The sequence below is a fragment of the Engystomops pustulosus genome, chromosome 9 (genome assembly GCF_040894005.1).
Source record: "Engystomops pustulosus chromosome 9, aEngPut4.maternal, whole genome shotgun sequence".
Taxonomy (NCBI): Eukaryota; Metazoa; Chordata; class Amphibia; order Anura; family Leptodactylidae; genus Engystomops; species Engystomops pustulosus.
In genome coordinates, this window is record NC_092419.1 from 76,575,278 (window position 1) to 76,719,456 (window position 144,179).

Consider the following 144,179-nt stretch of genomic DNA (forward strand, 5'->3'; position numbering starts at 1 on the left):
TGATCAGGGTGACACAATCTCAGGTTATTTAGCCTCTTAACCATAGAAAACTCTACCTCACGCATGTATCTGACCACATGAAGTCACAGCAGCCTCCATGGACTTCTACTCCTCATCCTCCATGGAGGCTGCTATGATTTCACGTAATCACATACATGGTATACAATTTGCTATTGTTCAAAGGCTAAATGACCTGCAATTATGTCACACTGGTCACATGACATCAATGTAACAAGGCACCATGTAAAAAAATTGACACAATGGGGGTCATTTACTAAGGGCCTGATTTGCGTTTTCCCGACGTGTTGCCCTGGGTTTTTGGCGCACGCGATGAGATTGTGGCGCATCGGCGCTGGCATGCACGCAGCGGAAATCGGGGGGCGTGGCCAAACAATAACCCGACGGATTCGGAAAAATTTGCCGCATTTAAAAAAAAAAAAGTGTCGCGGGACACGCGCTTACCTTCACCAGGTATAGGATGGTGCATTCTGGCGGACCTCGGGGAACTTCAGCGCAGCAGCGACATCGGAGGAACTGCCTTAGTGAATCGCCGGAAGACCCGAATCCACCGCACAGAACGCGCCGCTGGATCGGGAATGGGCCGGGTAAGTAAATCTGCCCCAATATTTTCCATATGCACATAGAGCTTTAAATGGCTGTAGTCGACTATTAGCAGACAGTCCCTAAGTACAAGGAGGCAGGGCAGTGATTTGAAGAGAGAGGAGTCATACCAATAGACATACATCAGAAAAACTAATTTGCATATCAGAAAAATGGCTGTAATTAAAGTACAGTGCCTCACTGGCAGCTAATTTTAGGTGATATGGAGAGGACTTGTAAACCTTTATCAGCAGGCATTGTTAGTCAGGGCGGTAAAATTCTGGCGACAGGTCTTCTTTAAAAGCCATACCTCCTTTTTCATAGAAAACCATAAAACTGGCAAGCTGAGCAGTGATTTAACCCTTTTGGTACAATTGCATCATAAATATGTGTAAAATATAATAAATTAAAGCACTTCTGACCACAGACACATAATTTGATAGAAGTTCCTCCAGCTAAAAGAAGATAAGGCGTTCTGTAACAGATTACATGGACACCACATCATGAACATCAGCAGCTGGAATACATGTGAATAGATCCACCGATTTGTATCGATAATTAGGATAATAAAAATTATAATGTGTGATAAGTTTTTTGACCCTCTCCATAAGAAATGGAGAGATTACGTTTTAATTTTGGAAAAAGAGAAGTTTTAATATATTATTATGTATTATGTTACAGCCTTAAAAAGCTATTCTGCAGCAGAACAACAATCTCAAACATTCAGCCAAAGTCATTAAAGGGGTTTTCCCACCATTCACAGGATAGGGCCTAACTTGCTAATTGGTGGGGTCTCAGATCACAAGAACAGGGGTCTGATGTACCTCCTCATCACTGAGACCCGCACCGATCAGCAAGGATAGGACCTAACTTGTTTGGTGGGAAAACCCCTATAAGAGCTATCTTGAGTGTAAAGCAGAAGTCCAGAGAGTGATGATAAGACCTCCATAACCTCAACATCATTTGCTCTGTGTGGGAATAAATGAAGAGGAAGTAGGATTTCAGCAAACATACATTCACATCAGATACTGTGGGGCAGATTTATCAAGCAGTCTGAAAGTCAGAATATTTCCAGTTGCCCATGGCAACCAATCACAGCTCAGCTTTCATTTCACCAGTGTTCATGAATATTTTAAAGGGAAGCTGTTATTGGTTGCCATGGGCAACTGGAAATATTCTGACTTTCAGACTGCTTGATAAATCTGCCCCTATATGTGGCTAGTTCTCAAAGATGATTAGAACAAGTCCCATTGGGAGGTCCTTCAAAAACTGTGCAGCTCACATTCTTTGTGACAGCTGTAGAGCTCCGAGGCAGTATGTGCATCAAATCTTAAAGGAAACCTACCATTTCATGTCATGCATTATGAAGCAAACATACCTTGAGAATTCTGAAGCTACACTGATGCAGGATCATATCTTGGTTAATCCCTGAGCTGAGTGGTTGATATAACATCATTGTGCATACAGTTGTATAAGACAGTGAATAGAATAGGTACCATTATACTTTGCATTATCTATTTCTTATTTTGGGTTAAAACTTTATTGAAATACATTTTTACAAACACAAGTGTAATACCAAAACTAAACCAATATATTCCCCTTTATAAATAAATCCTCAAAAAAAGCAGCAGAATGCAGCAAAAATAGTATTCCACAGTATTATGTACAGCAAGGCAATCCTTTGTGACAACATGAGTATTAAAATGTCTAAATTCTTTTGGAATGTCCATTGCTAGGAATAAGGAGTGCATAGTAAACATAGTCACTGCATTGGTGAAAGGTAAACATTGGTGCCACACTACTATGAATAGCATTAAGGCCTGATAGTATATAAATACCAGGGGCGGACTGGGAATTTAAAATGGCCCTGGAAAAAACTATAAAAGTGGCCCCATTTTATGGGCGGAGTCAAAACAAGTGGGTGTGGTCAGATAATGTGGATGGGGTTATAACAGACAAATTGTTGGTACATGGCATTACTGGAAAAGATGTTCTTGTTTTGCATTAAGTGAATTTAATGTGCAAAGAATGTGACCTGTCGTTCAGTAAATGATGCAAACACACGACCCGATAAGCCTTAAATACCTTTCCCCTGTGCCATACATGTACAATTCAGAGAAAGAATATATTGATACTGCCTCCTATGTACAGGAATAATGCTACAATAACACATTCAATCCTGCCTTCTATATACAAAATAAAACTACTACCATACCTTCTCCCATATACAAGCCAACTACTATAATACTGCCCCCTATGTACAAGAATATAACTACTATAATACTGCCCTCTATGTATAAGGATATAACTACTATAATACTGCCCCCTATGTACAGGAATATAACTACTATAATACTGCCCCCTATGTACAGGAATATAACTACTATAATACTGCCCCCTATGTACAAGAATATAACTACTATAATACTGCCCCCTATGTACAAGAATATAACTACTATAATACTGCCCACTATGTACAAGAATATAACTACTATAATACTGCCTCCTATGTACAAGAATATAACTACTATAATACTGCCCCCTATGTACAAGAATATAACTACTTTAATACTGCCCCCTATGTACAGGAATATAACTACTATAATACTGCCCCCTATGTACAAGAATATAACTACTATAATACTGCCCCCTATGTACAAGAATATAACTACTATAATACTGCCCCGTATGTACAAGAATATAACTACTATAATACTTCCCCTATGTACAGGAATATAACTACTATAATACTGCCCCCTAAGTACAAGAGTATAACTACTGTAATACTGCCCCCTATGTACAAGAATATAACTACTGTAATACTGTCCCCTATGTACAAGAATATAACTACTATAATACTGCCCCTATGTACAAGAATATAACTACTATAATACTGCCCCCTATGTACAAGAATATAACTACTATAATACTGCCCCCTATGTACAAGAATATAACTACTATAATACTGTCCCCTAAGTACAAGAGTATAACTACTGTAATACTGCCCCCTATGTACAAGAATATAACTACTGTAATACTGTCCCCTATGTACAAGAATATAACTACTATAATACTGCCCCTATGTACAAGAATATAACTACTATAATACTGCCCCTATGTACAGGAATATAACTACTATAATACTGCCCCCTATGTACAAGAATATAACTACTATAATACTGCCCCCTATGTACAAGAATATAACTACTATAATACTACCCCCTATGTACAAGAATATAACTACTATAATACTGCCCCTATGTACAGGAATATAACTACTATAATACTGCCCCTATGTACAGGAATATAACTACTATAATACTGCCCCCTATGTACAAGACTATAACTACTATAATACTGCCCCCTATGTACAAGAATATAACTACTATAATACTGCCCCCTACGTACAAGAATATAACTACTATAATACTGCACCCTATGTACAAGAATATAACTACTATAATACTGCCCCCTATGTACAGGAATATAACGACTATAATACTGCCCCCTATGTACAGGAATATAACTACTATAATACTGCTCCATATGTACAGGAATATAACTACTATAATACTACATATATAAACAGAAGCGAACATGAAAAAAATCAGTATTTATCATATACAGCTACAAAAAACACATGAGATCCTCACCTTTTGCATCCAGTGACATCAGGTGACGTCTCCCCGGATTGTTCTCGTTCCTCATCTTCTCCTTTAGTTCCACCATCACCTTGTCTCTTCCTCCAGGTACACAGCTTTCCTGCAGAGTTTACCACACAGACGTCTTATGTTCTGCACTTTCCCATTGTCCCTTCTTCTGCTGCCACCAATACTGTGCCCCAAATACTGTAATAGAGCCCCCTACAATATTAGTACCACACAAATAGTGCCCCATAATGTAACATACTGTAATAGTATAGGATATTTTATTTCTTCTTTCTATCCTTTAACCCCCTTAAGTCCCCCAACCCCCCACCCCAGTATTGATAGAGCTCCGACTATGACCCAGGCGTAATAATAATGGCCCCAGTCTGCCCCAGACATAGAATTAATGGCCCCAGCCTACCCCAGACATAGAATTAATGGCCCCAGCCTACCCCAGACATAGAATTAATGGCCCCAGCCTACCCCAGACATAGAATTAATGGCCCCAGCCTGCCCCAGACATAGAATTAATGTCCCCAGCCTGCCCCAGACATAGAATTAATGGCCCCAGCCTACCCCAGACATAGAATTAATGGCCCCAGCCTGCCCCAGACATAGAATTAATGGCCCCAGCCTACCCCAGACATAGAATTAATGGCCCCAGCCTACCCCAGACATAGAATTAATGGCCTCAGCCTACCCCAAACATAGAATTAATGGCCCAAGCCTACCCCAAACATAGAATTAATGGCCCCAGCCTACCCCAGACATAGAATTAATGGCCCCAGCCTACCCCAGACATAGAATTAATGGCCCCAGCCTACCCCAGACATAGAATTAATGGCCCCAGCCTACCCCAGACATAGAATTAATGTCCCCAGCCTGCCCCAGACATAGAATTAATGGCCCCAGCCTACCCCAGACATAGAATTAATGGCCCCAGCCTGCCCCAGACATAGAATTAATGGCCCCAGCCTACCCCAGACATAGAATTAATGGCCTCAGCCTACCCCAGACATAGAATTAATGGCCCCAGCCTACCCCAGACATAGAATTAATGGCCCCAGCCTGCCCCAGACATAGAATTAATGGCCCCAGCCTACCCCAGACATAGAATTAATGGCCTCAGCCTACCCCAGACATAGAATTAATGGCCCAAGCCTACCCCAATCATAGAATTAATGGCCCCAGCCTACCCCAGACATAGAATTAATGGCCCCAGCCTACCCCAGACATAGAATTAATGGCCCCAGCCTACCCCAGACATAGAATTAATGGCCCCAGCCTACCCCAGACATAGAATTAATGTCCCCAGCCTGCCCCAGACATAGAATTAATGGCCCCAGCCTACCCCAGACATAGAATTAATGGCCCCAGCCTACCCCAGACATAGAATTAATGGCCCCAGCCTACCCCAGACATAGAATTAATGGCCCCAGCCTGCCCCAGAAAAAGAATTAATGGACCCAGCCTGCCCCAGACATAGAATTAATGCCTCCTGACAGCCCCAGATATTGAATAATGCCCCCCCCCGCACGCCCCAGACATATAATTAATGCCCCCTGCCCGCCCCAAATATAGAATAATGCCCCCCCCCGCCAGACAAATAATCAATGCCCCTTGCTAGCCCCAGATATAGAATAATGCCCCCCCCCTCAGACATATAATCAATGCCCCCTGCCAGCCCCAGAAATAGAATAAGGCCCCTCCTCGCACGCCCCAGACATATAATCAATGCCCCAGATATAGAATAACGCCCCCCCCCGCCCCAGACATATAATTTATGCCTCCTGCCAGCCCCAGATAAAGAATAATGCCCCCCCCCGCCCCAGATAAATAATAATGTCCCCCCCCGCCCCAGATAAATAATAATGTCCCCCCCCCCCGCCCCAGATAAATAATAATGTCCCCCCCCCGCCCCAGATAAATAATAATGTCCCCGCCCCAGACATATAATTTATGCCCCCTGCCAGCCCCAGATAAAGAATAATGCCCCCCCCCCGCCCCAGATAAATAATAATCCCCCCCCCCAGATAAATAATAATGTCCCCCCCCACCCCAGATAAATAATAATGTCCCCCCCCCGCCCCAGACATATAATTTATGCCCCCTGCCAGCCCCAGATAAAGAATAATGCCCCCCCCCCGCCCCAGATAAATAATAATGTCCCCCCCCGCCCCAGATAATAATAATGTCCCCCCCCCCCCGCCCCAGACATATAATTTATGCCCCCTGCCAGCCCCAGATAAAGAATAATGTCCCCCCCCCGCCCCAGACATATAATGTATGCCCCCTGCCAGCCCCACATAAAGAATAATGTCACACACCCCCCCCCCCCCGCCCCAGATAAAGATTTAATGTCCCAATTCTATAATTTAACAAAAAAAAACCCATAATACTCACCTCTATGGCGCAGGTTCGTCTCGTCCCCGGTCTTCAGCAGCTTGGTGTAGAGGCGCGGGATAGTGACGTCACTGCTCCGCGCCTCTCACATCAAGCCGCGGAGCTACATGGAGGCAGGCTGACATCTGGTAGGTGTCAGCGCTCCTCCACTGAGTGTATACACAGACGCAGAAGCAGCAGCGCTGCGCTGCGTCTGTGTACTAATCTATAGTACCTGCATCTTATGATGCAGGTACTATAGATTAGATGAAAAGTTGAAGGGAGGGAGGGAGTGCGGACCGGCCCCGGACGAGCTCCGCACCGGCCCCACACCGGCCCAGGACCGACCGGCCCACCGGGAAAATTCCCGGTGGGTACTATGGCCAGTCCGCCCCTGATAAATACTGTACCACTCCTCACCCCAGGGTGTAAGAGAACAAACCCTAATAACCAGATATGGAATGAACAGTCATTTCTGTATTCACAAATGTATAAAAATAAATATCTTTCATGTGGAAACGTCATTGTGAATAAACAATATTCCAAGGCAATTGTCATACATTAAATAATCACACATTCAGTTTAGAGAGTACCTTCTACCAGAGTCTTCATACAAGATCGTGTGTTGTGTTATGTTACTTAAGCGCAGTATCTCTTCCTCTAGGTTAGTTCCTCATTGTGCAGCTGTAGTATAAAGCACACTGCTAGTGTAAAGACGTCATTTACTGGGTGTCTGCTTCCCTTAGCTTAAACAATTCCCTTTCTATGGCTTTGTGCTTTCATATCTGCCACTACTGATATCTCTTTTTTGTTATTAATGGGCCCATTTTTTTCACCTCCATATCGGGTGGCTATCCGTATATGTGTTTCTTGTCCCCCGTGTGAGGGTTGTATTGACCTCATAGTGTTTAATAACATGAACAGCTACACGAGGCACAGAATTAGATTTCTTAGGTGAAACTTGTGATGACCAGACTTCCACTTTGAGTGTGGAAGGAACAGTGGTCCTAGAATTTGTAGAGGGGCTTCTGTTGCTCTCAGATTTCCCATAGTCATTATTATTTACATTTGAAGCCTCCTTCTCCCTGAAGGTGCCCGTAGTTTTGCCTTGGGTTGATTTACCTGCTCCAGCAGTTGACAGACTTATTTTTTGTGGTATCTTGCTATCTTTGCTGTCTTTTTGCCTAAAAGAGACATTAGGTTGTTTAATGACAGATGGACCCACTGATCCCATGGCCAAGTCTTTGGTTAAAGGAACTCTTCTAATCCCCAAGTCATTTGTTTTGGATTTCTTTGGGATGCTTCTTCCATTTCTCCCTAATAAAGAGTTTTTGATGGTATCACCGCTCTTGAGCTCCAAAGTATTCTTGTTACTTCCTGTATTGTTCTCCAGGATCGGTTCTGGTCTAACACTATTTGCTTTTTCGGAGGTATTTCTTAATTCCCTTTTCCATTTAGAGCAAGGATTGTGTGTTTCTTTCTGGACCACAGGATGCACATCTTTAACACTCTTTGAAATAGAATTAGATTCCATATACTGCAGCCCTCTTGAGGATTCGTTTTGAAGATCCTCATTCTTTTCTTTTGTTGGCAAAATGTGGTCGTTCATTTCTCTAGGTATAGGAGATTGTCTAACAGGCAATGGCTCCATCTGTTTTATCTTGGACATAAAACATCCTGGCTGTGATCTTCGAAGTTTAGGAGTCTCAGATTTATTAGCTATGTGATTTTGATTGAGTGTTTCAAATCTTGGAATTGTTGATGGACTGGATGACTGGGAGACAGGAAGAGCTACTGAGTGTCTAGTGTCCCGCACTGAAGATTTTACTGATGTTTGTTTAATTGCTTTAGCAGTCACTTGGGTTATTGTTTTGGTAGTCTTAGGTGTATTTGTTGATTCTGACACAAGTCTATTTGTCTGTTTGGAAGATGTTGTTGCATGCAGGTCAGACAATTGCTCAAGGTTCTCTGATTCAATATGGTCCAAAACCTGTAAGGAGGTCTCATTTCTGGGTTTGTTTCCTGAACTTTCGTTAGATTTGCTTGGTGTGTGTGACTTCCCTTGAGCAACTGCCTGCATGGAGGGTTCAGATGTATATTGCATAACTGATTTTTTATTGACCTCATGAATTTCATGACCAACAAGACGTTCTGAAAATGTCAAAGTCTTAGGATCAGTGAGACAGAGCTGTCTTTGTAAATATGACTGATCTAGTGCTTGGAAGTCACTTTTATGCCTCTCATTTTCTATAATTTGCTTGGAAACCTGAACTTTCAAAGTATCTGAATGTACTGGCATTGGCTTAATTAGTAATTGGGCGGTACATTTAGGTTCTGTAAGTAATGTTGATTCTTGGGGAGATGTAGTTGTACAGTACTGTGATGACATTTGGATATTTTCTCCATCTGAGGACTGTTTTGATACCTCAGGTACCACCGAATTCTTGTCAGACGGGTGTATTCTACTATTTCTTAGGGTGTCTGATGATTTATCAGATTTTAGATCAGATGGTTGTAAGGAATTCTCAAGTAACTCTGATATATCCTGGAGTTGGGTCCTATCACATAGTACGTGCTGCTGAACTGCTAAATGTGCAGACATATTTTTATCAAGTTGCTGCCCAGAAGATTCATATGTTTCAGGAGAAAGCTGAAAGATTTCAGTCTTCTCCTTTGCTACCAACAAACTGACTTTCTGAGTGTCAACTTTGGCTTCTGATCGGCAAGAAATACAATTTTTTGCAACAAGTAATTGATCATTTCTATTGTTGCTTTCAGTTTTCACATTCTTATGACCTTTAAACTCCATCTGTTGCATCAGAACACGCTCAGACACCTTCCTCATCTGGTCGGCAGTCTTCTGGTCACAGTGTTCCTCACTCCAGTCATTATAGGATATAGACGGCTTTGCACTGTTCCATCCCAAAGAACGCATCCTACACACACGTCTTCCTAAAGGTCTACGTGAGTTACGTAGGTTCCTCTCCAGCGTAAGTTCAAGTTCATCTTTTGACTGACTGGCTTCCAGTGCACTACAAGTAGCCATTGAGTGTCTTTTCTGTAAGCGCGTTTTCTCCCATTCTTTTCGTCGTTCTTCTTCTTGTTCCCGTTGTTTATTTTCCTACATGAAAATCATTAAAATTAGGACTACAATTATGAAGGTTATCTTTTATTTTTACTAATGAATCTCTGTATTTACCATGCAAAGCTAAATTACACATTGTAATGGCAACAAAACTCACTCTTCGATTGTCCGTTAGCCTCCAATCCAACCAATGTGCCTCCTAAAAAATAATTCATCTTTTTCCTAACATATTTTTTGTTACAGTACTTACATTCCCTGACAAAAACTGTTCTTGGGATCCTTTGCTATTAACTTCTTAAAGGACATCTACCATCAGATTATTACTTACCTCACCATCACCTTCCAGTGTGTGTACCAATCATCTTTTTTATAACTTCGAATGGCAGAATTTCACTGAAATATAAACTTATAACATATGAAAATTAGCATGAAGTGCTCTACAGAGCAACACCAGGCTCTGCCGTGATATAATTTATTCACGCCCCGGGACGGCTGACTCTGCCACAAGAGGGCTCTCTCTGCAAATCTTGCCCAAGCACGATAATAACATTCCCTGAGAGAGGACATGAATAAATTATGCTACGGCATAGCCTAGAAGTGCACCTCAGGCTAATTTGCATATGTTATAAACTTATGTTAAATTGAAATGTGGCCATTGAAAGCTACAAGAAAAGAAGATTGAGACACATGGGAAGGGGAGGTAAGAATAATCATCTACCATCAGGTAATCAGATAGCAGATTCGTTAACTTATTCATTCCCTACCTTAAAAAATCTATAACTTTTTAATTTTTCAGTGTAAAGAGCTGTGTGTATTTTCTGAGTAACAAGTTGTACTTCTTAGTGACGGTATTTATTATTTCATGCCGTGTACTGGGAAGTGGGAAATATGGTGATATTGTTGAAAAAACACATTTGCGACATTTTCTTGTGGGCTCCTTTTTTACGGCATTCACTGTGTGCTCCAAATTATACATCTTCTTTATTCTTTGGCTTGGCACGATCAATGGGATAACACATTTATACCCAATTATTTTCCATTTTTTATATTTTGATAGATTGGACATTTTGGGCGCAGCAATTCCTAACATGTTCATAATTTTATTTGGGTTTTTTTTATATCAGTTCAGGGGAAAAGGGGGTAATTTGAACTTTTAGGGGTTTTTTTCTATTTTTTTACTATTTTTTTAGATTCCCTAGGGTACTTTATCCCTAGATTCTGATTGCGTCTACCATCCACTCCAATGCTACTGTATTGCAGTATACTTAGAATTTTCTATAGATATGTAAAGGTCTACCACTTGCACATTGTTATATATCTTCAGCAATGACAGATCTTGGATCCTGAGCACACAGATTGTGATGAGAAAGTGTGCACTACGCAGACCGATTCCCCTGCAAGTCCTGCAGCCTCGGGAGAATATTGCAAGACCTGTGATGATGTCATGTGTTACAAGACTTGCAGGGGAAGTCCGTGCACAGAGCTGCATCTGAGAGGCGAGGTGGAAACATGATAAGGCCTAAGGCAGTGGTGGCGAACCTATGGCACAGGTGCCAGAGGTGGCACTCTGAGCCCTTTCTGTGGGCACCCAGGCCTCCAAGTATCTTCCTGCAGTCCCAGATACCCCATGACTTGCTGTGCACAGAGCTATATTAAAGCGACAGCGCTACCTGGGACTACTGGAGGAGTGGGAAGGTGTGGACAGATCTGGATTATCATTGTAGCTCCTGCTCCGGCCCTGACAATTCTTCCTGTTTATGGGACCCTAAAGGGAAGCTACAATGATTATCCAAATTTCTTCTATTCTCTGCTTTATTGGTGTCCTCAGGGTGCTGGTATGAATGAAAGCTGTGACAGAACAGGGAATATGAATCATGAATTCAATTTCTGTGTTGGCACTTTACGAAAAATAAGTGGGTCTTGGTTTTAGTTTGGGCACTCGGTCTCTAAAAGGTTCACCATCGCTGGCCTAAGGGAAGGGGGAGCAACTGTGTGGGCACATTACTGGGGGGGATATGTAGGCACATTACTGGGGGGATGTGTGTGGGAACATTACTGGGGGGATTTGTGGGGGACACTACTGGGGGGCTGTTTGGCACATTACTGGGGGGCTGTGTGGGCACATTACTGAGAACATGTGTGGGGGCCATTACTGGGGGGCTGTATCAGGACATTACTGGTGGGCTGTGTGGGCACATTACTGGAGGGCTGTGTGGGGGATATTAATGGGGAGCTGTTTGGGGGACATTACTGGGGGGAGGTGTGGGCAAATTACTGGGGGCTATGTGGGCACATTACTGGGGGGCTGTGTGGGGGACATTACTGCGGGCTGTGTGTGAACATTAGTAGGGGGAATGTGTGTGGACAAAACTCTGTAATGACCTTCTGTGATCCAGAAAACCCATAGCTTTCTCTCCTCCTTTCGCCAAGTAAAGCCGCGATTGCAGAGATGGGTCTGTGCGATCTGCCTGTGAACACTATCTGCTGCTAAGGTGGTGGCACGTGATGACATCATAGAGTGTGTGCAGAGCGTGTCTTTGCCTGTGCCACTCTCATAATCAATTTATGCATGTTTTACACAGATACAATTGATTATCTTCTCATGTCATGGACCTGTAGTTTGCTGTCTGGCGGATGCAAGTCCTCTCCAGATCCAGTTGCGGTCGCATCCCATGCAACCCTGATCATTACGCCCCTCCCTCCATAATAGTAATTCCTTTATTTATGTATAGCGCACACAGATTAGGCAGTGCTACACGGAGCTTGCCAAATTAATCCCTGTACCCATGGGGCACACAATCTAATCAACCTACCAGTATGTTTTGGAGTGTGGGGGTAACTGGAGGACCTGGAGGAAACCCACCCAAACACATAGAAAACATACAAACTCTTTGCAGATGTTGATCTAGATGGGACTTGAACCCAGGCCCCAGCGATGCAAAGCTGTAGTGCTAACCACTGAGCCACCATGCTGCCCATATACATGCATGCTCAGTTCGTCTGAGCAAGAATGTATTCTTACTGAGTAGTGTGAATAAATTGCAGCTGATCTCCCTTAAAAACAAAGCATCAGGGTAACTCATCATAACCATTTACATATAACCATTTAAGATAAATGGCTGGCCCCATGGGTTCATGGGATACATTACTTAGGATCCGTTTGGGTACATTACTGGGGGTCTGTGTGGGCACATTACTGGGGGTCTGTGTGGGCACATTACCTGGGGTCTGTGTGGGCACACTACTGGGGGTCTGTGTGGACACACTACTGGGGGTCTGTGTGGGCACACTACTGGGGGTCTGTGTGGGCACACTACTGGGGGTCTGTGTGGGCACACTACTGGGGGTCTGTGTGGGCACATTACTGGGGGTCTGTGTGGGCACATTACTGGTGGTCTGTGTGGGCACACTACTGCTGGTCTGTGTGGGAACACTACTGGGGGTCTGTGTGGGTACATTACTGGGGGTCTGTGTGGATACATTACTGGGGGGTCTGTGTGGGCACATTACTCAGACCAGGCTTGAGAAAGCGCCTTTCCGTGGAGTGCACCCCCGTTGTCCTGGATTCTTTCCTGCTTCCTACCCTGGTGAGTGCCGTTTTCATCTCTTTATTTGGGTTAGTATTTACATTACAGTTTATTGCATTTATACACTAATAACATGTATTTCATGTATGTCACTTTTTTCTGTTTGACAACCCCTGCTATAAGCCATCCTAAGCAGTAATAAATAATCATCAATAATATTGATAATATATAACTAAAGATTTACAAAGCCTTGTCCGCCAGTTTTCTTTACTGTCTGTCTTTCAGACAGTCTTTATCACTGTTCTCATCGTGTGAGTAGCTTTCACATGCTTATGTCACACATAATTGTAACGGGAGACAGATTAGTGCTTCCTCCGCTTTTAGAAAAACACCTAGATCAATATTATTATAAATAAACTGCTCATTGCTTAAACCCTCATCTGTATCGAACAGGACAGATTTTTTTTGTATGTATTTTATAATTGTAGCTCCAGATAAAAAAAAAAAAATTTGCCCCAGTAACCAAAGTTTTTTGCTGTAATGGGAACAAGGATTATCAATTAAGTTTCATTACAGACACTTTACAGCTTATCATTGCAACCTGGGACAATACTAAAGTATCCAGAGAGCTTCACCAAAGGTCGCATAGGTCCTTCTGTAACTAGGGGTCATCTGTAAGTCAGGTGTTCTGAATGGACATCAATCACCAGATCAAGGATTGTAAACCAAGCACACCGACATACTGGTGTGTGCCCCTTCTGGCAGGATCTGCTCTTCTTTTAGCTTCTTATGCCCTGTTTTTTAAGGCTTTTAAAATTATGCAAATGAGCCTGAGGGGCTCCAGACTCCATAGGAGTTAATGGAGCCTGGAGCCCTGCAGGCTCATTTGCATAATTGTTAGTTTGATTTACAATCTTTGATGTGTCCTTTAAGTAGAGGAGCGCCTGTAAATGTATTATTTCAGTTAGTGCTGGTGCTTTCCTGGGCTCAGGGATTACAATAGTACAAAGAAAAGATTTCCAGAATGGAGCTAGAGGATAAATAGTTGTGATGTAGATGTAGAGTGTAATTCAGAATGTGATATAACACTTCTTTGGCTCTTGTACAGCAGTTCTATTAATGTCATGCATGATATTTCCCATCTCTACCTGTCACATAGTGGAGCATAAGCAGCTGTGCTTTTCCGTTGACTCACCTTGATGGCTAGCTGAAATTTTTGACAAAAGCAACTGAATACTTTGCAGCACTCCTCCAAGTGGAACATGTCTTCATCCTCACAAAGAAATTCACATAGATTATGTCTAGAGACTTGCAAAGCATCTAATTCTTTCTGTACCTCTTGCAACTGGTGATCAGCATACTGAGGAAGAATATATTATTGTTACAACTATATATAATCATAAACTTTATACTTAAAAAATATTTCACAGGTAATGGAAAAATGAATATCCATCAACTTTGACACTAAAACGTAATGCACCGGATTGTATTACACCTATATATACTCTATATATTTAGATTGTAGCTTCTCTAAGTGCACTGGCGGTATCTTTACAATGCTACAGTGTTCAAAGCTTCAAAGCCTCTCACCTCTGAGTAAAAGCTGTTGCAGATTTTCAGTTGAATATTACAGCAGTTTTTCAGAGCAGAGGGGCACAGCATTGTAAGGACACTCTCTCAGTCAAGCTACAATCTACAAGGACAATTCCATTTTCTCAGTCCTGCAGCTGCTAACAACAATAGGGGCCCTTTTTACCCTTTTACCCTTTAAAGGAAATCTACCATCAAAATCAAGCATGATAATCCAGGGTCACTTAATCATAGACCCAGGCACTGTGACTGCGGTAATCCTATTATATTTGCTATCCTTCTTCTCCTTTCTTCTAAAAACAACTTTAAAAATTATTGCTGATGAGCCTAAAGGGCTTTCTTAGCTCCTCCGTGATCTGGCTTTAGAAACTGTTGCACTTTCTCCCCTCCCCCCCCCCCCCACCTCAGCACTTGCAAAATGAGCGGGAAGTGCTCATAAGAATCATTAAGAACCAACGATACAGGCAATTAAAGACATAGGACCAAATTTATCACGGCTTGTACGTCTGAAAACAGGTGTACAAGCCATAATTTACTTGCCCAATTTGCAGGTTGGGCGGAGAGGGGGTTGGTGCTGCGGTGTGCAGAGAGCCGGCACGGTGTATTCCCGTGCACTGCGCACTGTCTACAGCCTACACCAAAAATCTATCCAATGATACCAAACTTGGCCCCCATCAACTTTAAAATTTTAAATCAAATTACATTTCAATGTACTATTCAAGTCATTTTCATTCAAAAAATGATGCTGTAGTCCCTGAAAATCCAAATTGGTAAAAAGATGTTCAAAAATGAGGATATTCAGAGAAATACACATCAGATTGAAAAACAATAACATGTGACAAATATTTCTTAACCCCTTAGCGCTCAGCGCCATACTAGTACGGGGTGCACTACTACGGAGCCGAGCAGGCATCGGGAGTTGTGGGATGTCAGCGGTAACCGCTTGACCGCAGCATTCAACTTGCCTGCCAGGGGTCTCTGCCCCACGATCGTCCCCACACACATCATCTTCAGGGGGCGCCGATCGTTTCTATGCCAGCCCTGAGGTTTGACCCCAGGGCTGTCTGCAGGCAGTGCCTGTAAGATGCACGTGCTTAGGCTGACAATGCTAATACACTGCAATACATCAGTATTGCAGAGTATTATTATGAACAAGCAATCAGATGATTGCTTGTTCATGTCCCATGGTGGAACTAATAAAAATGTAAAAACAATGTTATTAAATGAAAAATAAATTAATAAATTAATAAAAATGCCCATAAGCCCCAAAACATATAAAGAGACATACGATATAGACTTTTTTGTGCATTATAACATAAACCCCACATATATAGTATCACCACGTCTGTAACAACCTGTAGAATAAAAGTAAATCATTACTGAACCCGTACAATGAACGACCGTAAAAAAAAAAGAAAAACAGTTACAAACCCACCAAAAATTATGATTTTTACCTATTTAATCCCACAAAATATGCAATAAAAAATGATAAAAAACATATGTACTCCAGAATGATACTGTTGCAAAGTACAACATGTCCCGCAAAAAACAAGCCATCAACCAGCTCCATAGCCAAAAACCTAAAAATGTTATGCCAAGACATTAATCATTTTTTCTTTTTTTTTTTGTAAATAAATGCAAAACTTATCATCCAAAATTTACCACTAAAATGAAGTAGAACACGTGAGGCAAAAACTCATAATCGCTTTCATAAGTAACAGTGTTCAAAAGTTATAACCATATAAAGCGACGCAAGTCAGAATACAAAAAATGGGGCTGAGCCTTAAGCTACAAAATGGCTGCGTCCTTAATGATACTAAAATTGACTCTGTGTTTTCACCCCAGGGAGATACATTTTTTATATAAAAACTACATTCAGCATAACCCAGGAACAATGACGTGGACATAGTAGTTTTCTGCTCTCTTCAGGGTTCTAGTTTAATGTGAGTCCCTGGTTTCTCATACATCGGAGAGATTGATTAACTTAAGTCTCCTCCGCTGGAGATGGGGTTTATTCTTGTTGCCTACAAAGTTTTTAAATATCAAATCCTCTACATTAAGTGCTTGAATTTGGTAAGGTCAGAAAAAATATTGCAGATGTCTATTTTTAGATTTTGGATCTGATGTGTATTTTTCGAAATATCTCCCTTTTCAATGTTTTTGCACACATTTCGATTTTGGGCGATTACCGCGCCATCTGTCAGCAAAATTAAAAAAAGAGGTCAAATTAATGTAAATTTTCCTGGGGAATCTGAATCTGCAACAAATGGTCTTTCCATTTAAGATTTATCACACATATAGTATATATATATATAGATCATATTATTGCACATACAGTGTATACACATCATATATATACACATGTCTATCATTTTAATACACTATATACAGTATATATATATATATATATATATATATATATATATTTATATATATTTCCTGGTTGTCCTCAGGCAGCACTGAATGGGTTAAGTCTATGATCTCCTATTGGACAGAAGATAACAATTAATTAGCAATAGTGATTGGCAGGCTGACTCCCTATAAGAAAACCCCAACAGTGTAGCCTGTTGTATTATCTATACACATAAAAAATATTAATACTGTATTTTTCGGACTATAAGGCGCACCGGATTATAAGGCGCACCATCAATAAATGCCTGCTAAATCGTGTAGGTTCATCTATAAGGCGCACCGGATTATAAGGCGCACCTGAATTTAAGGATGAATGACCAGCAGGTGGCAGACCTGTGCACAGTTCAAGGAGAGCAGAGCCGAAGCCAGTCTACAAGAACTCCCATATGAACCCTCACACACCTACATTTCAGTTTCCCACATAAATCACAAGGCTCATTCTTAGTTCACCTCTAGAAATTCCTCCATTTGTATTCTTAGCTCTTGTAGCTCTGGCGCAGTCAGTGTCTGATGAATTGAAGTTATCCGAGACTGTAGCCTGTCAAACTCCTCCAGCAAGCCATCTTCAGACAACCTGGAAGGAAGAAACCGAACTGGTCAGACACATAAATAAACCACTGTGTATGTGTAACTACCAGCCTATAATAGAACATAAAGGAATCTGAAAACCACATCCAAAAGGAATGTTACTGCTTGGGTCATTAGGTTCTTTTAGGAAATATTATTCTTGCAGTCCAGCAAAGATGAAAGACGTAAAAGCTGCTGAGAATTCATCATACATTATCATTAGAATGACTGGGGAATGTCTGCTGCTCTTGGATATCTTGTAATGATGAGTTCATAGAAAATGGAGAGTATATTAAATCAATAGGCGGTGCAGAGTGTGCCAAGGGCTGTTTCACAGCGCCAAATTCACAGTTTGAAACTTGCATCTATCGAACTGAATCTCATCTCTTGGTTTTCTTCCTATCTCTTTGAACACACTTTCAGTGTCTCCTTTTCAGGATCTCAGGGCTCAGTCCTAGGTCCTCTCCTCTTCTCCCTCTATACTGCCCCCATTGGACAAACCATCAGCAGATATGGTTTCCAGTATCATCTCTATGCTGATGATACCCAGCTGTTTACTTCTGCACGTAACATCACCCCTGCCTTACTACAGAACACTAGAGAATGTCTATACCATCATGTCCACTCTCTTCTTGAAACTTAATCTTTCTAAGACTGAACCTCTTATCTTTCCACCATCTACTAACCGACCCAACCCTGACCTCTCCATCTCGGTCTGTGGGATCACTATAGCATCGAGGCAGCAGGCCCGCTGTCCTTTACACCATATATTCAATCTCTCGCTCGCTCTTGCCGCATGCATCTCAGAAACATCTCCAGAATCCGACCATTTCTGACAATTGACTTCTAAAATGTTAATTGTTGCGCTTATTCACTCTCCACTAGACTACTGTAACTCCCTACTAATCGCTCTTCCACTCGCTAAACTCTCTCCTCTACAATCTATTCTTAAAGCAGCATCCAGGCTCTTCTTTCAGACCAAATGCTGCACGGATGCCTCTAGTCTGTGCCAATCAATGCACCCAACCTCCAAAGTTTCAAAAGTGCTCTTACGGCAGGCCTATCACACTTGCTAACTGCATGAAATGTCAACTCTCCCTTTACTAATCCATCCTATGTCCTATCTCCCATTTGTTATCCGGCAAATATAATATATACCAAAAATATATACCAAGCTCCAGGCTTCTCTGCAGTCATTCTCACCTTGGACCCTGTATATAAGATGGCAGCTAATGGGTGGTTCTAGCAGCAGAATTTTAATTTATTAAATTATTTATTAAATTATTTTATATTGTTCCCTTATAAAGAATGACTGGACCATAACACAGTCTCTTTCACCTCTCGTGTCACCCCCTTCACTCCTATGACTGGACTCTGTAATTTAGTATTATATTTGTATATGTCCCCTATGATTTGTAAAGTGCTTTGGAATATGATGGCGCTATAAAAATAAAGATTATTATTATCCTTAGCTTGGTTCAGCTCCCTGGGGTTTAGGCAGGTAAATGTGGCTGCAATATGGTTACTATGTTAAACAACCCTGAGGATGCAGTCACACGTGGCGCTTGCTTGAATTGTGTTTAGAAAAACGTATGACGGTGAGGATTTGCCTGATCACGTATGCGTTTCTAATGAAATACATGAAATCAGTATTGAGCGCCCAATGTTTTGCATGTAAACAAGTAGAAAACCCTGGGTGCTCTTTACCCACATATCATGCACCCTGAGGTGCCCATACTAGATATTGAAAAACAATGGGCCCCATTTATCAGTGTCTTAGAGCAAAACTGTTCTAGGTAATCATGGCATCCAATCAGAGCTCAGCTTTTATTTTATTAACTGCCAATTTGCCATGAGTAACTAGAACAGTTTTGCTCTCGGACACTTTTGATGAACCTCCCACATTGTGGTCCTTTATCAGGGCCGGCGCTATGGGTAGGCAAAGGGGGCAATTGCCAAGGGCCCCTGAAAGAGGAGAATGTCTTCTTTTAAATGAATCTTGAATTGTGTTTCTAGGTGCCATGGATCCAAAGATATTCAGGTTTAAAGTAAGAATATCAGGTGCCATTTATATATATAAATCACTTCCAATGGCAGTTTAACAGTTATTATCTCCATTTTCCTGATACTTAAAAACACACATATAGATTCATATAAAAGAGGAGACTCTCTTCTTTCATAGGAAACAAGAAGTGAGGTTCTATGTGTCACAGAGCCAGAGATACAGCCCCCTGAAGTGTAGCCCCCTCCAGATTCTTAGCCATCAGGCTACAGGGAGAATTTGCTGCACACAGGAGCTGCTGCACCTCACAGATAATGGAAATATTCACTTTATATGTTACTTCATTTTGAGAAGGGATAATATCACCTAATATTCATGTTTTTAACCATTCTCTATGCAGAACTATCCAGGGCCAGATTATAGGCGGGGCTCCCGGGGCTAGAGCCCCGGGGCCCCCACCATCTTGCCCCCCCAGGGGGCCCCCACCAGATCACCCCCCCTGGGCCATGGCTCCTCTGCCGCCACCTCCCAGAGCTGTCCGCCCGACCATGGCACAGGTGACCGCCTCCCCGCATGGCCGAGGCGTCTGCCCCCCGCACAGGTTCCCACCTCCCTGCCCGCCCAACTCGCTGCATGGTTAGGCCTCCCCGCCCGCTCGTAACCCCGCTCGCGCTCGTTCTCCCCAGCCCGAACAAGCGGCCGCCCTCCGCAACCCCCCCTCCCCCGCCTGAACAAGCGGTCGCCCTCCGCTCCCCAACCCCCCCAGAAATGTGGCCGTCCTCCGCTCCCCGACCCCCCCAGAAATGCGGCTGTCCTCCGCTCCCCCCCCCCACCAGCGGAACAAGCGCCCTTCCTCCACTCCAAACCCCCCACCCGCGCCCGAACAAGCGCCCGTCCTCCGCTCCTCGCACCCCCCCCCCCTCCAGCGGCGGATCAAGCGGCCTTCCTCCGCTCGCATCCACCACATCCCCCCCCCCAGCTGTAAGAAGCGTTCATCCTCCGCTCCTCCTCCCCCCCGGCGGAACAAGAAGCAGCGGTCGCCCTCCGCTCTCCCTACAACCACCCCCCCCCCCCCCCGGCAGAACAAGCAGCTGCCGTCCATCCTCCCCCCGGCGGAACAAGCAGCAGCGACCGTCCTCCGCTCTTCCCCCCCTTCCCCCGGCAGAACAAGCAGCTGCCGTCCTCCGCTCCCCCCCCCCCCCCCCCGCGGAACAAGCGGCTGACCTCCGCTCCTACTACCCGGCCGAACATGCGACCCCCCCCCTCTCCCGTCCAAACCAGCAACCGACCGACCCCCCCACGCCGAAGACCCGCCTGACCCGACAGCCAGTCATCCTAAAAGGGTAAGTATACACTACATATGTATTTATCTGTATTTATATATGATGTATATACTGTGTATATGTGTATAAATGCATCTACTGTGTGTATATATGCATCTACTGTCTATATATTTATATACTGTGTTTATATGCATCTACTGTCTATATATGTATATACTGTGTATATGTGTATATATGCATCTACTGTGTATATGTGTATATACTGTGTATATGTGTATATATGTATATACTGTGTATATGTGTATACAGGCAGTCCCCGGGTTACATACAAGATAGGTTCTGTAGGTTTGTTCTTAAGTTGAGTTTGTATGTAAGTCGGACCCGTATACTTTATTATTGTAATCCCAGTCCAAATTTTTTTGGTCTCTGTGACAATTGGATTTTAAAAATGTTGGATTGTCATAAGAACCGGAATAAACAATAAATCTTAATTACAGGCTCCATTGATAACTGTTAAAGCCGTTTATTGTAGCCTAGGGCTAAAGTACAGTAAATTACCAAAATCCAGAGGTCCGTTTGTAACTAGGGGTCGTATGTAAGTCAGGTGTTCTTAAGTAGGGGACCGCCTGTATATGCATCTACTGTCTATATTTGTATATACTGTGTATATGTGTATATATGCATCTACTGTGTATATGTGTATATACTGTGTATATGTGTATACATGCATCTACTGTCTATATATGTATATACTGGGGGTCATTTATTAAGGGCCCGATTCGCGTTTTCCCGACGTGTTACCCGAATATTTCCGTTTTGCGCCGCTTGTACTTAAATTGCCCCGGGATTTTGGCGCACGCGATCGGATTGTGGCGCATCGGCGCTGGCATGCGCGCGACGGAAATCGGGGGGCGTGGCCGAACGAAAACCCGACGTATTCGGAAAAACCGCCGCATTTAAAAACCGAAAATGTGTCGCATAAGGACCGCTTACCTTCACCTGGTCCAGCTCGGTGCATTCCGGCGCGATGAGTTTACTTTCAGCGCAGCAGCGCCACCTGGTGGACGGCGGAAGAACTACCTTATTAAATCCCGGCCGGACCCGAATCCAGAGCGGAGAAGCCGCCGCTGGAACGCGAATGGACCGGGTAAGTAAATTTGCCCCACTGTGTATATGTGTATATATGCATCTACTGTCTATATATGTATATACTGTGTATATGTGTATATATGCATCTACTGTCTATATATGTATATACTGTATATATATGCATTTACTGTTTTTATACACGCATATATTTGTATAAGCATATATATGTGCACATTTAAAAATATATATATATATATATATATATATATATATGATGTATGTTTATGTTTATATGCTGTGTATATGGTATGTATGTATATGCTCCGTATACTGAATGTGTGTGTATTTCCCGTATGTCTGTGAAAATGCTGTATATACTGAATGTGTGTGTATTTGCTGTATGTGTGTATATTGGGGGAGAGGCAGCTGTATGTAGGTGTGTTACTGGAGAGGCATGTGTATGTAGCTGTGTTACTGGGGATGAGGCGGCTGTATGTAGGTGTGTTACTGGAGAGGCATGTGTATGTAGCTGTGTTACTGGGGATGAGACGGCTGTATGTAGCTGTGTTACTGGGGATGAGGCGGCTGTATGTAGCTGTGTTACTGGGGATGAGGCGGCTGTATGTAGCTGTGCTACTGGGGATGAGGCGGCTGTATGTAGCTGTGTTACTGGGGATGAGGCGGCTGTATGTAGCTGTGTTACTGGGGGTGAGGCGGCTGTATGTAGCTGTGTTACTGGGGATGAGGCGGCTGTATGTAGCTGTGTTACTGGAGAGGCATGTGTATGTAGCTGTGTTACTGGGGGGTGAGGCGGCTGTATGTAGCTGTGTTACTGGAGAGGCATGTGTATGTAGCGGTGTTACTGGGGATGAGGTGGCTGTATGTAGCTGTGTTACTGGGGATGAGGCGGCTGTATGTAGCTGTGTTACTGGGGATGAGGCGGCTGTATGTAGCTGTGTTACTGGGGGTGAGGCGGCTGTATGTAGCTGTGTTACTGGGGATGAGGCGGCTGTATGTAGCTGTGTTACTGGAGAGGCATGTGTATGTAGCTGTGTTACTGGGGGGTGAGGCGGCTGTATGTAGCTGTGTTACTGGAGAGGCATGTGTATGTAGCTGTGTTACTGGGGGGTGAGGCGGCTGTATGTAGCTGTGTTACTGGAGAGGCATGTGTATGTAGCGGTGTTACTGGGGATGAGGTGGCTGTATGTAGCTGTGTTACTGGGGATGAGGCGGCTGTATGTAGCTGTGTTACTGGGGATGAGGCGGCTGTATGTAGCTGTGTTACTGGGGGTGAGGCGGCTGTATGTAGCTGTGTTACTGGGGATGAGGCGGCTGTATGTAGCTGTGTTACTGGAGAGGCATGTGTATGTAGCTGTGTTACTGGGGGGTGAGGCGGCTGTATGTAGCTGTGTTACTGGAGAGGCATGTGTATGTAGCGGTGTTACTGGGGATGAGGTGGCTGTATGTAGCTGTGTTACTGGGGATGAGGCGGCTGTATGTAGCTGTGTTACTGGGGGTGAGGTGGCTGTATGTAGCTGTGTTACTGGGGATGAGGCGGCTGTATGTAGCTGTAATACTGGGGGTGAGGCGGCTGTATGTAGCTGTGTTACTGGGGGTGAGGGGGCAGTATGTAGCTGTGTTACTGGGGGGCGAGGCGGCTGTATGTAGCTGTGTTACTGTGAGCGAGGCGGCTGTATGTAGCTGTGTTACTGGTGAGGCGGCTGTAATGTAGCTGTGTTACTGGGGGCGAGGCGGCTGTATGTAGCTGTGTTACTAGGGGTGATGCGGCTGTATGTAGCTGTGTTACTGGGGGTGATGCGGCTGTATGTAGCTGTGTTACTGGGGATGAGGCGGCTGTATATAGCTGTGTTACTGGGGGTGATGCGGCTGTATGTAGCTGTGTTACTGGGGGTGATGCGGCTGTATGTAGCTGTGTTACTGGGGGTGATGCGGCTGTATGTAGTTGTGTTACTGGGGGTGATGCCGCTGTATGTAGCTGTGTTACTGGGGGTGATGCCGCTGTATGTAGCTGTGTTACTGGGGGCGAGGTGGCTGTATGTAGCTGTGTTACTGGGGGCGAGGCGGCTGTATGTAGCTGTGTTACTGGGGGTGATGCGGCTGTATGTAGCTGTGTTACTGGGGGTGATGCGGCTGTATGTAGCTGTGTTACTGGGGGTGATGCGGCTGTATGTAGCTGTGTTACTGGGGGTGATGCGGCTGTATGTAGCTGTGTTACTCGGGGTGAGGCGGCTGTATGTAGCTGTGTTACTGGGAGCGAGGCGGCTGTATGTAGCTGTGTTACTGGGGATGAGGCGGCTGTATGTAGCTGTGTTACTGGGGGCGTTGCGTCTGTATTTAGCTGTGTTACTGGGGGTGAGGCGGCTGTATGTAGCTGTGTTACTGGGGGTGAGGCGGCTGTATGTAGATGTGTTACTACGGATGAAGCGGCTGTATGTAGCTGTGTTACTACGGATGAGGCGGCTGTATGTAGCTGTGTTACTGGGGGCCAGGCGGCTGTATGTAGCTGTGTTACTGGGGGTGAGGCGGCTGTATGTAGCTGTGTTACTACGGATGAGGCGGCTGTATGTAGCTGTGTTACTACGGATGAGGCGGCTGTATGTAGCTGTGTTAATATGGATGAGACGGCTGTATGTAGCTGTGTTACTGGGGGTGAGGCAGCTGTATGTAGCTGTGTTACTGGCGAGGCGGCTGTATGTAGCTGTGTTACTGGGGGTGAGGCGGCTGTATGTAGCTGAGTGACTGGGGGTGAGGCGGCTGTATGTAGCTGTGTTACTGGGGGCGAGGCGGCTGTATGTAGCTGTGTTACTGGGGGTGAGGCGGCTGTATGTAGCTGAGTGACTGGGGGTGAGGCGGCTGTATGTAGCTGTGTTACTGGGGGCGAGGCGGCTGTATATAGATGCATTACTGGGGATCAGGCGGCTGTATGTAGCGGTGTTACTGTGTGGATTGTGTGCAGGAAGACGTGTATGCACGCTGCACACAGTGGGGGCCTCCACCAGATTTTGCGCCCAGGGGCCCCCACCAACCTTAATCTGGCCCTGGAACTATCTAAGAACACACTTTCTCTCTTGTTGCCTTTTATTTTGTGATAGTTTTTTTTGTTGGGAAAATTGACTGATATGATGAACATTCAATCCTCTTCACCTAATGTGACTACACCGCGACCAGAACATGCCCATAAAGTTATATGTAACACCAAAAACACACACATGTCCTGGAATAAAGTTTTTATTTCCCACCATCCTCCATTATTTACACCTATGTTTCCACTCAGATTCTTATGAAGGGTTCTGGTATTGTGCGGATAATACAATGGCGCACATCTAAAAGTGACATTTGTTATCTCATTAGCTTGGTTTATATATAGTTATTTATTTGGGTGACCATTGTGTAAGGGAACATACAATGATAGATCTCTGTGACGCTCAGTGCAATTTTCTGCAGTTCCCTTTGCTGCATATTTTGGTGAATATACACTTGGGGGGTCTGTATGATCTCCTCACATCTTACTGTTTTAGGAAAGTATATTTTCTTTATATAAGTATTCTGGATTTGTACATATTTTAGAGGAAATTTTGAATGTTAATTGCCAAATGCATCGTCTGCTTTCAAAATTATATAGGTTATATAGGCGCCTTTACTTTTTATTCTGTTTTATTGCTATATTTTGCAGGTTGTGACTGTCTTAAAATTTCTATCTGAAAAGCAGATATCTAGTTATTACAGTTTTAGTCATATTATGCGGATTTATTTATGTGAACATATCAATAGGGCAACATTTGTGAACTCTGTACATGTCCATCTATTACATTTAGGAAATGTGAAGGTAAATATTTTCTGTTTGGAACAAATTTTTTGCCATCAAAGTCAAATTTTAAGTATTTTTTATAAAATGTCATCAAATGTCAATCAAAATTGCATGAAGGCGCCTATGTTTATAAACTGTATGATGCAATTTTGAAAATGGGGCAAGTGCCTGGTTTCAGAAAATATCGGTCCCTGTCCCCAATAGGCCTCACAGTCTAATCAACCTACCAGTAATTTTTTGGAGTGTAGGAGGGAACCGGAGGACCAGGAGGAAACCCACGCAGACACAGAGAGAACATACAAACTCTTTGCAGATGTTGACCAGCGCTGCAAGGCGGTAGTGCTAACCACTGAGCCACCATGCTGCCCATCAATCTCCCTATGATCTATCTCGTATAAAATTCTCCAAAATTACAGTTTGTTTTACCATACTAAAGGGAGCCTCTTGCTGACTGTGACTGGCTTTATTTTGGGGCCCCACTTTTAGTTTTGCCCAGGGCCCCACTTTGTCTAGAACCGGCCATGTCCTTTATCCCTTCTTGGGGATTGTGCTATCCACATAGCAGATAGCACATACCAGATAGTATGTCAATCAGTGAACAGGACAACCCACTGGACTCCTAGGTCAGGATTTAAAGGAATGCAAGAAGTTATTGATTTTGTTTCTCACAAAACTGCAACGTCTTCTAGAACATGCTACCTGCAGATTATATTGCATTTTTCAAGTGACAGGTCACCTGTAAGCGATAAGGAAGCCTAAGGACACCCAGAAAAGATGCATACTGCGCAAAGCTTTATGCTTCTGGGAAAAATTTTACAGTGAAAAATCTGCATCGGAAATGGATTACTGCGGCAGATTTAGAATCTATAACATGTCGATTTATTGCTGTGCATTCAGGATTTGAAATATAACCTTGCTGGATCTGGAATTAAAGGAAATCTACCACATGGATTCAGTATTTTACACCATGCACACTTACAAGCTGGTTTGTGTCCCCGTGAAATAGGAACCATTCTTCCTATCAGCTTAAAAATTATTTAAATAAGCCTCTATGACACTGAAGCACCTTCTGCCTCCTTTGTATGCAGGGCCAGGTTTAGATAAAGTGGAGGCCTGGGCAAAACTAAAAGTGGGACCCCAAAATAAAGCTATTTCATAAACAGTAAAATTGCTGACTTTAGTCCTGCAATATAATAACACTTTGTTGTAGAAGTATGGTAAGGCAATCTGTAATATAAAACTGTATGAGAATTTAATAGGAAATAGATAGATGGGGGGGGGGGGTAGATTGATTATATAAGATAAATATGAAATATAATAGATTCATAGACAGATGATAGATAGATTTATTGATGCAGAAATATAAACTAGATGATAGAAGATAGATATCAGAGATAGATACAGTAAAAGAGAAATAGAAGATTGCTTGATAGTTGGATAGATAGCTAGATAGAAGATAGATATGATAGATAATAAATAGGAGATAGGTAGATATAAGATATATAGATAAATAGACAAAAAGTTAGATAAAGATATATGGCTAGATAGACATACTGTATACATATATATATATGCATTTAACCAAGGGATATTAAAGGAGCTGTACACCCGGCCCTGCTTGTATGCCAATTATGCACGTCTCTATTCGGCGATACTGCCTGCCTCCTCCCTTCCCAGTAACATCATTATGAGCAGACAACAGAGCCAGACAGGGCTTCTGTGATGTAAACGCAGGGGGAAATTTATCATACGACAGCCAATGTCCCAACGGATACATTAAGAGGCTTAAGCCTCTTACAGTGTTCGGTGGGTGGCATTGCCACTGGCAAAACTATGCCAGGTCCGGTAGTTTTGCACAAAAACCTGCAAACAAATGTACTTTAAAAAAAAAAAAAAAAAAAGGAAACAGGCACATTTTCAAAAACCCAACTACCAGAAAATCTGGGAGATCTCGATTGCATCCACATTTGTTCATCCAGATTTACTGAAAGGAGATATATCTGGAGAGAAATTCTAACAATTTGACTGCAGATGCCTTGACTTGCAGGTGATTCTCCATCTTTACTGCACATGTATACTACTCGATACTCACTACAAAGTAAAATTTCAAGCCAAATAATGAGGAGGGGAAAGTGATCTCAAAAAAGCAAACCATTTTCTTGCATTCAGCTCCATACATAGACATATATATCTTTATGGGTGACTTCAAACAACTGTAAATGATTGCTCCCTTTAAATAACAATAAAGCTTATAGCTAAGGCTTAAAGATAAATGATTCAATGATTTCTCCAACCTTTGCAGGCACATCTGGTAGATGTAAAAGCGATATAAAATGTGAACCATGGAAACATAGCAACATATGCGGAAAGAAAGTATGGCTGCCTGATCCAAAGCAGATTAAGTTTATACATATGAATGTACAAGCATATCCTTAAAGAGGACCTGTTACCCTAAACTGCTAGCTTTATCGGAACCTTCCGATAAAGCTAGCAAACACTGCACTGCTATTCCCCTTAGAACGCCGGACTAGCTTGCAGTGGTCCTGCTTATTCATTAGGGTTGACGACATGTTTATTGATCATTCACCAGTAAACATAAGTTAATTCATACATAAAAAACAAGTCTTACAGTTAGTTACTACGTATTACATAGATTAATTCATACAAGGCAATCTTACAGTTAGTTACTACTTATTACTATATAGAGATGAAATCGACATTATTTCCTAAACATGAATTGTCAACAGATATATTAATGGAGGAAAAATCCTCCCATCATCGTACTTCCCCTAATACTTAAATATGGCACATGTTTAACCAAGAAAAGAAGAGAGAAAGAAAAAAAAAAAAAAAAAGAGAAAAAGAAAGAATAGATCTAGTATACTAGCAGGAGTCGGGTTACTACAACCGGACCAGAGGAGGTATCTCAACTCATCTGCTGCACTACCCAGGTTGAGGTTAAAATTGAAAGAGCATATTTGGGTTCATATGTTCAAAATTAGCCACAGACGCCAATTATGTTTAAAATGTTTACTTCTTATTATGCCTTGTTCCCACATATACATTTCGTAGCGATGGCATTCATTCATATTCTCTATTATTGAGTCTCTATTAAACTGGCTAGCAGATTTCCATTGCTTTGCAATAATCATTCTCACCACCGCACATAGTCTACTTATTAGCCATTTCTCGTTCTCAGAAAACCCCCTTGAATATATATCTAGTAGAGCAATGGCAGGGCAAGGTGGGGTATAGGTATTTCTTATTATTGAGATAAGATCGAAGGCATAGTTCCATATATGCACCACTCGATCACAAGTCCACCACATATGTAGAGTTGATGCTATAGCCGTACATCCTCTCCAGCAATGCTCGCTGGCATCTTGATTAACCTTTGCAAGTTTTTGGGGGCTTATATACCACCTACTCCTAATTTTAAACAAATTATCCATATGATTTGTACATCGCATGTTCCTATTTGAATCCTCTATTGCCTTCCTCCACTGTTCTTCTGAGAAGGACAGTCCAAGTTCTTTTTCCCACCTTACCATGTACGGTAGTTTACCCCTACTATCCCGATGAATAAGATCTCTATATGCTGCAGAGGTGCCTCCCTTTGATCTAAGTGACTTAATATATGTTATAAATCTCAGACTAATGTCGACCGATTCCTCCAAAAAATCTTTTACTGAGTGGAGTAGGGATTTAAGCCTAAGGTATTTGAACCAGTCCGATGGGGGTATATTAAATTCCTGTCTTAATTCTCTAAATGATATCCAATTTCCATTTCTCTTCAGGGCACTCAAATTTTTAATTCCTGCTTTTATCCATACAGTCAGATCAAGGTCCTCGACTAAACATTCCACGGATATTAGATCTATTTCATCTGGGGAAAGTTTTATTTTATCTTTAAAAAGATAGCAGTACTTACTCCATGCATGCAACGTCTCATCTGTCGTTACTAATATGTCCCTCCCTAAAGTACCTAATCTTTTTTTCCCCTTTAATTCTATCAGTTTATCCAATAACAGAGCTTTTAATGATCGTACATTTGCTACCTCTAATTCTATTCTTTCCCACCTATCCTGTGTTCTCTCTGTAGACCACCATTTCTTAATAGGTTCTAATAAAGCTGCTTCTTGATAGAGCGCTATGCTAGGAAGTCCTGCTCCTCCCAAACTCTTTGGACAGTTGAGGACCCTCCTCGCTATTCTTGGTTTTTTGTATGCCCAGACCCATATAACTAAGTATCTCTCTATTTCCTTAATGACATGCTTAGTTAGTGGAACCGGAACACATCTAAAATTATACAGAATTATCGGCAAGATATTTTGCTTGACATAAAAGACTCTATCTAGTAAAGCTGTCCCTAAAGATGAGCCCTTTTTACATATCTCTTTAACCTTATCGAGAACAACTGACTATTAACTCTTCTTGTGTAATCTATTGTTCGTCCTATTCTTATCCCAAGATAGACAAAACTTTCTTTTGCGATTACATATTTAAACCTATTTGCAATTTCTTGCTCCAACATAGGATTCCCGTTGAGAACCAAAATATGGCTTTTACTCGCATTTACTTTGTAATAAGACAATATTGAAAATTCCTCAAGCGTATTCCCTAAGGCCTCCAACGAAACCAGCGGGTCGGAGCATGAGATCACAATATCGTCGGCATACAAACTGATTTTATACTCCGATATGTTCGTTTTAATTCCCTCTATCTCACTATTACGCCTTATCGAGCACGCCAGGGGCTCGATAAACAAATTAAAGAGCAGGGGGGACAGCGGGCACCCCTGTCGGGTGCCATTACTTAGTTCAAATTTCTCGCTGGAGAGTCCCATGTTAGATACAAAGGCTGAGGGCCTGTTATAGAGGTTCATAACTAAGGAGATAAAAGTTTCTGGTAGGCCCATATTTACCAAAACAGCCTTCAAGAAGTCCCAGTGTACTCTGTCAAATGCTTTTTCTGCATCAATTGACAGAAGTACACTGGGGGCTCTCATTTTATTTGCAATCTCTATTAGGTTTATAGTACGTCTAGTCGAATCTCTTGTTTGTTTACCTGGCATAAAGCCCACCTGATCAAGATGAATTATTGATTCAATGACCACTCTTAACCTTGCCGCTAAGACTGCCGAAAATATTTTAATATCCGAGTTAAGAAGTGATATCGGTCGATAATTTTCGCAAAGTGTTTTGTCCTTTCCTGCTTTAGGGATTGTAACTATTGTTGCTTCCAACATCTCTTTCAAACATTTTCCTCCTTCCCTAAAGTTATTAAATAAATCAGTCAACGGTTGGGAAAGGATGTTAGCAAATTCTATATAGAATTCATTAATAATGCCATCGGGGCCCGGGCTTTTGCTTTTTTTTAGATTCTCCATAGTTCTAAGTACTTCTTCAGCACTGAACCTGGCACCTAAGGCCTCAGCTTTTTCCTTATTAAGTTTGGGAATATGTAATGTCTCGAGAAATTTGTTGATTCGGCCCAGGTCTGGCTTCTGAAAACCTTCTACTTTTTCCAAATTATAGAGACCTGAATAAAAATCCGCAAATACCCCCAAAATTTTTTGAGGGTCACTAATTGTCTCTCCCGCTTTATTTTTGATGGCTTCGATCCTGTTGTCACACAGCTTCCTTACTCGGCTTTTCGTTAACACCTTTGCTTTGTGTCCCAGTGAGTATTTTTTTGCATTAAGTTTATACAAATCCTCCGTATATTCTCTCAAAAATGTATTCTGCAGCTTATTGCGAGCTTTATTTAGTTTGTCCCAACTATTAGCATCTCTAGTCTCCTTATGAATTTTTTCTAATGCCTCAATCTCTTTAATTATTTTTATACGTTCGTTGTTATCACTTTTCCACTGTCTACTGTTTAGTTCTTGGAAAGTCCCTCTGATGCTAGCTTTATGCGTACACCACTGGAGCGAGTTTAGCTTAACATTCCCTGTACTATCTAATAAGTTTTTTACCTTTATGCCTATTTCCTTGTGGTGCAGTTTAAGTAATCTTGTTTTCATTCTCCATCTCGGTCTGGTTTTCCGAATCTGATTTATATGCAATGAAAGTTTAATAGGAGCATGGTCAGACCAAACCATTGGCATTATTGCCACTTCTTTTATAGCAGGTAATAAATTCATATCAACTAGGAAATAATCCAAGCGAGAGTAGCTATTATGGGGCTTTGAAAAAAAGGTAAAATCCTTTTCATTCCCATGGAGATATCTCCATACATCATGATAATTCTGTTGATATATAATGTCTTTAATCGATATTCTCTTTGCATTACCGGTAGTGTCTAAGTCCAAGTCTATTATAGAATTAAAGTCTCCCCCAATAATAGCTCCCCCATGTTGGCCTTCCCTAATTTTTTTAAATACTTCTTTTATGAATTTTTTCTGATTGCTGTTAGGGGCATAGATGTTGGCGAGCATAAAAGCCGTATTGTTTAAATTACAGTTCATTATGATATATCTGCCCTCATCATCACTATTTATTTTATTTACTATAAGGTTCAGACTATTATGGATTGCTATTAGGACACCACTCTTCTTCTTTTTATTGCATGCATAATAGATAGCACTAAATTGGCTATTCTTAAATCGGTGTATATCCTTTTGCAACAAGGATTGTTGTTAATAATTTCTTTCCACACCAAAAACCTTTTTCGTGCCGAATTTAACCCTCTCACATTAATACTAAGGAAATTGATACTCATTTCCCAAGGATATGTTTTGACTGTCCCTCATCATATCGAGCCCCCCACTTCCTCAAGACCTCTCCCACTTTCTCCCTATCCTTACCCTTATACCTTAGAAAAAGACGAGAAAAGAGAAAAAAGAAAAAGAAGAAAAAAAAAAAGAAAAAACTAAGATTAGTAAAACATGTAAGTGCCATATGTACTAATAATTGTTCCCTCATAAACCAAAACAATTGATAAGGGAAGTACAATCCTGGAATTTCCTTTTCCAGATTGTGACGTGACAGTAACAGATATAATCGATGATCCATCTGTTAATGTGGCAGACATTCCGTTTTTGCGGTTATTTGTGTGCTCGATGCCATCCAGGATCCAATTTTTGCGGGATTTGGACGCACGAGGGTATCGCAGATTCTTCTATTGGCCATCCCCATGATTTCAGTAGTTCCTCTGCTTGGGTCGCGGAGGTACATATATGACCTGTGCCTTCAACTTCAAATATTAGCTTCACTGGAAAGCCCCATCTATAACGTATGTTCCTGGCTTGCAGGCTCATAGTCACATTCTTAAATGCTCGTCTCTTATTTACAGTCCCAGGAGACACATCTTGCAACACCTTTATATCCTTGTATTTTTCAGGTGCCGTTTTCTTTGCCCTGACTGCCTGGACAAATTCTTTCTTAACATGATAATAATGGATTCTCGCAATAATGTCCCGTGGAGCCTGAGCGGGTGCCGTATCCGGTTTTTTTAATCTGTGTGCCCTGTCGATCATCAGATCTGAATCTGTTGCTTCGGGGAGGTACGCTTGCATTAAGTCCCATATAAAGACCAAGATCTCTTGGTCTTTAATATTCTCCGGAACACCTCTGAGGCGGATGTTGTTGCGCCTAGACCGATCTTCTAGTTCTAGAATCTTTAATTCTTGTCGCTCTATTTTTTCCTGCTGAGTTCGGACCACCTCTATCAATGAATTACATGTGCGTGCTACATTACTTATTTCTTCCTCCGTCTTTGCTGTTCTTTCACCCAACTGTGCTACCTCCTGTCTGATCTCATTTGACAGGGTTTTCATGTCAATATGTATTTTATCGTAAAATTTGTCCATTATACGTTCCATTGCACTTTCTATGTTACTATTGAAGGCTGCAGCCGGTGAGACTTGGCTAGAAGGGGTTGTCGGTTCTTGATTCCCTGTAGCACACTCCTTATTCTCTATATCTCCATCTTTTGGGGGTGTGGTATTCATATTTGTCTGGCCTTTGTTCTTGTTTTTCCTCAGACTCGGTGTATAATATGATGTCATTTTTTCCGCCTTTTTGGGGCTTTTTTTTGGTCTGCCCATAGATCAGAACTACAATATTTATTTATTTAACATGTGATTACAGGTAGGCATTTGGACCGGAGTGGTAGAGTATACGAGGAACAGAGAGGCAGAGCAGACGCTTCTAATTGCAGTGTATATTTCCTTTGACTGTATTAGGCTTTATTAGCAATTCCCGTACTATACAGTAGGAAGAAGGGGCTTTGTTACTTTATATTAGAACAGCAACAGTTGACCTATGTGGCCCGTCAGACAATATTGCACTTGTCACGGAGGTAGTGGATAAATAGTTTCACACAATTAAGAAATAGCAGTTAGTTATCACTTCACATGTCCACTGTGTGTTACCACTTGTTTACAATTACAAGATAGCAGTTAGTTATCACTTCACCTTTCCACTGTGTGTTAACACTTGTTTACAATTCTGCTATTGTTTTAGTAAATTAATAGATAGTTATCTCTTCACACAGTTAGGAAATAGCACTTAGTTAGCGCTTCACGTGTCCACTGTGTGTTAACACTTGTTTACACTTCTGCTATTAGTTTAGAAAATTAGTGGATAGTTAATTCTTCACACAATTAGGAAATAGCAGTTAGTTATCTCTTCACATGTCCACTATGTGTTAACACATGTTTACAATTAGAAGATAGCAGTTAATTATCCCTTCACATTTCCACTATGTGTTAACACTTTGTTTACACTTCTGCTATTGTTTAGTAAATTAGTAGATAATTATCTCTTCACACAATTAGGAATAGCAGTCAGTTATCACGTCACATGTCCACTGTGTGTTAACACTTGTTTACACGTCTGCTTTTATTTTAGTAAATTTTAGATAATTAACTCTTCACACAATTCGGAAATAGCAGTTAGTTATCACTTCACATGTCCACTGTGTGTTAACACTCGTTTACAATTAGTAGATAACACTTCTGTTATTGTTTTAGTAATTTAGTAGATAGTTATCTCTTCACACAGTTAGAGAATAGCAACTAGTTATCACTTCACACGTCCACTGTGTGTTAACACTTTGTTTACACTTCCGCTATTGCTTGGGTAAATTAGTAGGTAATTATCTATTCACACAGTTAGGAAGTAGCGGTTAGTTATCACTTCACATGTCCACTATGTGTTAACACTTATTTACACTTCTGCTATTACTTATTAAATTAGTAGATAGTTAAATCTTCCCCCAATTACGAAATAGCAGTTAGTTAGCACTTCACATGTCCACTGTGTGTTAACACTTGTTTACAATTAGATGATAGCAGTTAGTTATCACTTCACATTTCCATTGTGTGCTAACACTATGTTTACACTTCTGCTGTTGTTTGGTAAATTAGTAGATAGTTATCTCTTCACACAGTTAGAAATAGCAGTTAGTTATCAATTCACATATCCACTGTGTGTTAACACTTATTGCACTTCTAATATTATTTTATTAAATTAGTAGATAATTAGCTCTTCACACAATAAGGAAATAGCGTTTAATTAATACTTCCCATTCCGCTGTGCGTGTAGCCTTTTTAAGACTTCTGCTATTTTTCAATAGTTAGTAATTGATTAATTATCCGTTCCTTTTTGCTTCTTCGTATTTTAGGAATTTATAGTGACAGGCACTTACTTTACGATTTTACCAGCAGTTGGCCAGCACAGTTCAACATCCAAGCTTACTCCCCTCTTAGATCCTTAGCTCAGTCCAGGGGATCAACTATATTTTCTCTCCCCACCTGTTCCTGTCCGGTCCGGGACTCAGGCCTCTGGATCCGTTCTTTTAGATCTTTTCTCTCGTAGTCACCGCTACCCCGAAGCCGCAGCTCTCTCCTCAGGCGGCCGTTACCGGTCGTTCCAGGGACCACCAAACAGTCCCGGGATATGTCTTTACGGGCATTATCTTCGCGAGCCCCACCGGGTCTCTCTCGCGCCACTTTCCTCCGCGCCACTCCACTCGCACACCAGCCGCTACTTCCGGGACGCGCGCGCCTCCGCACGTCAGCACGTCATCACGTCATAATCCGGCTTATTCATGAGGGAGTGGTACGAGGAGGCGGTGACTGCCGCACAAAGCCTGGCAATCACTTAAGGCGTGGGAGGGGCGGTAAGCTTTGTCTGGCGTTCTGAGGGTATGGCAGTGCAGTGTGCTCTAGCCTTATAGGAAGGTTCCTATAAAGCTAGCAGTTTAACACTGATAATAATGGGGCAGTGCTAGGGGCTGCTTACTTTAGTAAGCAGCTCCTAGAGCGTTTTATTACTGTGACAGGTCCTCTTTGAGGTCATCTCTAAGAGAATCTCTTAAAACATGAAACATAACATAAAAACTGACCCCTCTGGTACCTAAAATAATTTTTACCATAAGTTCTACATTATAAAAGCACCTGGTCTACCATATTTTTCGGACTATAAGGCTCACCATCAATAAATGCCTGCTAAAATGTCTAGGTTCATATATAAGGCGCACCCGATTATAAGGCGCACCTGATTATAAGGGTGAACGACCAGCAGGTGGCAGACCTGTGCACAGTGCTGTCTAAATATTAGACAGGTTATTAAAACTGTATTTCATAATGAAAGAAATAAACTCAGTGCAGGGGTTTATAAGACAGCCAAGATCTGGTTATTTTCCTTGTAAGTATGGACCATTGTACGCAGGGCCGGCTACAGGTTTCAGTAGACCCCTGGGCGAAAGAGATTTAGTGGGCCCCTTTGCAGTGAACTCGGGTGGTAGTATTCAAAATTCAGAAACTAAAAGAGTCTCCTGTCCTAAAATATTCCCTAGCTTATCATACCTCATGTTTTTTTATATAAGTCCCCCTCACAGCCTATGGATTCATTATATACAGCCTTCTCACCCCCATGGATTCCTTATGTACAGCCTTATGTAGGCCCCCCAGCATCTCTAGACCCCGGAACTTGTCCAAGTATGCCAAGTGCTTGTGCCGACCCTGATTTTATGTTATAGGGGTTGATCCGTGAAACTTCTGATCTATATATATAGACTGGCATCAGGTCATAACTTTATAATTTCTTAGTTATCTTCTCTTTTCTGGGAAGGCTGTAAACAACTAGAAATTGATTATTTTGGAAATTTATGGGCATAATTTTCGCCACCAAATGAATCACGTTAAAGATTAAGGAGTTTTACAAAATGCTCATCTCATTATCATTATTATTTAGGGCACATTCACATGTACGTCCCCATATATGGCAATAGCGGCACGGCGGGGATACGGTGCCACACATGTATGGCACCGATCCGGGCCGCACACCGCAAAAAGATAGAGCATGCTCTATCTTTCGGCGTGTGTGCCGCCGTGCGCCGCTATTCTCTATGGAGGGAGGAGGGGTCACCTCCTCCTCCTCTCTAGCACACGGCGGGATGTCCGCACGGCGGGCATACCGCTGTGTGAATGTACCCTTATACTGTATAGCACCAGCATACTTTGCAGTGCTTTATAGATCAGTGGATACATGTACAATAACATGTGCAGAAGAAACTATGATTCACAAACGTTACCTAAAATGGTATTTCATGGCCATTTTTGAAATAGGTCAACATTGGAGTTTTAACATAGAGGAAAGGACATTTCATACCCTATCTGAAGGGACTAGTAGTTTAATGGGGTAGAATCTGGTCACAGGGTTACTTTATTATTACAGAATATCTGCAAGGAGAGGTTCATGGCTTCTGACTTACTTGCTGGCACTGTGAACATGCTGTAGTCTGTCTGCAAATGAAAGATATCTTGGATCCTTTTTTTGGACTTCCTTTAAAAACAAAAAAAGAATTTATAAAGAAAATACAATCTGAAGCAAAACCACAACATAAACAATACTAGAGGTCTGTAATGCCATACTATTGGCTTATGATAAAAACATTCACTACAGAAGCCACAGAGGATGTTGTCCTGGCTCTCCTGACAACACTTTCCTAATTCTCTAGTGATATTTAGTCAACATTATTACAGGGCAAGGAAGTAGTTTGCAGATTAGACACAACTTCTTGTGATGGCGGGAATCCTGATGGTTGTCACCCAGGTTTTCATAAAAAGATGACTTGAAAGGTATCAGATAACATTAAGAACTACATTCTCTTTTCCTTGGGACAATGCTCCTCCACCACATGGATAAATATATGTGGACCTCCACTGTAATTAGTTGGTTTGCCTATTTTAGTCCATACCAATTGTTGACAGTTGTATAAACACAGCCATGAAATCTACATTGTAAGAACTCATGCACATCACTGAATTACAGCTGTTTTGTTGGCAGTCATTTTAGGGCATCCTAGAAGAACGTGAAGCCTTCACCATCCCTTTATTTGTCTCCTTGTTTATAGAAATGTGTATAAGCAGCAACAGCTGAGAGATAAAACATCATACCACACACACCCATCACAGAAGAGGACACATGAGATATGCATTTCATAAAATTCAACTTATTAATTCACTATTAAAGGGGTAATCCAATCTGGGCATTTACATTTAATTTAATTCATATGCCATATGTAAACATTTTTTTAAAGTAAAACCTATTAAAAAAAGGTTCCTGTGTGAAGATAATTTCTCATAGCGAGATTATGAAACGAAACACGATAGCTTCCTTGGATACGACCATCTCACATTTTGGCAGCGGTGGCCAGACATGCACTATTGAGCTCTGTATGACCACCTGGATACAGCAATCATTACTACAGGACAGCTGTAGGATATGCAGTAACTCTCAGACATTTCATATACAAAAACATCCAGCAGAAGTGGTCGTATCCAAGGACATAGTCTTGTTCTTAAGGGACCATATGACTAGATTTATGAGAAATTATCTTCATACAGGCAAAAATTTTTTTAATAACATCTAATTGAAGAAATGTTTATCTAAGGCAGATTAATGAAACTGAATGTGAATGCCCAGACGAGATTACCCCTTTAAGGTTCCACAATCCACTGAGATGTTTCAGAAATGATATCCTATGACACTACAGGGGCAAACAAGTTCATCATGAAGCATCAGACAATGTGATAAATCTGGTAGCAGTACAGTCATACTTCCATACAGCAATAACTTCTAGTAACCTATCTTTGGGAAAGGTCATTAATGGGCTACCAGTGTGGGTATCCACGTCAAACATCTTCATGATACTATGCTTGATACTAGTCAGAAGCAGACATCTCTGTGTAGTAGGGGCCAGGCTCACTCCTGACGCAGCTCCTATTCATTATCACAATAAGACAAAATACTGATCCGTTTCCTGCTCTTACTGTAATGTCAAACAGCTGATCTCCTATTATTGACCTAACCTAAGGATGGGTCATAATTAGACAAAAACCTGAATAAACACCCCTTTAAGACACCTAATCTAAATTTCTACTGTTTCATCACCAGGCAATGTTTCCTACCCAACTGTGAAGATCAACTTAATAATTATGACTCAGGACAGATCGAGTGCTGGCTAAGGATGTCATTCAGCAGTACAGGCTTTAACCTACAATGGTGTTTTAGTGAGAATAGTTATGTCCGAGAGTTTGCTTATTGAGCTTGCTACAATGCCTGCAAACATTTGATAATTTTAAGACATTCAAATCTGTGAGCTATGATGAACCCAGAACTTTGTTACTATGCATGTGACATAATACTTGAACCTCCATTCCCAGGACATGTAAACCTATGTTGGTATATACAGTATTGACTTGGCATATATATTATATATACTGGAGGCAGGTAATAATAATCATACTACTTGATTTAATGGGTGTTTCTACTCTTTAATTATGCAAAGTGTATCCAGCATTACTCATTGTTATATGTCCTATATTATTGTGTATTTTATGACTCATTTTACTGTAGTGATGTTAGGAAGGATTCTTTGATAAAACACAATTATTTAGCAAATATATTCCCTTGGTATCCCAGACATAAAATTTAGAACTTCAATATGAACCAATAAGGTGGTAGACACATAAGCCCGGGGCAGGCCCTACAGTACCGACATCGCCTGCGCCCCAGCCCTGAATAGCAATTAGCGTTACATGCAACTTTAAGACTCACATACTGCTGGTTACTGGACGCTGGCAGTGATGGTACCACTGCATGAGCCCTCTTTTTGGGTAATTTGGGTCATAGAGAGGATGCTGGCAGCAATATCATCATACTAGGGACATGTTCTGGGTTACTTATACACTGGAGATATGTGCATGGCTATCTATATGCTGAGGGCATGTGGTGGCCAGGGCTACCTATACACTGGAGCATGTGTTGGCCTGGAATATAATGAGGGCATGTGCTGGCTTTCTTATATACTGGAGGCGTGTTCTAGCTTACATATATATTGAGGGCATCTGCTGCACTACCAAAAAACTGATGGCATGTGCTGGCATGGGCTACCTAGCTACTTGTATATACTGGGGGCATGTGCTGGACTGGACTATATAGTGGGGAAATGGTCTGGGTTACACATAGCTGTGCTATCTAAAGGAATGAGGGGCAGGTGTTAAATATGAATTAATGAGGCAGAAACTATATGGTAGAATATATCATAATATATTGAGGGATCACAATGTATTATCTGAATATGCAGGGGAATACCTTGTCCCCGCCCTGCACGCTCTAGATCTGCTGAAGCCTTTACAATTCCTAAAGCTGGAATTATTAGGGACAAGCCAGATTTTACCCCATTAAACTACTTGCTCCCTCAGGTAGTGTATGAAATGTCCTTTCTAGAAGTCCATTTTTTTCTGTCAAATCTCACCTGTTTACCTATAAAAAAGGTTTTGCTTGAGGAGCGCGACTTCAGATGTAGTAGCTTAAAAACATGCTTTTTATGTCATATTAAAGAGAAGAATAGGATCTGAAAGATGAGATTCTTATCTTTAATATGACACAAAAAGCAGGTTTTATCTAAACTTGACTCATCTAGGAAAAATATGTCTCTACTATAAGAGAAGGAACTTTTCATACTTTACTTCAGGGGGCAGTTTACTCGGGTAAAATCTAGCAACTCCTGTTAAAGTGATGCTACCCCCTTACAACTACAGTAACATCATGGATTAATGCACCGGCAGAAACCGGGTAGTCATATAATTTTAAGAGAAATACCACTGGAATAGTGAATGGAGATATGAAAAAAAAAAGTTGAAATTTCTAATTTTTTGGAAAATGTAAGTATTTACTGGACAAGTAAGGAGTTGTGACAGGTGCTCGGTAAGGGTGCACAGAAGACGCACAGCAATGTCTTTTATGGTAGCCTTTATTTTCTCCAGCACAATGTATTCACATACCATCACTACAAAATGCAGCAGATTCATCCCAGGTTTGTTGGCCTTAGTGTCAGCAAGTTTGAGCAAAGATGACACACGAAAACCAGCTGCATTCCCAGCATATCCACCCTGCAAAAACACAAGAAACACAAAGTGCAATGGACTGTGAGAAAGCACCTTACAAGTGTCCATATGTAAATACAAAGACAATATGGCCCCGAAATGCAAACGTCTTACTCAGGGGTGTCCCATTATAACCATTAGGTCCAGTATGTTAAAGCGGCAACACAAAAGAGACAAAAATAGTTGTGTTTCTGTAATAAGAAAGACAAATGTTTCATTTTTCTAGTCTTGGACCATATTGACTTATTATTTCAGTCCATCATCTTTTGCAACAGGGAAAAAAATAAAACAAAAACTGTGGCCCATAATTTCAAGTGTTAATCTGGAAAACATTCTAAGACATACAGAAGAGTTTAATAAAAAAGGATTGTTCCTGCCTGAAGCACTTTTAGAACAAAAATACAATGCATGAAAGACATGAAAAATTGTTGTTGTAACTAATGAGAAAAACATGGCTGATATCTAAGAGAACAGTGTCTACCCCCAGCCTTCATGAGTCTGCTGGGCTTTTATAACACATTTGTGGTTATAGTGCAAAGGTGGAACCCCATTCACTCACAAAGGAAACATATATACAGAATATGTATATATACACTCACCGGCCACTTTATTAGGTACACCTGTCCAACTGCTCGTTAACACTTAATTTCTAATCAGCCAATCACATGGCGGCAACTCAGTGCATTTAGGCATGTAGACATGGTCAAGACAATCTCCTGCAGTTCAAACCGAGCATCAGTATGGGGAAGAAAGGTGATTTGAGTGCCTTTGAACGTGGCATGGTTGTTGTCATGTTATCTTCGCTTAGGTTGAGACTGACCTGGTGCATTTGCACCTTTTGCCCTATGGCAGTGGTGGCGAACCTATGGCACTGGTGCCAGAGGTGGCACTCGGAGCCCTTTTTGTGGGCACTCAAGCCTTCACTCCAACACAGAGTTTGCAGCTATGACTTAAGGCTTTCTCCTATTATCCAATACAGCCCAGGACGTGCCATGCTCAGCGCTATTTGGCTGCCAAGACTACACGAGGAGCAAGAAGGTGTGAATAGAGATGGATTGTCATTGGAGCTCCTGCTCTGGGTCCACTGATTCTTCCTCTACAGGGGACCCTGGGGGAAGATACAATCCAAATTTTTCAATCATCTTTGTATTGTATTGATGAACTCAGAATGTCAATATGATTAAATCTGTGATACAGCAGGGATCAATAAGTTACCACTTAAATTGTCTTGTTGGCACTTTGTGACATATAAGTGGGTTTTGGTTGTAGCTTGGGCACTCTATCTCCAAAAGGTTCGCCATCACTGCCCTATGGTATAATGGCTCTAGAGTCTTGGATCAGCACAAGCCATAAATTGCAACAATCATCATGCAATAAAATGTTGTATACAAAGCTTTGCAAAATTAATAATCATAATAAAGGATTCAAACAGTGAAGTCAGAAAGGGTCAATTTGCCAGTCCTTCAAAAAAATAATTTTACCTAGCATTCCAGAATATAGGAATGGATCATTACCACCAGTATTAAAGCAGTAAGTGATCCTTGTGTTTGGAAGTATGTGACTTACTGCGTTCATGAAGTTACCAGCGTTCAGTACCAGCTTCAGGATAAAATGAAGTTCTGTGCACTGTAATAACTCTGGAAGAAATGCAAATATAAGACACAAAAATAATAAAAATCTTCATATTTCTAACTGCATCTGTAGATGAGATTAATTCAGTTTGCATTCAATTTCTGTAGATATAAGAAAATAATTAAGATAATGGAAAATAAAGCAGAAACACTAACATTGCAAAGAGGTTGTGCTTAGCATTTGCAATAATTCATCCACATGCTTTGGAGTAAATTGGTACAGTTAAATTATCAAAGCAAAAGAAGAAAACATAAAAAAACAGGAAAGTCATGAGGAATTAGATGGTCATGAAATATTTTCTAAATGATGTAAAAGTATAATCCATAAATCTGATATATAGCGGTTTATTACTCAAAAAGGTCTTTATGTTCCGACTCTGGAACAAAGACTTCCACTGTTAAGAACACAATAGCTACAGACTACTGTGTGCCAGACAATAGATGCTGGCAATCCTAGCTTGTGCACCAGGGATGGGCTTTCTCTGGCATCACTGGAACCAAGGCCTCGGATGGTTCATTGACATAACCGTCCTACCACACATTGTACAGCAGCCACAAAATGTATGATCATATGTACTCCGTGGTCTGCCATACAGGCTCTGAGCCTACGACTGTGTTATGACTCCTCATGTCTACTGTCTGAACAGACAACACCCACAGCTCATACCTAGATGAGTTGCCATGTTAGAATTGTAAAGATTGTTACATCTAGTTAGTGATTTAGAGTTGATGAATCATGCTGTAAACCTTAGGCAATTGCTGGAAGCTGCCAAATACCACTTTGCTGATACTGTCCTTCTCTTCCCACACTTAAAGGAGTTTCCAGGCTTAAGAAAAGTTATAAAAAATCCATAGAATAGATCCTCAATATCTAATTAGTGGTGTTCCAATACCCAGCACTCCACAGAACAGATGTTCTCAGCAGAATGGAACAGGAAGCAGACAGCTCCATTCTCTGGGTAGTGGTCAGAAAAGGTTACTGCAGATCAACTCCAATTCTTTTGAATAGAGATAAGCTGCACTGACTCAATTCAGCCACTACACAGAAAATGGAGCAGTGTGTTTATATTACATTCTGGATATAGAACTCCTGCTAATCTGATATTGCTTACCTATATTAAGATCATAATTAGGATAATCTCTGCCCACAAAAATTTCTTCAATAGAAATGGGATTTATGCATATGGCAGAGTTATGCTGAGATAAGCATAGGGACCTTATATTGTCTGTAGTTTATCTGACTAAAAAGTGAATTGCGGGCAGCCCTGAAGCCGTGCACTCCATATATGTCTGCTCCCGATGGCCAGTCACATTTACTTACTTTACTTGGAATTGTTTATCTTGTCAACAGCTAAATATTTTTGTCGGGCTCCATGTGAATCACAGAGACATGCCAGCATGTCTGCTAAGTCACATTTATATAAATTATGACCCAGCAGAATAGCTCATTCATTAAACCTTACAATATGTATTTTCAGGGGACACTTAAAGGGGCTGAACACAATATGGATGTCTTTGTAAAGTGCACACATTCATGACGATCTGTCACCAAGTACAAAACACTGGTTGATGCAGCTTATTGTTGTAGCCCAAATAATTTTATGTATTTTTTAATCTGTCTACCTGTTCCAAAGAAATGTCCCCAGAAATTTCTATATAAAATATTTTAATACATTTCAAAGAGACACCCCCTTACCACCTTAGCTATAAACTTTATACCAAGTTTCCTTGTATGTGGATGAACATTCATGAGGATCTGTCACCAAGTACAAACCAAACATTATTACAGGCAGTCCCCGGGTTACATACAAGATAGGTTCTGTAGGGTTGTTCTTAAGTTGAATTTGTATGTAAGTCGGAACTGTATATTTTATCATTGTAATCCCAGACAGAACTTTTTTGGTCTCTGTGACAATTGGATTTTAAAAATGTTGGGTTGTCATAAGAATCAGGATTAACAATAAAGCTTCATTACAGACACATTTGATAACTGTTATAGCTGTTTATTGTAGCCTAGGACTAAAATACAATAAATTACCAATATCCAGTGGTCCGTTTGTAACTAGGGTCGTATGTAAGTCGAGTGTTCTTAAGTAGGGGACCGCCTGTACTGTATTTTATTTGGATTTGACTATTCATAATTAAACTATTGTGAATGCCCCCCCCCCCCAAAAAAAAAACGCATGAAAATGGCACTGAAATGATTGTTGGAACCTATGGCATTCCAAGATCAGTCAAAGGAAATCTAAAATCAATATCAAGTATGCTAAACACTTACTCATATATCCAAGCACTGTCACTGTGGCTATCTTCTTATGTTTGTTATTTATGGCTTCCTTTCTTTAAAATTCAACTTTTATCATTATATGAATGAGTCTGAGGTGTTTCAGGAGCCCCTCTGTGCTGTAGCTTCACAGGCTGTTACAATGAGCAGAGCAGGTCTCTCCTCCCACTGCACTTTCTGTTGCTGCTAAATTATACAGCCTGTGAATCTACAGCATTGGGGGTCTATTTCAGGTTTATTAGCACAGTTTTAAAAGATAATTTTAGAAGGATGAAAGCCATGGATAACAAATAGAAGAATATTACCACAGTCACGATGCCTGTATCCATGAGTAAGTGTCCCTGGTTTATCATACTTGATTTTGATGGTAGATTTCCCTTAATGGTAAACCTACTAAGATCTGCTTTACAGAATCAATAAGCTGAGTAACCAGGCCCCATGTGGTATATGTGGTATATTATGTGGTCATAATAATAGTTGATAACTCTTTAACAAATGTATTACTATCACCCAGATGAGGAATTGTTAATACAAGGGAGATATCTATTTAAAGCATATCTACCAACACTAAAATCACTACCTTGCTAATAGATCCAGGGACTGGATCCTCTTAATCTTATTATTTGTTATACATGGCTTTCCTTCTAAAATCAACATTTAAAATTATGCTATTGAGCCTCAAAAGAGCTGAGGAAACAGGGGAGGGTGAGACAGTGTAATAGTCTGTAAAGCCAGATAATTGGGCTAGCATATTTAAGCATAAATTTAAATGTTGATTTTAGAAGAAAGGAGGCCAAGGACTTCCCCTGTGGGACAAACCACCAGCGGATTTGTTTTTCAGTACTATCTTAATGCTGATGATATCCAGCTATATACTTCTGCACGTAAAACTCCCCATACCTTACTCCAGAAAACTAGTGACCGTCTCTCTGCTGTCTCTAACATCATGTCCTCTCTCTTTGTGAAACTCAATCTTATGTACTGCTCACCAACCCTAACCCCACTGTCCCCTACCACAACTACATGGTAAAGTGGGAAAAGTTCTTGGAAGGCAACTTCCATTGACAGTGTGAAAATAATTTGGGATAGGGAAGCTAAAACCTCCCAATGTGTACAGTACAAGTAAAACCAATACAAAGTATTGATGTGGTGGTACTATACATATGACTTGTTTCACAGAATCTTTCCTGCTGAGTGAGATGCCTGCTGGAGATGTGGCTCCAGAAAGGCGCATGTTCCACATATTTTCTAGTCATTTTCTCATATCAATACTTGACGGATCATCAGGGACAGTCCTAGGCTTCCAGATACCACTAGAACCCAACGTTTATCTTTTAAATGCTCTTCTCAGCAGGATTGGTAAGACTACTCCGGCACCTCCTTACAGCTGCTAAGTGCCTTATAGGTGGAATTAAGCAGCCCTTCCCTCCCATGTAGACTTTTGTTCAAGGGTGCATGATATTCACAATATGGAACATTTAACAGCACTTTTCTACAACAGAATCGAGCAATGTAATCTTATTTGGGCACCATGGGATGACTTTGGGAGACGTAAAAAATGAATGTTAATGCAGTGTTTACACGAAAGCTGTAACACCAAACATCAACACTAGGTATTTACTCGTGCATTGATACCCCTTGCCTTTTGTGTCTTTCTTATATCTGTGGTATGTTAGATCTTGTGTCCATTAAGTTACCCCTTCCTGACACTAAGGGCTTCTCTCTGAGCAATCAGGGGCACGGCTCGCACACTTATGATACTTCCTGTATACCTCCTGTTTCATGATGAAACCTTCATGTTACAATGTGATTTTTAACTGTTCATTTCTATTTTGGAATAATTTTAAAAAATTTTAATAAAGAAAACAGTTATACAAAAAAAAGATACTTAATCTTTTCAATACGGAACTTTTTTTCCACTGTCTACTAACTGACCCAACCCTGACATCTGCGCTTCCATTTCTGATTTAACCATAACCCTGAGGCAGAAGGCCCTCTGTTTTGGGTTGTGCTAGACTCTGACCTGTTGTGCACCATATATTCAATCACTTGCACCGTCTTGCCACATGCACCTTAAAAATCTGTCTAGAGTCTGACCATTTCTTACAAAGGAAACCTCTGAAACACTAATAATTCCTCTGATTCACTCTTTTATAAGATACTGTAACTCCCTACTAATTGGTCTTCCACTTACTAAACTCTCTCCTCTAGAATCTATTGTTAACGCAGCAGCCAGACTTGTTTTTTAGTCCAAACGCTACAAGAATGACTCCAATCTATGTCAGTCACTGCACTGGTTACCCATCTCCTTCCAAGTACAGTTTAAATTAATCACCCTCATACACAAAGCTCTGCACAATGCCGCTCCCCTCTCTCATCTCAGTCTATTGCCCAAACTCTTCAATCTGCCAGTGAGATTAGATATTCTCTTCCCTTATTTGAACCTCTCACTCACGTCTCCAGGACTTCTCCCGAGCTGCACCAATTGTCTGGAATGCTCTACCCTGGTCTGTCAGACTAATACCCACCCTCCAAAACATCAAATGTGCTCTTGAAACCTATCTCTTTTGGCAGGCCTATCACAATAACTGCATGTACATTCAACTCTCTTACTAACCCATTCTATGTACTTCCCCATGTGTTATCCAGCACACCAGATACCAAGCTTCTAAACTTCTCTGCAGTTCCATTTACAAGGGAGGTTCAAGAAGTACCCGTGTTAGAAATTAAGACACTATTTTTCAAAGAAAAAAAATATATTTTTCAACATAGTCCCCTTTAGAAAGATACACTTCTCCCAACGTTCCTGACATTTTTTAACCTCCCCAAATAATAGGATTTGTCAAACTCTCCAAAATACGCCTCTGTCTCGACGATGACTTCCTCGTTTGAGCTAAATTTTATTCCCGCAAGCCATTTCTTCATGTTAGGGAACAAGAAAAAAATTGCAGGGAGCCAGATCAGGTGAATACGGGGGAAGGGGGGGCGGGTGCAGCAGCAATTCATTACGCATTTATGCAGTTTGGCAGCGACAACTCCGGATGAATGTGTTGGTGCGTTATCGTGTTGAAACAGCACCTTCTTTTTCGCCAGATGCGGCCGTGTCTAACTCATTGTAGTATTGTCCAGTGATAGTTCTTCCTTTTTCTAAAAAAATCAATGAGGAGGACACCGTTAGCATCCCAAAAAATCGTCCGGTCGATGGGACTGTCTTCGACTTCTTTGGAGTAGATTCACAGCAAGAAATCCATTGTTTTGATTGTTGCTTAGTTTCTGGTGTGTAATGATGAATCCAGGTTTCATCAACGGTGACAACTCGACGCAAAAACTCCTACGGATCTCGCTTAAATTGCTCCAAACACTGCTTCGAAGTTAACAGCCGCATCCGCTTGTTGTCCACCATGAGCAATCGCGGCACCCATCGGGCCAACAATTCTTTCATCGCCAACTTATCATGTAAAATATTAATTACCGTGCCGTTCACACACTTTCGTTCGTTGATCAGCGAGTTTCATATTGTGGACTTTTTGAGTGATTTCCTCGGTAAACATGCCTACTAGGCGTCCTGGTCGCTCCTCATCAAAAGCGGATGTTCGCCCACGTTTAAATTCGTCTAAGCAATATCTACCTGTGGTCATAGATGGAGAAGTGTCCCCATAAACAGCATCCAACTTTGCTTTTATCTCCTTGCATTTTTTCCCATCCAAAAACAAAAAGCAAATTACCGAATGATCTTAGCGAAAATCATGAAACACGTCTTACTCAAATGGCTGCCAAATCCAAACTAACCTATCAATCAGTCTGCAATTTGTTTTGCGGTTGTTTGATAGATGGCAGCACACGATGATAACACCAACTTCCTCTGTCGTCAAACACGGGTACTTATTGAACCGCCCTAGCTTGTACTCTGTATATAAGATGGCAGATGATGGCTGATTCATATATATATATATATATATATATATATATATATATATATATACAAGCTCTGTGCCTTTTGTGTCAATCCTTCATTCACATGGACTGTTAGCTTCTGTGAGCAGGGCCCTGATTCCTATTGTTTCATATGACTGTGTAATTACTCTGTAATGTCTTATTTTATTTGTATATGTTCCCCATAATCTGTAAACCACTACAGAATTTGATAGTGCTAAATAAATAAAGATTAATAGTATTATTACTAACTCTCCGTGGTTTATCTTGCTTGATTTAGATGGTAGATTTCCTTTAAAGCAAGCGAAATATTTATTTTTAAAGCAGGAGAAATATCTAAGAATGTATAAGATGCCTCACCTTCTGCTGCTGATGTTAGGTCTTTTGCTGCAGATAACTGAGATAGGACAGCCGGGTAGAAATCCTTCTTGAGAATAAGTGCTTCTAGACGCAAGCAGTAGCTACAAGGAGTAAATATTAACAATATGGCAATTATTATTGTTTCATGTAATAACATACAATATATATTATATACAATATTCATGAAATATGCAGCAGCCATGACATACCTGACTCCTTATATCAATGGTTTATACATGGTATGTTCCAAAACACATACAACAGTCTATGTTGTGTATTATATACCTGTATATGGAAAATGTAACTTACTCTGGATGTATACAGGAACATGTGTACATTTATCTAGTTTCTAAATCAAGTTTCTAGTGTAACTACTTTAAAATATACAACGCACCTTTCAACATGACATGGGGGTTGCTGAAGAATCTGGTGCACCTTATACAGTGTATATTATGAAGCAGATTAACACCTTCCAGATCCTGTTTCACTGCTCAGTGTGATGGCATCATTCAGAAAATCATCTTTGAATTGAGATGTAAATTGATTGTATAAAGTCATGGAGGAAGAGAGCTTAGCATTGAAGTCAAGCTCTCCTCACCGCAAAATGGAGATCTGGTTAGCGATGTCTCTGGATGCAGGACCATCAATTACAGTGAAGGGGCCTGAAGTGAGGAGAGCTTGAATTCAGTGTTAAACTCTCAGCCTCCTTGACTTTATTCAACCAAATTACATGTCACTTCAAAGTTGATTTTCCGGACGATGCCACCACACTGGGTCATGAAATAGATCTAGCATTCTGCTGCTTGATGATAGTGGTTTATTAGGTCAATTTCTGCTGACAGGTTCCCTTTAACACAATATGAAACACATGTACGTCATAATACTGTTAATAATGCATTATTTGCCAACATCCACCACTGAGATGTGACTGTTAACCTTTTATCTGGATGGAATCTGTAGAAAATGTCTTCAATTTTTAAAAAGTGCACAGTGAAAGACACAAAAAATTATGCAATCTTGGAATTTTTCTCCAGCTTCACAGAGATCGACATGGAAGAGTACAATTTGTTAGGCAGAACCTACAGCTACATAACAATAAATAAGTTATGGATTTTTAAAGATGGGGATTGAAAACTGGATATGCAGAAAACTAAAATGGCCTGGTCCTCAAGGAGTTAATCAATCTCCCCGATATTCATTTATAAACAAGGGCCCATTAGAGAATTATCTTTGTATAGGGCTAGCCCCTGTACCAGCCAAACTTGCTACTCTGTAAAACTCTGATGTGTAAATTGTCTAGTGAAAATAAAAGTTCTCTGTTTTTCACCTTCAAATGTGAGCAGGAAGGGAGAGTGATGTTTTTACTTACATGTGCTGGAATTGGAAGGAAAGGTCTAGCTAACTAGGCAAATGCAAGTCAGTATCAGCTAGAAATAATCTCTTGCAAGGAACGTTATTCCAAAATAGTCATGTATTGCTGTTAAATAAATTCAACAAATGCCATTTTACAGCCCGTCTCGCAACCTCCTGTGACCTTCCCCACCTAGTCCCCTTCCTTCCTACAATTATTCTCAAGGGATTTGTGAGCAACCAAAAGGGAAAGTCATTTTTGATTGACAGTTTTTTGCTCTATTTGTTTTTGATACTCCTGTCAGTTTTACTAAAGTTTTATAAAACATCTATGAATAGAAACATATGGGCACACTGGGCAGTACAATGAGCACAAAACAGAGATGTTCATTCGTTACCAACTGCAGAAAAGCATAAAAAAATAGATGATTATACACCAGGCCAAATTATGTGGATACTGCACAAATAGAAATAGTGTGCTCCATGGTGTACCCCCATATGTTCCATCAGATGCCACAGAATACAGGTTTGTTGCTATACAGAAACAGCTCTGTAATATGGTGTTTATGGCATTAGAAATCATGTACGCCATAGTTATTAATTCCCTGACACTAATTTATAACTACACGCTTGTCCTCACAAACAATCTGACCCTCCTAATGTTCTGAAGGCTCAGAGCCAAGGCTGGGTCACTGCTGTCCATCATTCTGTAGCTTATTGTCTCACATGATGTCTCCTCCCTACATATCAAATGTAATTTCCCGTTTCTGCTCTTTTCCTGTGTTTAGCTTGTGGATCATAACTACACTTTTCAACTCTTGCTTAGCTTCATAGAATAAAACAATAGATGGAATAGACATAGGGGTTAATTATCATTGATTTTCCTGAGCTTTTTTGCCTTAAAAAAGTCACAAAGTAGTTGCATTGATAGATTTTGAGACTTTTCACTGCTGAAAAGTCTCACTGGGCTATTTCCACCTCTTAATTCATCTGGTGTAAGCATAGAACTACTGCTACTGCAAAGCTGTGCAACACCATGCAGATTAATGACTTCATAGTCACTCCAGTTCCCTACTGGTCTATGTGCTGGGACTGTTTATGCATTTTGAAACTTTTTTGGGACTTTTTTGAAAAAAAAAATTCTCAGAAAATATATAAGAACATTTATTAAAGGGCCAGAGCCACTTGAATGAATCAGATGGGCAGCGGAGCACCAAAAATAGACATAGAACTGTCCTAAGGAGCTGCCCAATGATAAATATACCCAATAGATTTACTTACCCGGCCCATTCGCGATCCAGCGGCGCGTTCACTGCACAGGATTCGGGTCCGGATGGGATTTATGAAGGTAGTTCCTCCGCCATCCACCAGGTGGCGCTGCTGCACTGAAAATCATCTGAACGCGACGGAATACACCGAGCTGGACCAGGTGAAGGTAAGCGCTTCCCAAGCGACACATTTTCGGTTTTTAAATGCGGCGGTTTTTCTGAATACGTCGGGTTTTCGTTCGGCCACGCCCCCCGATTTCCGTCGCGCGCATGCCGGTGCCAATGCGCCACAATCCAATCAGGTACAATCGGCGCAAATCGGAAATATTCGGGTAACACTTCGGGAAAACGCGAATCGGGCCCTTAGTAAATGACCCCCATTAACTTACAAAGTCACTAGAGTTAGCTAAAAGTGCATTGTCCTTCTATAATGCTGAGTGCGGCAATTCGCTAAGATCGTGTGCCTGAAATCATGAATGTGTCGCTTCCCCACACTTGTCCGAAAGAGTTCACCATCTCTTTTGTGGTGCACCTTTAACATAGGGCGTGCAACACAATTTGTCACAGTACACTGTCCAAATCAGTCGGCACGCTCCCTAATTTGTGTCACATGGAAGCCATCGCAGCTGCGCCACAAAAGGGTTGCGTGCGCCACAATCCCAGCGCACACAATTCTTAAATACCTGTGCAAGCTGTTTTAGCCATGAAGAACATGTATGGTCCCAAAAAAGTGCACAGCGCAACCCTTAGTAAATGTGCCCCATTATATTTAGGAGATTATGGTGTAACCTACCATGGAAGATCCATCAGGAGCATCATAAACAGATCTGCTTCACTCAAACGCTCTCTATCCCCCTGAAAGGATTTCAGACGGTGGACCTTTTGTGGAGACAAGAATTTTATAAAACCATGAAAATAAAGACTCTTCACATCCTCATAATATGCAAATGTGAAATGTTTCCTTACCTCTTCTCTGTCTGGAAGATGTTTCAGAAGCTCGTTCAATCTCTCTGAACTGTAAATATCTCCTCTTCCCAGCCTTATATCTTCAACAATCTCTGTTGCTGATCTACAAGAAAATCATAGAATCATTGCCTCATTCTGCACCGCATTTTACCAATACTGGAGGTTAATAATAATAAAGCGTTATTTATATAGCACCATCATATTCTGCGGTGCTGTACAGATCATAGGGTACATGCAGAGTAATAACATAATCAGAAGAATAGGGCCCTGCTTGCAAGAGTTTACAGTCTATGAGATTAAACACTTTAAAACAATGATTTCTGCTCACCTGGAAAATGGTAAAGAATTGTTTACAAGCTCAAAGAAAATCTAAAAGTCTGTACACTACATGTGGACATGCTAGTGCAGCTTTTCCAGCACTTCTGAGATGGAATGAAATATCTGCCAAGTTCTGCCTGGTGTTGATTTTTTTCTATAACCTATGGCAGTAATATAGTAAATTTGGTGGGATTGGTGTCACTAAAACGGGCATTAGAGGCAGAAAACCCTCAAAAAGTCGGGATTGTCTGGCTGTGTGCTAAAACTTTTTTCATGACCTGTACGTCAGAAAACTGCTGTACCAGGCATGATAAATCAGTCCTAATATGGTTAATGAGCTATCTACTGGCCGGTGTATGGTGCTAGGTTGTCTGCTATTACTCAGTACCACACACCATATAGCAGAGATTCTCATTAAAATGTTAGTCTATTTGAGTAACCTCAATGGGTTTTATCTTTGGTAATTTATCAAACCTTGTGTAAAATGTTTTTTTTACCCATCTCTCTTTGAGACATTTGTTACAAATGTCTCAAAAATGTCGCACAAATGTCTCAAGTCATGTCTTTCCATTTTCTATGTTTTCCTTAAAGACCCGTCACCAGATTTTGACCATCCTGACTAACAATGCCTGCTGATAAAGGGTCACAAGTCCTCCCCATATCACCTTAAATTAGCTGCCAGTGGGGCACTGTACCTTAATTACAGACGTTTTTCTGATATGAAACTTAGCTTTTCTGACTCATTTCTGGTATCTCTGACTCATCTCTCTCTAAGGCTACTAGTGAAGCAGTGAACCATGCCCCATTATTGTGACTGATGTGACACATTTTTGTGCCTTGTGTTACATTTGACCAGAGTGACATCATGTGACCAGAGTGACATCATTGCAGGTATATCAGCCTTCTATTAATAGCAAACTGTACAACATGTATGTGATTACATGAAATCACAGCATACTCCATAGACTATGGAGAGGAGTAGAAGTCCATGGAGGCTGCTGTGACTTCATGTGGTCAGATACGTGCATGGGGTACAGTTTGCTATTATTAAGAAGCGAAAGTACCTGAGATTATGTCACTCTGGTCACATGACATTAACTGTGACCCGTAAGGAAGCATAAGGAATGAAAAGGAGTAGATGGGAGGGGTATGACATGCCCCCCTCTGATGCCAGGTAATATAAGATAAAAGGTGATGTGTGGATGTAAGCAAAACCATTTTTAGCTAAAAGAAGGGTGCCTATCCGTTAATAAAGCTCTATAGGAACCTGTAACTGGTTGTATATGTGCAAATGTGGTGACAGGTTCCCTTTAGGCATGGTTTCGTCTGGAGTTTTTGTGGCCAAAAATTTTGGAAATTTTAGAACATTTGAAATGATAAATGTAATTTGTGAAGTTTAGCACATCTGGAATAGAAGATAAATGTGTGTTACTGACGATAAACAGATGTTCAGCGGACATTTCAAAATGTCTCCAAAAAGGCGCAAAAATTGAAATGATGCAATGGATCAGCCCAGGACCCATGGCCGTATAATAAATTATGCACGACGTGTACCCAGACGGTTTGTCCCTATTCACCATAGCTGTAGCAGCCGCAATGTTAAGGGGCCCCTGGGCCCAGGAGGTGCGGTCGAGTCCCTCTATGTCCCTTCTGCTTCCCTAACCCTGCTTAACCTGGCTCCACTAGTGTGTCCAGGCAGTGGGCCGTCCTATCTTCTTCCTGCATGAAGACATGTGACGTCACATGACACATCCAACGCTGCCAACACTGTGTGGAGGTCCAGGGTGCCTACTCACAAAGGGTACATCTTTTGGCTCCACTAAAGGCCTAAAGCCAGGATAAACATCAAGCCAGTCTAACATGTTCATGCTTGATGGTCACAATATCATCGAGGAGGACTGCAGGACTCCAAGCACTGTCCTTCAAGGATTCCTACCTTAACATTCTGCCCGGAAGCATCATGTTACTTTCCTGCTCAGCCTTCATCCAACCATTTCTACAGTCTTCAGAACAATTCTTTCAAACAATACAATTTCAAAGAACTTTAAAAAGGGGGCAAATTGTCCACATGGATCATGGACTCCATGATATGCTGTCTCTCCGGTCATGAAGCTCCAGACTAGCTGAGAGCCAACTCTACATCAGCTTCCTTAGCTGAGCACTGTCACATCTATCGGTTCTACAGAGCAGCCACGTGGTCCTCTCCATCCTCATCTATAAATCTCTGCAGGATGGACTTCTCTGCCTCTTAAGGCTTCAGCCTTCAACAAGATGATGCTGCAACAGGTGAGACTAAGATCCCTCCCCATAAGTACTGCTTGCTAAGTCCCATATGTGTGCTGCCGAACAGACGAAAAGGGAGGAAGAAATTTGCTAACCGAATTTTCCATTTCCTTTAGTCCGTGAGGCAGCACAACTTTCCCGCCCTTAAATGATGAATCATTACAGCTATATACCATACAAGGGATGTGTGTGTGTACTCTGGCCGTATATCTGTGGAGTCAGGGTGCGCATGCGTTTAAAACGCTTTGCAAAAGCTGAGGAGAAATTTGTCTAATTAAACAACTGTTAACACTTGTGTTTACAAAACACATCTGTAAATGCATTGTTATTGCATGTGTTAACATTTGCAGTTTTCAAACACAAGTGTTAATAGCTGTTTAATTAGGAAAATCTCTCTTCAGCTTTTGCAATGTGTTTTTAAATGCATGCGTTAAACGTTAAACGTGACGTGTGACCGCACCCTCAGCCAAGACACTAATTGTTTAATTGTCTACTACTGCTTTTTAACCTGTTCTCTTCTGAGTTGTACCTAGGGGAAGAATCCTATATGTGTGTGGCCTCACGGACTAAAGGAAATGAAAATTTCAGTACGCACATTTCTTCCATACATGTACACACACAAATATATATATATTGGGCAAAAATAACACATATTTTACCAGTTTTCCTCATATTGTGGAGAGCAGTATAACAGTGCCAACATTACTGCTGCGTGACATCACAGACCTGATATTACTGCTCATCCTTATATATACGCAATGCCAAAACTCCAAAGGTTACTTTTTTGTGGTTTTTTGACCAGTTTAGCATTTTAAATGTAAAGTGTCATCGAGATGCAGAACTCTGTGGTTTTACAATAAACTTGATATATCTGAATCTGCACATTTTCGAATGTTGTTGAGTAGTGCCCAAAAGTAAGTGTTTTTTTGCGATCTTACATCAATAAAGATTAATAACTGTATTATAAAATGTTGTACCACTTTCTGAATATGCTATGTTTCAGTGTTTTAACATTTTGAATACATACATTTTTTACGTTCGGAGATTAAAAAACTATTTTTATCTATTTTAAGACAACCAAGTGTGGATCTTACAACAACTTACTTACTTGGGCTCTTTGCAAAATGGCCACAAACTTTTTAAAAACAGTTTTCTTGAAATAATAGTTTTTGATCTTTCCCTTACCTGAGTGTAATAGTGTATTTTCCTCAGTATTTCTTGTTGGTTTTACCTCTAGTTGCCCAGCACTTGATGCAATATTTTGTATATAATAAGACCAACAAAAAGCAGGTCTACCAACTCTCAATCTCTTAATGAATGTGGAGTGTCAAATTTGACGCTCGTTGCTTCTTCTTACAGTGCTCCAAATACATTAAAGGAAATCTGACATTTGTTTTTATGCATTGTGGACCACACATACCTTGGGAATGCTGTGGCTACATTGATGCAGAAACATATCTTTTAAATCCCTGAACTGAGTGATCTTGCTCAAAAAACAATTATAAAATTTAGGACCTTGGGAAAGCTGGGTTGCATGCTGCCTGCCGTTTATAAACACATTACATGGAGCTTCCTGAGCTGTCCAGAAAGGACTAATCAACCTGAGCTGGATGATTCATACACAGCAGCTCGGGGATGGTGCAGGGATTGATTACTTCTGCCTGTCAGGGACAACACAGTGGTGACATATACTTGGCTTAGCTGGGCAGGACAAGTCTGGAGCAGTGCATAATTAGGGTGAGGACAAGCGCTGAGCAAGCCAAAGGAGCGAGAGAGCCTCAGTATCATAATTTTATAATAGTTTTTTCAGCAAAATCACTCAGCTCACTGATTAAATATGATATTTTTCTGCATCAGAGTCGCTACAGCTTTCTCAAGGTATGTTTGGTTCATAATGAATTAAAGCAAATGGTAGATTTCCTTTGAGGCTGTGTGCCACAACATATAATCACAGTGCAAAACACCACTAAAATTGGGCACCAAAAAAACAAAAACAACAACATGCATCAAAAATAATAAGGTCTCTAAAGTTGGACCCATTTAATGTTACCTTTTGAACTGCTTCAGAAAGATACCAATGTTCATGCTTCTTCTAGAATCAAGCAAAAAGACCTGCAGAGTAAATGATAAAACGTGAAAAAGATGTCCCAATACAAAGATATAACACCTGCACAACCACTACCACTCGGCCTTTCATGTACCAGCCTGCCCCCACTATCTTCATGTACCAGCCTGTTCTCTACAAAATCCCATTTCATAACATCTTTTCATGCCAAGAACAACATTGTGTAGTATTGTGCGGCAAACCTGTGCTTCCTATAGCAGCATCAAAAACATCCTTATAAAAAGAGAAGTTACAGCTCTGTCCTTAACAATAGAAAGAATAGGAAACATGTCCATCTCTTCCTGGGATATCACGCCACCCGCACATTTCACACGGGATCTCTAGCACAGTCATGTTAAGTCACATGTCAATCTGTTTTAAGATAACTAGCAAACAGATCTTTAAATAAAACAATTAAAGAATACTTCCACCTCAAATAAACAAAAAGAATAAAATATTTGTATGGAATTTTAAAATCTTGGATGCGCTACTGGAGAAACATGCCATTGGGCTGCAGTTCTGGACAAGGTCTATGGACAGAGATGCTTAGCACAACAACTGAGAATCCTGGTGCTGATGGGAGTAGTTGTGTGGACCAAAGTAATACAAGTTTGATCATTTATTAGTTACAGTTAACGAAGAAGGACAACAGTGAAAATCAAGCACATGCCATGCTTTTTTAGGACTGATGGCACATGGTTGTACTAAATGAAATACTTTTTAACAGACCAGTGCCATTGGCAATTATTTTGGCAGATCGTGTGAAGGATCCGTTAGAGGGTAGAGCATTTCCTAGTACCAACTGTTTTTCAAGAATCATTTGTAGAGTATAGTTCCTGAGGATCCGTGAAAAACGGATGCCAGACTGAAACAAATCGCCCATTAAAAGCAGACGCGTAAAGGTAGCCTTAGGCAGAAACATAGAAACCATTTGCAATATGTTGTCTGGAAACACAAACTTATGAAACACATTCAGTGAGCTCACATTAGAGAAATATAAGAATGATAAGAAGGAATATATCAAGCAAATGTAAGAGAGAACGCTAGAGAATATGGAGAATTTCTGCTCTACCCAATGTAAGTAAACTTGCTTGGAAAACTGACCTGATTAATTAACAGCTAATAAATTAAAAATGTGGCATGCAGTGTGGCCTTTTGTTCCACCCGTTACTTCACATTGAGTTCCCTCGTTATCACATTGTAGCCCCTCGGATATACAGCTCTGCCTCATATGGTATTAAAGCTCCCCGCCCCCCCCCCCCCCCCGCAGCTACCCCTAATATTGTGTCTCCCCAGCAGCTCAACCACTTATTGTATCCCACTATCACTGTGCCCCAAGCAGCTCCCCATCTTATTGTGTCCACCCCCCAGTAGCTCTTCTTGTTATTGTACAAATCCAGCAGCTCCACCTGTTAATTTGCAACCAACAGCTCTCCCTCTTATTATGCCCCCACCACAAGCTCCTGCTCTTAGTTTGCCCCCAGCAGCTCCCACTTTTATAGTGCCTCCCCAGCAGTTCTTCCTCTTTTAGTGCCACCCCAGCAGTTCCCCCTCTTATAGTGCCCCCCAGCAGTTCTCCTTCTTATTTTGCCCCCCAGCAGTTCCCCTTCTTATTTCATCCCCAGCAGTTCTTCCTCTTAAAGTGCCCCCAGCACTTTCCCCTCTTATAGTGTCCCCCCAGCACCTACCCCTCTTAAAATGCCCCCCAGCAGCTCCTCCTCTTATAGTGCCCCCCAGTAGTTCCCCCTCTTGTAGAGCCCCCTAAAAGTTCCCTCTCTTATAGGGCCCCCCAGTAGCATCCCCTCATATAGTGCCACCCCCAGCATTGTACTCATCTTTCTCTGTTTCCTCGCAGCAGCACCTCCTCGCCTTCTGCTGTATGTAGCACTCAAGCCGGCAGGCAGGAATTACATCATCACATGGCGTCTGCTGCCTTTGCTACATACAGTGGGTACAGAAAGTATTCAGAGCCCTTTAATTTTTCTCCTTGAGATGGTTCTACTCCTTCATTGGAGTCCAGCTGTGTTTAATTAAACTGATGTGTCTTGATTAGGAAAGGCAAACACCTTTCTATAAAGACCTCACAGCTCACACTGCATATCAGAGTGGAGTGCATGAATATCATGGAGAGGTCTAAGGAACTGCCCAAGGAGCTCAGGCACACGTCTGGCCCAGGTTTCAAAGGAATTTCTGCAGCACTCAAGGTTCCTTAGTGCACAGTGGCCTCCATAATCTATATGGAATATGGAAGAAGTTTGGGACGACCACAACTCTTCCTTGACTTGGCTGTTCAGCCAAACTATGGAACCGACAGAAGCCTCTTCTCAGTGCAAGTCATATGAAAGCCTGTATAAAGTTTGCAAATTAACAAATAAAGGACTCTGAGACTATGAGAAATAAGATTATCTGGTCTGATGAGACAAAGATTGCACTTTCTGCTGTTAATTCTAAGCAGTATGTGTGGAGAAAACCAGGCACTGCTCTTCACCTGCCAAATACAATCCCAACAGTGACACATGGTGGTGGCAGCATCATGCTATAGGAGTGTTTTAGCTGCAGGGACAGGATGACTGGTTGTAATTGAAGTAAAGATGAATGTGGCCAAGTACAGAGATATCCTGGATGCAAACCTCTTCCAGAGTGCTCTGGACCTCAGAATGGGCTGAAGGTTCACCTTCCAACAAGACAATGACCCTAAGCACACAGCTAAAATAAAAACATTTTACTTCCCCTGCATGGAATAATGATCTACGTATCTATTGAGAGTTCCGGCACTTCAGTATTATATGACATTTGTGCATCTACCCCCTGCGTGGGGAAAACCTGGCGTATTGTGCCTCGAGCGACTATTTGTTTTATTTCAAATAAGACCCGTTGAAACTAAAAAACAGAGCAGCGGCTTCAGAACAACTCTGTGACCATTCCTGACTGGCCCAGCCAGAGCCCTGACATACATACTTTCCGTATCCACTGTACAGCAGAACCAGAGGAACAGAGGAAGTGATAGTGCAGGGAGCTGCCGACCATCACTTTCTTCACCATCACTGTAATCAGAACTGATGTCCTGTCATATACCTCCCCCCGGGCTGGACAGAGCCCAAAAACTGGGACTGTCCTGCTGGATCCGGGGCAATTGGGAGGTATGTTTAAACTGAGGCTTTTATGTACAAAAGTGGTAAACTGTGCCGGCACTGCAGGATTAAACGCTGCCTGCATCTGCATTGTACCATACTTGCTATGTCTGGGTGCTTATACCCGGTGCTGCTATATAAAGCTTTAAACAATAGTAAAATTGTTCAAAGACAGGTCATGACTGGGTGCCTTTAAATAATAATGTGGTTAAAAGCAAGAATGATCTTACTTCAGCACGAAAATATGTTCCAAAATTGGGCTGTGGATGTGACTTTTGTGCCATAATAAAGCCTGTCATGAAATGTATCATTAGTGTGCAGCCAAATGCATTTATGGGATTATGGTGGTTTATTCGCTGAGACCTATTGCAGCATCATATAATTATAACTGAGGACCCTTACACCAATGTACTGCAATTATTTCAGCCTGGATAATCCAGGAAGAACATGCTTAGGCATCTTGTGGCTTACTGCTGATAAATGATGTGTAAGAGTAACAGGGCGATATAGTTCCTATACGATAAATCATTAATATTTTATATCTGGGGGGGGGAATATCATTCAAACAGATATAACAATATATAGTGGGACATCCCACTGAGCTTCTAAATCCAAACACAGCAAAATATAACATAAACGTAATCATTTTCCACAAAACTATTTCACTACTCAGCTCCTCTTACTGTATTGCCCGCTGCTCCACCTATAACATAGTGCCGGCAGATAGGACACTTTGTCTGTTCATCTTCCCCTGATATATATTTAAATCTCATCTCATTCTGATCCTAAAATCCATTTGAGAATCCAGACCTGCCAATCATTGACCCCCATAAAATCCAAAAACCAGCCAATCATTTGACCATAAAATCCATTTGAGAGTTCAGACCTGCCAATCATTAACCCCATAAAATCCAAAAACCTGCCAATCATTTGACTATAAAATCCATTTGAGAGTCCAGATCTGCCAATCATTGACTCCATAAAATCCAAAAACCTGCCAATCATGTGACCACAAAATCCATTTGAGAGTCCAGTCCTGCCAGTCATTGAGTAGGACTTCCCGTTGAAAAGCTCAGCTCATCCTGCTCTATAGCATTCTCCCTGTAAATAGGACACTTAGGCCCACATTTATCAAAACTAGTGCAAACAGCAATATGTGCAGTCTGCCTGTAGACGGTGCAGTTTGCAGCAGATTAATGAAATGTCTCACACATTCTTCATGAATCTGACGCCCCATGTACTTCTCTGGCAGAATGCATCATTTTATTTTCCTGATGCACTTCAGAGCCTATTTTGGCCTCTAGAACACAGCCTCATATTTCAAATCTGCCCTGTGTCACTATAAGTAGTTATAGCTTTGAAATGCTATCAGATATCCAGGGGATTTTGAGATTGTTTTCTCGTGACACAATGGGGAAAATTTACTTACCTGGTCCAGTCGCGATCTCCGTTTTGGACGGTCCAACAAGGATGAGGTCCGGCACGATTCACGAAGATCGTGCGCCCGAGTTCCTGCATCCGTCGCTTCCCCGCCGAGGTCCGCGGGAGTTCACCTTCTTCTTCCTGGTGCTTGTAAGTGCGTGTCTTGTGACACAATTCTAAATGTTAAATTCTGCGTGTTGTCCGAATCCGTAGGGTTGTCCGACGGCCATGCCCCCCGATTTCTGGCGCGTGCAAGCCAAAATCCGATCGCGTGCGCCAAAATCCCGGGGCAATTTGCCACAAAACGGAAATCGTCGGGAAACCCGACGAAAATGCGCTCTGCGGACCCTTAGACAAAGTACATAGCTCCCAAATTAATTCATAACTTACATTTCCGAAATGTCTGCTTTATGTTGGCATGGTTTTTTAAGATTACATGTATTAGAATGTTAATGTTATGAGGCTAAAACCCATATTTAGAGGGACCTAGTCAACTTTCAAATGACTGTGAAAGGCCTAAATAATAGCAAGCCTCGGAAATTACAATATATACTCGGGGAAGCAAGATGGCTTAGTGGTTAGCACTGCAGCCTTTGGGGACCTGGGTTCAAGTTTCAGGGTCAACATCTGCAAAGAGCTTGTATGTTGTCTTCGTGTTTGCTGGTCCTCTGGTTTCCTCGCACACTCCAAAAACATACTGGTAGGTTGATTAGATTGTGAGCCCCACTGGAGACAGGGACTGATTTGGAAAACTCTGTGTAGCACTGCATAATCTGTGTGTGCTTTATAAATAAAAGAATTAAGAGTTTAAGCCAAGTTTTTCCGCACAAAAATTGTGCTGAACTTATACTCGAGTCTATAAAATAATTAACACTATACTCACCTTTTCAACGTCTCCCGCATGTCCTCTTCTTGCTTCCGATGGTCCGGCTCCATCTTTGTGTCCTCCGGGTCCTCTTAGGGTTTCTCCGCCTCCTCTTTGGGATTCTCCGGCTCCTTTTCGGAGGAGAAGAGGAGCCGGAGGAACCCAAGAGGACCCGGAGGACACGAAGACAGAGCCGGAGCACCAAAAGCAAGAAAAGGACCTGCGGGTGCATCGTAAAGGTGAGTACTGTGTTAATTTTTTTAATATATGGCATGCTCGGGGCAGGGGCTGGTCGGCTATATACTATGGGGATGGGCTGGTTATATACTGCAGGGGCTGGCAGGGTATATACTGGAGGGCAGTGGCTGGCTGTGTACTGTAGGCAGGGTCTGGCTGTATACTGGGGTCAGAGGCTGGCACGCTATATACTGGGGGATATGGGCTGGCAGGCTATATACTGGGGGCCAGGGGCTGGATATATAGTGGGGGGAAGGGGCTGGCTGTATACTGGGGGGCATGGGCTGGCTGTATACTGGGAGGGCATGGGCTGGCTGTATACTGGGAGGGCATGGGCTGGCTGTATACTGGGAGGGCATGGGCTGGCTGCTATATACTGGGGAGGCAGTGACCAATGCATTTCCCACCCTAGGCTTAAACTCAAGTAAATAGCTTTTCTGAGTTTTTTGTGTTAAAATTAGGTAGCTCGGCTTATACTTGGTTCAGCTTCTACTCAAGTATATACGGTACCCCATTATGGAAGCTACAAACCTTAACGTATAAAAAAACACTTTTAAAAAGTTTGTTAACCCTTTTGATGTTTTATAGGGGTTAAAATAGGTCCACAAAGTGTGATACCCCATATGTGGTGGTAACCTGCTGTATGAGCGCACGGCCGGGCATAGAATAGATGGAGCGCTGTTCAGAAAAGATTTGCATTGTCAAACTGTATAGGCTATAATTTTTTCTTTTTTTAATGTAGACATATAGGGGCTTATTTTTTGCCACATGAGACTTTTCTGGTACATAATATTGGGGCATCTATAGCTAACTGATATAATTAGTAACTCTTTTTTCTCTTTTAACTGTCTACAAAGATTTAGTATCTCTTTGTTGCTGGAGAAAATGGAAATCATCAATTTTTGGTAAGATTGTTTTTGTTTTAGTTTTTTGGCTATTCACCATACCATAAAAATAATACATTATTTTTATTCTATGTGTCGCCGTGATTATGAAAATACCTCATTTATATAGATTTTTTTCCCCAATTTTACTGAATAAAAACTAATTTTTAGGGTTGGCAGGCTATATACTACAAGGGGCTGGCTGGCTATATACTACAGAGTATGATGGCGCTATGTATATACTACAGGGGGCTGGCTATATACTACTGGGGGCTGGCTATATACTACAGGCAGCTGGCAGGCTATATACTATAGAGGGCTGGCAGGCTATATACTACAGGGGGCTGGCAGGCTAAATACTACAGGGATCTGCGAACACTTACATCCCTAACCACAGCCCAGTCACCAGCAGAAAGCCCTGGAAACCAGGGGTAACTCTTAAACTATCCCTAACATTAATGCCCTGAGGTAACATCACCACTGCAGCCCCTGTACACAAACCAAGAGCAGTCACTAGCAGAGAGGGAGGGAGAAAGGGCTTAGCTTATCCTTTATTTCACTGCCCCTGCTAGTGCTTGGAAATTCCCTTATCCCAGAATATTTCTATGTAGTAGTAGGGGGGACCCCAAAATCAATTTCACTGGTGGGCCCCAGGTACCCCAGTCCTACCCTGGTGAGAGTGGTCAACATGACCCCCAGGTTAAGACAAAATGGCATCAGTTTGGTTCAAAATGGCGTCATGTAGAGAAATAAATCTCTCACAACATCATGGAATATTAAATACCGTCCCTATGAAGTGCAATTTGTTATGCAGAAAACAAGCCCTCACACAGCTCTCTAAATGGAAAAATCAAAAAGTTATGGATTTTTGAAGGTGGGGAGTGAAAATTGAAAATGCAAAGACGAAAAAGGGCCTCGGTGGGAAGGGGTTAATAAATGTGGGCCCCTGCCTGCAAATACAGGGGCACATTTACTAAGGGCCATGCGCTGTTTTTTTTTTTGGATATCGCACTTCCTTTCTAGTGCAAACGGCTTGCACAGGTATTTAATAAGTGTCCGCAACACAAATTGGGGGCATTCCGGTGCTCAGTCGGACCCTGCGCCAGATTTAAAATGCAAAGTCATAGTATGAGAAGGCGCCAAATTATGGGGGGAGGTTATGAGAGGGGAAAAATATGAGGCATATGAAAGAGGGAGAAAATATGGGGCATATGAGAGGGGGCCCACAATTTGGGGAGTATGAGAGTGTGCTACAATATAAGGGATAGATGAGAGAGACCACAATATGAGGAGGAGGAGATGAAAAAGGTCACAATATGAGGAGGAGGAGATTAGAAGCCACAATATGAGGAGGAGATGAGAGGGTCCACAATATGAGGGGGAGATGAGAGGTACTGATTGCTTTCAATAGGTCCTACCTAATGCTAGAGCATTTTAGGCACATCTGGGAAATCTCTTCCCTGACGTCTGAATACAGATGTTTTGGGAGAAGATTCTCCAGATGCACCTCAAATGCATTTTAAAACACAATTTAATTGCATCTTCTGCACATGGTCTTAAGCTGCGTTAACATTATGGGGAAAATTTACTTACCTGGTCCTGTCGTGATCCCCGATCCGGAGTGTCCGACGTAGATGAAGTCTGGCGCGATTCACGTAGCTCGTGCGCCCGAGTTCCTGCATCCGTCGCTTCGCCGCCGAGGTCCACCAGAGTTCACTTTCTTCCTCTCGGTGCATGTAAGTGCGTGTCTTGCGACACAATTTGAAATGTTAAATCCCGTCGGGTTGTCCAACGGCGGCCCCCCAATTTGTGCCACGTGCAAGCAGGCGCGGATGCACCAAAATCCGATTGCGTGCGACACAATCCCCGGCGCGTTGCGGTGTGGATCGGAAATCGACGGAATATCCGACCAAAGTGCGGCCGCAGAACCCTTAGTATATGAGCCCCTATGTGTTTGCATTGGGTTTTAAAATACATTGCAAAGACATTCATCAGTGTTTTTACTAATTAATACTGATTAAGTGTTTTGGGATGCATTTTACTTGATGCAGTTACTGTCCCTTTCAAAATGCAATGAAAACGCATTCTATAAATGTGGCCTTAGAATAAACAGGTAACATTTCCATGTAGCAGTAGGTGGGCCCCAAGGATCAATTTCACTGGTGGGCCCTAGGCCCCCATTCTGACCCTTCTTTTGTGAATACTACCCTGTGGGTGGCTTGCAGATCCCTGCACATAAAGCGACAGCCTTGTGTGTTTGAAAGTTATATAAGGCAACTAATATTTTTGGTTTCTGTATTTCTTACTTGTACAGGCAGAAAAGTAGAGGCAGGTGGGGCTAAGTATATCATGACAGCTGTCAGGGTTCAAAAAAAGCTAGAAACTCTGCAGACACGATGGGTAAGAGATTTCACCATCTGGATATAAGATCGCTATAGATTTCATGTGTTATGCAGATACATTTTCATTTCCTTGAAAAGTCATATAAATAGCATGTAATACAATGCATTACAGCGAAATATCGGTCATGGCAAAAATATGGTCCCTGCTGCAGCAAACTACAACGCTGTTCAAGTGCTTCTCATATCCCACAAGTCATAAAAGAGAGTTTTCCTCAAAACACATCCGATTCTTATGGCATGACGTAAAGATGCCCTCTCCATTGATATTTGATATTTTGATATTTTGTTATTTCTAGGATAAGCCATTTGGGCACTTGTATCAAACTTTTGGCTTGCCTTTTTTCTTTCATTTTTGAGAATTTTCATGGTGCTTGTGCTCATTTGCGACTTTTTCTGCACCCAAAACAGTCTCCTTTCAAAGTTTGCCATTGTCTAGTTTTCTGCAGGGTTCCCTCAGTTATCACCTGAATCCAATTTTGGTGCAAATCTATGGGTGATGCCACACGTCCCTTTTTTAGACTGTTTTCAAGCATGCGTTTTCAGTCAGTTTAAAATCTCATGCATTTTTTACTGCTTACCATGCGTTTGGTTTGTTTATCTATATAGATAAACAGGTTTAAAGCAGCCAAACGCATGGTAAACAGTAAAAAACTGATGCGTTCGCATGTGTTTTTAAATGGACTGAAAACGCATACTTTAACCCTTTCAGGACCTGGCCCTTTTTTGTTTTTTCATTTTCATTTTTCACTCCCCATGATCAAAAATCCATAACTTTTTTATTTTTCCATGTACAGAGCTGTGTGACAGCTTATTTTCTGCGTAACAAATTGCACTTCATAGAGATGGCATTGAATATTCCAAACGCATTTGTGCCGTCTTCTTGTGGGCTTGGATCTTACGGATTTCACTGAGCGCCCCAAATAACATGTCTACTTTATTCTTTGGATCGGTGCGATTACGGGGATACCAAATTTGTATAGGTTTTATAATGTTTTCATACATTTAAAAAAATTAAAACCTACTGTACAAATTTTTTGGGGGGATTTTGCCATCTTCTGGCGCTAATAACTTTTTTATACTTTAGTGTACAGAGCTGTGAGTGGTGTCGTTTTTTGCGGATTTTGATGACGTTTACAATGTTATCAATTTTAGGACTGTTCGACCTTGTGATCACTTTTTATAGAATTTTTTAATTTTTTTAAATGACAAAAAAAGTGCCATTTTCGACTTTGGGCACGATTTTCCGTTACAGGATTAAATGCAGTGAAAAACCGTTATCATATTTTGATAGATCGGGCATTTTTGGACGCGGCGATACATAATGTGTTTATGATTTTTACTGTTTATTTATATTTATATCAGTTCTAGGGAAAGGGGGTGATTTGGGTTTTTAGGGTTTTTTATTATAATTTTTTTTTTTTAACTTTTTTTTATTTTTAGTATTTTTCAGACACCCTACTTTAACCCTAGGGTGTCTGCACGGTCCTATCATATACTGCCATACTACAGTATGGCAGTATATGTGTATTTTACTACTCATACATTACAATGTGCTGATAGCACATTGTAATGCATGGGTTAACCCGAAGTAGCCTCGGGTCTTCGTGAGAGGCTACCATGGCGACGGATCGGACCGATTGCGGGTGTTACCAGTAAGCCTTTGCTGCAATATGCAGCAAAGACTTACCGGCTATGGAGAGGGCTCAGCGCGTGAGCCCTCTCCATGCACCCGCGGCCGACCCGTGACGTGCTATTACGTCACAGGTCGTGAACGGGTTAAAACGGTCCAAAAATGGGACGTGTGGCATCACCCTAAGGCTGTCCCTGACCAGGAATAGAATTGAACTTGGAACTGATTACGACTTTTTTTTTTAAAAAAGCCGCAAATTCACTAAATACCACATGCCACATGAATCAATAAGGAAATACCGCTAAGATACATCTGACTAGCAGAAAAGCCAAGAAAAGACCCAAAAAATAGATGGACAAAGCGAAATGTATTATACATGTGCCACATTAACTCAGACCTACTATACTGACATATCATTCAGATAATGGCTTCCCAACAAATTCAGATATTGAAGACAAATTCGAAGACATATATGTCACCCCAACTAATTTGTAAGGATGCACAGTGATAACTAAAATGCCCCATTATATAGAGCAGTGGTGCACATGCCTGAACTCTTCATTCACTTCTGAATAAATGCCAGAAATCACATTCCCTAAGGTAGATCTAAGTCTAGTAGATACATATGAGATAGATAGATAGATAGATAGATAGATAGATAGATAGATATGAGATAGATAGATAGATAGATAGATAGATATTATGATCACATTGTTCTTATTACGGTTTCTATTACCTTATTCAAACACGCATCTCCAATCGAAATGGATCTTCGTCGATAACAAGGTTTTGGCAGAACCTCTACTTCCTGCTTTCCAAATAGCTCTTCCATTTTCCCTGTGTCAATCTGAAGATCCCCCTGGAAAGTTTGGGAGCTCCACAAACTAGTCCGACCCTTAACTCTTTCCATTGGAATAGCATCCCAGTTAAAGTTCCTCAGTCGTGAGCTGCGCTTTTGGTCGCACTTTTGAAAAAGACTTCTTGAAGATTCTGATAGAGTAAGGATTGGTGGAGGTGGGGGTGGGGGTGTTGGGATTTGAGGAGTATATTTTTCATTGTACAGTAAAGTGGCCCTGTCTTTATCTATGTCTTTGTCTATAGATCCTGTATTCATGTTGATTATCATTGCAAAGAAGGTCCCGGTACTGCCCTTCTGTCCTCGAGTCTTGGTTCAGGGCTGGAACCTGTAGAATGGGAATAATAACCAGCAGATTCTCAGTAGAGGCTTCACATGGCTCATTGAGCATAGGCACGCGTGGGATCCCTGTGAACAGCTGTCAGGACAAGAGATAAACCACAGGAATTTCAGCATTGACAAAAGAGAATGCACTTACTTCAGATATAAATGATTTACCAAATGTCTACACCTGAGAGGTTAACGGGGTGTTGAAGGGTATAGTAACTGCTTTACCACCAACAAACACTCCACAAGTAAAGATCTATCTGATCTCAATGCTGACTGATAACAGCTGCCAACCTCCCTCATCCTCTATCCTTATAAAGGGTGATACGTCTTTAATGGTTGATACTGCATTACATCAACTCTTCTCTGAGCACATCATCATTCACCACAGATCTGCGGTGTAGAAATATTCTCCAAACTAAAAATGTGATTCAAGGGATGTCGCAAGAGTTTCCAGACTGCTCCCATTATCTAGCACTGCTGGAGATGATATGCAGGTATCATACTATCATAACTAACCCATATTCAATTATTAGATAAATATTAGGCATATAGTTGGCTCTCTGATACGCTTTTATTACTCCATGTGGTACTTGACTTTTGCAGCACTTTTCCCCTCTTGTCCAAAGTTGGCATTCAGTGACTGTGAATATATCTGCATTATATATGCAAAAATATGTTTGAAGTTGGGTTTTGTTAGATAGCATGCTGCAAAATGTGATTCAATAGCAAATCCATCAGACTTAGTGCTTCATCTCCTGTTGCATGTTCCTAAATCAAAGGGTGCTTGGGACCAAGCAGTTAGTATGCGCTGCAGATTATGAAACCAAAGTAACCAAAATGAGCCAAGAGACCTAACGGCTAACATATTTAGTCAATTTAAAAAAAATTAATAGAATTTGTCTAATCCCATCCCTTTACACTTGTGACACTAGACATAATGATCAAAGTCTTCTATGACTAGTCATGTTTTAGTCCTCAAAATCAAAACTCATCACTTGTCCTAATGATAGAAAATATATATACAAAAATAATATATACAAAAAACTAGGTCTCATGGAGGGTGCATGAGATTGGGGTATATGAATTGAGCAAAGTCGATGTATGTTAACTGCTGCTCCATTTATTCTGTGAGATAGCGCTCACCTAACTTCCTCAGCCCCTTCTGAAGTGGGACCCTGGGGTCTTCAGCAGTGGTAGACGATACAATGTGACTTTGGAAATAGCATTTAATCATGTAGCCGTGCTACTTGTGTAATCAGCCAACCATATTTTCTATAGCAAGATGCTTTCAACAGATGAATCTATCTCAGTAATACATGCACAATAGGTAATTGGATTGCTTAGCTATTTATGTTTTCCTGTGTAAGTTTTTATGGTTCCTGAAAAAGCAATCTTTCCTCACAAAAGCAATAAGTAGAGTTAAACATTGTAATATGTGCTGGCAACATCTTGTCAGACTGCTTGCTGATGGTTTCTACAAAGCAACAAATCGTTGCTCTACACTATACTGGAAAATGCACTGAAAAAAGTACTATAGTCTATGGTCAATGATAATAAAGAGCACTGTTTTATATGTATCTCATGTACAAACAAATATATATATACATATTATATAATAAATAATAAAAGTAGCATTCGTAGTTATTTTCTAATCCTGTATGATATTACATAATGTCCTGATCTATTCACAAAGTATGGAAGAGCTAGATAAATCCCGGGTGACCTATAATGGCAGGAGTCCTTGTGCCATATATATGTGCATATATATATATATATACACAGTATATATGCTTTCAATCTCTGAGTGATCCCATTTTCTGACAGCAAGGTATCCCACAAATCAAGAATAAACACAATTACATAAGAAAGTTTCAGAACTTTTCATTATTCACTAGGTTCTACTCTATATGAGCAACCAAAATGTTTACAAGTTCTAAAAAATGGATTTACTTCTCTGTAGGCTCATCTGTTCTGCTTTACATCATATCTGGGCTAGTTTTATACAATCTGAGTTCTTTTACCAACTGCAGAGCCTTCTGATTGTTTGCAGTTAGAATATTGATAAAGTATAGTGAAAGTTGTAGCCCCCCAGGGATGCTTTGTTAGGTGGTCTCCCCTGTATAGGTGGTACCTGCTGTGATTTGTTGCTGTGTATTCTCCAGCGATCACATCCCTCTGGTGCTGGCACTGATGTCCTCACGTCCCTCTCTCCCAATTTCTCTGCCTTATAAGTCTATGTTGCTGCTGTGCTCTCTCCTGCTGTCATGGATGGCATCTTCCCCAAGTTCTGCTGATCCTCCGCAGTAGTACTGCTCTGTCCCTGAGGTGAGGGGGAAACCTAGCCTCGGGCAGCAGCTTCCTCCGGCCAGCAGGAGGCGGCAGATTTGAGGACGGATCGTTACTACACAGAATGAAGTCGGCTCCAGCAGGGCTGTGATGTATGATAGGAGAGGTATGATTACTCTGCTGCTGCAGGGATTTTATCTCACAAAGGGAGATCCTCCTCACTGCTTCCTCTCTCCTGTGAGGTTGGCAGTGTACAGTGCAGTATTGCAGTCGTGTCAGGGAATATCAGGGGGAAAGGAGGTTGTTCAGTGCCTGCACATAGAGACCTGAAGAGAACTGCTCAGTACTACTATAAACAGTTCTATCAGCCCTGTGCTGTGCCATGCCAAAGCCATAAGATTTGTACATGCAGAGACTTTATTATTATTCATTAATTCCATGGTGCTGTACAATGAGAAATCACTATACATATATGTACATATACATATATATGTGCATATGTATAACCTAATAGATAATGGTTTTTGTCTCGTTGTGCATGTATATATTATAATATACTTGCCAGCATTCATAAACTGGCTCTGGGAATCACAGAAAGGCTAGAAAATCTGTAGACCCAAATATCTGATGCTAGGAAAGGGTTAATAGCTTGTACATTAAATTAACATTATTAGGGCCTGATTATCGGGTGGGGGTGGAGGGGGGCTGGGTGCGCAGTACCCCCACTACTTTACCCTTAAACAGGTCCCCACTAAGTGGGCTATTTGTCCAATATTTGGTCCGGTAGAACTTTTGAGAACCAGGTGGTAGCCAGTACACTTGTCCGCAGAGGTTGCCGGCATCCTGGCACCAGGGTGCCAACATCCCAAAAGAGCAGGAGAAGGAGGTTGCCGCAAAGGGAGAAGTTGAGTGCAGATTTTTTTTTACTGGGAGGCTTGTTATTCATTACGGGGGGCTGTATATTTTACATTTGTTATTAGGGGGTTGTATAATGTACACTGGGGATTGTATTCAGTATACAATATACAGCTCCCTACTATCTAGTATACAGTATATTAGTTGCTGGTATCTTGTCATTGGGGACTGCATATTATTTATGACTGGGGGCTGTGTATATGACTCGGGGCTGTGTATATGATTGGGGGACTGTGTATATGATTGGGGGCTGTGTATATTAATAACTGGAGGGCTCTGTATATTACTGGGGGGATATGTATATTATTTACTGGGGGCTATATATTAATTACTGGGGGCTGTATATATTACTGGAGGCTGTATATATTAATTACTGTGGCCGGTATATATTTCTGGCCGGCTGTATATATTAATTGCTGGGGGCTGTATACATTACTGAGGGCATTATATATTTCTAGGGGCTGTATATATTAATAACTGGGGTAGATGCGTATGTTAATTACTGGGGGGCTGTATATATTACTGACAGCCTCTATATATTAAGTACTGGTGTGGTGTATATATTACTGAGAAGCTGTATATTAATTACTGGGGGCTGTATATTTATGACTTGCTGGGGGGCTGTATATTTGTTGCTGGGGCTAAATATTTGTTAATTACTGGGGGGCTGTATTTTTATTAATTGCTAAAGGGCTGTATATGAATTACTGGGGGCTATATATTTATTAATTGCTGGGGGTTGTATACTCATTACTTTGGCGTCATAGACATCTATGGGAACCATGATCTGGACACAAATTCTGGGACCACATCACGGTCCCCCTTACGCCTTTGTGCATAAGTCCCACCGATTACATGGATGTTAAATGAGTACCCTACCTGGGCTACATTCTGTGGTGACCTCCACCAGATTTTGGCCCTGGGGCCACCACTAACCTGGATCCGGCCCTGAACACCATAGTCCCTCATGCTGGTATTATTATTATATTATTAGTTGCAGTTTCAACAGCTGCAGAACATGAAGAAAATAGATTTTCATACCAAAGGTTTTCCTTTTTTTAAATATCTATTAAAACATAGTAAGGCCGAATCCACACAAACATATGGCCGGGCGAGCATACATTCAGCGTGTTGAAGAGGAGCAGGTGTGACCATTCCCCTCTCCATAGAGATGCATGGCGTATGGCCGTGCACACGGGGAAACATAGGACATATCCTATCTTTTCCCCATGTCATTTTGAGGACAGGTCAGAATACACCTGATGTATCAGCGCATGGCACAAAACGTGATGTGAATCCAGCCTGATACCTATATAAATTGGGTTTCTACTTATCATACCCACCTAAGATTAAAGTGGAGGTTTCATTTGAATTACAAAAGGTAAAGGCGTACATACAGTACCCAGAGGAAGATTGCACAAAAGTGTTTTTGCCAATTTCACCACATTTGGAATTTTTTTCCTGCTTCCCTGTACTTGGCATGGAATATTGAATACCGTTACTATGAAGAACAATTTGTTACAAAGTATTTTTGAAGGTGGGGAGCAAAAAATAAATACACAAAAACAAAAAGGGCCAAGTAATTAAGGGGTCGAAAACACAGATATATTCTCATCTAGCTCAACAGGAGAACCCACTGACAATAAGCACTACTTCTTTTTCCCTAAAGCAGAAATTGTAGCTACTGACACTGAAATAGCTATATTTATATTATGTATATTTCCAGCTCAAAGCACACTGGAAACGCAGATGTGAAACGCAGTCCGCCCCTAGGCATTCGCATTGCATTTGTAAAAACAATCCAAATGCTATGTGTGAACACATCCTAAGGCTACTTTCACATGAAGGTAAGTTAGATCTGGGCCGGGACACAGGCATAGCATATGTTCAGGTGGAGAGGTGAGCGCTCCTCACCCCTCTTCTCTCACTATACCATTCTCTGCACAATGCACTTCTATAGTGGCCGTATGCTAGCTGCCATTCAAACAGCTTGCATACAGTCACTATAAACCAGTGATAGCGAACCTTTTAGAGGCCATGTGCCCAAACTACAACAAAGACCCGCTTATTTATCGCAAAGTGCCAACACAGAAATTTCATTTGTGATTTATACTCCCTTCTCTGTCACATCTTTCATTGATACCAGCACCCTGAGGCACCAATATAGCAGAAAATAGTCCCAGGTTGAGCTGTCACTTTAATATAGCTCTGTGCACAGCAAGTCCTGGGCTGTCTGGGACTGCAGGAAGATACCTGGAGTCATCTCTGGTGATGGCCTGGGTGCCCACAGAAAGGGCTCTGAGTGCCACCTCTGGCACCAGTGCCATAGGTTAACCACCACCGCTATAAACGGTCGTGTGAAGGAGGCCTACGACCTTGTTCGCATGTGGCGAACATGTAGTGTAGAATGAGTTGGATTATGTGACTTCTTAGCACATAGTTATATAACCTACATAAGTGAGTTATATGTATGACATGTATATATCAATATTTACTGCATTTGTAGAAGATCAAGCTTAAAATAGAGAAATCTGTAAATAGTATATAGTTGATAAGTGCATTATCACAAAAACAAGGTTCCCATGTCTTTTAATTTACTTGTAACAGAAGCTGAACATGTTTCTCCACTACATTCAATTGCACCAGTTTGGATAGAAGTCAGATGCCTTTCAAGGTAGCAAAAGGAGGCATTGCTTTCCATTTCCCACCTTGGAAAATGTATTAGCATTTTTCCCAGAATTCCCTAGTGGAGCATCAATGGCTTTGACTCTCCACTCGCCTATGAGGCAGCCTTAATTGGCTAAGACTCCATAAGGAGAACTCTTACTTCCTGACCCTAGTCAATAACCTCTAACTCTGCCAAACCAGTTCTCTAAGTTGTACTGAAGAGTTCCAACCAGGCTGAAACAGAGCAGGTTTCAAGGGGTGACACCCCTTAGACTTCTATGGGAGGGCCGAGCCACAAACGCCAGGTCCCAATATATATACTCAGTTTTTCTATAACTCATAGAGGTTGATTTCGCCCCATTGGTCCATTTTTGTTCCCCACCACCCCAATCAACGCCCTCTTTTTGTGGAGGTGGCATAAAGCAGGAAATAGTTGCCAAGAATTGTGACTTCATCAAGGCTTGTACATCAGTTCTCTACATCTGTACATATTCATCACTTATTATACATTTATGGTATTGTGTATATGGTAGTGTGAAGAGTTTTTGAGCAGTTCTCTTGAGAATGTGTAAACTTATCTTGCCTGCAAAAACCCAAATAATTACACTTTTACACTTTACACTTTTAGGGTTTTCTTTTCTTTCATTGGATGTTGTAAGTTTTGGGGCTCTGTGTGCACACTCTTCTAACAAAATAGGTGTATGTTTATTTATTAAAGACCCAGACAGATTTGTATGTAGTCAGTGTTTGACGCCTTCTTCTATTGGATCACCACCGATTGCTGCTTACAATAGACATGACAAAAAGTGGCTAAAGGAAACACAAGGACAGATTATGCTTCTGAATATAATCAGATTGTGGGAGGTCTGCTGTAGCTGTTATCAACCCCTTCTTCTGGACTGTGCTGTTTCTGTGCTGTACAAAAAACTATATCAATTCCAAACACAGAAAAAAACAATATAATATTTCCTGATTTTGATAAGGAGACATTGATATAAAAGGTATAAAAGAAATTGTGTAGTCACCATAAATTAAAAATGATCAGAAAAAATAGTATAAGTAATAGTCCATCCATGAAAGAAGTGTCAATAACAGGTCTACATTGTCTTACGTATCCTGGATGAGTGAATATATTGAGGCCTGATTTGCTAAAGCTAATTGGTAAAAGGGCTGCCCCAAGTTCCATTATTACTCCACAGGATATGGGATAACAATCTGATTTCATGCATTATGAACCAAACATACCTTGAGAATGCTGTAGCTACACTGATGCAGAAACATATCTTGTTTATTCCCTGACCCGAGTGGATTTGCTGAAAAAACCCGCCCAGCATAAGCCGAGAATATGTCATCATTGTGTTGTCCATGACAGGCAGAAGCAAGCAATCACTGTAAGGGTTGATTAGCCCTGTCTGGACACCTCAGCAAGCTCAGTGTGTAACGTGTTTATGTAGGAACCCAGCTTTCCGAAGGTCCTGAATTTAATAATAATTTTTTCAGCAAAATTCAGTTAAGGGATTAAGCAAGATATGTTTCTGCATCAGTGTAGCTACAGCATTCTCAAGGTATGTTTGATTCACAATGCATAAAAACAAATGGTAGATTTCCTTTAAAAAAAAGAACTGTTAACTGAATATATGGAAAGAAAATATATATATAATAATCTCATGAACTAACCCACTCAAAACAACTGCATATTTTGCTACAGATCTGACTGCGGATTTGCGCTTTGAGAGAGAATTCAGAACAGGCTGTGCTGCAGAGAAATTTGTGCAAATTTTTTTGTGCCAATTCTGCTCATTGGAATTCCCTCAGCTTCTCAGTAAATTGAGGAGGGAGCTTCATTTTTAGTATGCTGAATGGTCAATTAAACAGGGTGTCACATTCTTGTTACTTATGTGCTAAACAAGCTGTTAAAATCTTGTTTCTCTTGAGGGGGAGGGAGCAGAGAATACGTGACACACATTATTGCATCCTGGATGTGCACAGTAGTAGGAATTGTTCATACACAGCAATAATTCTTCACATAAATGTCTGGTCGGTTAATGGAGATGCTATAGACCAGCCAACAGCCCGTCTTCTTTATATGCAGATCTTGACATATAGGTATAGAAAGCAGGACAACAGTGACTTGTGGGAACCAGTTATTTTACTTAGTGACTTTTACAAGACTCATTATGTGTTTGTGGAGGCGTGTAGACAATTATTATGCCGATAACCCGAAGAATGGTATTGTGGTCATAGGTTATCTTTGCGTTGTATATGGGTAAGAATGGCTGGACCAATTTACAAGCTCTTATACCTGTTGTGTCCCCCCTCATCCTCATAGACTGTAAGCTCTTGTGAGCAGGGCCCTCACTCCTATTGTTCTATATGACTGTACTCTGTAATGTAGTATTTTATTTGTATATGTCCCCTATGTTTTGTAAAGCGCTATGGAATGTGATGGCGCTATATAAATGAGTTTAAGAGTTAATAAAATCTTTGTAATAACATTTGTAAGATGCGTATTATTAAATATAATTTTTGGTTACCAACAGGAACTTGTTATGTAGCTGCAGTGAGGCTCTCGAAATTTGGTGGTCTCTTCTGGCATTGAATCAGCACTTTATGTGTGTAGGAGTAATAACTCTCTTCCTCTAGGACAATTTACTACTGCTTACTTTAGAGGTTTTGTTTTTATACTGTCAGACACATTTAAATCAGTTGTTCTTGTTTAATTGTCTGTTTGCTGGAGGTGGCCACAAACACAAATAACTATTTGTTCTGAGTCCTCTTCATTTTACTGGGCAAAGATCATTTTATACTGTGCCCCCATCACTGACAGCTTGAGTCCTATGCAGAACTCGTTCTACACAAAATATGTACCAAAAACTTTACCCTAAAAGTCCATGTATTCTTATTCACAAACATTTGTCATCATTTGGCACCGGTTACTGTATGACATCACTGACAGATGCTAATGGTTTTATGATCTTCATCTCATTAGACTATTAGTGTTTCAAAGCTTTTTATAGATTTCTTTTTTATCTCTGCTTCATCCCTAATATTGTTCACATTATATTTTATATATTGTTTTACAAAACATTTTTCCTCTAGTTTTTATCCTATTTGCAGAAGGCCACATTCCCACACATTAGAGTGATTAGATGTTTAATATATATTTACCAGAATGGTAAAAAGTATATTTGCTATATATAAAACTTCTTTATAAATGTCTTTATAAAATGATCTGTGTTAAAACCAATTTTTTATAAAGATTTTTTGCTAAAGATTTGCGCGGAGATTGCTTCTAATTAATCCTTAAGCTAGTGCCTAATAGTGAAGTACATCCATGTTTTTTCACTAGTCTATGTTCATGTGTGCTGAATTATTCCTCTTCTGAAGGAAAAAAAACTATTCCCCATTGCCTTTCACCAGTGCCCTTACACCTAAATTACATTTAAAGTTGGTACTATTGAACATCTTATCCATTTTTCTCTCTAAAAAAAATGTGTAGGCCAATCTGAAACAATGCTATTTGGTACCTTGGCTTTCCTGTAACAATATCTGTTACAGTATACCTTGGGTATAGAGATTAGGCCAGTTGCCCACGAACCAAGTGTCAAACTGTATTTTTTCGGACAAATATTCCAATTTTGATGTTGTTTTTGTCCTGAAGCAATCCTATTGCTATCTGACCTGTTTCTGAGTTGTAGCAGATTTTCAAATCCGACTCTCGCAGCTCTGAGCTACAGCCATTGGTCGTGTGCATAGCACAATAGGTTATCAATGAATATAAGGAGTTATGTCCCAGTGTTGCCTGAGAGCACCATTAATTCCATGGTTTTGTACATTTGGTAAAGGGGTTCACATACATGCATAAAATCAAGCACAAAAAACTACAAACATAAGACACAAAACTATACAGAACTGTCACAAGGTCCCAGCTTAGTAGACCAATTATTTACAGGCAGTCCCCTACTTAAGGACACCCGACTTACAGACAACCCATAGTTACAGACAAACCCCTCTGACCTCTGGTGAAGCTTTCTGAATGCTTTACTCTGGTCCCAGACTGCAATGATCAGCTGTAAGGAGTCTGTAATGAAGCTTTATTGATAATCATTGGTCCCATTACAGCAAAAAATGATTATACTCCAATTGTCACCGGGGCCAAAATTCTTTTTTGTCTGGATCTACAATTATAAAATATACAGTCTCAACTTACATACAAATTCAACTTAAGAACAAACAAAGACCCTATCTTGTACATAACCCGTACTTGTATAATATATAATACATCATAATATATAATACATAATATATTTACTTATAATATAATAATACACCATAATCCACTGTTAAATTGTAAAGACATCCTTAGATTACTTTAAATAAGACTTTGATTTTCAAGACATAATTCGGGTATTCCCACCAGCGAGGGGCTTTGCTAGGGTAGTAAAAGATCCGGGGCACGGCCCCAGTGCATATATACCAAAATTTCATTAGTCTCCACTCCTGTACATAACCCCCTCTCATGTGCTTGCAACAAAAACAACTGTACTTATCATTTTCAGCTACAGAAACACAGTAAAATAATGTTCCCCAAATGTGGCCTAACATGTTATAGTAGAAACCTGCACTTAATACCTGTGCCCTCTACTTCCAGTTCAATGTACTGAATAATCCCCCCTGATAGTGGCCCCTTTGTAATCATGTCCACTGAAAGGTGCCTCCTAATAATACCCACACTAAATAATGCCCTTCCCACTAAAAAATAACACCATACTGAACAGTGCTTCTTCACTAAATAAATAATGTCCCCACAGCCCTTAGTAAATAATGTCCCCCAAGTAAGGTCCCCCACACCAAGTAATATCCTCACAGTCCTCAGTAAGTACATCCCAATAATGTCCTCAGATTCCCCCCCCCCCTCCAGTAATGTCCTCACAGGCTTCCTAAATGTCCTCAACCTTCCTAAAAATGTCCTCTCACCACCCCCAGTTATGTCCTCTCACCACCCCCAATTATGTCCTCACAGCACCACAGTAATGTCCCTAGAGCGCCCCCAGCAATGTCCTCTTCTTTTCGGTATGCAGAATGGGCGCAGTGACATCATCATACCGCACCTGCTGCTCCGGAGCTGTAGTCAGCTTCTGAGAGGCGTGTTCTAATGACATCACAGACCTCCTACTCTCTGTAGTGGGGCACGTAGCTCACAGCTCCTTGCTTCACTAGACAGACACAGATAGAGGTGAGAGTTCGAAGAAGCAGTCCAGACAGCAGAACAAAAATCCAGTTGAGCCTGAGGAGTCTGGGGCACAGGCCAAAAGATCCGGGACATGGGCCCCAGCTCTTTTGACCTAGCGACGCCTCTGCCTCCAGCCATTTTCTTCTTTGAGCACTGAGCCAAGATTCACTTTAATAAAAAGAATAAATTAAGAAACTTCAGAGGAAATACAAGAAGACTGATCCAATACTATTGCTTTACCTGGGTTTCATAGTGAAAGGTCACTTAAAATGATAGCGGTAGCCAGGATAGAGACTTCTTTATAAACAAGACTGAACAAAGGTCAAATGCCATATGCCTCTTGCGGTAGAAGTATGCCTAAAATCTAGAAGAATTTGAATATCTTACTATCAATTGAAACTGGATAATTCTGACATTAGCCAGTGCTGGTGAGATCTTTAGACTTCTAAGAGCATGTGAGAATTGTTCTGGGCTCAAGTGCATCTAATGGCAGAGTGTCTTGTATACAGTAATCTAAGAAGGAAAACGAAATTATCCTTATACTAAATTAAAAGGCATCTCCAACTAATGTGTTTTCCTCTCCCAAAAGTCCAAAATATAGTTGCATCATGCAGCTACAGCACATGCCCCACAGTAGATGGGTAGCCACAGCACATGCCCCTCAGTAGATAGGTAGTCACAGCACATGCTCCCCAATAGGTAGGTAGCCACAGCACATGCCCCCAGTAGATCGGTAGCCACGGCACATGCTCCCATTAGATAGATAACCACAACATATTTCCCCCAATAGATATTTAGCAACAGCACATGCCCCCAGTAGATCGGTAGCCACAGCACATGCCCCCATTAGATAGATAACCACAGCATATTTCTCCCAGTAGATATTTAGCCACAGCACATGCCCCCAGTAGATAGGTAGTCACAGCGGGAAAAAAAATACTCACATACCTACGCTCCCTGCAGCTGGATCCCTGTCGCTTCTGTGATCTTCTCTATGACCCAGGTATCCACTCCTTTCTATGTCACAGGAGCCATCGCCCAAGCAATGATGACGGTGGGCCTGGTTCACATAAACAATGCAGACAACTTTGCTGCCTGCACACCGTGATCAGCACCGTGTGTGTCTTAGATCACTATTTATTAAAGATTTGTCCGCGAGCCAGATGCAGCCATCAAAAGAGCCACATCTGGCTCCAGAGCCGTATAAATCTAGTCACATGATGCAATAATGAATATACACTAAGAGCACAGTGTTCTTACAAGTACAATACCCTCTTCCCGTCCTAGGATTTTAGATCATTGTCCTATGAATCCTTCCCAGTAAATATATTTTCTTGACATTGCAGATAAAGTAATTAAAGACCAATACACATTGCATGGGGCCTTCTATTTCCTTCCGGACATCTGCCATTGGTGGCGATAAAAATCCAACCACTGCATGTTAACTGCTTGATCCATTAGTTATTTTGGAAATAAGTTACTACAGTATTTTTAGTAGTCCGACTGTTAGTTTCTCCTTTCTCCCAGCGTAGAATGCACATTTATATGAACATCAAGCAGGATAGCATATGAACATTTAGCTATCTTATGTGTATGGCCTGCTTTGATTTCACTTGCTTTGCATATCTGAAAGCACCTTAAAGGCATGTCCATTTATTTATATCATTAGGGAAGTACATATATCCATACATGATATTACATTCCCATTCTTCTCATCCTTCTGCACTTATGAATGCATTGCAAATTAAAAAAACCTTACAGCTTATGATATGTCTTATGCCAGCAGAAAACCTTCGCTTGTTTCTGTATTGGAGCTACTATCTTTTGCTGGTTTGTGTTAGAGATTTAAATATTGTCAGTACATTACAACTGCATGATAAACTGTATTATGCTTATTATTATTACCTATTTGTAAGGCACCATTAATTATATGTTGCAGTCTATAATAAAGGGTTTATATTACGTCATGTAAAGTAAAGTAAAGTACATGTAAAGTACAATAAACATAAACTAAATGAGTAATAAACTAGTACTGACCCAGGCTGAATTCTGCCCACATTGGCTAGCAATCTATATGGTAAGGATACCGGATATTAGAATTACTAGAATTGTTCATAAGGAAGTAAAATAGCAAAACGTTTTGGTGGGTTTTCATTTTAGGTGGAAATAGTGTGAGCTGTTAAGTTAGTGAGTCTGAAGGATAATAATCTAATGGCATGTATATTTTAAAATAATTGCAGTGTTTTTGTAAAACCTAAACAATACTGGTCTATGATGACTAAGCAATACCACAGCCAGAGTCATGTAAGAGACCTAAGATGTGTGTGAAGCATCATAGTGTAGTGTTAGCTCTAGTATACTTAAACTTTTTTTATCCACACTACGTTCCAGATGTAATAGTGTTGTCTAAAGTTGGTATCATTTAGTGATTAGGCTGTAAATGCACATTATTTATTTAGAACAGGAAGGAGGAAGGTTTTTTTTGTTTAATTTATTTAAAAAAGTTGGCCAACATAATAAATTTAAAATATACTTTAAAAAATAACATAATTGGTTTGGTGTGGGGAGCAGTGCCGGCACCAGGTTTCAGCAGGCCCTTGGTTAACAGAGCCCTTTGCAGTAAACTCACTTAGCTGCATTAAAAATTCAGAAAGTAAAACAGCCCCCATGTTCTGCAGTTTCTAGACAGATATAACCAGATGAGTTACAGAAGCTGTTGGGCACCAGTGTACAATTTGTATTACCGTAAATGATGTATCATTTATAATACTAAGGACAAGACACATTATGGCTCACTAATGAATTATACATGAATCTGGCACTTCCCTGCAATGGCCCGACAGAGTTCAACAATTTTTTTGAGGTGCACCATTAACATAGGGTGTGCAACAGACTTTGCATGATAAAACTGGCGCACAGTCCGACTGAGAACCGGAAGGCCCCCTAATTTGTGTTGCATGGTGCTTAGTGCAGCTGCGCCACAAACGGGTCATGTGTGACACAATTGTGGTTCAGACACTACTTGTGCAAGTGGTTTACAGTAGAAAGAATGTACAAAGTCAGACAGAAAACTGGCGCAAAATGCCTTGTTCCAGCCCTGGCAGGGTGCTGCCAGTCTGGGGCATATCCGAACCTTAAACTTAAAGTTTGGGTCTGCTCATGTCTAGTAACCAAAAATATGCCCTATGTTCTATGTTCCCCCCAGCTGCAAGAAATTAAAAAGAAGAAGCTGAATGGAGTTATGGGTGAGGATTAATTGCACAGTGAGTGACAGGGTATGTACTTGACTCATTTCAACTCCTCCTGGCTGTTCCAGTAGATAATAAAATCTACTATCTGATTCATACCTTATGAAAGCATAGCTGACTGAATTCACATTGCATCTTGATGCAGTTTCTGGCCTTGTAATAGTTTTTTATGGTCTCCTTTTCCTGAAAAAGATGCTTTAAAAATATACCAATGAGCTGCAAGTGATCTGACTCCGCCTCCACAGGTCTGTCATTCCAATTCCCCCACAGGTCTTCCAGCTCATTAGTGTAGATTTAAAACCTTTAAAAGGAGGCCATAAAAACTATTACAAGGTCAGATTCTGCATCAGGGTGAAAAGGGGATTCAGTCAGTGACACTGCTTTATAAGGAATGAAATCAGACAGTAGACTTCCTTTTATTTCTTATAACTGTATTACCCCTTGGATTCTCAGGAGTGTGTCTTTGGCACATATATGTGCAATCAACCTCTATATGCCACCAGACAGCTACTTTATATAAAGACATAGAGAAGCTGTAGCTTTATTATTCATTATTACTGAGAGATTGGAATAAGTACGTATCAGATAATAGCATTCAGACTTATATTGAAAGGGGGAAACCCTTAAAACAAACAGAGAAGTTAATTGCACTTCATTACAAGGTTCCAGATTCCCAGAGATGAAAATAATTCTTATCTTGTAATCAGTCTCCTTATTATGAGTAGTGGCCAGTTATCACTAGTCAAATACATACTCAAAAGATTTCTCTTTTTTCCTACAACAGAAGTTTTATCAGTGATTGATTAGTGCAGTCTAAGATCAGAGAGATCTGTGTGCTGCAGCCCACATCTTGCAAGAAAGCAAATAATCGATAGAAAAGAAAGCCTTAACAAGCTCTGTCACATTTAAAGGACATCTAACACCAGGATGAAGGATTGTAAACCAAACACACTGACATCAGGAAAAAACAGTGGACCGGCACCCACCAATATCTTCTTCCTAAATCCGTAGAATCAGACATCAGAGAAGACTGCAGAATCAGAAATAAGGGACATAGACTGTGCTCAGTCTATGGGGTCTGACCAGTTCCATGGACCATGCAGGGGACCTTATCATTATTTCTTTATAGAGCACCATCAACTCCATGGTGCTGTACAATCAGTAAGGGTTCACATATATTACATTAAGAGAAGAACAAATGCAAGTACAAATACAAAACTACAGTGATTAAGGGACAAGCAGAAGGAAGACCTTTCAGAAAGAGTTAGAAGGAAGCACAGATGGAAACTAACAAGAGGTTACAGAAATGAAACATACTGTTAAGGAAACACTAAAATAGCACATGGTACATATTAATGAATGAAATATAACAGTTAGAATTCTTTATTTATTAGATATTGGAATGTGTTCAGAACAATTAAACATAAAATTGATCAATAAAAATCAATTAATATCCAATGGAGGTCTAGATTTGGAAGGATACTCAAAATCAGTGGAAAATCAAATTTCAGGTTGAACCAACTTCAGTGGAAATGCCTCAAGACAAGATAATGAGGCTCAGTAATGTGTGTGGCCTGCATGTGACTGTATGACCTCCAACAGGAAACTCTCCTGTTGCTGCCCTTGAAAGCCTTCCCACAGCATCTCCAGCCTTTCAGTTTTGTCACATGTGAACAGCTCTCATCTGTGAATAGCACAGGGTGTCAATATTAAACCTGCTAATGTTGGTGTTCTCTAGCAAATGCCAATAGCCCTTGACGGTGTTGGGCTGTAAGCTCATCACTGACTTATGGGCGTTAGGCCCTCATACCACCCTCACTAAGCCTGTGATGGGTGTAATAACAATATTGGTGTTTTTCGACTCTCTCAACTTATTCTTTTTTGGGTGCAAAATTTTGGTGTCACTCGTGAATTCACCAGTTTTCTGCCGCTTCTATTTTTCCCACATGTATTTTGGCGCAAGTTGTTGCACAAAAATAGCCTAGCTAAAAGTTGGTCTAGGGAGTTCTAAAGCTTTTAGTCTGTGCACCAATTTACTAATTCCTTGCACCACAAACTTGCATCCCACTAAAAAATATAGCACGCTTCTAGCTCCATTTTGGGCCAAAATCAATAAATGCCCCTCTGCATCTCTAGGGATGTGATCAATGACAAAATGCAAAAGTGACCAAAACAACAGGTAAAAAGTCTGAGTTTAGAGAAATGATCTGTGGTCACCACCTACAGAACCACTCCTTTATAGTGGTTGTCTTGCTAAATGATAAGAATTTCTACCTGTTGGCTGTTACACCAGCAGGATAAATTGATTCACAATCAGTGTTGATACATAACTTGACAGGCTGATTTTTACAGAAGTGTGAGTGATTGACACTTATTTTGTGCAGTGTATTTTACCTTACATAGTTTCTTGTACAGGTGGCCCCCTACTTAAGAATACCCAACTTACAGACGACCCCTAGTTACAAATGGACCACTGGTAATTGTTAATTTACTGTATTTTAGTCCTAGGCTATAATAAACAGCTATAACAGTTATAAAAGGAGTCTTCCATACAAATTCAACTTAAGAAAAAACCTACAGAACATATCTTGTATGTACTGCCGGCATTCACTTGTGCAAATAATTTATATAAACTTTTCTGAACACATAAAGTAATAGGTTTATTAGAGTCCACTTTGATTCTTCTTTATGTGAAATTAGTTATTTTAAAAGGCAATGATAAAGAAGAATTCTACAAATTCTTGAATTCTCCAGAAATAAAGTAAAAGTGGTGTATGAAGAGGAGTGGGGGGAGAAGATAAAGAGGGAGTACCGGAACATAGAAAAATATAAATATTATTTTACAAGATAAAATGTCATGTCAGTTGATAAATGATCATCTTTACACATGCAGCAAGCTTCCTTCGAGAGGTAAAACATGAAGTGTCTAATGAGGAGAGGTTAGACAGTGAAAACCCACCATTTAGTATCTGCCAGTGATTAATGCATGGTGCCTGCACTATACATCTTCTCAGTTTTCTTTTCAGACATATTTTCATTGCTCTTCTGATCCTTGAGAATGTAGTGCTTGACAGTAAAGAACATTGTAGGTCGTCTCACCTGTGAGTCTCCCTTCATATATTTGCGCAGGTTAACTTAGGAATGCATTGCTGTTAGGGCTCCCACACACTAGTCATAACCAGTTGGTTATCAGGGAACGTGGAGTGTGCCGTGTTATGTGCTGACCACATTACCAAGGATGAAACTCCTGGAAATAAGAGAGGCAGTGAATGTTGTGTATCTTGACATTTCCAAGGCATTTGATACAGTGCTGCATATAACGTTGGTGCATAAAATGAGACTTTACATTTACACGTAAATGGCACATTCTCAGATTGGGTTGAAGTTACCAGTGGAGTGCCACATGGGCCAGTATTGGGTCCCCCTTTTTTAAAATATTTTTATGAATGTCCTCACAGAGAGTTTACACAGTAGAGTTTCAATATTTGCAGATGATACCAAGCTCTGTAAAGTAATTAATACCAAGGCCAATAGTATACCATTACAGAGGGATTTGTGGAAGCTGGAGGATTGGGCAGAGGAATGTAAGGTAATGCTCTTGGGCCATGGAAACAAAAAGTATAATTATGTTGTAAATGGTAAAACTGCAGCGGAGATAGACTTGGTGGAGGTATTGGTGGATGGCAAAACTTAATTTTCGTGACCAGTGCCAAGCAGCTGCAAATAAAGCAAATAAAATTATGGGATGTATCAAGAGAGAATAAGATTCTCATGATAAAGACCTAGTTTTGCCCTTATACCAATCCCTGGTCAGACCACACATGGAATATTGTGTACAGTTTTGGGCACCAGTGTATAAAAAGGACATAGTAGAACTGGAATGGGTACAGAGGAGAGCAATCAAGATTATTAGGATTATGTGGGGGACTAGAATACAATATTACTAAACTTGGTCTTAGAAAAAAGACGGCCTGAATGGGCACTACAAGGATTTCTCCAAAAGTTCTTTTTATACCTAGGCCTGTCACTAGGAAAAGGGGGCATCTTCTATGCCTAGATAGACAATCCTACCATTGCCATAAACAGTGTTTCTTTACTTGGGTTATGGGGAAAAAACATCTGTTTAATTCTTATAGGTTGGACTTTATGAAGCTGCGTTCCTGCTTCCCCAATAGGCAGCAGAGCTGAAACTGTAATGACAACTAGGTATTTGACTAGTCCAGAAAAACGGCTGTTGAACTGCTGATCGATTATCCAGGAAAAGCTGTCTCATCAAGACTTGTGGTGTGAAATCCCAAGACCTTAGGATAAGGTAGTGGTGATGGTCTTCTGTAAAGCCATCGGTTGAATACATAACAATGAATCTACATGGCAAGACTTGCCTATGATCACAAGTAGTTGGGTGGGGTGTACACCCAATGAACCTGCTGTGTGTACCTGCTGGATTCACTGGCATGGATGCAGAAGAGCTGAACTGGACTTAGCATGTTATCTTTACTCACTGGTATCTTGCTTTGTTTGCTAAAACAAATGATCAGTCATAGCTGTCTATCTCCGCACAGATAGGGCAAGTTGTGGGTTACAAATACTCAATAGTGAACAAAATCCCCATTTCTGATTGCTACATGCTTACCCACCACTAGTATGTCAAACACTGTAAAAATGTAATAAATCTTTTATGAATACATTTACCCCATTAAGGGATCATATGATTATTACATACCTGCCAAAACATATGTCATAGATGGAGATAAACAGGATTTTCAGGACAAGGTGCTATATGTTTTTAGTATTACTAATTGAATCACATGACTAAAAGGGTGAAGTAATAAATGGGATTAATTGAGGAGCCTTGAGCAAGAAATCTTGGGTGGGAAGCAATAGATGACATGCTGGAAATCTGTGCTGATAATGCACCTGGTAAGCCAGAAACAAGTGTAGGAGGAATGCTCTGAGGCTGCTTGCACTATCATGCAGGTTGTCTCTGATTGTAGAGAACAATTCTCGTCATATACCGGTAACTACTGTATATAAGATAATGATATATAATGTCATATTATATCATTTTAATTTTTTTTTGCTAGGGACGATTTGTCCTTTTTTTGGGTGAAAAGCAATGTACCTGTTAAGATATTTTAGGTTAAAAAGCTGAAAAAAAATTCATAAAAAGCATGTTTTTCACATCTTAATTTCAGGCTAGCTTTGATATAATGTTACCATAAAACATAATAATACTAATAGTGAATGGCACTATACGCTTTGAATTTTGATGAACCGAATATTTTAGGATAATTTCTATGGTTACATCATCTATTTGTGGGAAAAACTAATTTTGGGTACATTTTCTTAACATATTATTGAGGTTTTCTTTTACTTTTTATTTTTTGCTCTTCTGAAAAGACCTTTGTTTTGAAGTATTGGATGTAGATAGACCCAGCAGCCTCTAAATATCGGAAACCCAGCAATCACATGTTTAATAATTTGACCAAAGGGATGGATAAATGCAATGGAGCTGCTGATGTTCCCTTTCCCTACACAGTGCACACAACTTCTCTTCAGTATCCCTGAAATCCTAGAGCCTGTGATGTAAATATAATATGGTTTTGGCTTTAGGGACTTTCTGTACATAAATGCAGGGTGGTCATGAACCAGTTCATATGATAGAAGTGCCTACAAGATGGATCCACCTTGAGATCCAAACTTAGTGATTCCGTTTTATCAATTGGAAGACAAGTCCATTGTAAAATTTAAAGCAATAAAAAAAATAATTTGTACATAGTAGTCCAAGCCACCTAAGAAAACAGTGTAGTCCACCATGCACCTACCTGTATGTGTGTTTTTGTGACAGGCATAGAAACTGTGGCAAAGGTTAGTGAGGCCATGTTCACACTTGATGTTTCAATCGCGTTAAAAATCTATTTACATTGTGTTCACATTGCATTTACACTAAATGCAGTGTTAATAAAATGTAAATGCATTGTAAATGGTCTGATAACGGAGTGTAAACATAATTTGGATTGCCACTTGTGAACATTTCATGTTGGCTCATGATATGCTGTAGATTGGTTGAGGATATGCTATACATCAGTTAGTCAACGATAGCTGTTTTCCCTGAGGTGCGTTGTCCGCCGGAATGCCCATCTGCCACGATTCATGAAGATCGCCCGCCCTATTTTATTGCATGTGTCACTTCCCTGATCAGGTCCGCCGGAGTTCACCATCTTCCTCCCGGTGTATGTAAGTGCATTGGATGTGACACAAATTGATTTGTTAAATCCCACACGTTTTCCGAATCCGTCGCATCGTCCGTTGGCCCGACCCCGATTTGTGTTGCGTGAAAGCCTACACTATTGAGACACAATCCGATCGTGTGCGACGCAATTCCTGACGGGATCCTCGAAAACATCAGAAAACCCAACTGAAATGCGGCCCCCGGACCTTAGTAAATAAGCCCCATGGAGTAGGACTATAACATGCTACCTGGAAATCTGGTTGCATTGGCTTTGCTTGCACTTCATACTTTGTGATGAAGGGGCATGCAAAGTTTTACTACTGACATTAAAAGTTAGGTCCTGGATCATTATGAGTGAATGCAACTGTCAGTACAAACTAACATTTTTATAAATGGTATTACCGTAATCTATTTTTTTAAACCTTGATATATTTATACAAAGACAAGGAATCCAAATTCTACCTGTTACACAATCCTCATAATGAGATCCACTGTATGTAAGTACCTATTAAGGATATTTGATCAGAAAAGTGTGACACAATGTTTGGATGAGACATGAAATGCATTTTACTGCCAAGCCGCACAAAATGTGGGCTCATTAGCTACAATGAAGGCCTTGGTACATTTACACAGTGACCTAGTTATCGCAGTGAGAGTGAAGATGAGAGGAGGCTCCTTTTTGTGTGTTTGGCAGGATGTGTGTGGTGTACTCATCTTTGGCAGGTGTCCCTACTGGTTATATACACATTTGTTGTCTTTGTTGTTTGTAGGAGATGACAGGCACCAGATGTCTGCTGTGCCTATGAAGTGCTTGACCTTTTATTAGTCCCTTCACACGGTGCCCCCTCTCATTCTCTTAAAATAGAAAACACATAAATGGCCCCTTTGTAAAAGTCCTGGGTGGGAGGAAGGGGGCTCTTATCCTCTGCCACAGGAAAACATTGGATTTCCCAAATTGGGGTTTATTTGGTCAATCTGAGCTAAAGACGTGGGGACCTACACCAAGCTGCTCCATTCACTGCTGGATGACCTCATTCACTGAGCCACCAATAGGAATCCACTTTGATACTGCCAAGAAATGAAGTCATCACATTTAATTGTACATGTTGGCAAAGGATCAAGAGGAATTCTGTGCCAGGCTGTACTCAGTAAGTATGATGTGATTTACACCTACATAATGAAGAGCCATAGGAGGTTGTGAACAAATGGAGACACAAAGAGGACAACCATAATTACAGAATTGTGAAATCCATTTTAGGATTAAGAGTATCCCCCCGTATTAAGTTATATTCATAGTAGATGAATCCTATATCAGATGTTCTTCTTTCTGATTCCATGTCCTGACTTGATCGTTATGCAGTTGTGCTAGTGCAATGTGGAGATTTTTTTTACTCCTTACCCTTTTCTCAATGAAATTGGTAGGCACTTCCACTGGTGGGGAAGTGATAGTCAGTGGGGTCCATTATGCCGTTAGCTGCTCTGAAAGGAAATCTGGCACTATGGTGAATGATAGCATTCACTTTCGGATAAAAATTGGCTGACTGTAAGAGAACCTGTCACCAGGGTAAGAAATCTCCTTTCTAGAATTCTTTCTCATGTGTATAATCTCTACAACACACTCAAAATAACACCACCTACAAAGTCATATGAAAATGAGCAGAAAAGTGTCATATTTTCCCGGGCTGAATCGCTTTTAGGGTCTGAAGGCAGAGCCTCAATTCAGATGTGTGTCTTGTGTTCTATGGTACCTAGAACCATGCTTTAGGTGTCATATTAAAGGTCACACATGATTTTAAAGTGAAGATTCTTATCTTTATATATGATACCATGGTTCAAGGTTCTATAGGACTTAAGATATAGGCATCTCATGTGACACTCCTCCTTAAGCCTCTAAAAGAGATTAATGCCAGGCAAAAAGGATTCTTCTGTGATAATTTGCATATGACTTAAATAGTCATAAAAGATGGGGTCCATAGGTTTGTTCTTAAGTCGAATTTGTATGTAAGTCGAAACTGTATATTTTATAATTGTAGATACAGACAATTTTTTTTTTTGCCCCAGTAACAATTGGAGTTTCAAAATTTTTTGATGTAATGGGACTTAGGATTGTCTATAACGCTTCATTACAGACACCTTACAGCTGATCATTGCAGTCTGGGACTAAAGGAAAGCATCAAGAGAGCTCCAACAGAGGTCACAGTGGGTAGAGGGGTCCGTCTTTAACTATGGGTCATCTGTAAGTCGGGTGTCCTTAAGTAGGGGACTGCCTCTATTGGTAAATGAGAGATATTTAACATAAAATAGGGCATTTTAGAAGGGATTGTTTATCCTCTACCTGAGGGTGCTTGTAGTTTAGTGGTGTAAAAGTTCCCTTTAAAAGTAGTTTCCAGATCAAATCAGAGAATCATCAACCCACCTACCCTGATGTCTATTCCTATTTCGGTGGGGGGCTAGCATCAGTAGGGCAGTGCTAGCTCAAAAGTTCAAATCATTTGGTAGCACTACATATCTGCACTGTAACATGGCCTTATCTTATGATATCTTTCAGTTAAGTTTTTTAGTTAAAGGGGTATTGCGGGAATATGAACGTCTGACCCAAAAACCCATGATGATATAAATAAATTAATGTAACACAACTCAATGTCATTAGTCATAAAACAGAGCTTAAATAGTTTGATTTTATGATTTACAAAATTATGGCCTCTCTAAAGTAGGTGGAGTTATCATTAAGATGGCCGCCACTAGAAACTACAACAAGTTCCATGATCCTTTAGTTCTCAGTAACTCCTCCTCCATCTTATGCTCTGCTCCCGCTGATGATATAACAGGTTTTCTTGCTCTGTTACTATAGTAATGATGTGTAACTGCCATCACCATAACACTGTCCATACTGGATACACTGCAACCAACCGACTACAGCCAAACGTAGTGGTGATCACATGACCTGCCCAGGCAGCTGCAGGACATGTGATGTGTACATGTGACCAGCGGCCATCTTCTGTCCTGTGTCTGCTCCGCGCGGAGGAAATTAACGGACTGAATAACGGGCCAGTAGCATTTTAATTCTTCATTACAGTGTGTGTCATCAGCATTTTCTGCTAAGGGAAGCAAAATTTTAAATAACAACTAATTACACATTAGCTTACATTTTGAGTACCCATTTGTATATGAATTATGCCGATTCCCGGAATACCCCTTTAAGCGTAATAATTAAAGTTATGCTTTTCCAATTTAGAAACCCTTCATAAAGTACCGCATCCAATTTCTTTCAGATTTCAACGTCTGTGTATTTATTTTCTGTTCCTGTTTATTAGGTTTATGTGTATTTCTGACTACTACTACTACTACACCAGATAAATATCTATTTCAAGGCAATAAAACATATAGATGTCATTGTAATAAAGAGAACCTGTTAAATAGATTTTCCACCCACTATATGGGCAGCAGCGTGAAGTCTCTGGTGCCCTCACTAAGTTTTCTGTTGCTTAAAAAGTAATTAGAAGCTTTTAAAACTTTATAATGCCATATGCAAAATTACTTTAGGATGTGACTGACATCAGCCTGATTTCTGTCACCCAAAATGTCATGTGATTTAGTACAATCATGCTATGTCTAGATGAAACTGCTAGTAAGTCAGGGTAAATTTGCAAATGCCTATATAAGGTTGTAAAAGCTTAAAACGTGACTTTTCAGCAACAGAAAGCTTAGTAAGGGACACCATAGGAAGGATTATTACTTCTTGCTGAACTTGCTAGGGTTGGTTCATGGAAAAAGCACCTGATGAAGAAACAGTAACAAGATTTTTCGTACAATGCTCACTATATAGATTAACCTGTAGCTGAGTGACCCTGTCACCTGTGTGTCCCCAGAGGATGATTGCTTTATATGTGCTGGGAGGATGGAGACATTTTATTGCCCCATGACACGGTGTCTACACTTATTCTGCAAAGGACATTGCAATGTTGCCAAAGCCAAACAAGTTCTACGCTATAGAGGCTTTGAAGTTTGGTATGGGAAAACACAACCCCACAAAATTATAGCCTTATAAATGAAGCAAAACAGGTGTACAGATTGCTTGGTCAAAGACAACCTTTAAATACTGCTCAAAGCAGTTGTCAAAATTATAGTCCACTCCCTCCTCCTGCCACCAAGACGTCTAATTTATGTAAAAATATTAAGTGAGAAGGGAAGTCACACAACAAGGTCACCTCAGTCACACATATCAAGTGTTGCAGGGACAAATGCCTCTTAGAGTTGACACAATAGGAGACAAAAAGGAAGTATCTCAGACAGGTTTGTCACATCTGGATCCTCCAGTTCTTGAACTCGAGGCTCCAAGTTCAATTTGTTATGACGTCTGCAGCACAGACTATCCAGTCTGTTGCAGTAAAACTATCTGATTCCATAGTCTATATATTTTGATATGTCCTCCCCCCCATCCCTTGCAGGCCAGGGCCCATAGAACATACAGCTTGACCTTAAATGTGGGTGAGAGGAGAATACTGTATGCTGCCTGCTGACTCGCACTCTGTGTTATCACCGGGCGGTTTTCTGCTTCTGTTCCTATCAGCCCTATTTATTTTCAGGCAATTTTAAACGTTTCTTCACCTGACCTCCAAACATATAAGAAGTCCTGTGGATCAGAGTAAGGGGACTGTCTGAACCAGTATTAAAAGGGATTTTCCTTCAATAAATATGCTATTATTATGCAAGAGAAGCAAGTTTTTAAGTGCAAAGAGAGAATTTATAAGGGGAGACTTATCAGTGTCTAAGAGCAGAACTGTTCTAGTTGCCCATGGCAACCAATCAGAGCTTGGCTTTCATTTTCCCACAGTTGTTTATAAAATGAAAACTGAACTCTGATTGGTTGCCTCAGACACTTCTGATAAATTTTGTGTATCGGTACTGCAGTTACTTAATGTGACGTCCCCCGGTGTTCTCAGAATGGCCACGTAATACACACACTGTATAGTCACCTAATGTGTTGAGTTCCCAATGGATGTAGCAAATTTATTTTCCGTGTATGAAAAGACCTATAGGATGTGCTGTTATCCACCTTTGAAATAAAAGTAGATATAACAACAAATGCCAATAATAACATTAAAATAATCCCAATACCTGATGTGAGAGAATAAATTAATAGGTGATTTTCAGATTCCTCCTTAGCACATATTTACACATTGCACTTGAAGTGTGTTCTGAAACACAATTAAGTGCATCAGAGAGGTTTTACTCCCAAATGTAATGTGTTCATTCAGGAAATAGCAACAGTGTTTTTCTGGTTATCAAGGGAAAAGCAAGCATTTAGGTCTAATTCCAGCTGCAGTTAGGAGTAACTGGTTCCTGATGTGCTTGAATTGCGTTCAAAATGCAATTCAGATGCAACGTGTGGAGAAAAAAAGTTAAGGAGTCACTCAAAATCTGGCTATGCACTTTTTTGTCAACAGAGTCACAGTTTTTTTGCCTTAAATTGTACTCTGGTTCCTCATCATGTCTGATGAAGAGAACTAGTATTCTCGAAAGCTCACCATTAAATATACTCAGCCTCAAAAAGGTATGGCCTGATTTCTTCACTCTTCTTCTAAGGTTAGACAGTGCAGAGTTCGACTAGACAGTTTTATTCTGCACGAGATTTATAAAAGTGTCTAATGCTGGATGATAAATCTATCCTAGTATAAGACTGTCTAGTTGTACTCTGCACCTCCTATTATTTGGCTTACTTTAGGCCAGAAAGTTAGGACACAACTCTGTCCGATTAGCAATATTTCTGGCGCGACGCCCCTTTTGTTAAGCTAGTCGTAGGAGAGCCAGAACTGTTTTAAACCCTTTATAAATGAAGTGCAAACAGTACTTTTAGTGCAAAATATGACAGAATTCTGTCATGGACTCTTGATTTGTAAACTGAGGCTGAGGTTTACTCGGCTTCTCCCTGGTGGCCACCCTGTGGTCAAGGATGTTAATGTCAGCTCCAAAGTTACCAATTAATAACTGATGACAACATTCAGAATTACAAGCCCACATCCTTGCCCTGGTGTCATATACAGAAGGTAGACGTGTCTCACTGACATAATGGATAAAAAATTGATAAAAGGCAACACTACACAGGCAGAAATGTGATCTGTTACCTCACAGGGGACATGTCTTATCCTTTGGATCCAGAAGTGTTGCTAACTTCACCTTGTCATGACTTATGTCCTGAATTGCTACAGAATTTTCCACCAATTGTCTTGAGGTCTACAGCTCCCGACGGCCCATTTTCACACGTGCAACTAAAAATTCCACAGTTACTTACAGTATAATGTAACCTGAATAGTATTGTCCCAAACTGTGCTCCTAAATTATATCTACCCTGCACAACATAACTGACCACACTAAGCCCCCCACATATATACCCCCTAAATAAATAAAAATCTACTGATAATTGGGGGCACAGCATGCTTTACCTATTAATATTTTATATATAGACCTCTCCATTTAATTACTTGGCCTATATATATTTCCCTCTGGTTATTTTATACAATGTCCTTACTAATGAACTCTATTTGCCCTATATAATGTTGTTTTTAATTAATAATGTTATACATAAGGCTTTATCCCCAGATATTATCAATTTCCACATAAATATTCATCTCTTTAGCATTACATGTGACCACACTGTCCTCCTCCTCCAGGCCCCTCTGTCCTCCTCCTCCAGGCCCCTCTGTCCTCCTCCTCCAGACCCCCGTGTCCTCTTCCTCAAGGCCACTCAGTCCTCTTCCTCCAAAAGTATTACTAGAACTGGCAGGGGCCTCCTATGGGGAGGGATGCCCCTGCCACAGTGCCAGATGTCTGGACCCACTGATCCTCCCGTGGGCCAGCCCAACCCTGATTCAATGTGTAAAGAAACTGGGTGTATGTCGAACACGTTATCCACAAAATATTATGTTCAGCAGAGTTACTTGAAAATAGTATACATTTTATTAAGACAATAAATCAATTAATGCCTTGGGTGGTCTGGAGCTTCTTGTCTTGAGGTACTCAAACAGTTTCTTTTGGAGTTTTTGATCCAACGGGACATTTATTGATCTTTTTACCCTATGAAAATTCATAACATTAGATACAGAATAAATCTGAAGATTTGAAGGAATGACCTGACATTCATAGTGTTTTGTGCACAATTGCTTGTGCTGTACCTCTCATCAGTGCCTTCGACCTGGTAACCATAGCAATATTGATGCGTGCGCACTATCTGTTTACGTGCATACGAATATATCCCAGCAGTGGTCAGCTTCCGCTTGGCGCATGCGCCATAATTTGCTGTAATAGGATCTGTATAGCGCATGCGCATAATGTCACTTCCAGTTTCCGGCCAAGACACACGTGCAAACACTGTATTGCCGCCGCCTCTTTACCTGGTTGTGAGGTAATTCTTTGGGGGTTGTTACCGGGCATATAAGTGGGACACAATGGGGCAGATTTACTTACCCGGTCCATTCGCGATCCAGTGGCGCGTTCTCTGCGGTGGATTCGGGTCCAGCCGGGATTTATTAAGGCAGTTCCTCCGCCGTCCACCCGGGTAGCGCTGCTGCGCTGAAAAGCATTGGAACGCACTGGAGTTCACCGAGCCGGGCTGAGTGAAGGTAAGTGCAAGCTCTGCGACAGATTTTTTGTTTTAAATGCGGTGGTTTTTCCGAATCCGTCGGGTTTTCGTTCGGCCACGCCCCCCGATTTCCGTTGCGTGCATGCCAGCGCCGATGCGCCAAAATCTGATCGCGTGCGCCAAAATCCCAGGGCAATTCAGGGGAAATCAGCGCAAATCGGAAATATTCGGGTAACACGTAGGGAAAACGCAACCCGTGGGGTTCCTCTTCCCAAAGCCGACCTACCCTCCTTCCCCCGTCTGCTCTGCCTCATTTTCCATTGAGGTTGTAGATTGTTTACACTAGCATTGTCTAGGTTACTGCTGTTTTATCTATGCAGGATTGGGGGTCCACTTAGGGAGTGTATTCGTCTGCTGTGGTTTACCCCTGGGTCTCGGACTTTGTTCCCTGACCCTTTTGGGGGACAGTTGTGCTCTTGGTAGCACTATTTTAAGTGTTTTTATTTGATCTTGTATTTCTTTGTGTGTGTATTTTCATATTTGGCTTAATAAAATTTAATTGTTGCCTTATAATTGCATCACTTTTCTTTGTTGTTAATTCATTGCTATTTTGATGCATTGTGGCATAAATCTTTAACTATCTACTGCTGTGCCACCCCTTTTTTATGGATATGTGACATTCATAGTGTGTAACTCTCTGAATCTGGCGGCCTCTATTGGGTCAGGAAAGACAGACAGATTTCCTGTTGAATGTTGAATGTCCTGTAGAACTTTAGAGATGAAGCCTGTAGAGATTTGTTACACAATGCAATCTGGTAGGATGTATAGGTAGGTAGAGATGCTTAAAGGAAAATAAAACATGATAAGACCATCCTTCTCCATGGGCTAAAAGCAACTTTGTTTTTGCGTAAAGCACCAATTGTAAGACCCTGGATGGTATTGGATGTTGTATAACTGGCTTAGGTTTCCCCTTGGTAATTGAAGTACTGAAGACACCTCGTCCATAGTTGTCTTGTATCAAAACCCCCGCATCTGCAGACATCAAAAGTTTGTCTCATACACAGCAATGATAGGGAGTCTTCTAGATGCAAGTAAGGTGACTCAGGGTCCTACATATGTGAACATCTGAAGCCCCAGGAAGAGGCATCCCTCTGGTTACTGTAAGATCTGTTATGAAGGAATATTGACGATATCCTCCAGCAGACATATTACATGCCTAGCAGTCACCGCTGGCCTATGGCGTGGGGAGGGGGGGGCGTTCTGGGGAAAGAAGCAGCACCTTGGACCCCACCTCATGAATACGCCGGACCGCTGTAGGCTTGGTCCGGCATTCTGAGGGTATGGCAGTGCAATGTTCGCTAGCTTTATTGGAAGGTTCCGTTAAAGCTAGCAGTTTAACACTGCTAATAATGGGGTAGCACTAGGAGCTGCTTACCTTAATAAGCAGCTCCTAGAGCAATTTTTAGGGTGACAGGTCCTCTTTAAATACAAGGGTTGTGTGCATAGCTCCCAACCGCCCTGGATTTGATGGGACGTTCACGGTTTTTGGGCACTGTCCTGCCTTCCTGGGCGGTTTGGACAATGTCCCAGGCTGCCTCTCTCTCCCCTGGTTTGTCCTGCCTCCTCCTGGTCCCGTACATTACAGCTGCAGAGCAGCCAAAGCATCAGGGCTAGGAGGAGGTGGGATCAGCTCCTGCTACTTCCTCACATGATGTCTAAAGGAGTCATGTAAAAATCCTGTAAAAAGCAATTAAAGGCCGCAAAAATAGAAACTGAAAGAAATATTGCCAGGGAGAGCAAAAATAATCCCAAATTATTTTTCAAGTATATAAATGATAAGAAACTAAAAACAGAGAGTGTGGGTCCCCTTAGAAATAACATGGGGGTCATGGTGGAAGGAGATGAGGAAAGGGCAAATCTACTGAATGTCGCCTTCTCAACTCTCTTTACCCAGGAAAATCCCCTGGTGGAAGACACAATGAGGAATAATGTAAATTCTTTTTGGAATGTCAACAGTTTAACCCAGGAAGAGGTACGGCGCCGCCTCGCAACCACTAAGATAGATAAATCACCTGGGCCAGATGGCATACACCCCCGGGTTCTGCATGAATTATGTACGGTGATAGACAGACCGTTATTTTTAATATTTGAAGATTCACTGAGGACTGGTTATGTTCCACAGGACTGGCGCATAGCAAATGTGGTACCAATATACAAAAAAGGATCAAATAGCGATCCTGGAAACTACAGACCCGTGAGTCTAACTGCTGTGGTGGGGAAAATATTTGAGGGGTTTGTTAGAGATGCTATCCTGGAGTATCTCACTGTGCACAACCTTATAACCCAGCGTCAGCATGGGTTTATGAGAGATCGGTCCTGTCAGACTAATCTGATTGGTTTCTACGAGGAGGTAAGTTCAAGACTGGATCTGGGGGACGCAGTGGATGTTGTATATCTGGACTTTTCAAAGGCATTTGACTCCGTGCCACATAAAAGGTTGGTATATAAAATGAGACTGCTGGGAATAGGAGAAAATCTGTCTATTTGGGTAAGTAATTGGCTTAGTGATAGAAAACAGAAGGTGGTCATTAATGGCACATTCTCAGATTGGGTTGATGTTACCAGTGGAGTGCCACAGGGGTCAGTATTGGGGCCACTTCTTTTTAATATTTATATTAATGACCTTGTAGTGGGTTTACACAGTCAGGTTTCAATATTAGCAGATGATACTAAGCTGTGTAAAGTAATAAATACTGAGGTCGATAGTTTAGCATTACAAAGGGATTTGTGGAAGCTTGAGGAGTGGGCAGAGCAATGGTTGATGAGGTTTAATGTAGATAAATGTAAAGTTATGCACTTAACAAAAAGTATAATTACGTTCTAAACGGTCAATTACTTAGTAAAACTGGATCTGAAAGGACTTGGGGGTATTGGTGGATGGTAAACTTAATTTTAGTGACCAGAGCCAGGCGACTGCTGCTAAAGCAAATAAAATTATGGGATGTACCAAGAGAGGAATAGATTCTCATGATAAAGACATAGTTTTACCCTTATACAAATCCCTGGTCAGACCACACATGGAATATTGTGTACAGTTTTGGGCACCAGTGTATAAAAAGGATATAGAAGAGCTGGAACTGGTGCAGAGGAGAGCAACCAGGATTATTAGGGGAATGGAGGGATTAGAATACACTGACAGATTACAAAATTTGGGATTATTCAATTTAGAAAAAAGACGACTGAGGGGAGACCTCATTACAATGTACAAATACCTGAACGGACAGTACAAGGATCTCTCCAAAGATCTTTTTATACCTAGGACTGTGACCAGGACAAGGGGGCATCCTCTATGCCTAGAGGAGAGGCGATTTTACCATCAACATAGACAAAGGTTCTTTACTGTAAGAGCAGTGAGACTATGGAACGCTCTGCCGCAGGAGGTTGTTATGGCGGACTCTATGTACATGTTCAAGAGAGGCCTGGATGACTTTCTGGAGAGAAAAAATATCACAGGTTATGGGGATAAAACATTTATTTAATTCTTAAAGGTTGGACTTGATGGACTTGCGTCTTTTTCCAGCCTTATATACTATGATACTATGTGTGGTGGTAGCTCCATCCCCTGGTCAGAGTCCAGGAAAAGAGAAGGTAGGAGAAGAGGATGCTACACAGGGGGCCACAGGAGGAAGCTGGAGGGCACAGGGCAAGGGTGGAAGACAGGAGGGCACAGTAGCAAGCTGGAGGACTGGAGGAGGCTGGAGGACATGAGGCTACAGAAATAGACTACAGAAGACAATAGGAGGAGGCTACAGGAGACCACAGGAGGAGGCTGGAAGACAGGAGGCCACAGGTAGAGGAGGCTGGAGGAAAGGAGGCCACAATACGAGGGAGAATGGAGGACATGAGGACACAAAATTAGTGAGGATGGAGCACAAGAGGCCACAATATGAGGAGGATGGAGGATGGGAGGCCACAATATGAGGGGGGTAGAGAAGAGTATGAGAAGGATGAAGGACTGGGACCACACTATGGGGGGGGGGGTAGAGAACAGGGGCCACTCCATGTGAGAAGGGTTGGGATAGGAGTACAGATAGTATTATGTATAGGTTTGTAGAGATACACAAAAGTTGAAAAGTGAATGTAAAGGGAGGATAACATTAAAGAGTTGTTTTATATGTTGCCAAGTTGCATTAGGGGGTATTACAGGCAGTCTCCGGGTTACTTACAAGATAGGTTCCGTAGGTTTGTTCTTCAGTTGAATTTGTATATAAGTCGGAACTGTATATTTTATAATTGTAACCCCAGCCAAATATTTTTTGGTCTCTGTGACAGTTGGATTTTTAAAATGTTGGGTTGTCATAAGAACCAGGATTAACAATAAAGCTTAATGGCAGACACCTTTGGTAACTGTTATAGCTGTTTATTGTAGCGTAGTGCTAAGTACAGTAAATTACCAACATCCAGACGTCCTTCTGTAACTAAGGGTTGTCTGTAAGTCGGATGTTCTTAAGTAGGGGTCCGCCTGTACACGGGTCCATAGGAGGTGGCCACAGTAAGGGGGCACTGTACTATGTGGGGGCCATTGAGGTAGAAGTCATACTATGTTTGCGGGTGGGGTAATTGGGGCATGGTTTAAAAAAAAGGGAGAGGGATTTTTTGTCCCAAAGGTTGGATAAGGAAAAAGATTACCACACATTACAGACACACAGCATTAATAAGATGACATAATAAATGCACAGTAGAAAATAAATATGTTTTTACTAGTCAAGAATACAACACAGATGCACATTTACTCATATGAAATGCATCAAATGCTTTGTCTGCATTCTCTTACAGGAGCAAGGGATTCCAGATCAGATAAACTAAGGACATTTTGTAAAAAGAATCGTTCATTGACAATGGTTTTACATTTCAGGAACAGCCATCAGCCAAAAATGCATTTATCTTTCTTTGGACAAATAAAGAAATACTCATAAGAGACATCCAACAACCACATTTTTGATAGACAGATAAGACAATGGAATTGCCCTGAGACCTATCCAGATATAAATAGCATTATCTTCTACAAAATAACTTTGACCATCCCATTTATTCTGACATTGCCTTTATGTATCGGATGTCTGCTGAAAATGATCAGAAATGATTAACGTACTACCATATAACAAAACACTGAAGCTAAAAGGTTCCAGCTAATCTGGAGCATTCTGTCCCTGCCAAGATGTGAATGTTATCCCAATCACTTAAAGGTGATCCCTTAAGATCACATCATAGATACTGACATTTCATCTAGCATAGGAGCTTCCATTGCTACTGCTAGCAGTGTATGATCAGTCCATATGTTTAAAGAACATTTACTCATTGTTGAGTAGAAATCAATCTTAAAGGGGTTGTGTGGAGGAAAATAGATTGGGCACCCAAGGGTTAAAGTACCCTCGAAGGTCAAAAAAAATTGTAAATTAAAAAAAAGTTAAAAAAAAATTTTTAAAACCTAAAAGTTCCAATAAATTAACAAAAAAATCCTAAAACATGTTAGGCATCACCGCATCCCAAAATGCCTGACCTATCAAAATATAAAAATGGTTATTCCGGGTGTTGAAAATAGCACTCATACAAAATTTTAATACAAGTGATCAAAAGGTAGTACATTACCCAAAATTGTAGCAATGAAAGCATCATCTCATCCTTTTAAAAATGCACATATCTGTATGCTGTAGTAGTATGAAAAAGTTATTAGAGACAGAAGACAGCAAGTTTAAGAATTTAAGGTTTTAATTTTTTTTAAAATGTATTAAAACAGATTTGCCAATTTCACCACCTTTGGAATTTTTTTCCTGTTTCCCAGTGCACGGCATGGAATATTAGATGCAATCACTGGAAAGTACAATTTGTTACACAGAAAAACAAGCCCAAACATAGCTTGGTACATGGAAAAATAAAGAATTTATAGATTTTTGAAGGAGTTAATAAATGTGGGCCTCTGTCTGCACCAGTTTTGTGTCTAAACTTGCACCAGAAAAGGAGTCTTTGGAGCTTTCCCATGTATTTATTAAGTGTTTACGCCACTTATGTGTCCGGTTATATTTTGTACAACATTTTAGAAAACTGTGCACCAAAGGGTGTGCGGTATTGCTTAGTCAGAGTTTGCACTACATTTATTACTGCGCTGGGCCTCAATTCTGTGGCGACTGCATGAGGCAAAGTGCACCAAAAAAATGTCATGACCCGGAAGAAGCCTGCAGAGGCGAAACCTGGGATGGGCGAGGTGGCTGACGTTTTTTTTTATCATGTGCATGTTTTAACTCTCTTTGTGACTATATGAATAAAAAATTATGTATTCTATGTGCTTGCCCCCTGTGTGTGTAGGACCCAAGAGGGGCTACAGATATCGGATCTATTGTTGACAGCAGAGAGCTCACTTGGGGACTAAATGAAACATCATTGCAGATTATCTATCCCTGACTGTATTGGTGTGGTGAGATCAACTTCCAACTAAAACTTGTTTATTAAAGGAGTTGCACATTGTTCATTTACACTATGGGGATTATTTACTAAGGGTCCCCGGATCGCACTTTTGTCGGGATTTGTGCTGCTGTGACAAGTATTTAACTGGGGATTGTGTCGTACACAATCGGATTTTGGCGCAGCGGCGCCGGCTTTCATGCGACAGAAATCAGGGGGCGTGTCGTAGGATGATCGACTGATTTGGTCTGAGTCAATGCACAATGCACTTACATACACAAGGAAGAAGAAGGTGAACTCTGGCAGACCTGAACGGGAAGCGACACATGCAGGATATTGGGTGCACGATCTTAGTGCATTCCGGTCAGACAATGCACTTTCTGGGAACGCGCAGGACGGGTAAGTAAATGTGGCCCTATATGTTTAGAGCATCTTTTTGAGAGCATGCTTTTTGTTCAATTGCTCCTCCGATTATGCGGGGTACGTCTGACTATTTAAGGAAGGTGCTCCTGGACTGGTGGCTGGGGTTCAGGTGCTATTGTAAAGTTATGTAGGGGTGATAGTGACACTTTAATTAGGGGAGGGTTAGTGTTGAGGTCTCTTACCCTCCTCCTGTCTACCTCATCACGTTTTCCATGCCCGCCTGCATCGGGTGATATAAGACTGTGCAGAAAGTGGGTCCTCCCTAGTTCTGGTGATTGCGGCACCGGCCTTCCGTGCCCGCCTGCAAACTGAGGGTGAAGGCTGGCTGCAGCAGTTCCTGTCTGTTCAGCGCCCCTGTGCTGCTCCTGCGGTAGGTCCCAGTGGCGGCTGGCGGTCGTTTCATGTATCTCGGACGCTGGCTCGGCACTGGTGTGTCGGGAAATCGGCGCGCTGCCACCATCCAGCAGTGGCGCATGCCAGTGAGAGTGGCTCCAGCCCTGCCATTTGGCTCCGCCGCCTTCCCTCCTCCTGTGACGTGGCCGGATGTCTCTGCAGTGGCTGGCAGCACGTTAGCCATTTTAGTTCCAGCACGCGGTTTCAGGTCGGAGACGTCGCAGGTGGTGAACTCAGGAGAATCGGGGATCTTGCAGGATGTCCGTTATGGTTCCGCTTCCGCTGCCAGCCGTTGCCGGCTTCAGCTGTTCCTGTGGTGTACTCTCCAGTAGTTCCGGGGGATCTTCCGGTTGTACAACCTTCGACTGGTGAGTTGCAATATGCGGGTGGTGGGGGTGGTTCTTCTGCGGGTTCTGATATTGTAGCGTCCTTCAAAGCGTTGCTCGATAGGTACCCCACCCCTTCTCCTTCAGCCGCGGTGGCGGCTCCTGCTCCCACTGCAGCTTTAGTTCAGGGCCAATTCTAGCTTTCTTGCTGCCTGAGGCAAAAACTGAAATGCTGGACCCCCCCCACTGTAAAAAATGAAATCCTAGCCTTGATCTCCTTCTATATTTAGCCCACTGAATTTACATAACGCAACTTATCACTAGCACTGTGTTTACAAATGCAGCACTTGTGTATAGGGGGGAGGGGGCTCAACTAGATCGTGTATACTTTTCTATGGAAACGCATGTGATCGGTAACCAGAATCCGGTGTCTTGAAATGTAACAATACAAAACACTGGGTTCTGATTGCTTACCGCTGCAAAAATTGTGATTATTTCATTGCTTCAACCCCAAAAACTGGCATAGAAGCAGTGATAAGTGTCCCCCATAAATTAAATAGTATTTACACTAAAAGCACATAAATATGCAACACATTCTATCTGTACATATACATACATACAACTTACTACATTAACATTCCACATTGATACACATTTCTAATCCATACATACATCAGCCATGTATATGAAATACACCACTACTCCTATAATCAATCATGACTTACCATTCTTTTTCAGAGGATCTTGCTGGTGCATCAGCAGGTGGTAGATGGAGGGGGGAAAATAGTAACTGAGGGGGTCAAATGCTGACCAAAATAAGTAAGCAGTAGGGGAGAATAGCAGCTAAGGGAGGTGTGAGGTGAGAAAGCTGAAGGAAAGCCCATGGGAGCGCAGTTTGTGGGAGAGTGAAAACCTCAGAGCTGAGCACCTGGAGTGCGGAGAAGGGGTCAGGAGAGCCATTAGTGGGGCTGGACAGCCATGTTCTTCCTGCGTCATCTCTGCTTCTCTCTCATCCCCTCCTTTCATTGCCGACAACACAACAACCCTAGGAGAGCAGGGCAGGAGGGGGAGGGGAGCCTGTAGCTCTAGAAGACAAGCAACTAGCACTGGCAGAGCGGCACCATACATACACAGCATCACACACACTGAATATACATGCAGCATATACACAGCATCATATACAGCAGGCAGCAGCATACACAGCATCATATACAGCATCACACACAGCAGACAGCAGCATACATAGCATTGTATACAGCAAGCAGCATCATATACAGCAGGCAGCAGCATACATACACAGTATACACACACAGCATCACACACAGCAGGCAGCAGTATACATACACAGTATACACACACACAGCAGGTAGCAGCATACACAGCATCACACACAGCAGGCAGCAGCATACACAGCATCACACACAGCAGGCAGCAGCATATACAGCAGGCAGCAGCATACATACACAGTATACACACACATCATCACGCACGGCAGTCAGCATCATACACACAGCATCACACACAGCAGGCAGCAGCATACATACACAGTATACACACACAGCAGGCAGCAGCATAGACAGCATCACACACAGCAGGCAGCAGCAGCATACACAGCATCATATACAGCAGGCAGCAGTAGCATACACACAGCATCACACACAGCAGGCAGCAGCATACACACAGCATCACACACAGCATACAGACAGCAGCATACATACATACATACACACAACATTATAAACAGCAGGCAGCGGCATACATACACACTGCATCATACACTGCAGGCAGCAGCATACACACAGCATTACACATACACAGAATATACATGCTGCATCACACACAGCATATAAATGCAGCATCACACACAGAATCATGCACAGCAGGCAGCAGCATACATTCCTTTTTGGGTATCGAGCTTGATTCTGAGGCAATGGTGTTCCGGTTGCCTAGGGATAAGCTTGAGTGGCTCTTGGTCTTGGTGGAGGGTTTTTGCTCTGTTAAGAAGGTGACCCTGCAGATGCAGTCCTTGTTGGGCTTGTTGGTCTTTGCAAGCAGGGTTATGCCCATGGGCAGGGTTTTTTCTCGGTGTTTGTCTTTTTCATTAGGGGTGTTCTCCGCCCTGAGCACCAGATTCGCATTTCCGCCCTGAGCACCAGATCCGCATTTCCGCCCAGCTTCGGGCGGATTTGCGGATCTGGCATCAATTTTTGCTCACATACAAAGGCATGACGTGTTGGCAGGCCCCAGAGGTTCCAAACTATGAGCTATCCCTGTTTACTGACGCAGCTGGCGCATTTGGTTTTGGTGGCATCTTTGGGACTGTGTGCAAAGCCCAGGCCATCTGAATGGTCGGCTTCCGGGCTGGTCCGGAACCTGACTTTGTTGGAGGTCTTCACTGTGGTGGTGGCAGTCAAGTTGTGAGGTTCTTCGTTTTCAAATCGGCGTATTTGTTTTTAGTCGGACAATTTGGGGGTGGTTTACTTTTAACAAACTGACTTCTTCTCCCCCCGGACACCACAAAATCCTTTGTCATTAGACAGGCTTTAAAGGGTTTGCGTCAGGAGCATGTTCCTTCTCGTCGGCCGGTATCGTTCACACTGTTATGTGACTTGTTTAGAGGATGTTTCGTAGTTTGCTCCTCCCCTCATGAGTCCTTGCCTTTTTTGGAGCTTTTCGGGTGGGTGAGTTAGTTCCTTTTTCTGCTTCTAGACCGGGTGGGCTTATGAAAGGAGACGTGTCATAGTTTCATAGTTTATACGGTTGAAAAAAGACACTTGTCCATCAAGTTCAACCAAGGAAGGGAAGGGATTGGATGAGGAAGGGATTTAGGGGAAACAATTCTATATAACATAACCATCAATGTTATTTAGGTGTAAAAAGGCATCTAGACCCTTCTTAAAGCTCTCTGCTGTCCCTGCTGTGACCAGCGCCTGAGGCAGGCTATTCCACAGAGTGACAGTTCTCATAGTAAAAAAGCCCTGTCGCCTCCGGTGATTAAACCTTGTTTTCTCCAGACGGAGACAGTGCCCCCTCGTCTTTTGATTTGATCTAATCTGAAACAACTTACCACCATATTTTTTGTATGGACCATTCATATATTTAAATAAATTAATCATGTCCCCTCGTAGTCGTCTCTTTTCCAGACTAAATAAATCTAGTTGTTTTAATCTTTCCTCATAACTAAGACCCTCCATACCCCTTATCATTTTTGTGGCTCTACGTTGAACCCTCTCCAGCTCCAGGGCATCCTTTTTATGGACCGGTGCCCAGAACTGGACAGCATATTCCAGGTGAGGCCGAACCAGTGCCTTGTACAGGGGTAATATTACATCCCTATCACGAGAGTCCATACTATTTTTGATACACGACAAGATCCTACTAGCTTTAGAGGCAGCTGATTGACATTGCATGCTGTTATTCAATTTATGATCTACTAGTACCCCCAGGTCCTTCTCAACAAGGGACTCTCCCAGATTTACTCCCCCAAGGACATATTTTGCCTTTGGATTATTGGCCCCCAGGTGCATAACCTTACATTTATCCACATTAAACCTCATTTGCCAAGTGGATGACCAAACATTCAGTTTGTCCAAGTCACCCTGCAGCCTATGAACATCCTCCATAGACTGTATTACACTACACAGTTTGGTGTCATCTGCAAAAATAGACACAGTGCTATTAATTCCTACCTCTATATCATTAATAAATATATTAAATAGTAGTGGGCCAAGCACAGAACCCTGGGGTACACCACTCATAACTGGTGACCATTCCGAGTAGGAATCATTGACCACAACTCTCTGGATACGATCCTTCAGCCAGTTTTCAATCCAATTGCAAATGATTTCTGCCAAACCAATAGCCCTAATTTTACCCATCAGGCGTCTATGAGGAACAGTGTCAAATGCCTTTGCAAAGTCCAAGAACACAATATCCACAGCTGCTCCTCCATCCAGGCATCTGCTCACCTCTTCATAGAAGCAGATAAGGTTAGTTTGACAACTTCTATTCTTAGTAAACCCATGCTGGCTATCACTTATTATTCTATTTGATGTCACATACTCCAGTATGTAGTCTTTTACTAACCCTTCCAATACTTTCCCCACAATGGAAGTTAAGCTTACAGGTCTGTAATTGCCTGACGAAGTTCTAGAGCCCTTTTTATATATTGGCACCACATTTGCCTTGCGCCAGTCACTTGGCACCACACCAGACATTACGGAATCCCTGAAGATTTTAGACAGTGGTACAGCAATAACAGAACTGAGTTCTTTAAGAACTCTGGGGTGTAACCCATCTGGTCCAGGAGCTTTGTACACATTGATTTTATTGAGCTTAGATTGGATAATGTCTACATTTAGCCAGTCTAGTATATTACAGGGTGCATGACCCGCACTGGCACCACCCAAGTCAGAAGTTCTCTCTTCTATTGTATAAACGGAGCTAAAAAACCTATTAAGTAACTCCGCCTTCTCTTGGTCTACAGTCACCGATGCCCCATTTTCAGAATAAAGGTGTCCAACCTGTTCTGATCCATTTTTTTTTGCATTGATATACTTAAAAAATTTCTTGGGATTTGTTTTGCTATCTTTAGCCACCTGTCTTTCATTTTGTATTTTGGCTGATTTGATTTCTTTTTTACAGATTTTGGTAAGTTTTTTGTAAGTATTGAAAGCCTCTGGTGACCCATCAGATTTATATTTTTTAAATGCCCTCTTTTTCTCATTAATTGCCCTTTTAACTGTAGCTGTAAGCCACGCGGGATGTGATCTAGCCCGTCTATACTTGTTACCTATTGGAATAAATTTAGAAGTATAAAAACCCAGGATAGATTTGAATTTCTCCCATTTAACATTAGAATCACCATGTGACAGTATCTGATCCCAGTCTGTATCCACTAGTGCAGCCCTGAATTTCTGGAAATTGGCCCTCTTAAAATTCAAAGTTTTCGATTTCCCCACCTGTTTCTGCTTTTTAAAGTTTAAGAGGAAAATAATTATATTATGATCGCTGTTCCCAAGGGGTTCCCGGACACTGACATTTTGGATAATCTCCTCATTGTTAGAAATCACAAGGTCCAACAATGCGTCACCTCTTGTGGGATCTTCTACCAGCTGCACCATAAAATTATCATGAAGAATGTTCATAAAATGTTTCCCCTTCATAGATGAAGACGAGCCCTGACCCCAATTTATATTTGGAAAGTTAAAGTCTCCCATTATCACTACGGTCCCCGTTGGGCTTGGGCGTAGTCCGCCTTCAGGTCCGCCGGTCAAAGATCAATTTGGATCCGTTTAGTGTCGGTTGAGGGTCCCTCCTGTCTTGTTACTTTAGTCCAGGAGTTCTTGGCCTCGACCCCTTTGGGAACACATTTTTTAGCTCACGAGGATGGGCCCCCCCCTTACATGGTATCAGGGGTTTCTAGGGGTTGACCCCATGAGCTATGAGACGATGCGTTCCGTATCGGGGCGGCGACTGAAGCGGCTAGAGCAGATCTCCCCGATTCCGAGGTTATGAGGATTGGTCGATGGAGGTTGGCATGTTTTGCTCGCTACATCCGCCCAGCTTTGCTGTAACATGTTTACCATTTTCTTGTTTTTTCAGGAGTTGCTGGTGTGGTGCCTCCTAGGCCTGCTGTGTGGTTGTTAGGCCATTCCTACATTTTCTGGGTGGGCAAGAGGGCCGCATGTAGTCCGGGAGGCCGTTGCTTTGTATTCCATCAAGCGGATGTGTGCTAGAGGGGTATTCAGTGTTTGAGATGGGTCTAGGTACTTCCGGAAGCTGTGTCCATCAGGAGATCTACTCCTGGCCCGGTGGATGCATGCGGGAGGGAATGATCTTTGTACTGTCAGTGTAGCGGAGTTGCTGACATTAATGCGACAGGTCCTTGAGCGTATTATGTCATTCTTCTCAGAAGTAGTTGTAGTTTGGTCAGAGGTGGTTCCCCGGGTGGTGTGGCAAGGGGCCTGGGATTGCACGGCTGTAGAAAGGGGCAGGCGTACTATTAACACTAGGTATGTTCAGTCGAGATGTGGGGTTGTTGTTCGTCATAGAGAGCTTGAGGGCAATAATGCCAATTTGATGAGGGAAGACGGGGCCCATTTAAATTATATCGGTATGGATATATTCTTATTGGGCATCCAGGATGGGATCGAACAGGCTCTCTTCTCGCAGCACCATGTAGGAGTACACGGTCCTGCTGGTGGCGGAAAGGTTGAACTGTGAAGGAGAACACTCGGTTGGCCGACTTGCCAGTTGGGAGTCCAGCTGGCATACAGTGGCCGAGCCAGATGAACTGAATTCAACCATGTGCCTTAAGAGTTCAAGAGTTTTGAGAAATTGTTAAGATAAATAAAGCTGTGACCATCTTTTTACCCATCAAGAAGGAGGTGTTGGTTTTATATTAAAGGGCCCTACAGCATTTAAGCATGGTTATGTTAGGTTATGCCACCCAGTCTGCGGATTATGCCTGACTATTTAAGGAAGGTGCTCCTGGACTGGTGGCTGGGGTTCAGGTGCTATTGTTAAGTTATGTAGGGGTGATACTGGCACTTAAATTAGGGGAGAGTTAGTGTTGAGGTCTCTTACCCTCCACCTGTCTACCTCATCACATTTTCCACGCCCGTCTGCCACCCAGTCCCATTTCCCTTATGAGCCAACTTTGGTAAGACAGAAAAGTGTTGAGCACACTTAAATAAATCTACCCTATGAGAATGGTAAGTTAAAACCATTAGTTATTAGGAATAGCTGCATTTATGAAGAGAAATATTTACCATGATTGACATTCAGAAATTTCCATTCATTACTATGTTATTTCGAACCGCAATGTCCATTTGTTCCAAGGGCCATGCAACTCATACAATGAAACGACAAGTTTACAGATCAGATTCCACCACACATAAAACAGATGTCATTCAATAGATTCAATGTATGCTGTATGGAGGGCTGGAACCATAACAGTTTTGCACGGTTTTACTCACCCGATGGTCCATCGCCTGATTCCAATATAAACATGCTGAAGTAGGCTGTAAAACCAGGGGCACTAACATGAAACAGCTACGCCGGGGATAAAATATACAGTATAATAAAGTTGACTTTGTAACTAAAAGTAAAGAACTTTAAGGTCTAATTAAAGTATTTTAAAACAACTTGACGGCTGGATCTAATAAAAGCCTGAGACTATGAAACCATTTCCCTGAGCGGAGTTGGTAAAGATTCCCTTTCAGGAAATTCTTGTTCTTATAATTTGAATCAGTCCCACATCAAATTAATTCATATAAAAGACAGAGACCCTGGAGATATAATCTTGTATAAACAATCCTCATTACTAAGCTATGATTAAGATATTGAGTCAGAAGGATACAGTGTTATTCTTCTCATTCACAAGAAGTCATTGTGAGATTCCAGCCTTGAAGAAAAGCAATTCTATCAGGACACTTTGTTCTTTTGTTTAGCTCATACTGGCAGGTAGGAGCGGATCAGAGGTGCAAAACCATTTCACTTTAAATTAGATTTTCACATAATGGGCCACATTTACTTACCCATCCCTGTGCGTTCGCCGAGGTGTGTTCCCCGACGGGAATGCACAGCTGCCGCAATTCACTTACATTGTGCGCCCAATATCCTGCATGTGTCGCTCTCCGAGTTCACCATCTTCTTCCCGGTGCATGTAAGTGCATCTCTTGCAACACAATTTAAATGTTAAATCCCGCGCTTAGTCCGAATCAGTCAGATTGTCCGATGGCCCCCCACTCCCCTCCCCCCAATTTGTGTTGCTCGTGCGCCAAAATCCCCTGCTAAATGCGGCGCAAATCAGAAATCGTCAGAATATCCGACATCAGTGCGGTCCGCGGACCCTTAGTAAATGAGCCCCATTGGGGGTCATTTACTAAGGGCCCTATTTGCGGTTTCCCGACGTGTTACCCGAATATTTCCGATTTGCGCCGATTTTCCCTGAATTGCCCTGGAATTTTGGCGCACGTGATCAGATTGTTGCACATCGGCGCTGGCATGCACGCGACGGAAATGGGGGGGCGTGGCCGAACGAAAACCCGACGGGTTCAGAAAAACCGCCGCATTTAAAAAAAAAGTGTTGCGGGACTTGTGCTTACCTTCACTAGGAATAGGCCGGTGAACTTCAGGGCATTCCGGCGGGCCTCGGGGAACTTCAGCACAGCAGCGCCACCTGGTGGACGTCGGAGGAACTATCTTAGTGAATCCCGTCCGGACCCGAATCCACCGCAGAGAACGCGCCGCTGGATCACGAATGGACCGTGTAAGTAAATCTGCCCCATTGTGTCATTTTCTTTTTAAATAGAAAATCAACTATTGCGCTGGCCTGATTTAAATTCCAGCCTCTTCCCCTTACCCTTGCCGGATCTTCAAACTTCCTGAAGAGAAAGCTCCTGTGATTCCTGCGTTCCTGTGATTCCTGCGTTCCTGTGTACCACTCCGTTCCTGTGTTCCTGTGTGCCAGTCCGTTCCTGTGTTCCTGTGTGCCAGCACGTCCCTGTGGTCCTGTGTGCCAGCACGTCCCTGTGGTCCTGCGTTCATGTGTGCCAGCACGTCCCTGTGGTCCTGCGTTCATGTGTGCCAGCTCCTGCAATTCCTGACGTGAGTCCTAGTGTGCCTTCCTGTGCTATTCTCCTGCCGCCACTCTGGGTACAGACTGTCTCCTGTGTTACTACCTTGGCAGCCACCGCGGGCTAGTCGCACCTGTGGAACGACCTGGTGGTTACCCGCCGCACCAAGTCCATCCCGCTTTGCGGCTCTGGTGAAAACTGGGTGCCACTTAGACTCCGGTCCCAGGTCGGCTAGTACCACCTCCCGCGGTGATCCAGAGGGTCCACAGACTCCCAGTCCTGACACCCACCCATGTATCTTTTCCTGTTTTTTGTAGTCTCACATGGCCCAGCAATGCAACAGCAGTCATAGAGATTTCATATGTATAAGTCAACCTTTCTACTAGCTTAGATACAGCAGCTCAGATGTATGTCTGGTTAGTAGCCCTATAACGGAGTCACTTAATATTTAGTTAATAGGTCTGCACATTGAGAAGTAACTATGGTATAGTTATATCCAGACACACAAAACTTCTTTGATTGTGGTAGTGGTGGAAATGGGGTAAAATCTCCTCAGGGGTTTCTTCCAAGCGCTGAGAGAATACTGCAACCAGTGTTGGACTAGAGTACCTTGGACCCACCAGATGTCTCTTTTTGGGACCCAACCAACTAACAACTACATAATACCCGACTACTCTCAATTGAAGCATTAATATACAAATGGAGTTATATGAACGGTTTAACTGACTGCTTTATACTGTACCAGATTTATCACAGTTTCTGAGGCTGGATGATAAAAATGACATAGTTCAAGACTGTCTAGTCTAACGTTGCACCTTCAATTGGTTGGTTTATTTTATACCAGAAAATATAACTGATTTTGGTGCACTTTTGACACTGAAGCTAAGCTAAGCTGAGTACTTTAATACGTATGGCCACCCATACGTATTTCTCCATCAGTCACTAAGGGGCCTTGCGCTAGGACGTCAGGTTTTTCTGCTGGCCTAACCCAAGATTTGCACGGGTCCCCCATGCAGGGAAGAACAATGACATACGACAGCCGGGCCCCTGCTCTAACGGATCGGAATGGCAATCCCTAAGATCCTACGGTCAGGATCTACATACCAGCTGAGGGAGGGGGAACCCTGCCTCGTCCAATTAAGAAAAAAGTATAAAAACTAAAAGGTCCCAAAATCCCTATACATATAAACCAATATAACGGTAACTTAAGTTTTTTTAAAAACACAACATATCAGGTATCACAGCATCCCAAAATTCCCAATCTATAAAAATATAAAACCAGTTATTCATGGTGGTGAACCACATAATGGTAAAATGTGCCCAAATATCCGAATCGCCACTTTTTTGCAGTTTACCGCATTTTAAATTTTATTTCCTCGGCCCAGTAAGCGGTGTGGGAGATTTGGTCCAGTAGAGACCGTGGTAGCGGAGATTTGTGATGCAGTTCAAGACAGTGGGGCAAATTTACTTACCCGGTCCGTTCACGATTCAGCGGCGTATTCGGCGTATTCGGGTCTGGGCGGGATTCACTAAGGTAGTTCCTCCGCCGTCCACCAGGTGGCGCTGCTGCGCTGAAGTTCCCCGGAGGCGCGCTGGAATGCCCTGAAATTCACCGGCCAATACCTAGTGAAGGTAAGTGCAATTTTCGCGACACATTTTTTGTTTTAAATGTGGCAGTTTTTCCGAATCCGTCGGGTTTTCGTTCAGCCACGCCCCCGATTTCCGTCGTGTGCATGCCGGTGCCGATGCGCCAAAATCCGATCGCGTGCGCCAAAATCCTGGGACAATTCAGGGAAAATCGTCGCAAATCGGAAATATTCGGGTAACACGTCAGGAAAACGCGAATCGGGCCCTTAGTAAATGACCCCCAGTGACACCAAAGTACAGTCCAAAACAGGTCTCGTATGCGTTTTTTCAAGTAGCAGGTACAAAATAAAACAGCCTTCACATTCAGACATCAAACAAACAAAATACAAGCTGTCTGGGTGTTAGCTAAATAGAGAGTTCCCCTATCTCACCATTAACATATAATGTCACCTGCAAGTCATTGCTTGTTCCAGGCATGGAAGTCAGAGATGTGTGCGCTCTGCCAGACCTCCTTTCACAGAGAGCCCACTCTCTCAGCTATGCTCAGCAGCTTTAGCTGCTCCCACCACCTGTGTCCAAGGTGCTGAGCAACACAAAACCTGACCTAGCCCAATAGGGAGGTGGAATGGACCGCCCCACTACCAGCCTGCAAATCCATTCCATATAAATGCAGCCCAGGACAGTTTTAAACAACTGCTTCAACAAATAACTTGTTTGAGCCAAAGGGTTATAAATGTTAAAAATCACTTTAGACAGGAAACGTAAAGACCTTCTAACCTTGTAACATCCACTGTCAGTTACATAGGATGAATTTAATTATATGTGAATATGTTGAGATACTGAAAACTGTATATGAAATTATTAAATAACATGTCTCTAAAAATTTTTACTGTCTTAAGTGAAATCTGATGTTTTACCAAAGAAATATTTTAATGCAAACTTGATGATACGAAATAAAGAAATTTTGGCTAAAAAAAATACTTCCCAGATTTAGGGTACATTTAGACGGCCGTCTGTGGGGATATATATGCGACTGCAAATTTGCGGTGGCATTTACGTACCCATAGACGGAAATGGCGGCCCGGCGGTGGTACAGCGCCAAGATCTGCGCCGTACATGGCGAGAAGATAGAGCATGCCCTATCTTTCCCCGTGTGTGCAGGCCTTGCGACGCTTTTCTCTATGGAGGGTGGAGGAGTCACCTCCTCCTGCTCTCCAGAGCACAGTGGTATGCCCGCCAGGCTGTGGTCAGCCGGGCATACGGCTGTGTGTATGTACCCTTACAGTGTTTGCAACTGGACAAACTCGACCTCTGCATTAAGACCTTGCATAATAGGAAAACCCAGGGGAAACATATTGCCCATACACAGTTAACCCCTTCAGTGTCTCACACGGGCGTGGAATATAAAATACCGTCACTAGAGTTTGTTACGCAGAAAACAAGCCCTTATAAAGCTCTGTACACTGAAAAATAAAAATATTTTTGAAAGTGTGGAGCAATATACAGAAAGTAAAATTGAAAAAGTCCATCAGTGCAAAGGGTTTAAAATGCCCCCTATACCACATAATAAAAAGTTTACAGGTTCTCTTGAATAAGGGTTTGTGGTACCTGAGGCCACATTCACATTTTGGTTTAGTTTTGAAACGCAGTCCAAAGGCTCCATTGTCCGGTGGCAAAAAGAGGCTTGCATCGGGGGGGGGGGGGGCATCGGGGGTAAAGACGAACCCACCGATCACTGTTGCTGTACTCTAGAACTTTAGCCAATGAGAAAACTAAAATCCTCGCAGCTGAAGGTCCCTCCTTCCCTCCTGCGCCTCGCTGTGCCCCCATAAAACAAGTAACGGCCACATGTGGGGGGTTTCTGTATTCAGGAGAAATTGCAGAACAAATTGTAAGATGGGTTTTCTCTTTTTATCTTTTGAAAATGTGTACATTTTAGGGCCTAATGAACGTATAACCGACAAAATTTGACCATTCTAAATTTCACCTCCATTTTGATTCGATTACTATGAAGCTCTCAAGGGGTAAACAATCTTCCTAAGAATACATAAAATGGGGCTGAGCCTTAAGCTATAAACTGGCTGCATCCTTAAGCGGTTAATAAATCTGCAAAAATATCTACACTATCTCACAACCTATACAATGGGGGTCATTTACTAAGGGCTCGATTCGCGTTTTCCCAACGTGTTACCCGAATATTTCCGATTTGCGCCGATTTCCCCTGAAATGCCCTGGGATTTTGGCGCACGCGATCGGATTGTGGCGCATCGGTGCTGGCATGTACGCGACGGAAATCGGGGTGGCGTGGCTGAACGAAAACCCGACGGATTCGGAAAAACCGCGGCATTTAAAAAAAAAAATGTGTTGGGAAAATTGCACTTACCTTCACTCAACCCGGCTCGGTGTATTCCAGTGCGTTACGATGCTCTTCAGTGCAGCGCGGAGGAACTGCGTTAATAAATCCCTCCCTCTTGCACCCAGCAGTATGCTACTTCCAGGTATGGCCTGGGTGAACACAGAGCCATCTGCAAGGGGCAAAATAATTTTGTATAAATAGTTTTATCCACGAAATTATAAAATATCAGAGAAAAATCCACTTGCTACTTTCACGCTTCCTTCCTTCAGGCAGAGGGGATGGAGAGCAAGTTATAATTTATAAATGTAGAATACAAAGTGACATACTAAAAGGCTTTACTTGTGCTGTTCTACAGGGCTAGGAGACAGCACACACATACACTTCTTGTGTACCACACTGTGACCTGTCCACTGTGGCAAAAAACATTCCTCTCAACCTCATCTTTTCCATCCACAAGTTCTAATATACATAAGGAAAGGGATGTCCTGATGGACCCCCATGTAAGGTCTGCCCGAGCAGTCAAATACCAATGTTATTCACATACAAAGTCTGCGTTAAAAAAAATATATATATTAAAAGCTTTATTTAATTAACATAATTTAATGAACTTTAATAAGTTTAAAATCAACTTTATTTAATTAACACGTACATGTAACAAAACCTAAGCGTAATGCTACAAAAAAAAATACTTTTTAACCAATCTTTTGAATGGTACATTGCATAAATGGTACAGATGGACTGTTCTGAGCTCTTCAGTATTTAGAAGGTGAGGAGCCTGCGCCACCTAGTGTAAGTAAGAATTGTACACCAGTGAATTTAGTCATTTGTGAGCGATCATGTTGTTTTATCACTGCTGATTTTCAAAAAGTCGGGTGTTATGTATAAACCACTGCTCAAAAAATAGAGGGAACACTCAAATAACACATCCTAGATCTAAATGAATGAAATATTCTTATTGAATACTTTGTTCTGTACAAAGTGGAATGTGCCAAAATAATTAAAGTGCAAAAACACAATACAGGCTGATCCAACTTTGATGTAATGTCCGGAAAACAAGACAAAATGAGACTCAGCATTGTGTGTGCCCTCCACATGCCCAGGGGCGGACTGGGAATTTAAAGTGACCCCATTCTGTGGGTGGGGTCAAAACAAGTAGGCATGGCCATGTGATGTGGGTGAAGTCACTAAACTCCATACAAACTGTTTATAGATGGTCTATATCAGGGGTCCCCAAACTTTTTACATAGGGGCCGTTCACTGTCCCTCTCAGACAGTTGGAGGGCCAGACTAAAGTTTAAAAATAATTAGCGGTACATGTGACCGCATCTGTAATACACTGGCTCCCCCCTCAATTAATTATTTAATATACTGCACGCCCTTGTGAACCATTTTATATATTGGCCCAATGAATTAATTAATTGGGTTAATTAATTATTTAATATACTGGGACCTCTTTCCATTAATAATTGAATATGCTTCCCTACCCCCACCCTATTAATTACTAGACTGCCCCTCATAATTAATTATTTCCTATGCTGCCCCCCACCAATAATTATTTCCTATGCTGCCCCCCACCAATAATTATTTCCTATGCTGCCCCTCACCAATAATTATTTCCTATGCTAAATGAATATAACTACTATAATACTGCCCCCTATGTACAAGAATATAACTACTATAATACTGCCCCCTATGTACAAGAATATAACTACTATAATACTGCCCCTATGTACAAGAATATAACTACTATAATACTGCCCCTTATGTACAGGAATACAACTACTATAATACTGCCCCCTATGTACAAGAATATAACTACTATAATACTGCCCCCTATGTACAAGAATATAACTACTATAATACTGCCCCCTATGTACAAGAATATAACTACTATAATACTGCCCCCTATGTACAAGAATATAACTACAATAATACTGACCCCTATGTACAGGAATATAACTACTATAATACTGCCCCTATGTACAAGAATACAACTACTATAATACTGCCCCCTATGTACAAGAATATAACTACTGTAATAATGCCCCCTATGTACAGGAATATAACTACTATAATACTGCCCCCTATGTACAAGAATATAACTACTATAATACTGCCCCCTATGTACAAGAATATAACTACTATAATACTGCCCCCTATGTACAAGAATATAACTACTATAATACTGCCCCCTATGTACAAGAATATAACTACTATAATACTGCCCCCTATGTACAAGAATATAACTACTTTCATTATCGTCCGTTCGGCAGCACATACACATGGGACTTTGTTCCTTTAGATACAAATCAGAAGAGAACAGGTTAATAATCAATACAACCTGGTAGCCCATCCTATAAGTAGGCGGCAGACCCAGAGCACCTTGTATCCTTTTTTCTCTTGACAACTGAAGAGAATGGAAGTCCTGCTAGTCAGGAAGAATTTTTTTTCTATTTTCGGGACAATTACCCCTGTGGGTTGGCAGGGAACATCCTATCTGAGGCATAATTTCCCAAAAATCGCGTGGTCAGAGATTATCCCCACCCCCCACCCCATACCGTTGTGCCTACTATTTAGGTTATAAGGGTTCCTACTCGCATAAACATGGAGAGGCTGTGTAGGCTCTGGTACATTCCCCCTATGATGCCATAGAAGACAAGAACCAGTGTTAGGGGAGGCCTCCAGCTTGGTCGTACTTTCTGGCCCCAGGGGGGTCCTCCCTGGGAGGTGGTGAATGAGCCTATACCTATTCCTCCCAGGAGGAGAGGATCTGCCTTGTAAGAGATTGCTACCAGGCGCGCAGATCTTGGCCATATGCTTCACCACTTGCTCTCTGAGCATACTTGTGTGATGACCTCCATCCGGGTTAGCCATCTAAGCGCAAGTCCCGGAGCCCACGTTGGGTGACAGAGCCTCAAGTTCCCGGAGCTGTCAGAGTATTTAACTCTCATCTGACACCAGTAAGCCATGTAAGCCTGGACTCCACTTATGGCTATGCATAGTACTCGCTCTGTGAGAATCTAGTGTCCCCCAGGCCTTTAACCCCTTTAAGGAGGCCCGATCCTCCCATTTTAACCCCTTACCAACATGTATTACGTCACATGCTGGCTGTGAGTGCATGGAGAGGGCTCATGGGCTGAGCCCTCGCCATAGCTGGTAAGTCTACTGTATGTTATAGCAAGGACTTCCCGGTGACACCCGCGATCGGTGCTAGCACCGTTTGCGGGTGTTTTCCCGCTGATCGCCGCCGGCGTCGCCATCTTGCCAAGGATCATCGCTCTCCATGACGTCATCCGAAGACCCGAGGCTGTCTCGTTTTAACCCCTTCATTACTATGTGCTATCAATACATTGTAATGAATGAGGAGGGAAATCCCCATATACTGCCATACTGTAGTATGGCAGTATATGGTACGATCGATCGACAACCTAGGGTAAAAGTACCCTAGGGAGTCTTAAAAATAGTAAAAATTTAAAAAAAAAGTTAAAAATTATAATAAAAAAAATAAAAATTGAAATCACCCCCTTTCCCTAGAACTGATATAAATATAAATAAACAGTAAAAATCATAAACACATTAGGTATCACCGCATCCGAAAATGCCCGATCTATCAAAATATAACAACGTTTTTTCACTGCGTTTAAAAAATATAAAAAATTCTATAAAAAGTGATCAAAAGGTTGTACAGTACTAAAAATGATAACAGTGATAGATGCGATGGCATCCGTGGAAATAAGAAAATGAGCCGTTTCTGTTCCCTATCCACAATAGGATATCCACTGGCGATAGATGGTCTATCCATAAGTAGGTCAGGAGTTCTGATCTCTTTCCTCCTCTACCCCTAATTCCGCTAGTACTTTGAAAAATAATCTCAAAGAAGGCAGAAGCGATAATAATTGCCCCGTTTTTGGCCACGCAGGGCGTGGTTTTCACTCATGCTGTTTTTATCTAGATGGAGATTTATGAAGCTTCATCCTCGTCCAGATCTGCTTCTTCAGAGGATTTGCCACCATCCTTATCTGAAGCTTCTGCAGCCTACGGCCTGGAGGCTGACCGGAGTACATTAGCCCAATCTGATTCAGTGATCTCTACACTTCTTGCCGCGAGAAAACCAGCAACCATTTTAGTCTACAATAGACAGATATGACACGGGACACTCTCCTTTCCATCCTCCAGTTCCTTCAAGATGGACTCAATAAAGGCTTAAAGATGTATTCCCATCTGGACATTTAATTTAATATTAAAAAAATTTTCCTGTGTGAAGATAATTTCTCATAAATGTAGTCATTCTGTCCCTTAGAAACAAGATAGCTTCCTCGGATACGACCACCTCACATTTTCGCAGCGGTGGCCAGACATGTGCTTTTGAGCCCTGTCTGACCACCTGGCTTCAGCAATCATTACCACAGGACGGCTGAAGAACATGCAGTAACTCCCGGACATTTCATATACAAACACCATTTCTGTCTTTGTGCAATCACTCCAGTAGAGGTGGCCGTATCCAAGGAGTCAGTCTTGTTTCTAAGGGACCGTATGACTACATTTATGAGAAATTATCTTCACACAGGTCGTTTTTTTTAAATAACATCTAATTGAAGATATATATATATATATATATATATATATATATATATATATATATATATATCAGAATAATGAAATTGAATGTGAATGGCCAGACTAAAATACCCCATTAAAGTACGACACTCGTACGAATTTTACAGCTACCAATGTGCAATTAGAATTGAAATTTTCAAACAATTCTCTAATTTCAAGATTTTTTAAAAGCAAATCGTAAAGCTGAAGCCCATCATCAAGGAACCAATTCCTTCTTGGGATCTACCCCTAGTCTTACAGGCCTTAAGGGGTCCTCCATTCGAACCAATGTCTTGAACCTCTTTAAAATATGGGTAATTAAAAATTTTGTTTCTTACTGCGTATCTTTGCATCCTACTGGACTGTATTATCCTGCGGACTAATCCGCACACCAAAGGTGGCCTCTTCTAGTAATATCAATCAAGAAATCGTCCTTCCCACATTCATTCCTCATCCACGGGATGACCACCAAGAGTCTCTCCATACTCTAGATGTTAGGAGAGCAATTATGAATTTTCTAGATATTACATCTACCTACAGAAGGTCAGATTCTCTCTTCCTTCTTTTCCATGGGCCGAACAAGGGAAAAAGAGAAAGTAAAACCTCACTCTCTAGATGGTTGAAAGATACAATCAAGGAATGCTATTCCTTCTCAGGCCAAGATCCTCCTATTCAGATCAAAGCTCATTTAACTCACTGTACATTGGGCAAATTTCTTTACAACAAATATGTAAAGCCGCTAAGTGGGCATCCCCCTCCACATTTATAAAACATTATAAGTTGGACATCAAAACTTCAGAGGGTTCAGCCTTTGGCAGAGCAGTATTATTCAAGGCGTGTATGTGCTGCTTAACGGATGATAAAGAAGGTTGAAATTTGCTTACCGAAATTTCCCCTTTCTTTGAGTCTGTAAGGCAGCACAGACTGCTCACCCTCTTTTTTGTTATTGCTTACTACAAATACAAGGTGCTCTGGGTCTGCCCCTACTACTTACAGGAGGGGCTACCAGACTTTTAATTAATTGATTGTACTGCTTATTAACCTGTTCTCTTCTGATTTGTACCTAGAGGAACAAAGTCCCGTGTCTATGTGCTGCCTCACAGACTCAAAGAAAGGGAAATTTCGGTAAGCAAATTTGAACCACAATACTGCCCCCTATGTACAAGAATATAATTACTATTATACTGCCCCTAAGTACATTACAAAACTACTATAATACTGCACCTATGTACAAGAATATAACTACTATAATACTGCCCCCTATGTACAAGAATATAACTACTATAATACTGCCCCCTATGTACAAGAATATAACTACTATAATATTGTACCCTATGTACAAGAATATATCTACTATAATATCGCCCCTATGTACAAGAATACAACTACTATAATACTGCCCCCTATGTACAAGAATATAACTACTATAATACTTCCCCTATGTACAGGAATATAACTACTATAATACTGCCCCCTATGTACAGGAATATAACTACTATAATACTGCCCCCTATGTACAGGAATATAACTACTATAATACTGCCCCCTATGTACAAGAATATAACTACTATAATACTGCCCCCTATGTACAAGAATATAACTACTATAATACTGCCCCCTATGTACAAGAATATAACTACTATAATACTGCCCCCTATGTACAAGAACATAGCTACTATAATACTGCCCCCTATGTACAAGAATATAACTACTATAATACTGCCCCCTATGTACAAGAATATATCTACTATAATACCGCCCCTATGTACAAGAATACAACTACTATAATACTGCCCCCTATGTACAAGAATATAACTACTATAATACTGCCCCCTATGTACAAGAATATATCTACTATAATACCGCCCCTATGTACAAGAATACAACTACTATAATACTGCCCCCTATGTACAAGAATACAACTACTATAATACTGCCCCCTCTGTACAAGAATATAACTACAATAATATTGTACCCTATGTACAAGAATATATCTACTATTTTACTGCTCCTATGTACATTACTAAAACTACTATAATACTGCCCCCTATGTACAAGAATGCAACTACTATAATACTGTCCCCTAGGTACGGGAATATAGTTCCTATAATACTGCCCCCTATGTACAAGAATATAACTACTATAATACTGCCCCCTATGTACAGGAATATAACTACTATTACTACTACTACTTTGCCATATAACAATGCCATGCTCCTGTATAAAGCCAGCCAGACCCCCAGTATACAACCAGCCAGCCTCCCCTGTTTATAGCCAGTCTACCCCCACCCAGTATATAGCCAGCCAACACCTTCTCAATGGGAGTGACTTGTAAGTAAGAAGTGTTTCCTTCATGTTGTTCATGAAAGTGTTTGGAGAGACCTGATATATTTGTCTTTGTTTGACTGTTTTTGTTTGCTGCTAAGATATGTTCTGCAATTCTTTTTTTGAGTTTTCTTGTTGTGCAGTCAATCCATTGCATGCTTAAATACTTTGTGCTGCAACATATCATTAGGCTACGACTAAGGACCGACGCTGGTCCGAAACGCGTCAGCCCGATAATGTTATAGGACGTCTCCATGTTCTTAAAGATTACCGAATAAAAGTGGAATTTTAATTTAACAAATATTCATTTTAATTGCCTGGATGCCGGACAACCCATCTCTTTTTTCTTGGAGTTACCACGTCCGAGCAACGGCTCTATACCAAGGCGGTCATCTTAAAGGGGTGAGCTGAAAAATTATGTTTTTTCTTTTTATGAAGGAAAACGTATGGAAATGAAAGAACAAAACACAGTAGTAGATAAAATAGAGCAGTGGTATCCCCACTGCAATATAGAATAAACAAAATATAAAAGAAATGTAAAAGGGCATGTGCGAATTATGCTAAATATATATGTAATAATGCATTTTAGCAAATAATTAAAGAATAAATCCACCCAAAGATAGGTGAACTGGGTCATATAACAGAGGGCAAATATAGCTCCAAGCACAAGGTGACTGAATAACAGGTTCATGAGGAATTCACAGCCAAGAAGCTAAAGTCAATAAAAGTCCCATTATACAGAAGAAAACTTCCCAGCACTGTGCACAGTTCATTAACGTTTCACGTAACTTTTAACAAGTTATCGACACATGTGAAAAGTTTTTATTGTTGAAGGTTGTGTTCTGATTCTGCTCTAATTGCCTTTTATATATCGACATAGTCCTATACTGCAAATTTTGACTTGGTGTTCCCTCAAAGTTTTTGCATTCTCTGGGCAGAATTAGCTTATTAGACCTATTAAAGGGAACCTGAGACCTCATTTTTACTAAAGACAGGTTGCAGAAGCCCCTTACAGCTGCATTGCATATATGCCTTTCTGCCTTCTCTAACCATTTGCATTACAATATAATTGTATGTTATAGGTTACATTGCACCCTGACAAAATCCTTTGCTAAGTCCAAGGTGTGGCTCTGGGGAGGAGCTGTACAGGAGCAAAAAGGTGGGGGCTCAGAGCTGAGGAGTTTGCAGCACAGACAAGTCACATGTTGTTTTTTGAAAGGAGTCCAAACAAAATCCCAACCCCTGGGAGTACACAGAGGATTTAGATAGGGTGCAAGGTAAGTTATAACACACATATATTGTAATGCAAATGCTTGGAGAAGGCAGAAAGGAATATATGCAATGTTGGTGTAATAGGCTTCTGCGGCCTGTCTCTAGTGAAAATACGGTCCCTGGTGACAGGGTCCCTTTAATTAGTATAAACAGACTGATCATGCTGGCCTTAGGTCAGTGCTTGATCCAGTGGCCCACATTTACTAAGTGCTGTGCGCCAGTTTTTTGTCCGACTTTGCTTCTTTTAGGTGTAAACTTCCTGCACAGGTATTTAAGAATTGTATGCACCACAAATGTGTCGCACACATCCCTTTTGTGTCGCGGCTGCACTATTCTTCATGCAGCACAAATTACTGCACCGAAATTGGTGTTCCCGTGCTCAGTTGGATCATGCACCAGATTTAACATGCAAAGTCCGACAGAAATGTGTTGCATTGTGTGTACTCTGTCGGGGAAGTGCAGAGGGACCAGATTCAAGAAGAATGTGTGCTGAGATCCTGAATCTGGCGCCTCCTGCACACTACACAAGCAAACTGCACATAGTATTGTAAGTAAGTGTGGGCCATGTGTCAGTAAGGACATTTATATAAAGTTTTTTTTTAATCATGTGTAAAATGCCAGTTTTACCAATAATTAGAAAACATGTCCAGAAACAGCACCACACCTGTCCATGTCAGGATGCGGGGTCAGTGAATCCCTTGGACCACAGCGGGAGATGGTACTAGTCGATACCTGAGACCGGAGTCTAAGTGGCACCGATCGGGGTGGCACCCGTGTGCTGTACCATAGGATGTTGAGGTACAGCACAGCACCTGACACATAGACAGATTTGAATTGATTTAGAAAAAGCAGACCTTTTTCTAATCCCTTAAAGGGAACCTACCACCACGAATTTACCTATAAAGGTAGAACGGGTGGTAGGTGGATCAAAGGGATGTGAGAATAGCCCTTTTAAGGGCTAATCCTCACGTCCCCGCACTGTTTCGCATGTGCAGACAGCAGGCTCGTCGGAGGAGGGCGTGCAGCTACGAGGAGCTGCGCGCCGAAGATTGTGGGTAGGAGGAGTAAAGAGGCTACTGGGGCGTGGAGTAGCCACGCCGTGTAGCCTTACCTGCGGCTACTCCATGCCCCATTAACCGCATAACAAAATTTACATATAGAGATAATAAAAGATATCGTAACAGTGCGGGGACGTGAAGATTGGCACTTAAAAGGGCTATGCTCACCTCTTATTGATCCACCTACCACCCGATCTACCTTTATAGGCAGATTCGTGGTGGTAGGTTCCCTTTAAAATCTGTGAGGCCAGTTTCAGACAACTGTGGTTAGTTTGTAAAATACCTACCAACCACAGTGCAGGGGACGGATCTCTGAGCATTGTTGTGATATATATTCAGATCATCATAGTGATATATGATGCAAGAAAGCCCAGCAAAAAACGGAATCATGATTGGAGTCGGGAAGGGTTTCCTTGTATTACTATGATGCTTTTATGAATTGTGGTTGGTCTGTGAAAAGGACACTGTGATTGATGGACCAACCAGTTTAGTGTGATCACACATCTATTATGTCACCAAACCATTTGCCTATCCTCCTAAATATACAGTTTTCAATTAATTTGAATTGGTAAAACCTGAACACTACAGCAATAACTTATATATAAACAAAAAAATAAGTTTAATGTAGAAACCAAATGATATATAAAGTTCAGTACAATGAATAAGGTCATATATACAATAGTATAGATCTGCATAGTGCAGGGCACTTTTTCATTTTTTAAAAAAGTATTTTGTAATTTTTTTTTATTGTTTGTCACAGTTTGGACCCTCTGTCCCCAGTAATTTTCCAACACATGCCATAGACAAACACCACAAGTCATGTCATTTCTCACAGTGTCGTCTCACGCCAACATTGTCCCATAACTCAGGTGCCACAGCATTGTGAGCAGCCTTTAGCGTAGCTAAAATTCAGATGAGATGGCCTTACAATGGTTGGATCCGTTGTGGGTTCACTCTCCTCCTTGTTTGCAATCATTTCTTTTATTAAACATGACATTGCTTCATGGATGTTCACATTATCCTGTGGAAGGAATATCCTGTGTCATCAACAGCTTTGGATTGTACAGATTTAATGCATACACCATGAGCATACAGGTTATCACATTGCCAGTCTATGTATAATCTCTAATTTACAAATTATACAAATTTACTAAATAATTTTTGTATCAAATCCTTCAGTTTCTTGAAATATTGTTAAATAGGAACTTTATTTAGCTCCAGTGGATAGAAATCGATCTAGTTCATTTAAAAAAAAAAAGTGCACAGATACTTGGAGTTAGGGTGCCCATTCATAGGCAATGCCAGCCAACCCTGCCCACCATGTGATCTACCCACCATGTAATAGCCATAGGAGTGCACTGACTATTGGCACCACCCTGTAGAATATATAGTATATTTACACTATTCCCCTGTGTCTCCAAGCTCCTCCAATTCTGTGAATTCAACTGTATACATATCCTTATATATGTTATTGTTATCCCCTATCCACAGGCTAACAATGTAAAAAAAAAGAGAGAGAGAGTGTCAGAGATAGTCGTGTTCTGTGCCATGCGATTTCTGGTGCTCCCATAGTATTGACATGCTCAAACAATTGATTGAATTAGCAAGAATAGGACCATTCTTGAGAACACATTAGATTGTTACTCCCTATCCGGCAGTTAGGGGATAACAATACTTCTTTGCACTGCTTTCTATAAGGTGCAGTTACAATTGAATATAGCAAAACTAAAGTGTAGGAACTACTTGGTGCAAAATAGCCTTATTAGACATCTGCTCTGCTCTCATATACTAGGAAGGGTCATTAAAAAGAACATATCATCAGGATCACACATTTTCACCTAGTGAGTGGTTCTCAAAGACTTTTTAATACTATTTCCACTATTTTAAAAAATATATTAAAGGTTACCTGGCCCCCTGCCAGCAAATGCAGAGAGTCACAAGGGCATTGCAATCTCTGTGTTGTAATTATGGTGAAGTGCTCTGGTGTAGCACATGTTCATGTGAAAGTAGCCTAAGGCAGGGGTGTACAACCTTTATGGGTCCATAGGCTGCATTGTCAGACTGCTCAGTTTCATGTGCCACACTAGTAAGCAGAACCCTAGATGCGCCATAGAGCAGGCTATAATACTGGAGAACCCCAACACTAATGTATAATACAGCCACCCCCCCACCCCCCCACCCTCCCACACCCAACTTCCCAGAGCTGACTATAACACAGGAGACCTCCAGAGCTCAAGGGCAATACTGTAGACCTCTAGAGCAGACTATAAAACTGGAGACCACCAAAGATAAACTCTAATACCAGAGACCACCAGAGCAGGCTTTTTCATACCCTCTTTCCTGCTGTATGTGAATTATACTAAGAAGAAGGGGGAGAAAAGGAGCTTTCCGGATTTACACGCTGAACATGTACAAAAAAATGTACAACCAAACAAACTCCAATGTGAACCAAACCAACATTCCACAAACTCCAGCATACGGTTACAATAACATATGCACTTTACATTACAAACACTAAAGCTGCACTTTACACTCAAACATTTACACATATACCTACTTCTTCAGAACTGCACACATGCAAACATTGTAAAGCATGTGGATCCTCGTTCCTGATCGCAAGCATTTTGGTGAAAACGCATCCGAGATCAGATGAAGCTCCTATCTGCTGCGTCTTAATTGCTTTTCAACACGCGACTCAAATGCAGTACATGAAGGTGGCAACAAGGCAATTATTATGGGCAGTTCTTTCTTATGCTGTTCCACACCATAGGGGGTAGGTGAAGAGGATAACTGACTGGGGATCAAGGAAGGGTAGGGCCTGCACATCACACAAAGCAAACAGGGACACATGAAGGAGACATACTTTGGGGGACTGTAGGCCAGGGGTCTTTCCTGTGTCCTCCATACCCTGCTGATTTCTGTCGCTGTCTGTTCTTTCCCCTCCTCCAACTACAGAACAGGTCTTTGGTAACATTACACAGGAGGGAGGGGGAGGCTCTCACACTGCAGCCTTGCCCAGCACACAGACTTCACAAGTGCACCAGTGATGGGAAAATCCGGCTCTTCTGAGTGAGTTGGCTCATTACGCTCCGCTCACCGACAAGAGCCGACTCTTCTGGCTCCTGAACGGCTCCCTATTAAATATATGATAGGGAGCCGCAGGCCAGTCAGTCACACCATACCACTTTTAACCCGATTTTATAGGGTTAAAGGGGACGTGGTGAGCTGTTTAGGGGTGAGGTTTAGTGAGGCATTGGCGAACAACCCATCACTAGTGTGCACTGGAGTCTCAGTTAGTGAGAGGGGAGTCTGGCACTTCTTATTGAGCTGGATCATTAGGCTTAGCTCACTAAAAGAGCCATCTCTTCTGGCTCCTGAATCACTCCCTATGTAATTAGATCAGGGATCTTTTTCAGGCATATAGCCACCCATCATCACCTTATATCGTTCACCTGAAAGAGACAGCTTTTAGAGCCAGCTCGTTCATGAACAACCCATCCCTAGTCTCAGTGGCGTAACTAGAAGCTGATGGGCCCCATTGAAAGTCTGTGCCAGGTCCCCGACTATCTGGTTTATAGTAATAGGGAAAGTGACACCATAATGGCCCCCTAAACCTCTTGGGCCCGGGTGCGACCGCAACCTCTGCACCCCCTCAAGTTTCGCCCCTGCCTAGTCTCTTCGTTCTCCAGAGGAAGCATCTTCCCTGAAGAGAATAGCAACAGGTAATAATTGTGAATACCGCAGTACTGTGCCCTGCCTGCAGCTGGCCAGTTATTCATAATTATCCGTTGCGCTGTCACAGCCTTTTTATCACTATTGTCAACAGTGGGCTCTGCAGGTAGCAGGACGCAGGTTGAGCACCCATGTTCTAAAGAGATATACACCATCTCTCTTCTATCAAAAGAAGATTCAGTACAGGGATACCACCAGAGATGGCTGGCAGATAATTCTCCTCTCTTCAGCAGTAGCACATGCAAGCTCTGCTACATTGAGCATTCATGTATATTAAGGATGGGGGGGTCAGGAAGAGTAGCGCATGGCTGAAGGAACATTAAACAGCTGTCTAAACTGTATGACCATCTTTAGAGTGCAGCTGCTACAGCTATGTCTTCTGTCCCTGATCTTCAAATAACCAAATTTTCATCCACATGAAGTATTTGTTTGGGCCAAGATCAGGCTTTGGGTGATTTGTGATCCTAAAAAGATTTCAAAGTACAAAATACAAATACTTTATTCAGTTTTGAATGGAGAGGTTTCAGGTTCACAGTGACATGTCTTCTTTTATTTTAAGCCACTTCAATCAGGAGTGGATTTACTTGCGAGTGTGATGCGATGAACTCGTATGACACTCGCAACATGTGCTGCCTGCATCTCCTGGCCCAAACGCTGCACAATGGAACTGAACTGACATCCTGAGTTCAGTTCTGGTTTGCAGCGTTCGGGACGGGAGATGCAGGCAGCACGTGTTGCGAGTGTGATACGAGTTCATTGCAACACACTCGCAAGTGTAGAACCAAGGATTGCTTGGGGTCCCTGTTATGGCGGTGAATTCCACACTGATGTCCTTAGGACAACTAATACAGTTTAAAACAATGACAGAGCAGGGAGTGAGAGACTCTTTGCCTCTTAGAGTGGAGCTGTGCATTAGGAGGATCCCATACATAAATTTTGTTTGGGGCCCAAGAAACTAAAAATTCGCTCACAAGTCTAACAATTAACAATAAAGCTTAAGTGCAGACACATTTAATAACTGTTATAACTGTTTATTGTAACCCAAGGCTAAAATACAGTAAATTGCCAATGTCCAGAGGTCCGTTTGTAACTAGGGGTTGTCTGTAAGTCGGGTGTTCTTAAGTAGGGGACCGCTTATAATATGCCAAAAACATGTTTGGTAGAAGAAAACATACATTCTAGGCACTAATATTTTACCTTAGCAGATGTCATAAGACAATCTTTAAATTCCAGCTCAAGGCCCATGTTCTCCACATTTTGGACTCGTGCTCCATGGGGAAGTAAATCACTTTTGTTTCCAATTAGAATCGCTGGAATGGGCTTTCCATTCTTCAGCATGACCTTAGAGTCCAGGTCATCTTTCCAGCGCTGAACCGACTGTAGTGTAACAGCCCGACCCAAGTCGCACACCACAAATGCACCAGCTGCTTCACGGTAATAGAGACGAGTCATATGACCGAATCGCTCCTGACCTTTGTGAAAACATTTCGTTATTACATATTTATATACCCCCTTCGCTTCAATTCAGTATGTACAATTATTGATCATTGGTCAAATATATTAGCTATGTTATTATTATCACCTGCACTATTTTATAAAAGAAAAATATATTTTAATTTGAGTTACACTTTAATAGTACTGGTTTTTCACAGCTTTCAGTTTATGCATTTCAAAAGCCTTTTTATTCATCTACAAGGTGACATGATGGCTTCTACACTACATGTTCTATATTTAGAGATAACCAGGTTGGAGCAGTTTGAAACAAATTTGACAGTTCTGTCCAATTTTTATGCTGTAAAAGTAACATGGAAACATTTATCAGTGAGTAAACTACTTTTTTAAAAAAATAGGGATTGTTATATTTTATCATGTATACCTGTTGTTAAAAAGAGAGGCTTCTGGAACTTTTTAGATCCATTAAACTATACTATAGCTAAGCTGAGCATCAATCCCTGCTCAGCATAATGTGGCATGGTTTTGAGGGGGAATTGGTTAGAAGTAATCTGAAGCACTAAGAAAACTCACCATGTACCTCAACCCATATAATGACAGCATTATATAGGTTAAATTAATTCTTCACTCAATTTATTAATTAGGCATGTGGTAATAGCCAAAGTCCAATCTCATGAGTTTATGATATAAATTAATTTCATATTACAAATGTGGAATATAAAGGGAACATATATTTTAACGGCACTGTATAAACCAAATGTGAACACGTTGAGCATCTGATGGCCTAATATGTGTATTGTAAATGTACGTGGATGAAATTTACTTCTTTATGTGTAGCACCAGATACAAGGATACCATATTCTATGGGTAGATTACAAAGACGTAATAGCATTGATAAAACTCTACTGTGACATTCTGACTAAATAATTCCAAAAACTCACCAGCAATATCCCAAAGCTGAAGCCTCACTACGGTGTCTTTCTCCCAGTTCAGGATCTTAAGAGCAAAATCCACACCAATAGTAGCTCTGTAACAATTTGAGTAGATGTTGTGGACATATCTCTGTATGATAGAAGTTTTTCCCACTCCGAGATCTCCGACTACTAGCACTTTAAAGAGGAACTCTCTCTTCGGGGAGCTCATGGTCCTGTCCACTCAAACATGTGACTTGCCTCTGAACTCCTGGGTGCTCTGCATATAAGCTCTCTACTTTGTGTATTCAGAGTGTGGTAGAATTCCACATTTAGGTGATAACAAAGTCTGTTAACCATTTCAGTCTTCTATATGTATATTACAGTGCCATATCATGCACATAATACATCATAATTTTATACAGTACAATTATATTTTGCAGCACTTTACAAATGAATGAATTTATATAGCTTTCAGGGCATACAAGAAATCAGTAATTACTCACCGGTAATTGTATTTCCTGAAGCTAAAAATTTTAATAAAATTTTATTAAAAAAAATAAAACATAAAAAATTATATTAAAAAAACCTAAAAATTCAAATCACCCCCCTTTCCCTAGAACTGATATAAATATAAATAAACAGTAAAAATCATAAACACATTAGGTATCGCCGCGTCCGAAAATGCCCGATCTATCAAAATATAAGAATGTTTTTTTACTGCGTTTAACCCCGTAACGGAAAATAGTGCCCAAAGTCGCAAATGGCATTTTTTTGCCATTTTGAAAAATATAAAAAATTCAATAAAAAGTGATCAAAAGGTCGTACAATTCTAAAAATAAAAGCATTGAAAACGTCATCAAAAGTCGCAAAAAATTACACCACCCACAGCTCCATACACCAAAGTATGAAAAAGTTATTAGCGCAAGAAGACGGCAAAATGAAGAATTTTTTTTTTGTACAGGAGGTTTTAATTTTTGTAAATGTATGAAAACATTATAAAACCTATACAAATTTGGTATCCCTGTGATCGTATTGACCCAATGAATAAATTAGACATGTCATTTGGAGCGCACAGTGAAAGACGTAAAATCCACGCCCACAAGAAAACGGCGCAAATGCGTTTTTTCACCATTTTCACTGCATTCAGAATTTTTTTCCCGCTTCCCAGTATATGGCATAGACAATTAAATGCCAACACTATGAAGTGCAATTCGTTACGCAGAAAACAAGCCATCACACAGCTCTCTACATGGAAAAATAAAAAAGTTATAGATTTTTGAAGGTGGGGTGTGAAAAATAAAGACGCAAAAACGAAAAAGGGCCTGGTCCTTAAGAGGTTAAACAATTAGTGTCTTGGCTGACTCCACCTATATAAGGCCAGAGCACACACAACCCTTGTATTTCTTTTTCTCTTAGGTATGAAGGAAGAGTTCAGGTCCTGTGTGTCTACACAGAAAGAAAAAAAAAATATCCAGATAATAAGTTTTTCTAGGTCCTCTGTGTCTTTACACAGAACACTTGGATGGACCGGCCCGGGTTGTATACGCTGCATGGAGAGCCTGTACAGCTATCCTGTCTTTACAGGGGTAATAGCTGAGGCTGTGGTGTGTATCTACCACCATGTACCAGGCACATGAGATCGCTCCTGCATCTCCTACCTGCTGGGCCTTGTGGTTCATCACCCTGCGTGCCTCACCAGCAGACGCCTGGATCCCCTCCTGCATAGGCCGCAGCCCAGGTAAGAGCCTGTACAGCTATCCTGTCCTTACAGGGGTAATAATACAGATTGTTGTGTATCTACCACACATGACTGACACATGAGATCGCTCCTGCATCTCCCACCTGCTGGGCCTTGTGGTTCATCACCCTGCGTGCCTCACCAGCAGACGCCTGGATCCCCTCCTGCATAGGCCGCAGCTCAGGCTGTATACCATAGCACTGCTGGTCTCTGGCCTGGAGGAGCCTGTACAGCTATCCTGTCCTTACAGGGGTAATAGCTGAGGCTGTGGTGTACATCGGCCACCATGTACCCGGCACATGAGATCGCTCCTGCATCTCCCACCTGCTGGGCCTTGTGGTTCATCACCCTGCGTGCCTCACCAGCAGACGCCTGGATCCCCTCCTGCATAGGCCGCAGCCCAGGTAAGAGCCTGTACAGCTATCCTGTCCTTACAGGGGTAATAATACAGATTGTTGTGTATCTACCACACATGACTGACACATGAGATCGCTCCTGCATCTCCTACCTTCTGGGCCTTGTGGTTCATCACCCTGCGTGCCTCACCAGCAGACGCCTGGATCCCCTCCTACATAGGCCGCAGCCCAGGTAAGAGCCTGTACAGCCATCCTGCCCTTACAGGGGTAATAATACAGACTGTGTTGAATATCTACCACACATCACTGACACATGAGATCACTCCTGCATCTCCTACCTGCTGGGCCTTGTGGTTCATTAACCCTGCGTGCCTCACCATCGGACGCTTAGATCGCTTCCTGCATAGGCCGCAGCCCAGCGCTGCTCCTGGTATTAACCATTTGTTCATCTGGATGGAGGCAGCATATTGTATCAGTGAGTATATCCAGGCTGTATATATGTTATACGGTTTTTTAACCTGTTTTCTCCTGCTGGAGATCTCTGCATATTGTACAGTATTTACACGGTTACCACATGTTGTACACAGATTTCCGCATGTCCTGCTATCAGTTGCAGTACAGGGAGCTTTACATGTCAGCTCCTGGGATATAGACTGTGAGCACCTGCTTGGCCTGCGCTCCTGTCATGGACACTCTGGTGTATGTGTCAGCCATCATTGCTATGTATTTATGCTATGCATTTTCAATTTGCATTCACCCGTTGCAGTCATATCATCTAACCTCACAGCAGGTCTCAGCTGCCAGATAACCTCTGCCCTCTGCAAGACCAGGTAAGAGGATTGCTCAGGTCTCCTATGTATTCCTGCTGATTGCATTGGTATAATGTCTTACTGCTGAATGCTCAGGTCACCTATGTATTGCTGCTGAATGCATTGGTATTATGTCTACCTGCTGAATGCTCAGGTCTCCTATGTATCCCTGCTAAATGCATTGGTATAATGTCTACCTGCTGAATGCTCAGGTCTAATGTCTCCTATGTATCCTTGCTGAATGCTCAGGTATAATGTCTACCTTGCTAGATGCATAGATCTTTATTGCATTTCAAGTCACTCCTGCGAAGGCAACACCTTCCATGAGCAGGTAAAAAGCCACTTAACTCAAAACCGTGGGAGTTAGTGCATCTGGCCTGGTGGAATATCAACAATAAGAAGGAGGTCCTTCTCTTCAGATTGGCCAAAGTCTTTATCAGACGCCTGGTGTCCTCAACAATACATCGAATATACACTCTGTAACCTTCCCACCTGACAGATGCTGACCAGCAATCTGCTCGCTGTATATCTCTGCCTCAGAGGTATCACTGCACGGCATCAACTGTCCTATCAGATCTTCATATTGCCTCCACATCGGGAGAACATCGGGATAGCGCTTCAGACTCCTGCCCACTGCATTGCCAGTCACATCCTTAAAGCTTCCATACCTGGAGGACTGGAACCAGTCCCAATAATTCATGGCAAGGAAATGCCGGATTCTTCATCCTCACACATTAGCCAGAGGGATACGTCTTTCGGAGGCTGGGGTCCCATGTAGGAGATGACAAGGATCATAAGTCATGGAACACTCAAGAGAAAATATTGTCTTCTATTGATCGGGAGCTGTGAGCCAATCAGACCAGCGTTACAATACTATGTTATTATTCTAACGCGTCTATCTCGTCTGCAGCAATCACAATGTAATTTACTGTCAAGAGGTTCTGAAGTCCCAACTTACAAGAGAATGCAAAATCCTGCCCTAAGCAGAGGCAAATCTTCAGCTGTTGACATTTCATATCCTTAGTCATATTTCTGATATCCAGAATACTCGCTATCAGTGGCGTTACTACCGCCGTAGCATCCGTAGGAGTGATGCTAATGGCCAGTCCAGGACCCACGGGCGAATCATAAATTATGCACGTTGTGTACCTAGGCGGGCTTGGCCCTATTGACCATGACACATCCCGGACTGCGCTGAGTGGAGGTCCAGGGCGCCAACTCACAAAGGATATATCTTCTGTTTCCACTAAAAGCCTAAAGCCAGGAGAATCCTCAAAAGCAGCCTATCATGTTCATGCTTGGTGGCCACAATATCGCCCAGGAGGATGTCCTTCAAGGATCCCTACCTTAACATTCTGCCAAAAAGCATCATGTTACTTTCCTGCTCAACCTTCATCCAACGATTTCTACAGTCTTCAGAACAATTCTTTTAAACAACACATTTTCAAAGACCTTTTATAAGGGGGCAAATTGTCCACATGGATCATTGACTCCATGATATGCTGTTGAGTCTCTCTGGTCATGAAGCTCCAGACCAGCTGAGAGCCAAGTCTACATCAGCTTCTTTAGCTGAGCTCTGTCACGTCTATCAGTTCTACAGAGAAGCCACGTGGTCCTCTCCATCCTCATCTATAAATCTGTGCAGGATGGACTTCTATGCCTCCTAAGGTTTCAGCCTTACACAAAGTGGTGCTTCAGCAGGCGACTAAGATCCCTCCCCATAAGTACTGCTTGCTACATCCCATATGTGTGCTGCCGAACAGCCGAAAAAGGAGGAAATTTGCTTACCTAAATTTCCATTTCTTTTAGTCCGTGAGGCAGCACAACTTTCCCACCCTTAAATGATGAAACGTTATTGCTATATACCATACAAGGGTTGTGTGTGTACTCCGGCCTTATATAGGTGGAGTCAGCCAAGACACTAATTGTTTAATTGTCTACTACTGCTTGTTAACCTGTTCTCTTCTGAGTTGTACCTAGGGGAAGAATCCCATATGTGTGCTGCCTCACGGACTGAAAGAAATGGAAATTTCGGTAAGCAAATTTCCTCCATACTGGAGAGAGGGGTCCATCCATAGGGACGGGAAACCCTTAAAGCTCCACGCCCATGGGCTGGTTTCAGGAAATACAATTAAAGCTGAGTAATTATCAATTTCCCCGTTTCACCGCTACAGCACCATGCCAGAGAGGATAACAAAGAAGAATTAGGGAGGGACCACCGATGAGAGTACCCTGCAACCAAAGGATAATTCATGTGCACCTGCCACATCTAATCTATAATGCTTAAAAATGTGTGTGGTGTAGACCAAGTTGCTGCCTGGCATATCTGATTTACAGACACCTCTCTAAATTGTTCAAGAGGAGGAAACCACTCTGGTGGAGTGAGCCTTCAATCCCTCTAGTACTGGCATGTTGGCAGCTGCATAAGCCGTTGCGATGGCCATCTTTATCCACCTGGAAATTGAAGCTGAAGAGGCCATCTGATCTTCCTCCATATAATATGAACAAGCTATATGTCTTTCTCCAACTTGCTGTACTATCTAGATAGATTTCAGAAGGACTATTATAGCCTAACTTGTGAAATTCTTTCTTTCTGTCAGAGACTTGATTTGTGACAGGATAGTGAGAAGCACTATACTGTCATCTAGGATCTTACTTGAAGGAGCTCTGTAGGATAAGGCTGATATTTCCCCTATTAGATTAGCTGATGTTTTAGAAACTAGGAATACCGATTTTTATAGTCAGCCACTTATCTGAAATCTCCTCTAGGGGTTCAAAGAGGTCTTTAATTAAAGTGTTTAGGACCAATGTGAGGTTCCAGGGAGGGTTCTGAAGGGAGTGATCCGAGAAGCAGCCTTAAAATACATTTACCACCAGGATGAAGGTGGCTGCAGAATATCAGAGAATATTTTGCGGAAGGTAAATTCTTTGATCCAATCATAAATCTCTGCCATCCCATTTCTCTGACATGTACAGCTGAAGAGGTCAAGAATAAAGTTACGCCCAACAATGACCGAATGGACAGGGAATGATGCACCAGCACGGACTGGACAGTCATTCGAAGTTGGTTTATGTTTTAGTGTGGTGGAAATGATATCTGGCAGGAAAAGTCTAGTCGGATTTCAAGGAAAACTTTTGATTTTGTTGGGATCAGAGAGAATAACCAGTGTTTATTATCCACAGGAGGTGATCCAATGTCTCTTGAACCTGCAGGAGTTGTAACATTATTGCTTCCTCTTACCCACACGGCCACTCTCATATTCTTTTGAAACTCTGGATGAATCGGGATGTGGTAGTAGGCATCCGAGAGGTCTATTGATGCAGCAATCCTGGTAAATTAGATTTATCGGAGAGAAATGGGAAATAGTGCTCACACACCTGGACAGGCAGCTTGTAATCCAGTCTTCAATCCTCCGAGAAGCAAGAGAGCCTAGTCTGCCTTCCACAGACACAATGGGGCAGATTTACTTACCCAGCCCATTCGCGATCCAGCGGCGCGTTCTCTGCGGTGGATTCGGGTCCGGCAGGGATTTATTAAGGTAGTTCCTCCGCCGTCCACCAGGTGGCGCTGCTGCGCTGAAAAGCATTGGAACGCGCTGGAGTTCACCGGCTCGGGCTGAATGAAGGTAAGTGCAAGCTCCGCAACAGATTTTTTATTTTAAATGTGGCGGTTTTTCTGAATGTGTCGGGTTTTTGTTCGGCCACGCCCCCCCCCCCGATTTCCGTCACGTGCATGCCAGCGCCGATGCGCCACAATCCGATCACGTGCGCCAAAATCCTGGGGCAATTCAGGGGAAATCGGCGCAAATCGGAAATATTCAGGTAACACGTCGGGAAAACGCGAATCGGGCTCTTAGTAAATGACCCCCAATTAGTAAAATTTCAAGCAAGGAAATGGCTCAGCATCGATGAGTAAAATTCAACTTTTCTTTATTTCATCAAGTTAAAAATCCATAGCAAACACCAATGCGTTTCAGGAGTTCAAGCTCCCTTAGTCATTGTAACCATTTGCACAGAATACAGCCTTATTTAACCCCTTAACGCTGAAGCCACTTTTCACCTTCCTGACACGGCCCATTTTTTCAAATCTGCCCTGTGTCACTTTAAATGGTTATAGCTTTGGAACGCTTTAACATATCCAAGTGATTTTAAAATTGTCTTCTCGTGACACTTTGTACTTCATGTTAGTTGAAAAATTTTGGTGGTATGTTTTGCATTAAATATCAGATATTTGGTGAAAATTTGGAAAAATTCTTGATTTTCAAACTTCAAAATGTTCTACTTTTTCCATACATGGTCATAACCGCAAAAATACTTAATAACTGAAATTCACTAAATGTCTTCTTTATGCCTCCATGGTTTTTTATGCATACTCTTATTTTTGTAGGATGTTATGGGGCTTTGAACGTTAGGTGCAATTTTTCACATTTCTTAAAAAACGCAAAATCCTGCTATTGAGGGACCTTCTCAGGTTTCAAGTCACTTTGAGAGGCCTAAATAAAAGTAAAACCCCATAAATTACCCCATTATAGAAACTACACCCCTCAACGGATATAAAACAACTTTTATGAAGTTTGTTAACCCTTTAATTGTTTTACAGGTTTTAAAACAAAATCGGATACCATTTTGAAAGTAAATTTTTATTGGCTAAATAATGTACAAATTCTCAGGGGATAAAATACCAAAACGCTCCACAAAATTTGATACCCAATCCCTCCCACGTATAACAATACCCCATATGTGGTGGTAACCTGCTGTATGGGCACACGCCAGGGCATCGAAGGGAAGCTGCGCCATTCAGACTAGATTATGCATTGTCACTTTTCATTGGCTATATAATCTTTATTTTTTTGGCAATTTGGACATATAAGGGCTTATTTTTTGCGACATGAGATGCACTTTACAAATACTTCATTTTAGTGGGTCATTAGCTTATTGATGAGATTTTCTTAACTCTTGAATGTATGGGTGAAAAGAAAATTGTCAATTTTGGTTTCCTTTCTTTTTATATTTTTTGGGGGTCGTACACCGTACACTAAAACTACTATTATATCTTTATTCTATAGGTCACTACGATTACGGTGATACCTCATTTATATAGTTTTTCATTTATTTTTACAATTTTACTGGATAAAAACTAATATAGAGGAAATCTCATTTGTTTTTGCATTGCCATCTTTTCGGAGACGTAACTTTAATATTTTTTGGTTGACAGAGCTAGTTTAGGACTTATTTTTTACGTGTTCAGTGGTACCATTTTGGCGCACATAACTTTTTTTGATCACTTTTTAGAACATTTTTTTGTAGAGATTTTATGAAAAATTTACATTTTTGGCGAGTTTTTTTTTTCCGATCGAGGGTGTTAGAGGCAGGTGTCAGCTATAATATATAGCTGACACCCACAGCTTCTGGCCCCAGCTCCGTTCAGGAGCTGGTGCTAGAAGCATGACGTAATAGCACTGCATTTTGTGGGAACGCACCTCCCGCGATGCAGTACTATTACGTCAAATGTCGGTAAGGGGTTAAAAGAAAATGGACTCACAAGGGCGGGTACACCCAAATCTGGACGTCATTTCCTTTACACATGGCAGATACAATTGCAACATTTTTCCACAACAAATTTACACATTATTTCAAAAGATCACCATCAGGACTTCCCTAAAATTTATACCAGACGGTGTTCTGGTATTTAAATTCATTATTCAATATGCCTCCCGTTTCCTTAAGGTTTTAAGCCAATCCCCACTGGTTTCTGGTTTATTGACCCTTTCCACACTGAAAAAAATTCAAGAAATTTATTGTCCTATTATGTTTTTCTACAAAATGCTTGGTGGCCCCAGAAATCCCCTTACTCTTTTTTGATACATCTCCAATGTGTGCGCTTATCCGATCCTTTATTTTTCCTTTTGCACTCCCCCCATATGTAATCGAGCACGCAGTGCATTCGATAATATATATCGCATAGTCTGTATTGCAATTGATAAATGTTTCTATATCAAATGATCTATCACTATTATTTACAGTATTACATTTTTTGGCATATGTGCACATACTGCACCTATTCTCGTGACAGGGGAAGAACCCTTTTTGTGAGACCCAAATTTTTTTAGTTTTTTGTTCTCTATAGAAACTGGGGGACACTATGCTACCAATTGTTCTGCCGAGTCTGGCCACAAACTGAACCCCATCTTGTAAGATCGAACGCAGTTTTGTGTCACTATTCAACATCGGCAGTTATTTTTTCAAAATATTGCACACTAAATTTGTTGAAAAAGTAATTCTCTTATTTTTTTCACATATTTTTGGGAACGGTTTCTATGCATTTTTTTTGCATTTTCAATGTGCCAGTGTTTGTACCCTCTTGCTTTTTAATTTAAAGCCAGTCTATCACATTCCAAATGAAAAGTCTCCAATTTCTTTTTAACCTATGCATCGATTTAATTGTATGGCTCTGATGGCAGCTATCTGCCTGTAAGATAGATTTAACAGCTTGTGGTTTAAAGTATGTCTCAGTTATAATTCTTTTATGTTTGGAATCTCCTATAAGGAGCAAATCCAGAAATTGTATCTTATCCTTAGCCATATCCCCTGTAAAAAGTTAAATTGCAAGAATTATTATTGATGTATTCCCTAAATAATTTTTTTTTTAAATTTCTGGTCTCTTGCAAATGATGAGGATGTCGTCTATGAATCTGCCATACCATAAAATATCATCCATAAAAGGGTTGGCAGAGTGATAGACTACACCCTCCCCTTCCCCCCAGGACATGCATAGGTTAGCTATTGATGGGCTGAATTTTGACCCAATCGGGGCTCCCTCTATTTGTAGGAAAAAGTCACCATTAAACCAAAAATAATTGGTTTGGAATAGATAGAACACGGCTGATAAGAGAAATTCTTCTAAACTATTGTCGTACCCACTGTATTTATGTAGGTGGTGTTTCAGTGCTCCCAGGGCCAGGTGATGACGGATGCAGGAATACAGGGCTGCGACATTGCATGCCACCCACCTGCATCCCTCATCCCATGCAATATTACGCATAGCCCAGAGCACAGATGTAGTATCCTGCAGGTATCCGGGTGCTCTCTGAACGAGCGGCTGAAGGTGTAAATCCACCCAGTTACTCAGCCCCTCGTTTAGAGAGCCGATGCCCGCAATGATGGTTCTTAAGGGGGGTGGAAATGCAGGTTTGTGGAATTTGGGCAATCCGTGAAATTTCGGTGTAATGGGGTTTTTATTTAACAGGAAATTGACCTCTTTCTGGGTAAAAACCCCTAAAGTCTTTCCTTCCTCTAATAGCCTCAAAAGTTGGTCAGAAAAAGTTCCAACTGGATACTCTATGTCGAGCATGGTATATACACTCTTCTCATATAGCTTGGCATCCAGAATTACCACTGCCCCCCTAGATAGTTGTCCTGAGCGACTCAATTCTTAATTTGTCTATCCTAAGGAACTTGTTTCAGGTTTATTATAGTTCTCATGGAACCGTCTGGTTTCTTTATGTGAAACAGGGTTGAGAAGAATCCCCTGCCCTCCTCCTGTAAAGGGATAATAGTGACGTTATTTCCATTTCCATGGCTTCCTGGGCACTCTTCCCCAGGGTGGAGGTTTTTCTGAATCGCAATGGGGGAATAGACCTGAAGATTAGCATGAGCCTTTCTCTGATGATACTTCGTGTGTATGAGCTTCCTGATATTTTTTACCATTCTTTTCTAAATTTTGAGTCCTTCGCTCTCCCTTCCCCTCCCCCACTGGACTTCTGGCGTCATTTTGGACCCGATTTTTAATTTGTATATGTGGAGTGGCTGAACATAATGCCCTTAGTTCTTTTGTCACTCCTCCTTCACAGAGAATATTGCAGAAGTAATTTTTTGTAGCTAAATCCTTGCTACAACCTTTTAGCCATAGTGCTCTTCCGGTGAAGTTAGAAAGAGACGATGATCTAGCCGTTAATATTAAGGCATTCACAG

General features: G+C 41.5%; 2 protein-coding genes across 3 annotated transcripts; both read right to left on the reverse strand.

The window, feature by feature from the left end:
* Positions 1-3,963: 3,963 nt before the first annotated feature.
* LOC140076981 (uncharacterized) lies at positions 3,964-72,186 on the reverse strand. Of its 2 annotated transcripts, none has more exons than XM_072123800.1 (13): positions 71,802-72,186; positions 69,221-69,758; positions 57,860-57,921; positions 53,209-53,311; positions 53,036-53,121; positions 49,625-49,725; positions 42,983-43,053; positions 41,315-41,422; positions 37,738-37,808; positions 17,694-17,817; positions 14,437-14,601; positions 6,651-9,750; positions 3,964-4,362 (listed from the first exon to the last, which is right to left on the reverse strand). In XM_072123800.1, exons 2-12 carry the CDS (start codon positions 69,608-69,610, stop codon positions 7,462-7,464), a joined length of 3,570 nt encoding a protein of 1,189 aa, XP_071979901.1. In that variant the 5' UTR covers positions 69,611-69,758; positions 71,802-72,186; the 3' UTR covers positions 3,964-4,362; positions 6,651-7,461. The 2 variants fall into 2 exon arrangements, with proteins under 2 accessions (XP_071979901.1, XP_071979902.1); XM_072123801.1 differs by having other exon boundaries at positions 3,964-4,448.
* A 55,674-nt stretch (positions 72,187-127,860) lies between these two features.
* On the reverse strand, positions 127,861-133,534 carry LOC140076860 (ras-related protein Rab-38-like). Its single transcript, XM_072123615.1, has 3 exons — positions 133,333-133,534; positions 132,137-132,411; positions 127,861-128,228 (listed from the first exon to the last, which is right to left on the reverse strand). The coding sequence occupies exons 1-3, from the start codon at positions 133,532-133,534 to the stop codon at positions 128,073-128,075; spliced, it is 633 nt and encodes a 210-aa protein (XP_071979716.1). The 3' UTR covers positions 127,861-128,072.
* Positions 133,535-144,179: the final 10,645 nt, after the last annotated feature.

Excerpts from the sequence above, each read along its gene's own strand:
- LOC140076981 (XM_072123800.1), bottom strand. The coding sequence starts at position 69,610 with ATGATAATCAACATGAATACAGGATCTATAGACAAAGACATAGATAAA. Across the intron at positions 57,922-69,220 it reads GAGATGCGTGTTTGAATAAG|GTCTTTTTGCTTGATTCTAG; the intron begins GTAATAGAAACC and ends TTTACTCTGCAG. Across the intron at positions 53,312-57,859 it reads TTTCTGAAGCAGTTCAAAAG|ATCAGCAACAGAGATTGTTG; the intron begins GTAACATTAAAT and ends ATTTTCTTGTAG.
- LOC140076860 (XM_072123615.1), bottom strand. The coding sequence starts at position 133,534 with ATGAGCTCCCCGAAGAGAGAGTTCCTCTTTAAAGTGCTAGTAGTCGGA. Across the intron at positions 132,412-133,332 it reads TCAGCTTTGGGATATTGCTG|GTCAGGAGCGATTCGGTCAT; the intron begins GTGAGTTTTTGG and ends GTTTTCACAAAG. Across the intron at positions 128,229-132,136 it reads GTCTTATGACATCTGCTAAG|GATAATGTGAACATCCATGA; the intron begins GTAAAATATTAG and ends TTCCTTCCACAG.